The sequence below is a fragment of the Martes martes genome (genome assembly GCF_963455335.1).
Source record: "Martes martes genome assembly, chromosome: 4".
In the NCBI taxonomy this organism is placed as follows: domain Eukaryota; kingdom Metazoa; phylum Chordata; class Mammalia; order Carnivora; family Mustelidae; genus Martes; species Martes martes.
In genome coordinates, this window is record NC_137891.1 from 108,805,751 (window position 1) to 108,949,929 (window position 144,179).

The following is a 144,179-nucleotide window of genomic DNA, read 5'->3' on the forward strand; positions in this document are numbered from 1 at the left end:
CTGGCCTGCAACTCTTCAAAAATTGTTGTACCTAGCACCTATCAGCATTTTGGAGGGTAGTGGAATGATAGATAATAAATTCTAATTTATTCTAAAGAAACTGTCATAATATTCAGAGTTAATTATAAGGAATTTAATGCAATGTTGTTTAGTGTAGCAAAAATAAGGACACAAATTTCAAAAACAGGAGGTGATTACACAAGTATATATTCAATGAAAAATAATACTAATATAACATAATACTAATGTCATGGAAAGATGTTCAAAATACATTGTTAGGTGAAAAAATTATAATACAGACATAAATGTATATATACATCTAGAAAGGTTTATATCAAATATTGAAAATTACTAAGGACAATGAAATTATGAATGATATCCTTCTGTTTATTTAAAAGTACTTTTAGCTATCCAAAATAAAACTTGTTAAGAAAAGATAATTTTTTAAAAGAACTTACAGTTTCCTGAAGGGCTTACATTTGTCAGCGAACACAAATATCAAGGTCTTCATAGTCAAGTATAGTGTTATCTGAATAGTTGTATAGTTATTGCATCACTTTTATTTTGACAGAGATTTTCGGGAAATACAATTGCTTAAAGTGGAGAAATAAATCTCTAACAGAGAGATTTCTGATGCCTTGACCATCACTTAGGGAGAATCTTTGAAAGGAGCTTCCAGAAACTTCTCCAAAGATCTTTCTTATAGCCCAATCTGAGTCACTCATCTTAGCCAATGTTTAAGCTTCATGGAGAAGAAAATGTGAAGCAAAGTTCTGGAAGTGTAATAGGAACATGAGCTGGCCAATGAATGCAGGTGGTAGAGTTGGAGGCCTTTTTCGGATAAGACATATTGCAGATTCAAAATCAGATTTGGTTCTTTTAGCCATAAAAGATCATTCTGCTTTTTAGTAAGCATAGAAATGTAAATTTTTATAACTCTTTTTTATCATTTAATTTACTCACTATGCAAAACTATAGCAGGATAGAGAAAGAAATTATTATTTTATTACTAGTTGGCATTAGCTCTATACTGAGGGAAAGAGTTGCCACAATTAGGAACACTTTGATAAAAGGGTGGAGGAAAACAGTGAAGAAGGAGGAAAAGAGATTTGAGGGAATTGAATATCTCATGTGGCGGGATGGTAACTGAGTTAGGAAGAAATAATTCTATGTACTGCCAGAAATCCTGTATTCAACTCAGTCTGTAGGCATTCTGTGAGGTGTGATATACAAAGATTTATAAGCTACAAGCCTTACCCCCAAATGTGTAGCCAGTCATCACAATCTATATAATTCAATTTGTAAGTTGTTCATCAAATTGCAATAAGTTACTGCAAACACTAAAAACCTAATGATGAATGGTCTTATAGAAAACCAGAAAGCTGTATCATCTGAGAAAGCTTTTTACATTTCTTGCATTTAGTAAAATATGTACCTCCCTCTGTAGTTGCCATTAGGTTGAGGAAGAACAGAGCAAGAAGCCCAGTGACATGGGTATGTTAAATACCAGCACCCTAAAGTGTAGAAAAGCATGGATTTTTCTGTGTAGTATGTACTGTTCCTAATCAAACAGATTCTCTCTGGGTCTCTGTACTTCAGTAGATTTGGGTCATATTACACAATTTTTAGTCTTTTTTTTTTTTTGGTCACAGATTTGTTTAAATCTCTGTGCTAGTTGTACTATAAAAATATTTGTATTTAAATCAATATAAACTGATTTACTTTTAAAAATGTAACTCTATTCTGAGCAGTAAAGATCCATGAAATCATGACTTTGATGTACAAATTGCATTTTTCTAATATAATTAAAATAAACATGAGTATTAAAAGAAAAAATGTTCATCAGCATGTCATGTAAAAAGCTATATCACACCCCATCAGTAGCAAGTAGCAACACAACAGAGACACTAAGACAGAAAACTCCTGAGTCATACTGCCGGTGTCCAGACTCCAGTTCCTCCATGATTCACAGCTTTGCGAATGTGGATAATCTGTCTGTGCCTCAGTGTCCTCAGCTACATTTACTTTTTAGGTTTTTCATGATAAATAAATGATTTAATATATTAAAAGTACTTATGACAAAACAAGTCTATGAATGCTAGCTGGTATCAGCTATTATTATACCACAAGTTGAGAGTGTTCCTGGGACTCAAAACAACCAATACCCTTCCTCAGGGGTGATATCTATTTACAACTGAGAAGGTAATGCCCTGAAAAGACCTGGGATCAGACATCTTTGACATACTCAGTGAATGTGCTGAGAGTCTGTTCTCTGCAAGACCCCATTCCAGAAAAAAATGTATTTTAACACTGCTCCAGGAGGCAAAAGCCTTGATAGTGAGGTCACTGGGAGCACACATACCTTTGTCTGACCATATCTAATGAAATGAGAGATACTTCAAGATGTCCAGGGGTTTGTTTCTTTGCAAGAGGTCACCAAACAGAAGGCTTCCTATTCTCTTACTGACTTAAAGAGGAAAAACACAAAGTTCACAGCTTAACAAAATGACCTATGAGAACTCACTCATAAACTGACTTGTACAAAGAGGAAAACCTAAAATGCCAGTCCTTTTGTTTGTATCACCTTTCTTTGTTTATTTCTCCATTCACAGTTGCAGCTAATGGTGTAAATGCAGCATATTTCCTGCCTAAGGCCAAATTCCCAATGCGTTTGTGTTTGTAAACATCATTGATTCACTGAGTCACTTAGACTCCAAAGTATTATTTTCTGAGTTTGAACATCAGGGGCTGGACACAATAAAATGTAATCTCAAATCTCATTTGTATTTGAAAGTAATTGTATATACTATGCATGTGACTGTACATTCAAGCCTTCTGAAAAAGAGGCCAACTGGTTAGGTGAAGCGTTAGGTGGGAAGTTCTATTTCCAGTTTATTATTACTATTTGTTAACAGTATTCCTGACTTTGGATAATCATAGGGGAAAACACATACACACAAAACCATGAAGCCACAGTTCTCAAGCAAACTTGAGGAAGCGTGGGAGCAGCCGGCCTCTCATTATTCAGCTATTTCCCAATAGACTCTTCAGGCACACAGAGGGTCTTACTGAATTTGCATGCACTATGTACCATGCTTCTTTTTCACTAAATCATTTTGCCTACTCTACTCTATAGTCTCTGGTAACAATCTGCTTTTTAAAACACTACTCCAGGGGCGCCTGGGTGGCTCAGTGGGTTAAAGCCTCTGCCTTCAGCTCAGGTCATGATCTCAGGGTCTTGGAATCAAGCCCCGAATCGGGTTCTCTGCTCAGCAAGGAGCCTGCTTCCTCCTCTCTCTGCCTGCCTCTCTGTCTACTTGTGATCTCTGTCTGTCAAATAAATAAATAAAATCTTAAAAATAAATAAATAAATAAAACACTACTCAAAACAACTGAATTAAGAAGTACCCATCTTGACAATTTGGGGATATAGAAATATTTAGTTTTCCTCCTCTGTGGAAGACTACAATATAGTATAATAATAAAGTACCATTTATACACATATACATATAATTACACTTTACATATGTGTGTGTATGTACATATACATATACTATGAACACCATGCCAGGGTTTAAAAGGCCCTGGAAGATGAGGCATGTTCTGAGTACCCCGTCATCTTGTGCCCCCATCCTCTTTACCCCTTGGCTTCCAATCTTTAGGAATTGCTTCAAAAATCACCAATTCTCTTTCTGGCATTTCAAGGACTTTCATATATGCTGTTCCATCTATCCGGAGGACAGACACCCCTGCCCCATTCTCTACCTGGCTACTTCAACTCATTTTTGTTCAGAACCTAGCTTAAATAGCAGTCCATTCATTCATAAATTCACTCATTTATTTATTCTTTCAACCAATAGGTGTTTACTGAACAGAAGACTAAATCACTTGGCTCTCCAGCCTTTCCAGCCATAGGGAATTATCTCCCCAGAATGATATGTGCTGTTGAATTTTTCAGGCAAAGTTATTTCATACTGACTTAGATTAATGAATTATCTATGTTACAACTGAAGATGAGAGGCTTAACTCATTTGATACTTAATTAAAGGATATGAATTGAGGATAGAAATGTATTCCTTAAAGAGAAGGTAATTTTTTGTTTTTGTTTACATCTTCAGTGAACCGTGCTTTCTTTTAGACCTGAATGGTTTCAGGGAGGAGTTTTTTTCATGGAAGAACATTACCAAGACAACAACAGTAGCTTGAAATTTACTCATGATGTTAAAATTGTGGCGAATGTGGCAGAAATGATTCAATGTGACTGAGACCTGTTTGTTGTGAATTGCTAATTGGTGTAATTATTAACATTCAGAGAATTGCAAAGCAGGAAATTTTCAGCCTTGACTGCTTATCATTCACATGACAGAACTAAGTTAAAATATAATAACAGAGCCACAGAATAAGTAACAAAATGTTCTATAAAATTTCTCAGGAAAAATGTATTAGAGAATAATAGAAATTATTCAGCAATGCAGATTGCCATTTTATTCCATTTCTGTAAAATATTTTTTGATATTTCAGAGATAGTCTTCATAAAAAGGAACATCTACAGAGGCTGTATATTTAATTCCCTCCAGATCACAGTACAAGAACATATCTTCAATATATGGCCTTTCTAACAACCCCCAAATATCCTTTATTCAATATAATGTTGAATCTCCTTCATTGCTCACACAAAAGCTGAGAATTGTATTCCAAAGGAATCAATACATATTCTAAGCAGAAGAAAATTCATGGAAATACCCAGGCATGTTGGAGACTATAGAGAATTTTTACTTATGCCTATTGGAAAAGAAAGAAGAAAGGGAAAAGCACAGTCATACAAAAAAATCCTCACACAAGTACTTTGAAATTGCTTTCTATCTGAGATTCAATTCAAAATTACTAACTAAAATTAATACTTATTCTTGAGCTGGGAGTTGAATCAAACCCAGAACAGAAGTCTGATTTGGAGTAGTTTTAATTTAAATCAAAAAGTAAATTCAAATCAGTATTTTTCTATTTTGTTGAAATTCTTTTTGAACTAAATCCAAGAAAAGAATTACTTAGGTTCAAAAAGCAGCAGTTAATTAGGCTGACACCATGCACATCATATCTGAGTGACTATGAGAATAGATGCGAGATTTTTGAAAATTATAGCCCTCACAGTGTAAGAGATAGTGAGACATATCAAAATGAGCTGCTAGGACTTTCTAAAATGCCTTTGACCCAGCATGTACATATATGGTATGAATTTAAATATCTCAGCATTCATTCAGGACATATTAATAAAAACACAGCTTTTGGAAATACTGGCTAAAGAATCATCTTTTGTATACATAGCTTAAAAAACAGCATGTGTAAGCATATTAATTATACATTTTAAAGTTGATAAGGCACTACTTCATTTATTTACTTGTTTATTCAACATTGACTGAGAAGCTTCTCTATGTGCCACACTGGGCTTAGTACCACAAATTCGAAAAAATGAGCTAGAGCTGATCCCTGCCTTCAAGGAGTTTTGATCTAGAAAACACTCAGCATCCATTTTTATGGTAATCTCAAATGATTTAACATTCTAGTTAACATGGGTCAGACAATAATAAAGTAATTTCATAAACTATCTAAATTTATTTTTTCATTCTTGGGCTTCAAACTACAGACCAGCATAAAGGGCATGGAGACTGTTCAGATGATAATTACAATTCAAAAACAGAACTTCCACACAATCATAAAAGATTGAGAAATATCTAAGTTTGAGTAAATAAATATTATTAAATTATAGTCCCAATATAATGAAACAACCATCATAGGAAAGGTCTTTGAGGGATGCCAAAAGAATTTTGGTACAACCATGAGCAAAGGAGACAAATTTAGTTAGAATCAGAATAAAAAAAAATTCCTAGTGGGGTTACCATTTTTCAATTCAGAAGTTAAAGTTAAAAGCAAATCACTATTTTGAATGTATTATAGATTGTTATATAATAATATGTATAGTTCCCGTAGTATGGCTTCATTCATTCTCAATTAAACATTTCTACTCTCTTTATATAATCCCAAATTTAAGAAACACTTCAGGTGCTCCTGCAAACAAATGTCTAGTTCCCATTTAATCACTGTTTTCAAACTTCCTGTGCCTAGAACAAGCCTTTCTTATTACAGACTGATACTGTAATGGGGGTATTTTTGTATGGGCACAACACATTATTTCTAAATGCTTGTCTTACAACTTCAATATTATCTAGCATCTTAACCAGTTTTGCTCCTGGTTTTCCTTGGAAGACATCTTCTCTGGTCAGTAAACTGCATAACTCACTCATGCATGCACCCCAGACAAAAGAGGCAAGCTGTGAACATTCCCAAGGATGTCAACAATGTTCACAGATATATCAGGTTTTAAATACGTTCTTACTTCAATAGTATTGGTACTCATCTTCAACCTATACTCATTTCACTGGTTTTCACATCCATCTTTGTTGAGTTTAATCTGAGTCTCTTGGTCGTCATCATGCAGAGGCTAATTTGACATTTCCTTTATTGTGAACCCCATACAACATGGAGAGAGCTGTCATCAATTTTTACTCCTCGCAGCTAAGAAATGAGATGCTGCAGGGAAAGACTGAGATCTGTGAGGGTTGGTTCCTCCTGGATGGTTTAATTAATTGAAAAAAATTGGGTATGCACCCTGTGGTGAATTCTTTAATATGTGATTGGTTTTTTACTTATTCCTTTTTATTCTTAGTGTTGTAAAATGTGACTTTTCTGGGGGAAAAACTATCTTTTATACTCTTCACTATTTTCCATCTTTTTTGTCTTTCTAACCAAATTCTTCATAATTTCTTAACTATTGTCCACTTCAGTAATGCTGTATTTGGCTATACTATGCTACTGATGAAACTATCCACTGATTTCTTCATTTTGGTTATTGTCATTTTATTTCCAGAATTTCTGTTTGGTTCTTTTTCAAGTCTGATATTTTAGTCGATAAAGTTTCCATTTCCTGCCAGAATTTTCTTTCTTTTTTTTTTTTTCCTGCCAGAATTTTCAAACATGGATTTGTTTTCACTCTTAATCTGATGCCTTATCATTTCAATCTGGTTTATATTTAATATGTCAACTTTTTTCATATATGTGTGTTTTTGGTTTTTTGTGGGGTTTTGTTTTTGTTTTTGTTTTTTGGTCTATTGAGTCATCTGATTTCCATATATGATATCTTATTCTTTATATGCCTACTCAAATTTGACCAGTGCTAATGCCTGTGATGAATAGAATCCTAGCAGGAAAGACAGCAGATTTCTTATTGGAAACAATGTAAACCAGAAGGCTGTGGATCAACATCTTCTAGATAATGAAATATATAAAGTCTGTCAAATTAGCAAAAATATTCCAAATATTAAAGCAAAATAAAAACACTTTCAGATATACAAAAGCCAAAAATATTAATCACCAGCAAACAGAAAAAATGTTAAAGAAAGTCCTGCAGGCAAAAGAAAAATAATACCAGATAAAAATATGAATCTATAAAGAGAAATGAAGACTACTAGAAATGGAAATAAGTGTATAAATTTTTTAAATCTTAAATTTAAAAATCTCTTTAAAATATAATTGAATATTTAAACAAAATAACAATAAATTATTATAAAGTCCTTATTTGGAATATAATTTTATATGATATTGTGTAAAGGTCAGTTTTGTACTTAAAGGTGTGTACTTAATACCTTTCAAAAAACTAAAAAATATTTCTAGCTAATAAATATAAGAGACCAAGTGGAATCATAAAAACATTTAAAAAAGTACTCAATCCAAAAGAAAGCATACAAGGAGAAAAGAAGAACAGAGGACAAATGTGACAAATAGGAAACATTAGTAAGATGTCAGACTTAAACCCAACCAAATTTATTAAAAATATTAAATGTAAATGGTCAAAACAATACAATTAAAATAAAAATTTGTCAGGTTGGATTAAAAGACTCAGTTTAATGCAGCCTACAGGAATCCCACTTTAAGAGTAAAGAAGCAGATTAAAAGTAAAATAATGGGAAAGATGTATTCTGGCAACCCTAATCCAAGGAAAGATGGAGTGAGTATAGTAATATGAAAAAACAGGTTTCAAAGCAAAATGTATTATTAGGGATAAAAAAATCATTTCATAACCAAAAAGGGATCAATTCTATAAGAGACCATAGCAATTCTAAGAGTTCATATATCTAATAACAAAGCTGCATAACATCTGAAGTAAAAACGGAGGCAATTACCCAAGATGAAGTAGACAAATCCAATGGAAGTCAAATATTTCAATATTCTTCTCTCAATATCTGATAGAAAAAAGGAGATTAAAAAAATCTGTATAGATATATAAGATTTGAAAAAGACTATCAACTCATTTGGCCTAATTGGTGTTTATAGAACCTATTGCTAATAACGGCAGAATACGTATTTTTTTTCAAAAACACATGGAGCTTTTATTAATAAATTATTTGAGAGTTTAGTAAGTTGCTTGGAAAAATGATCAACAGATAAAAACATGTTTGTATATGCACCTGGCATAAATTTTAAAAATATAATTTTTTAAACATAGTATTTACAAATACATAGGAATAAGTGTAAATGAATAACAAAACTTTTATATAAGCTATTTGGGAAAAAAATAGGAAATTTGTGAAAAATCATGACAGAATGCCTAATAAAGAGATACCAGATACATGAATAGGCTAATTCAATATTTTAAAGTGTCAGGTTTTCTCAAATAATATAATTTCATATCAATTTTATTCACAACCCAAATAAAATTTTTCAAGGAACTAGACAAACTGATGCTGAAATTTATGTAGAAGAGAAAGGTAAAAGGTTAATGAGGAGAGTCTTGGTAAATAGGGTAAAGATGACTTTCCTTTTCATTTATTAAAACTTATTATGCAGCCATAATAATTAAAACTGTATAATATTGCTAATGCAGTGATTGAAAATTTCACTACTGCTTGAATTATAGAGTCCTGAAATAGATCCACACAATAAGCAAACTTAATGTATGGGAAAACTGGTATGGGACATTACAGGGAAAATAATAAGCCTGGACAATAGGATAACCATAAGAAAGGGCTGAAAGAGAATTGCTACTTTGCATCATATGTAAAAATCAATTCACAATTGGTTAAAAACTTAAATATGAAAGACAAATATTTTAGCAAGATGCAAAAGCATTAAATGAAGAAAATTAATAAATTTGAGAAATAAAAAATAAATTGATTAGCAAAAGTCTTCATAAACAAAGGATGTGAATAAAGGAAACTTCTTATAGTGAAACTCCAAGTTAATGCAATCACCATAAAACAATTTAGTACTATGTCATGAAGCTCAACATTCACATAACCTGCAATCCAGAAATCCCATTGCTGGGAACTTTTGCACACGTGTGCTTGGATACATGTACAAAAATGTTCATACTTGTGAAACTATAAACAAGTTAATGTTCATCCACAGAAGGCACAGAAAAGCTGTGCTTTATTTCTACCTCAGAATATCATACAATCATGAAAAATCATGAACTACAGCTATATGTAATAACCTGGAGGAATCAGAGAAAATCTCTGATTGACCAAATCTCCCAAGATTACATACAGTATGATAGGATTTCTCAAGCTCAAAAGAAAGCAAACTAAACAATGTACTGTTCTAGGGGCACCTGGCTGGATCCATTGGTTAAACATCAGACTATCGATTTCAGCTCAGGTAATTACTTCAGGGTATGTAAGATGCAGCCCCACCTACGGCTCTGTGCTCAGCAGAGAGTCAGCTTGAGATTTTCTCTTCTTCTGCCCTTCTCCCCACTCGCACTCTCTCTCTCTATAAAAAATTAATTAATTTTTAAAAAGGTACCATTCTAATGTTTAAGTAGTGTTCACATATTTTCATGTTAATATCTGCATCAAAACCTTCATCTGTTTTTAATGCATTATTTTGTATATTTCAAATATTAAAAAATAAAACTTGTTAAAATCTACTGTCCTCATTTTAAAATGATGCTTAGCTTCAAAAGAGCTGATTAAGTTTTCCCCCAGCATCATTTTCTGCAATCAAAATGGATCAATTTCATCAACCTTCCGTAACCCTTCCAGTTTTTCTGTTCTTCACTGAACCAACCTCATGCTATTATCATTCCGAATCTTTATGGTATAGGCCATAAAAAATAGAAGTTGCATTTAAGTAGGTTTTGCACATTTGGGGAGGATTACTTTCTAAATGTTTCTTGTTATTTCACTGTTAATATATCCCCAAACCAAGTGAGTAGTTTGGATAGGAGTACTCTTGCTGACTCGTTTTAAGCATATAGTCAAAGCAATAATGTCTAGTAATTTATTTCCCATATGTATAACTTACTTTTATCACATTATTTAGTACAGAGTATTTATTCTATCTTTTGGGGATCAGAGAGCTAATTTGGAAAATCACCCTGAATCACATGTCTATTTCCAAAGTGACTACGAACTTTATTCAAATTTGAGTAGGTCTACCTGAACCAAACTATCTGACCAATATATAGCAAAGAAAGCATCTGGAATTGTAGGTTCTAGTCTTAATTCTGCCACTAAGAGCAACAAATTCTTATTCAAATTAATCTCATACTCCAAATCTCAGTGTTGTCATGTGTCAGTAGAAATGTTGGTATACTTCTCCCTTAGGTAAACTACTTAATTCTACTTCTAAAACAACAAAGTGCTTCATGAGTTTTTTGTAAAAATGAAAAGAAATCATCTTTACAAGATACAAAGAATTAGTGTTTGATACTTAGAAATTATTAGCAGGATTGATGCTAAATATTGGGATAGTCTCCTTCCAAATGCATTCCCTGCACTGTCATGTATCCATTACTATTATCCTCTTAATTTTGAATTCTAAAAATCACACACACATATTCATTAAAATAAGAATACATGATAATGAAAAAATTTCTTTTCTTTTTTTAAAATTCTGATCAAAACTAACTTTAATTTTTTATCTTCACACTTAAAAAGTTATCTGATGGCCACCAGTTTCCCAATCCTAGCATTGGTTACTAGCTTACAAATCTTAAGATAAATTCTTCTCATTTACCTAATGTTCAATTTCTACCAGTTTTAATATAGACCAGCATAAATACCATTATTGACTGCTTTGTATGAAATCCATTATTCAACAGATCCCATGTAGTTGTGGGATAGAACCAGAAGCCTCCACCTTTTATATGAACTTCAGTGGTACTGTGAAGACCAAGGTACTTTTGCGTTGCTTAAGCAGGATTTCTTTTCCTTTGTAAGAGAACCCTCTTGCAACAGGTTGAATCAATTCCCCTAAAAATGTTGGCATTCTTTCAAACTATTCTTCCAGAAGCAGCAGTTATATAAATAGAATATTGGATTCAACCTAAAAATGTGGGCCCTAGTTAACATTATTCTGCATATGAACATGATAAAAGATTAAGATATTCTTCACATTTCCAAACAAAATCCAATTTAAAAAGCTTGTTCTTACCAAACTTCTAAAAACAGCCATTTGAGAGTAAACCAGTAGAGCATTATATTTCCCCAATGAAGCTGTAGGTTTCATTACATGCACCAACAAATCTACATGGCTAACTTCTGCATTCCACTTTTGTACAATTTATGTTGTACCTATTATACCAAACAGCATTTTAAACACTGACACATAAACTCCCTAATAAGAGAAAGCAAAGACAAAAGCATTTATCTTATTAGAAACAAGATACACCATCACTTACAGTCTTCAAACATGATTACAGTTTAACTTTCATAATTTGACAATGCATTCATGGAACAATCTGCAGACAACTCATTTTAAGACAAAATTAAAGAACATTTTTAAGCAGACATGACTGTCCTAAATTATTTATTAGGTAAGGATTTTACAAACATTACTTATACCAGCAGAAATGTTAGAGTTAGGAGGTATTGTGTCTTCTCCATGCTGCATAGTGAGAACCACCGATAGTGTGGTGAACTTGTGACCCCAACACCACAGCACCCACAGCCTGCAGATGTCAGCCCTCACATCTCCCTGTGCTTGTGGACCGGTCTGGTGTCCACTGGTGTCAGGATTTCTTCTGAAAGTTTTATGGAATGCATCAGGGAGGATAACCTCAAAGGATTTGTACATGGAACCTTCACCAACCCAGTAAGAATTCAAGACTCTCAGAGCCCCACAGTGACATCTAGCAACTGCAACAGACCCAAAGGCTTTGGGCAAGCTTTAGCTGGTTAATACCATGATGGACAGGCACCCATAGGTAGCACCCTTAGAGCTGGGCATTTGCGGCTACAACATTGCACACGAATCCAATATATGACGTAACCTTGACTGGTCTAGCACCCCAGTCTGTAGGCTTTATTGGGCTAGGATGGGCCAGGGGTTCTGTGAAGCACAGAGAGCTGGTGGTACTGCCAACAACACATCCATTGAGCTAATGGCACCTATGAGACAGAAAGGAAAGGGCTAAAAGCTAGTTTTCTTTTCAAAAGAAAGCACATAATCAACAGGATGTGTGGGAGAATGAGAGAACTGATAGAGAACAGTTATATGAAACACAGGAGATGTCCTTTGAGGATCTCAAACTCTGGCCTTATTATTCTTGATGAAGATGAGGTAGAGAGAGGGAAGTAGGAATCTCAGTTTAGTCTTGTGATCCAGAGCAGAAAAAAAAATGTGCTTTTCTTCCTATGGAATAGCCAGAGAAATGTAGCAATGATTATAGTAAAGCCTCCCCTTTCATGTGATGCTAGCAAAGCTGAATAAGAGGTATTGGTTAATGGGTCTGAGCCTCACTCCAGTCTCTTTCACGAAAAATGGTAAATAGGGAAATATAATAATGCTAAGGGGGGACTGGCAGGCATACAAAGGCCTAGGCAGGGAGAAGGAGTCAGAGTAGTTGTATCTGACAGTTCAAGGCCATGGGAGGACTATGAACAATAGCACATGCCAGTGTAAGATGGTAAGGGCCAACTGAAGGATAGTATACCATAATCAATTATAGAAAACACCAGAGGGTGGCAGTGAGCCAGACATACCTTCCTTCATTGTGCCATGTACATATACACAGATATCATTCTGGGAGATGTGAGGTATAAAGAATTTGATTTCATTGAATCATCATTTCCTCAAAAAGGATAAGTTTTCAACTAACAGGCTGGGTTACATTTATCATTAAGACTAAGACTTCCTGTATAAAGAAGAAACAGGAAGAGACTTGCTAAGTAAATTTCTACTTATCAATGGAGAATAAAGCATTTTTAAAAGATATGTTTACAGGAATTATTATTATTGTTATTATTATTATTATTACTTTTGCCATCAGATCCCCTTTAATTCTCATGTGCCTTGAACAGTTTCAACTAAAAACTCAGCTATTTAAATCATACAGCATTTACTTCTATTTAGGATATGGAAATCTGTAAACAATATTATTCTCACATCAACAACAATAAAACATCCAGAAAGCTACAATATCACAATTGTTTTTGAGTCCATCAGAGAGTTGAGGTTTTATAATGAATGCATTAACTTAAAATCCCACTGTAAGAAGTCGCATTTATCCACATATAGGAAACCTGAATTCCAAAGAGAGACCAGACTCCTCAAAGGCAGACAAGGCAAGAGAACTGCCTTACCCATGGCTGAGAATAGGAGGAGGTAACCACCATACAAATGAATACAGATAAATCACCTAAACTTCAACAAATTGTGAAAAGCCAAGTTTGGGGTAACATCTCATTCTGGAACAATCAGAGCCAGAATAAAAATGCTCTCGGTCTGGAGTAAATAAAAAAAAAAAAAAAAAATCTTGGTCCTAAGCTTCTATAATGACACAAGCAAAAGTCTTCTAATTCTAAGGGAGAGCATGAAACTTCTGCCCAAGAGCAATCACAGACACAAGGCTGGGCTTGGCTACTAAGGAGTGAGTTAAGGATCAGGAATGCAAAGAGAATGTCACTCATAATGTTCAAGTATAAAGTGCCTATCTAAGCCTGGAGGGTGGATGAGAGCACTTACTAACAAGCAACAGCAATCTACTGGTAGAGGAAAAGCAAGAGTATATATATTTATAACTGATAAATATCTGAAAGTTGCAGGTAGAGCACAAATACTGAGAAGTACCACCACCATTATGGTACTCTATGTACAAGGCAGGAAGTAGTAGCCTGCTGCTGAACAATTTGGAGACTATCATGAACTGAACGTAATGAGCACAAACAACTCAAACCCAGTTCTGATTCAAGCCCTCCACCTCCCAAAATAAAGACCTGACAAAAAAGGTGTACATATTGCTATTGCCTAGGGTAAATACTATTTCCCTCTGCATCTTCTGTTATACACATGATGTCTGGAATTCAATAAAAATTGTGAGGCACGGAAAAGGAAAATCATTGTCAAGAGATAAAGCAGTCAAAAGAACCAGACTCAGATGTCAAAAATTTTGAAAGAGAGACTTTAAGATAACAATGATTATAAATTGAAGGATATAATGAAAAGGATACCACAAATGACTAGTGGAAGAATTCCAGCATAGAAATGGAAAATATGTGAAAAGTCAAATGAAAATCCTATAAATAAAGAATATAATATGAGAGATGAAGTATTCCTTTGATGGGCTCATCAGCAGATATGACAAAGATGAGGAATCAATCTGTAAACTTAAGGATAGGTCAATAAAAATTATCAAAATTTAAGGATAAGAAAAGGTGGAGAGAAATAGAGAGATGCAGAGAATTAGGAGAGGGAAGATAATGAGAGCATATATATATGTATATGTATATATACATATATATGTGTGTGTATATATATATAGTAGCATCAAAAATATTAAATACCTAGGGATTTAATGAGATAATCTAAGGATAAATCTGATAAATGCGGCATAAGTTGTATATACTAAAAACTACAAAATGTTGATGAAGAAAATCAAGGACTTAAATAAATAGAGAGATATACTGTTTTCTTGACCAGAAAACTCAGAGAGAAAAGAAAAAAAAAAAAGTTTGGGTCTAGATAAAGGGCAGAATTCAAGAACTGTGGGGAAATACCAAATATTCTAATATAAGTGAAATTGGAGTCCTAGAGGAAAAGAATTATCGCTATATATTTCTCCAAAAATGTTTAAAGACATCCACCCATACATGCAAGATCCCAGAAAAACACAGGGAGGATCTATATCTCTACTATTCTAGTTAGAGGTAACTGGAGTGACATCTTTAAAGAACTGAAAGAAAAAAATGTCAACTCATACTTCTGCAACCAGGAAAAATATTTTACAAAAATTAAAGGAAAATGGACACTTTTTTCCAGTCAAATAAAACTGGAGAAAATTCATTTCCAGTATAACTGCACTGCAAGAAATGTTAAAGGGAAGTCTTTAGGCAGAATAAGTATTATATGACATTGGAAATGGATCCACACAAAGAAAGGAAGATACTTCTAATTATACAAATAAAGATAAATGTAAAATATATTTTTCTTATTTTTAATTGCTTTAAAAGATATTTGACTGTTTAAAGCAAAAATTTTAAAAATGTACTAAAGGGTTTAAAGTACACATAATATTAACATATGTGACAACAATATTACAAAAGATGGAAAAAACACTGGAGGTATACTGTTGTACAGATCTGAAGCCATTTATGAAATAATATATTATTACTTGAAAGCAATCTCTGCTAAGCCCTTGGGACAAACACTAAAAAAGAAAAAAAAAACAGTATAACTTATTAGCTATTAGTAGTGATAAATGAAATTTTTTAAAAAGATATTTAATTTAAAAGAAGATGGGAAACAGAAAACAACTAGCAAGACAGTAAGTTTAATCAATGGTATAAATAATTATGCAAAATGTAAACTGATTAGACAAGCAATTGTTGAACTGTCTAACTAAAAGGCAGAGATTTTTAAAGTTGGGTAGTAAAGAAAAACCTAATAGGTATTGTGTTTAAGAAACTCACTTTAAGTATAAAGACCAAGATAAGTCAAAAGTAAAAGGATTAAAAAATACAGCAAACTCTAATTTTAAAAAAAAGGTAGGCTGGCTATATTCATATCAGATAAAATAAACTTCAGAACAGGTTCTGAATTACTAGAGATAAAGAGGGATATGGCAGAATGATAAATGGGTAAATTCATAAAGAAGATAAACCATTCCTAAACATCACTAGATAATAGTCACTATATAAGAGAAATTTAAAAACATATATAATGTATATTATTATAATATTTACATAGCTCATAGTATGTAATAAATGTTATATATTTTTAATGTATTACATAAAACATTATATTTTATGTACATTTGTATATAAATTAATACCTAAACATAATAGCATCAAAATATTAAATACCTAGGTACTTAATGGGATAATCTGAGGATAAATCTAACAGAAGAGATATAAGATTTATATACTTAAACTACAAAATATTGACTAGAGAAATCAAAGGCCTAAATAAATGAAGTATACCACATTCATGGATCTGAAAACTCAGTATTCTTAAGATTTCACTGTCCCATGATTTTGCCTGTAGATTCAAAGCAATTACAATCAAAGCCCCAAATACGCTTTCTTGGGGGGTTGGAAGGGTAGAAATCAACAAGCTGATTCTAAAACAGATGGAAAAATGGAAGACCTAGAATAAGAGAAGCAATCTGATAAAGAAAAAAAATAGATGAATTTCTATATGCTGGATTTCTAGATTTATTCTAAAACTGTAAAGTATTAGTATACAGAAAAATGGAACAGAATAGAAAGTACATAGATAAAACCATGCATATATGTCACTGATTTTTGAACAAAGTTGGCAAGGTAATTCAAAGGAGAAAGAATAGTCTTTTCAAAGATGGTGCTGAAACACCTGAACATACATTTAAAAAATAAAAGAACCTAGCTCTTCATAAGTTCTTTTAAGTTCATTTAAGTTTTATATAAATATTATAAATTTACAAATTAACTTAAAAAGGATCACAGACCTTGATGTAAAACCCCCAAACTTTTCAAAGGAGACACAGGAGAATATCTTTGTGATTTTGGATTAGGCAAAGATATTTTATCTTATTTTTATTTTATTTTTAAAAAATATTTTAATTATTTATTTGACACAGAGACAGAGCAAGAGAGGGAACACAAGCAGAAGTGGGAGAGAGAGAAGCAGGCTTCCCGCTGAGCAGGGTGTTCGATGTAGGACTCGATCCCCGGACCCTGGGATCATGACCTGAGCTGAAGGCAGACGTTTAATAACTGAGCCACCCAGGTGCCCTAGACAAATATATTTTAGATAAGAGAGAAAAATCACAATCCATAAAAAAATTGATAAATTGGACATCCTTAAAATTAAAATTTCTGCCCTTCAAAAGACACTATTAAAAGAATAAAAAGAGAAACCAGACTGAAAGGAAATATTAGCAAAACATACATTTAAAGAATAACTTGCTTGTATCCACAATACACGAAGAACTCATCTACCTAATAATAAGAAAAAACCTTATTTTTAAAAAATTGTTAAAAGATTAGGACAGTTAATTAAAGGAATTCTGATGGTGTATAATGACATGAAAGATGTTCAACATCATTAGTCACATGGAAATGAAAATTAAATCCATAGTGAGGTATCAGAAAGTATTTATTAACTAAAATAAAAAGTTGATAACCCCAAGTGCTGCCATGGATGCAGAACTGGAACTCTCATACATTGCTCATGGGAATGACAATTAATATGGCTATTTTGGAAAAACAGTTTGGTGGTTTCTTATAAATTTAAACACACACTGACGAATGACTCAGTAATTCTACTTCAAAATACTTATCCAAAAGAAAAGACAACTTATAAACATACAAAAACCTGTATGGACATATTTATAGAAGCATAAAGTCATAAACTCTACATAGCAGAAACAATCAGAAATAAACCCAGCTTAATCAATGTCTTGTAAGTTCTATTTTTCTAGCTCAAAACAAAAATAACTAAGAATACTGAGTCTGAGATTATTTCTTACAGAAAAAGACTGATTCTCTAATACAACAACTGCATCAGTTTTCATAATTTTTTTCATAAAACTTTTAGTAGGATGAAGTCTTTCATAATTCATATATATTACACCTGCTACAATCCATTAATAAATAAAAAACTTAAAGAACTTGCTATTTTTAAGAAGCTATAGATGGTATCAGCATTAGGAAAAAGCTGATCAAGAAAGAAACAGGGCCAAGAAGGGAAACGAAAATCTGATTTAAATCATTAGAAAGTAGAAGATACTCATAAATGATTAAAAAAAACACTTCTTGAAAGTGATAATCACAACCAATTTAATGTCTACTATATAACAATTTTCAATAAATACTCATGAATGAATACAATCTAGAAAAATAGCATAGTGGGCAAATTTTTTTCAAATATATTGAAATATAAGTAGGTACATGAAAAACACCATGATAAACCCCTGAGTTGAATATATTTTAAAATACTACATGAGGAGAGAACTCCCAAGTCTCTGATGTTCATTTGCCATGTTCCAGTTTCTGATGGGTTTGACACAAAGAAGTTGCACTTAATTACACTGTGGACAAGGTGTTTGCTTTTACTTCATTTGGTGACCATACAAGAAGAAATCTAAAGAACTCTTTACCTAGCTGCCCTTATTTTAAGATCTAAATTAGAGCTATCCCTGAATATCAAGTTCTTGCTTCTTCCTCTTTGGTTTTCGTTGTAGCTGCCTTACAGCTCTAGAAATACACTGTCCAATATGGTAGCCAATAACCATATGTGGCTATTTAAATTTAAATTAATTAAAGTTAAGTAAAATGAAAATTTTACTTTTTCAGTTGCACTAGCCTGTATTAGTGCTCGAAAGCCACAAGTAAAGTGCCTACTCTATTGGACAGTGTATATTGTAGACTGTTTCCATCATCACAGACAGTTCTATTGGTCACCACTGACCTAGAATCAATAACTTCCCATCGAAAAGTATCTACTTAAGGGGCGCCTGGGTGGTTCAGTTGGTTAAGCCCCCAACTCTTGATCTCAGCTCAAGTCCTGCTCAAGCCTCAAGTACCTACTTAAAATAATGATACTCTTCCTCAGCTGTTACCCATCTTCCTATTCCTACCTCTACAATGTCTTTATTTTCACATGAAATTGTTCATCGTGATATTTGGCCTGAGGAAGTCAAGTGTCTGTGTAAGATGTTTCTACTCCTTCAAGGTTTCTCCATAATAGATTTAGTTAACACTGAAACATAATAGCCTTTCTAAAATGGATCATTTCCCTCTCCTACTGCACTGCTACTTTCCAGAACCCTACTCTGAAAAAAAAAATGTATTAAATGTAATGGGACCTTAAGACATCATGAAATGCAAATAACAAAATTAATTTCAGTTTTTCTACCTAAAAGTATCATCAAATGGATTGAATGCTGGATAAAAGTCTGTGAGTAGAGAAACAGTAAATAATTGTTTTCAGCTCAGGTTTGGTGTTTCATAGGCTGCCAAAAAGTTCTTTTTTCAGCTTGGTTTTACTTAACAACTTTATTAATGATTTGAAAAGAGGATTAAACAAGTTCCTAATGAATCTCATTGATTAGGCTGACTGCAAAGTGTTACAAATGCAACTGATGACAAATAAATTACCTAATGGAATGCAGGAGGTAGTGAACTATTGACAAATGCACCCAAAATGATACCCCCAAAATTACTGCTCAGTACTAAGGATGCTTAATTCAAAATAAGAGTGCCCAATGCAGACCTAAAGAAAATAGTTTTGGGCCTTTGCAATATTAAATTCTGCAATATACTTAACAAATGAACAGTGGGTTCCATTCTCTTTGATTGAAGCACTATTATCTGATATAGACAAAAATAATTATTTTTAGCCATGGTACTATCATCTTAGGTATGCTTGGTTAATCAATAAATAGTAAGTTACAATAAATTTGACTTTCTTTTACTGAATTGATCTTCTTTTTATGTCTGGTATAATTCTTTTGACATAATGTCTTTAAGGTTCATCCATGCTGTAGCATGTCAGAATTTTCTTCCTATTTGAAAGCTGAATAATATTCCATTGTACACACACACCATATTTGTTTATCCATTCATCCATTAACAAATGCTTTCTTTCCATCTTTTGACTTTTGTGAATTATTCTGCTATGAACATTTGTTTGAATCCCTACTTTCACTTTTTTAAGGTATATACATAATAGTGGAATTGCTGAATCAAACATTACTTGTTTTTGCTTTTGTTTTTGAGATATAAGTGACATACACTATATTACTTCAGCTGAACAACATATTGATTTGATATTTGTATTGTGAAATGATAACCACGATAAGTCCAGTTAACATCCATCACCATACATAGTTAGATATTTTTTTCTTGTGATAAGAACTTTTCAGATTTACTCTTAGCAACTTCCAAATATGTAATACGGTATGTTAACTATAGTGACCATGCTGTACACTACTTCCCCATAACTTATTTATAACAGGAAGTTTGTACTTTCTGACTTCCTTTATCCATTTCACTAACCCTAACTCCCACCTTTGGCAACCACTAATCATATTCTGAATCTATGAGCTTATTGTTGTTGTTGTTTTGTTTTGTTTTTAAGATTCCACATATAACTGAGATTATACAGTATTTATTTTTGTCAGACATATTTCACTTAATACCCAAAATACCCATCCATGTTGCTGCAAATGACAATATTTCATTTTTAATAGCTGAGTAATAATATTCTGTGTTATAAATACATATATGTAATAACACAAGAAATGTGTTCTCCTCTAGATTCTTTAGAAAGGAACACAGCCCTATCTGCACCTTGATTTTAGCCCAGTAAGACAGATTTCAGACTTCTGACCTCCAAAACTATAAGATAATATATAGTTATTGTCTGAAGCTGATCTGTGGTTAATTTGTTACAGAAACAATAGTAAACTAATTTATGTAAGTTTATAATTTTCCTCAAATTTAGAAAACTTGGGGACATTACTTTTTCACCCCCTTTTTTTTTTGTCTCCCACTCTTTCCTCTCCTCTTGGGACTCTAGATCACTTGATACTATTCTAGTGGTCACTGATGCTCTGTTCATCTCTTCTTTCATTCTTTATTCTCTCTGTACTTCATCTTAGTTTCAATTAGTATGCTTTCACATTTGCTGACCTTTTTTTCTACTTATACACTTTGTTCTATCCAGTGAATTTTTATTTAGATGTTTAATTTGTGTCTTTTTAAAATTTTCTAATTCTGATGACACCATGCTTATGTTTTCTTCTGTCTACTGAACAATGAAGAATATTTATAATCTGTATTAATTTCTTCTTCTAGTAGTTCCATTGTCTCTGCAATCTCTAAATTTGTTCTTATTGGTTGTTTCTTCTCTTGATTATGCATCTTATTTTCTGGCTTCTTTCCATTCCTGGTCATTTTTTTATTGGGTCACAAATACTGTCAATTTTACCTTTTTAGTTTCTGGATTTTGTTGTATTTCTTTAAATGATATCATATTTCTTCCTGGTATCCAGTTAGTTATTTAGAGTCAGTTGGATTATATCAAGATCTGAGAAATGAGTTATTTAGGATTACTTTAGCCCCATTATTAAGGCAGTATCTTTCACCATTTAACCAAATCTCTATGTAGTTGTGGGTTTTTTTTAAAGATTTTGTTTATTTATTTAACAGACAGAGATCACAAGTAGGCAGAGAGGCAGGTGGAGAGAGACAGAGAAAGGGGGAAGCAGGCTCCCTGCTGAGCCGAGAACCCGATGCAGGACTCCATCCCAGGACCCTGAGATCATGACCTGAGCTGAAGGCAGAGGATTTAACCCACTGAGCCACCCAGGCGCCCCTATGTAGTTGCGTTTATGAGTTTTTCCACATTCGTCAGTGAGAACTAAAACCATTCTCAATCTAAAATGAGCTCAAGAGGGGCACCTGGGTGGCTCAGTGGGTTAAGCCTCTGCCTTCTGCTCAGGTCATGATCCCAGGGTCCTGGGATTGAGCCCTGCATTGGGCTCTCTGCTCAGCAGGGAACCTGCTTCCCCCTCTCTCTGCCTGACTCTCTGCCTACTTGTGATCTCTGTCTGTCAAATAAATAAATAAAATCTTAAAAAAATAAATAAATAAATTGAGCTCAAGAAATTATTCTCCTCTTTCCTCTGACAGATATTCCCCAGTCTCAGATAGTTTTCTCGCATTCATGTGCCAATCAGTACTTAGGCAAAGACTTGAGAGAACCCATATGGAACTCTCTTCGTATCACAATCTCCGCAGATTTCTACTCACTATACTCAGTCTCATAAATTTTAGTTTCTTTGACCTCCCTAATTCAATATCTGCCACCTCAATTCATTGACAACTTTGAACTCCCTCCCTTTGCACTGCAACCTGCTTATAAGAAGTAATCTGTTTCTAGTATAGGGATCGGTTTATATGTTTCTTTTCTCTCAGGTATCATGATCTCCACATTATTTTCCAGTACCTGCAAACTGTTGTTTGATAGATTTTTTTCTGGTTTCTAGTTATTTAAGGTGAGAAGACAAATTCTGGCCTTTTAAGCAGAAGCAGATGTCTGTCCACTTTATTTAATATTTCATATTTAAGGTTATAAAATCTTTTATAAACCCTGTAATCTTTTTATTGTCTGTGTGATATGTTTGTCATTCCTGATATTAACTTTTGTGCCCTCAATTTTTTCTTCATTATTCTTGAGGGATATTAATTTAGCTTATCTGTTTAAAAAAACTATCTTTTGAGTTTATTGACACTCTACTATAAATTTTCTATTTTTATAATATCTGTTCTTTTGTTTTTTTCTTCAAATCCTTTATGTTAAATTTGCTCTTCAATTTCCAACCTCTTGAACTTCATGCTCATATCTTATTTTACTCTTTCTTCTTTTCTATCTTATAAATTTAAGGCTGTACATATTGATTTAACCATGATTTCAAGTAGATTGCCTAAAATTTTATATTCAGCATATTCATTATCATTCAATTCAACCTATTTTATTGTTTCATTTTCTTTTTCTCTTGAAGGAGATTTTTCTAATAATTTCCTATTAGTTATTTCTAGTTTAATTTCATTATACTAATATTATATACTCTGTATATGATTTCAATTTTTGAAACTACAATTATGGCCCAGTTATGTTGTTAGGTTTTATAAATATTCCACATATACTTACAAAGATTTTATCTTGCAGCTATTGAGTACAATTATATACATATATAATTTATATAAAATTTAAACATATATAAAACTTAGTTATTTTATTTTTTCTTATGTTTTTTATGATATGTATATAGAAAGTGTCCATTTTTAATCATGTTTTTGAAATCATATTCTACATATCACTAAAAAAATCTTTTAAAACCAACAATTGGTTTTTTTTTGTCTGCCTTTTCTTTTTATTACTGAAAGAGGTATAAATTTTTTTTTACTATGACTGTGGACTAATCTATTTTCCTTATAATTATTTTATTTTAATTTTTCCTTGATATATTTTGAGGCAATATATGTTCAGAATTACTCTAATTCCCTGCGGTTGAAATTTTTATTACTTTTAAATATCCATCCTTACATATGTTCTCAATATGAAGGTTGATCCAAATCACATACGCTGTCATTGCATGTACAGAAACACTGAAATGTTAATGGACATCCATAGATCAAAAATACTTGAGGAAAGGTTCTTGCATGAGATTTAGAGGTAAAAATAACCAAAAGTGAGGAAGGGGACATAAGAAAACAGACAATTCTTTAATTAAATCTCTATAATCTATTTCTCTGTGACATAAAGAGAGAAGGAGATATTATGTGCAAATAGCAAAATACATAAATCAAAGAAAATAGAAGAAAAGAAAAAGATCCTTGAAATCAAGAACATGATGATCAAATTAATACAAGAATGGAAATGGATAAATCAGAACTCTCACAGAAAGAACAAAAAATAAAAAATATAGGAGTGGTTCAAGATAATAGCATAGGATGTTCCTGATCCCATTTTCTCCCATGAACATACCAACTCTCCATCTACATACAGATCAATTCCCCCTGAAAAAGACTTAGAAATTGGCTGAAGAGCTCCTCCACAACAAAAAATAAAAGGACCTCATCCCGATACATAGGAGAGGTTAAAAAGGGTCTTGCCAAAACAAAACAAAACAAAAAAAACCCACACACACTCTCAGCATGGTGAACCGCAACTGAGAGGGATCTCACAAATACAGTTTTTCCCTGAGAAGTAAAGGATTCGTACCCCCATCAGGTACCGCAAACCCTAGGGATCTACACTGAAAAGACGAGTCTCCAAAATGTCTTGCTCTGAAAACCAACAGAGCTTACATCCAGGAGATCCAAAAGACTGTAGGGAATGAAAAGTCTGCTCTTAAAGGTCTCACATACAATTTCATTCACCCCAGGACACAGCACAAATTACTATGAAAAGCACCTTGACCATATGTGAAAGAGATCCATTAGCTTATCTTCCATCATCTGCCAGAGATGCAGGTGTGTATTGGGATTTCCTCTAGGGAAGGAGATGCTGGCAGGCACCATTTTGCATTCCTTTTACCTTGCTAGCATTGCCAGGCTTGCCCTACTCACTCATTCTTCCTCAATTTGTACCAACCCTGCACTCTCCATGGTCCTACTTAAGCCCCAAGGTTTGTCCTGTTCTTGTGTGCCCATGCTGAACCCAGCAGGCCTACCCTGGCCATGAACTCCTAGGTGGCCCTTGCAACCAGAAGGCCTGCCCCAACTCTAGGCTCTCCCAAAGCACTGCTGAAGCCAGTAGGTGCTCACAGTAGGGGAAGCCTTTGGAATGCCTGGCTCAGGTGTCCAGGAGGGCCTGAAAGAGTTGGAGATATAATTCTTGGAAGGTTACCAACCCCATGGCACAGTACAGACAGCAGACAAAACAAACTCCCAGTCTTCCTATGAAAACAGTCTATTTACTCAAATTGGAGCTTCAGCTTGAGAGGCATACTTCAGGATTACTAGAGGCTATGGAAGAGCACTCAGAGAATGCAGACCAGGAAACACCAGTTTTGTGCTCTCTCTTGGTCTCAAGAGACATTTCCTGTTCCTTCCCTGAAAAAAGCTTATACTCTCATCTGGAGGTCCTATTTTTGCAATTGCTGCAAGGGGACATTTCCAAATCACCAGGTCTGGGGGCCAGCAGATCCCAGTACTGGAGTTCCACAGGACTGTGTGGATCTGCATACTTTGAAAGCTGCTGCCTGATAGTCTGGCTTCAAGTCAGCCTGAAACTATATGCTGACTAAGATTCCTCCATTTCAACACTGATAGAATTTGGCACCAATTCAACAACTGGAACCTATTAAGAATAAATGAGACTGCTTAGACAATCATAACAATTTAAAAGAGAACCAAAAAGAAGGGCAAGGATGAATAATAAGGTTCATTGCCTATACAAGGCCACTCCTTCAAAGCTGGGAGAGGTGATTGGTTCATCTAACACTTAGAAACAAACTGAGAGAAAAGCAAAATAAGGAAACAGAGGAACAGATTCCAGGTGAAAGAACAGGATAAAACCCCAGAAGAAAAAAAAACAGCATTGATGATGACAACAACAACAATTAACAAACAAAATCTTAATAAAGTGGGAGTTAAGTAATTTACCTGTTAAGGAGTTCAAAATAATGGTCAAAGATGCTCGCCAAGCTCAGGAGAAGAATGGATGAACAAGAAAGAAATTCAATAAAAATACATAAAATTTAAGAACACCAAACAAAAGTCACAGAAATTAAGAATATCATAACTGAACTGAAAAATAACTAGAGTAGTTCAATAGCACACTAGATGAAGTAGAAGAATTGATCACCAGTCAAGAAGAAAGGGCATGAGAACTCAAACAGACCAGGAAAACAAAAACAAAAACAACAACAACAAAAAGGATTTTAAAAAGCAAAGAAATCTTAAGGGACCTATTGGACAACAGAAGGAAAAGAAAGAGGCAAAAAATTGATTTGAGGAATTCATAGCTGAAAACCTCCCTAACCTGAGGATTAAAAACAGACATCCAGGTCCAGAAGCCCAGAGAGTTCTAAACAAGTTGAGCCCAAAGAGAACCACACCAAGACACATCATAACTAAAATGTCAAAAATTAAAGAATCTTAAAGGCAGAAAAAAAACTTGTTATATACAAAGGAATCTCCATAACACTACAGGCTGATTTCTCAGCAGAGACTTTGCAGGATAGAAGAGGGTGGTGTGATATACTCAATGCACTAGAAAGAAAGAAAAATCCAAACAGGAATACCCTACTTGACAAAACTATCATTCAGAATTGAAGAAGAAATAAAGAGTTCCCCCCAAAAGCAAAAGCCAAAGGAGTTCATCTCACAACTAAAGCAGCCTTACAAGAAATATTAAAGGGACTTCAAGCTGAAATAAAAATACATTAGTAACAGGGAACATGAAATTAAAAATATCACTGGAAAAGGTGAAGGTAAAGGTAGTGGGTTAGCCACTTATAAAGCTACTATGAAGGTGAAAATACAAAAGTAGTAAAATTAACTATTACTGCAATAAAGGATAATTATACAAAACTTTAAAAATGTAAAAAAAATATGTAAAAAAGTCATTAAAAACATAAAAAATAGGGAGAAAGTGAACATGTAGTTTTTAGAATGTGTTCAAACTTAAATTAGTATTAACCTAAAATAGACTACTATACATATAAGCTGTTATATGTAAGGCTCATGGTAGCTTCAAAGCAAACCCTATAGAAAATACACAAAAGATAATGAGAAAGGAATTTAAATATGATATTAAAGAAAGTTAACAAACCACGACAGAAGAGATCAAGAAAAGAAGAAAGTAACAGAGAGGAACTACAAAAACCAGAAAAAAATTAACAAAATGGAAGTAAATACATACCTATAAATATAATCAATAATTATTTAAATTCAAATGGACTAATTCTTCAATCAAAAGATATAGAGTGGATGAAGTGATAAAAGAAAACAAACAAACAAACAAACAAAAAAAAGACCAGTCTGTATGTTGATTACAAATGACTCACTTCAGATCTGAGGATACACAAAGACTGAAAGTGAAAAGATGGGAAAAAAAATAATCGAAGCAAATGGAAAGGAAAGAAAAGCTGGTAGAGCTATACTTAGACAAAATAGATTTAAGACAAAGACTTTAATAAAATACAAAGATGGGCCATAATGATAAAGGGATCAATCCAAGAAAAGGATATAGCATTTGTAAATACTTGTCCACCTAACATAGGAGTACCTAACTGTATAAAGCAAATATTCACAGACCTAAAGAGAGAAATCAACATCAATGCAATAATAATAGAGACCCAAATATCCCACTTACACCAATGGATAAATCATCTAGGCAGAAATTGATAAGGAAACATCGGCCTTAAATGACACCTTAAACTAGATGGACATACTAGGTACAGAACATTGAATTCAAAAGCAATAGAATACACATTATTCTCGATTCCACATAGAACACTCTCCAAGATAGACACATGTTAGGCCATGTATAAGTCTCAATAAGTTTGAAGAGACTAAAATTATGCCAAGGATATTTTCTGACCACAATGGTGTATGAGTCAATAATAAGAAAAAAAAACTGGAAAAATAACAAATAGGTGGAATTAAACAGCACGCTACTGAAAAAACAAATGGCCCAACTGAGAAATCAAAGAGAAAATCAAAAAATACTTTGAAACAAAAGAAATGGATGGGTGCCTTGATGGCTCAGTTGTTAAGCGTCTGCCTTTGGCTTAGGTCATGATCCCGCAGTCCTGGGATGAAGCCTCACATCGGGCAACCTGCTCAGTGGAGAGCCTGTTTCTCCCTCTGCCTGCTGTCCCCCCTACTTGTGTTTTCTCTCTCTCACTGTCAAATAAATAAATAAAAATCTTTAAAAAACAAAAAAGAAATGGAAATACAATATTATAATACCTATGGGAAGCAACAAAAGCAGTTCTAAGAGTGCAGTACATAGAGATACATGTCTACTACAAGGAACAAGAAAAATTTCAAATAAACAAACTAACTTTAAACCTAAAGAAGCTAAACACAGAAAAAATGAAGCCCAAAATTAGTAGAAGGCAGAAAATAATAAAGATCAGAAGAGAAATAAATGACAGTGACAAAAAATAAATAAAAAATACCTTTAAAAAGACAAACAAAATTGGGGCACCTGGGTGGCTCAGTGGGTTAAAGCCTCTGCCTTCAGCTCAGGTCATGATCCCAGGGTCCCGGGATCGAGCCCCACATCGGGCTCTCTGCTTGGCACGGAGCCTGCTTTCCCTTCTCTCTGCCTGCCTCTCTGCCTACTTGTGATCTCTGTCTGTCAAATGAATAAATAAAATCTTTTAAAAAAAAAAGATAAACAAAATTTACAAACTTCAAGCTAGACTCACAAATTAAAGACAGAGAGAGAGAGAATTCAAATAAATAAAATTGGAAATAAAATAAAAGTTATAACTGATACCAGAGAAATACAAAGGATCATCAGAGACTACTGTAAACAATTATACACCAACAAATTGGACAACCTAAAAGAAAAGAATAAAATTCTAGAAACAGTCTCCTAATACAATCAATAGGAAAAAGAAAATCTGAACAGACCAGTCTTACTCTTACCCATAAGGAGATAGAGTGGGCAATCAAAAACCTCCCAATGGGGGTGCCTGGGTAGCTCAGTCAGTGAAGTCTCCAACTCTTGCTTCTGGCTCAAGTCAGATCTCAGGGTCATGAGATTGAGCCCCACATCCAGGTCTGCACTCAGTGGGGGTCTACTTGAGATTCTCTTTCTCCCTCTCCCTCTGCCTCTCCTCCACATCGTGCACCCACAGGTATAAATAATATGTCTGGAAAAGATTTTAAAGTAATGTCCTGTAAAAAATACACACCAGGCTGCAGAGAAGAGTGGAAGAACTCAGTAAAAACTTCAATAAAGAGAGAAAATATTAAAAAGAACCAACCAGAGTTGAAGAATACAATAACTGAAATGAAAAACACACTAAAGGGAATGAACAGTAGATTAGCAGATGCAGAAGAACATATTGGTGACCTGGAAGACAGGGTAATGGAAAACACCCAAACTAAACAGCAAAAAGAGGAAGAATAAAAATAAATGTAAAAAATGAGACTGTTTAAGGGATCTCCTGGATAACATCAACATAACAAACATTTGCATTATAGGGTTCCCAGAAGAAGAGAGAAGGTGAAGAAAACATATCTGAAGCAATAATCGCTCAAACTTCCCTGACCTAGGGAAGGAAATAGACATCCAGGCCCAAGAAACGGAGTTCCAAACAAGATGAACCCAAGGAAGTCCACATCATGACACATAATTAAAATGTCAAATGTTATGGATAAAGAAAGAATTTTAAAAGCATCAGCAAGAAAACAAAAAGTTACCTACAAGGAAAAACCTGTAAGACTGTAAGCTAATTGTGAGCAGAAATTTTACAGGCCAGAAGAGAGTGGCATGATATATTCAAAGGACTGACAGAAAAATAAATAAGTAACTACAGCAAGAATACCTGGGAATGTTCAAATTCAGATTTAGAGGAAAGATAAGAGTTTCCCAGACAAAAGATAAAGGAGTTTATCATCACTAAACCAACCTTACAAGGAATGTTGCTTGGACTTCTTTAAGTGGGAAAGAAATGGCCATAAGTAAGCCTAAGAAAATTACGAATAAAAAGATGTAAAATATGTCAGCATATACATAAAATGTGGAGGGGGGAGAAAAAGGAAAAAAAAAAAGAGAAAGTGAAAAAGAAAATTCTTTTTTCTTTTCCTATCTTTTTTGGGAATGTGTTTGAACTTATATGACTAATAGATTAATATAAACTCCTATTTATTTAGGATTATATATATAGACCTCATGGTAACTACAAACCCAAAATCCTACTAGGTACATACAAAAAAATAAAGAATGCCAGACATAACACTATAGAAACACATCAGTCACAGAAAAAGAGAGCAAGAAGTAAAAAAAAAAAAAAAGAGAGAGAGAGAGAGTAGACAAGAACTAAACACCACCAACAACAACCAGAAAGCAAATAACAAAACAGCAATAAGTACATACCTATCAATAATTACTTTAAATGCAAATGGCCTAAATGCTCCAATCAAAAGACCTAGGGTGGTGGAATGGATAAAAAAACAATACCCATCTATATGCTGGCTACAACAGACCTACATCAGACCTAAAGACACATATAAACTGATGGGGCACCTGGCTGGCTCTGTAGGTAGAAAGGTAGAACATGCAACTCTTGATCTTGGGGTCATGAGTTTGAGCCACATGTTGGGTATGGAGATTACTTAATTGAAAAAAAAAAAAAAAAGAAAGAAAGAAAAGAAAAGACATACAGAATGAAAATGAAGGGATGGGGCACCTGCGTGGCTCAGTGGGTTAAGCCTCTGCCCTCGGCTTAGGTCATGATCTCAGGGTCCTGGGATCGAGCCCTGCATCAGGCTTTCTGCTCAGCAGGGAGCCTGCTTCCCTCTCTCTGCCTGCCTCTCTGGCTACTTGTGATATCTCTCTCTGTCAAATAAATAAAATCTTAAAAAAAAAGGAAAAGAAAGTGAAGGGATAAAAAAGCATTTACTATATAAATGGAAGAAAATAAAAAGCAAGGAAAGCACTATTTATATAAGACAAGACAGGCTTTAAAACAAACACTGTAACAAGACAAAGAAGGGCATTACATAATGTTAAAGGGATTAATTTAACAAGGGGATATAAATATCTATGCATCCAACTCTGGATCACATAAATATATAAAGCAAATATTAACAGATGTAAGAGAAATTGATGGTAATACAATAATAGTACAAGACCTTAACACTCCACTTACATGAATGGATAGAACATCCAGGCAGAAAATCAACATGGAAATAGTATCTGTGAATGACACATTAGACCAGATGGACTTTTTAGAGATATATACAGAAGATTCCATCCACAAACAACAGAATACACATTCTTCTCGTGCATAAAGAACATTCTCCAGGATAGGTCACATGTTAGGCCCCCAAATATGCCTCAATGAATTTAATAATATTCAAGTGATAGCATGCATCTTTTCTGATCACAACAATATGGCACTAGAAATAAATTACAAGGAAAAAAAAACTGGAAGAAACACCAACAGGTGGAGGCTAAAGAATATGATACTAAACAACCAATGGGTCAACAAAGCAATCAAAGAAGAAATAAAAAAAAATACATGGAAACAAATGAAAATGAAACATAATGGCCCAAAATGTTTGGGACACAGTGAAAGTAGTTCTAAGAGTTAAATATATAGTGCTACAGGCCTATCTCAAGAAACAAGAAAAAGCTCAAATAAAAATCAAATCTTATATATAAAGGAACTAAAAAAGAAAAAAATGAAGCCCAAGTGAGTATAAGGAAGGTAATAACAAAAATTAGAGAAGAAATAAATGACATGGAGGCTTAAAAAGCAGTAGAAAAAAAAAAAAAACCCAATGAAATCAAGAGCTAGTTTTTGAAAAGATAAAAGTAATTCCTTGGCCAAACTCATCAAGAAAAAAAGACAAAGGATCCAATTAAATAAAATTTAAGTAGTAATTAAATTAATTAATTAAATTAAGTTTAGAAGTAACAAGTGATACCACAAAAATATAAAGGATTATAAGAGAATACAACAAAAAATTATATGCCAACAAATTGGACAACCTAGAAGAAATGGGTAAATTTCTAGAAACATACAATTTTCTGAAACTGAATCAGGGGGAAAAAAGGAAATCTGAACACACCAATTACTGGTAACAACATCAAGTCAATAATCACTAATCAGAAAACTAAAAAAAATAAAAAAATAAAAAACTAGGGTCAGATGGATTCATAGGTGAATTCTACCAAACTTTTAAAGAGAGTTAGGGGCGCCTGGGTGGCTCAGTGGGTTAAAGCCTCTACCTTAGGCTCAGGTCATGATCTCAGGGTCCTGGGATTGAGCCCCGCATCGGGCTCTCTGCTCAGCAGGGAGCCTGCTTCCCTTCTCCTCTCTCTGCCTGCCTCTCTGCCTACTTAGTGATCTCTGTCAAATAAATTAATAAAATCTTAAAAAAAAAAAAAAGACAGTCAGTACCTATTCTTCTCAAACTACTTCAAAAAATAGAAGAGGAAGAAAAGCTTCCAAACACATTCTATGAGGTTAGCATTATCCTGATACCAAAATCAAACATATCACAAAAATAGAAAACTACAAGCCAATGTCCCTGATAAACACAGATGCAAATCAAAACTGTTAGCAAACCACATACAACAATACATTAAAATGATCATTCACCATGATCAAGTGGGATTTACTCCAGGGATGCAAGGATATTGACAAATCAATCTACCTGATATACCACATCAACAAAACAAAGCATAAAAAATCATACAATAATCTCAAAAGATGCAAAAAAAGCATTTGACAAAATTCAACATCCATTTATGAAGAAACTCTTGAAAAAGTGGATTTAGAGAGAACATATCGCAAACATAACAAAGGCCATATATGAAAAACTGACAGCTAACATTATACTCAATGGTGGAAAACTTTTCCTCTAAGATCAGGAACAAGACAAAAATGTTCATTCTCACCGATTTTATTCAACATCGTAATGGAAGCCCTAACCACAGCAATCAGACAAGAAAAAGAAGTAAGAGGCATCCATTTTGTTAAAGTAGAGGTTAAACTGCCAAAATGCGCAAAAGACATGATACAATATATAGAAAATCCTAAAGACTCCACCAAATAACTACTAGAAGTAATAAATAAATTCAGTAAAGTTGCAGGATACAAAATTAACACCCAGAAATACACAGTGTTTCTATACCCTAATAATGAAGTAACAGAAAGAGAAATTAAGAAAACAATACCACTTACATGCACCAAAAAAAATAAAATACCTAGGAATACTAAAGCGGTGAAAACTGTAAAACACTGATGAAAGAAACTGAAGATATCACAATGAAATTCCATGCTCATGGACTGAGAGAATTAATATTGTTAAAATATCCATATTACCCAAAGCAGTCTACAGATTCAATGCAATCCCTACCAAGATACCAACAGCATTTTTCACTAAACTAGAATGAATAATACTAAAATTTGTATGGAACCACAAAAGACCCCAAATAGTCAAAGGAATCTTGAGAAGAAGAAAAAAACAAAAAAACAAACTGGAGGTATTACGATTCCATATTTCAAGATATATCACAAAGTTACAAAGCTGTAGTAATCAAAACAGTGTGGTGCTGGCACAAAAACAGATACATAGATCAATAGAACAGAATAGAGAGTGCAGGAAAAAAACACAATTATATGGTTAATTAAACTATGACAAATGTGGCAAGAATATACAATGGACAAAAGGTAGTCCCTTCAATAAATGGTATTGAGAAAACTGGACAATTTAATGCAAATGAAGAAAACTGGACCACATATTAATGCTGTACACGAGAATAAATTCAAAATGGATTAAAGACCTGAATGTGAGACCTGAAACCATTAAAAACCCAAAAGAGAGTACAGAGAGTAACCCTGATATCAGCAATAGATATATCTCCTATGGTAAGGGCAAGAAAAGCAAAAACAAATTATTGAGAGTACATCAAATAAAAAGTTTTTATGTAGCAAAGGAAAACATAAAAAACCAAAAAGGACACCAACGGAATGGGAGAAAATACTTGCAAATAATATATCTGATAAGAGGTTAATATCCAAAATATATAAAGAACTTACATAATCAACACACACACACACACACACACACACCCCAATCTGATTTTTAAAATGGACAGAGGACCTAAATAGACATTTCTCCAAAGAAGACATACAGATGGCTAACAGATACGTGAAAAGTTGTTCAGCATCACTTATAACCAGGCAAATGTAAATCAAAACCACAATAAGATACCACCTTATAACTGTCAGAATGGCTAAAATTGAAAGTACACAATATAACAATTGTCGGTGATGACGTTGAGAAAAACCAACGCTCATAGACTGTTGGTGGGAATGTAAACTGGTGCAGCCACTGTGAAAAAGAGTATGCAGTTTTCTCAAAAAATTTTAAACAGAACTACCATATGATACAATAACTCCACACACACAGCCATAAAAAGATGAGATCATGCCATTTGAGGCAACATGGGTGAACCTAGAGGGTACTATGGTAAGTGAAATAAGGCGGATTGAGAAAGACAAATGCCATACAATTTCTCTTATATGTGGAATCTAAACAAACAAACAAACAAAAAACCAAAACTGAAACCAACGAATGAACAAACAAAAAGCAAAACCAGACCTTTAAATATATAGAACAAACTGATGGTGCCTGAGGAGAGGAGTGGGAGAATGGACAAAAAGGGTGAAGAGGAATGGGATATATAGGCTTCCAGTTACGGAAGGAAAGGCACAGCATAAAGAATAGAGTCAATGGTGTAATAACATCATATGGTGACAGAGGGTAGCTACACTTGTACTGAGTAGTTCATAATATGTCAAATATTGTCAAATCACTATGTTGTACACCTGAAACTAATGTAACATTGCATGTCAACTATACTCGATAATGATAATAATAATAATAGTAAGTAAAAATGTAAATGTGGAAATTGTGGGAAATAAAATGAGAAGTATAAAATGTTCACAAATATAACAGGAAATTAATACCTGAAATTGATATATCAATTTATATTGATTTGTGTATTATTGATTATATTGATTTGTATATTATTTAGAATTCTAGCAGTAAATTTAAATAAATATATAAAAAGAGTTGTGGGCATCTAGAGCTCATAGAGCTCTATCTCCAATCTCACTTTTCTTGATCTCTACCACTGCCTATTTCCCTCTTAATCTACTCACCAAACGTCAGTTCTGGTGAGTTTTCAAAATGTGCATCTTGCCATTTTCACCCAACTCCTAAGACACACACAGAGCTCTCCAAGGGCTCCCATTACCTTACACTCAAATCTTTCACAGGGTGTTGAAAGGCCATGCATAGTCAAGTCCTTGCCTCTCATCACTTACAACTCCACCCATTCCCTTGCATCTGTGCTTCAGCTGCACTGACCATATATTAATCTGAAAAATACTAAACTTACTGCTACACTGAGGCTTTGATATTTGCTGCCCCTATTGTTTCAAAATATTACCCCACCCCAGTTATCACATCCCTTTGACACACGTATCTTCTGTCTCATGAAAGTATCTCCTTCTTCTTAAAACCCCAGCCGCAGGACTTACCTCGGGGGTAGATATTGCTGACCGTCGGTACATGGAGATCCTCTGCCCTGAACCCTCCCTTAGAGCACTTACTCAGTTTCCCACGCTTAAATTGACTGTCTGCCCCTGTGTGCCCTCCTTCCCTGCCATTAGACTGTAAGCTTTAAGAAATGACAGATAGTGTTTCCCTTTACTTGTTATTGTATGCCAGTATGTAGTACAATACTTGGAACATAACAGGTGTTTCATAAATATTTTATGAATGAGTAAACAAATTAAAAATAGTCTGAACATACATCTAGTTAAGTCTTACCTAGCTCTGCCACTTACTAACTGCATTACCTTGAGCAAATCATTTAACCACTCTGACTACCCTATCTGCAAGTCATAATAATACACAGCTCAGAAGCCTATTATAAAGATTATATAGAGGATAAGACATATAGAGGCAAGTTTTGCTGTGTGTATGCTATAAAATTGTAAGCTTTCTTTTCTTTTCTTTCTTTAAATCATTAATGATAACCTTGGCATATACCTGATCACACCATGTATTCTTTAAACTTAAAAGGAAAAAGAAAAAGAGATAGCACCCATCAAGAGCAGTGTGCTTCAAGGGGCAGTAGAATATCTCTGTTCCCAGGGTAAAAAAGACAAGACTTCCCTGAGCTTTAAAGTTTTCAACCCAGGTCCTCCTATTCGCATACTATCACCAAAACAAGTTTAACTGCAGCACAGTTCATAAGGACGAAATATTTCTTTTGTGGCTAGAATAAATGAGACACATAATGTCATCAAATGTATATTCAGTAGGAATTTCACTCTGCCATCTGTGGGTTTCACATACTTCAGTGTTAACTCTGAATTTCTAACAGAAAATCCAGCTCTCAAGGACATTATATGAATTTGTGACATGACAGGAGGACACTTGCTGGGAAGGTAAAATAATGAACAAGTGAGATTTTTTTCATCTATCTAGGAGACTCATCTGTGACAGATGTAATAGTGATAATAATTTAATCATAATTATGCTATTATGCCATATTATTATGACAGTTAAGGTTATAATTTAATGTTACACCCTTTTAATTCAATAAAAGTTATTAATACTTTAGAAATCTTTTACTAGTAAAGGTTTACATCTAGCCAAGATTTGCTTTCTCTTGATGATATGAAAATTATATGCTCAGAAAAAAATAACCCCATGGCTTGAGTGACAAACTAGGTATTAAATTTAGATTCCAAACATATTAATTCTGAGAGGTCTTAAGTAACTCCTTCAAAATTTTCACCCTTGCATTTTCCTTCTCTCTTCCTCTCTCAAATACTTGTTTACTGCTTCACCAAGGGTGCTTATTTTAAAAATTTTCCCTCACCAGTTATTTATCTTTCCTCATGTACTCTTTTGACATTATCCAACTGTGTTTTCTTCATGCCCAAACTGGAGCTGAAGTGAAAACATATATGGACATAAGACACAGGTCTGGAGAGAAAACGAAAAAGAAGCTAGTGTGATAATGCTGGCAGCTTGCCAAGTCTCTACTATTTTGATATGATTTCCCCTGAGTCAGGCTAGAAAGATTGCTGGTGGCTTAGCCATTGCAAATCCCATGGTAACCCCTCCTGAGCAATCTCCCTCTTCATTAGAATCCTGAACCCAGGTTTACAGACAGCACTGCAGGTCAATGCAAGCTCTCCAAAGTGAGTGAAAATATCAACTCAGTTTCTATTCGGTCAAATCAGTGACTAGACCTGTGCTGCTGAAAATTTAATGTGATGAATCACCTGAGGATCTGGTTAGAATGCAGATTCTCATTGGGTGACCCTGGGGTGGGGATGGGATTCTGCATTTCTAAGCTAAAAGTCCTGGACCACACTTTGAGAAACAAGGACCAAGAGTATCCTCTATACTCATAAAAATGTAATTACACTTATGCTACTAACTGACCTCCTTCTCCACTTTCTATTTTCCACATCTCTTAGATTCCCACATTTTTACTATTCTGCTTACATTAAAAATTAAAAAAAAAAACAACAAAACACCCAATGCAACCAGGGATGAATCACACTTACATACAATACCTTAAGGAGTATTCTTTGATTCTATATTTTTTCTACTGTAAGAAAGAATGGCAGGACACCTGGGTGGCTCAGTGGTTTAAGCCTCTGCCTTCAGCTCAGGTCATGATCCCAGAGTCCTGGAATCGAGTCCATCATCGGGCTTTCTGCTTGGCAGGGAGCCTGCTTCCTCCTCTCTCTGCCTGCCTCTCTGCCTACTTGTGATCTCTGTCTGTCAAATAAATAAATAAAATCTTTAAAAAAAAAAAAAAAAGAATGGCATGGTTGAACATCACTGGCTGCATAATTATACAGAACTGGGTGTGAATTCCAATTATAGTTTTCAATAGCTAGGCAGATGTTAGGACAAGTTATTCAATGTCACATCAGTCTTCTCATCCATAGAATGGAGATAACAGCAACCTACTTCATAGGATTTTTGTGAAACCTGAATAAAATAACATAAAATAGTCCCTGAGTTACTATAAATTCTTGATAAATGTTGAGAAATAATGAATAGATACATTCAGCTCAATGGAATTACTCAGTATTATATAAAATTATTTTCAAGTTGGAATTTAGTGTGCTAAGTGTGTCAAAGTTTAAGTAAATGCTTTTTTAAAAAAGAAAAAAAAATCAAGGCATTATTAACTGTTCTATGCTTGGCAAAGAGTCTATTTTTAAATTTTGAATTTCATTTGAGATAAATTATTTTGTATTATAAAGTGGCTGTGTGGCAGGTTTTTTAATCAGCTTTCACCGCCTTTGAAATACATTTGTTAATTGGAAACAAAATAAGTGGCTTAAAATTTCTGTGGATGCAGCAACTCTAGTTAATATTTTCTAAATGATGCTTGAAAATAAATATGTATGTATCAAAAAGTACTTGATAAGCAGCTAAATATGAAGAAAAACCACCACCCTGCCCAAATCACTAGTGCATCAAGATATATTGATGCATTGATAGAATGGTCCCTAGTAATTTGCTGCTAATCAGTTTTAAGAAATGGATGACAGCAAGGTATTTTTAAAGAGTTCTTTAGCAGCTGACAAGAATTTGGATTACGTGAACTGACTCACCATTTAAATTCAAATATATAGAATGGTGGCTATTGATTCAGACAGTCCTTGACCTCAGGGGTAACACTTGCCTTAGCTGAGGAAGCCAACTTTTAGTTGTGTTGTCTTTCGGTGTCTCTGGCTTTTGACAACAATAAAACAGAAAGATTAGGAGAGCATACAATGAGTTAATGCAAGAAAAGGTACCCAGCTTTACCTAAACTGCTCATGCTGGGGAAGAATGACAATCATCCACCCTAAAGAAAATCAAGCCAGGCTTGGGGAATATTTTTAACCACCACCTCCCTGCAGTTTGATTCACATTTTGAGGTAAGCAGCTCTGGTTTCTTTTCAATGTCACTATTGTCTTTAGAATGAAAATACATTCTGAATTTCCTACAATGTCTAGATTTGGGGTATGAAGTATGCTGCTGGCATGTGATTCATGCTGTGTAAGGATGTACCTGATTCAGAATTGGAAAACTGTTAAAATAAGTTTGGAGAACATCTTTCTTAGTGGTGCCTTCTCTTTTCACTCTCACAAATGGGAAAATAGAACACTGTGACTAAGAGAGCATGTTTTCTTAAAAGGGTCTTCTCGGGTTGGAGAAATGCCAAATCTCATGGTTGAGAGCAGAACTTTTCAGCCTAATATTTATTATTTCCTCCAGGCTGCAACAGTTTCTTGCTCTCCTCTGTCCCTTCTATTAACTGTTTGTTTGTTTTTTTTTCCCTTCCATCTCTAGATAGATGATAGATACATACAAACTACATTCTCATCCTCTCTCTTTCACTCTCTTGTTCTCATCCCCTCTTCCCACCTCCCCAAACTTGTGTATGGGTGAAAATAAAGAAGTACATTATATATCCATCAGAGTTCATCTAGTAGGTCTTCTAACTCTGAAAGGGACCATTAAGCAGGGCGCCTGGGTGGCTCAGTGGGTTAAAGCCTCTGCCTTCAGCTCAGGTCATGTTCCTAGGATCCTGGGATCAAGCCCCGCATTGGGCTCTCTGCTCAGCGGGAAGCCTGCTTCCCCCCCCCCCACCTCTCTGCCTACTTGTGATCTCTGTCTGTCAAATAAATAAATAAAATCTTAAAAAAAATAATAATAAAGGGACCATTAAGCTTGATGGTTTCATTTTTAATGGTATCGTCTTTTAGTTTATACCTTAAGATAGAAAATGGCATTTTCAGAAAAGTTTCCATAATCTGCAATAACACACACACACACATACACACGAATCTGTTTTAAAATGTATTCAACTCTTGGGGTGCCTTGGTGGCTCAGTCAGTTGAGTGTCTGACTCTTGATTTTGGCTCACATCATGGTCTCAGGGTTGTCAGATTCTGCCCCACGTTGGGCTCTGTGCTAAGTGGGGAGCCTGCCTGAGATGATCTCTCCCCTCTTCCTGTGCCCCTCGCCCCTTCCTCTCTCTAAAAAAAAGAAATAAGTCTTAAAAAAATAACATGTGGCCTACTCTCGATTATTTTGCAAATGGGAAATCATGGAATATACACATTATATATTTCAATACATTCATTAAAATCCATAAATAATTTTTAAAAGTCTTATCAAGTCAGTTAAGCATCTGCTTTTAGCTCAGCTCATTATCCCAGGATCCTGGGATCAAGCCCCATGTCAGGCTCCCTGCTCAGTGGGAAGTCTGCTTCTCCCTCTCCCTTTGCCCCTTCCCTGGCTTGTACATGGGTTCTGTCTCTATCTCGCTCTCCAATAAATAAATAAAATCTTAAAAATAAATAAAGTCTTTCTTAGTCAATCACTAACTTTCCTCTCAAATTTTCATTAAATTGCTCAAAATAGCAAGTGAATTCATTTGAAGTCCAAAAGCTTTGATCATTTTCTGACTCTTTTTGCAAATGCTGAAGTGCCCCTCCCCCAAAATAATCAGTAAAGGATTAGGGGGAAATGCTAAATTTAGACCCAGATAATACAGATAGAACATATTTTGAACCCCAAATTAAAAACAAGATGTGCTTTTTAAACTAAGACCCAGCAGAATGGTGCCTACAAAGAAGGGTGGTGAGAAGAAGAATCGTTCTGCCATCAACGAGCTAGTGACCAGAGAATATACCATCGACATTTGCAAGCTCATCCATGGAGTGGGTTTCAAGAAGTGTGCCCCTTGGGCACTCGGAGAAATCCAGAAATTTGCCATGAAGGAGATGGGAACTCTGGCTGTGCACATTGCCACCAAGCTCAACAAAGCTGTCTCCACCAAAGGAATAAGGAATGTTCCATACCATATCCATGTATGGTTGTCCAGAAAACTTAACAAGCATGAAGCTCTACATGGCGGTTACCTATATACCTGTCACCACTTTAAAAAAACCTACAATTAACGTAATTAAGAACTAACTGCGGATTACCAAATAAAAGAATAAAACTGCCAAAAAAGTACTTTTTATGGCTATGCATCAAATTATAACATGGCTACATGATTATATACATACATACACAAATACACATCATTTACACGATTGTGACAGAATTTTTATTATGTATCAACTCATTTCTCTGTCAATAATCACATTCGATACACAATTTACCTAGAAAACCTTATACTTACATTGAGACAGTTCAAATGACATAGGTGTCTTTTGCAAAGTCTCTCAAGACTTCAGGATGGAGCACTTAAAAAAAAAAAAAAAGTTCATCTTGGAATTATAACCTACCTGTACACTTATTTCTGTGCCCCTTCACAATGTCAGGTTTTTGAAGGTAGGACCACACATGCACAGGGTATATATTCCCAAATTTTAAAAAATGTCTTCTCATTCTAAGAACTTTATGTGCCAAACCAACAGGCAAACTGTTAAAAATAATCAAACAAATTCCTAATGTTTTATAAGTTCACAAATCCTATCATCTCCAATGATTAGAACCTAAAGCAAACAATGCCACTATTTACATGTGTGTGTGCATTTTGCATGGCAAAAGTACCCCACTCAGGTACTTATAGAAGTACTCAACATCTGCCAAAGCAAATTAGGGCAAAATTTATGCTTAAAGTGTCATTTAAAAAGTGAGTGAGCCTTGCTAAACCACACCATACATATGGGAAAAAGAAAACATAAATGGTGTGAAAGCATAATGCAATCCATACTTATTTTATTACACAAGGACCTAACTGTTATTTACCTAAGATTAGTGATATGCCATGATTACTCTCTGCCTAAGAAATCACTACGAAACAGTTCAATATCACAACAGGGACATTGCTGCTTTTGATGGGCATAATTTTAGGTAAGGTAATTGCTTCCAGTGACCTTCCTACTTTTTTGAGTGTTTCCTAGTGTATTTTCAACATATCATTGTCTACAGCTGAAGTTCTCTTCAATATTTCTACTTATAAATAAGAATTTTCCCTGTTATGTGTGCCAGCCATTTGAATTCTAAAAATTCAAAACAGTAAGTCATTTTACGTTCCTAAACACAAAACAAAAATAACTGCTTATTATTTTATTTATTTGTGATTCTACATATTTTTTCTACTGCTGGGTGTGAAGAGAAATCATAATACAATGCTCCAGGTTTAATTTTAAGAAATGCAGGGAGCAATTTTGGGTAGTTAGTCTTTCTTACAAGCTAGTGTCTTTTGATATATTGAAAAGACTACAGAAGCTGTTACAATGATAATGGAAGAACCTTATACATTTTCATTGACATCAAGTTGCCATTGACATCACAGAATTGACAAGGTAATGGTTTTCACACATACTTACATTGACACCATAACATCAGAAGTGTCAGACACAATGGAAGTGTCTCCTACAAGATCTATTGGTATTAAAAAAAAGAAGGAGAAAAATAAATGCAGAAGGTTATGATAATATAATATTACGTCTCTTAACATTTCTAATTGTCCATAAATGCATCTGATTTATACTGAACTCCTATTGCAGACATCACCTTTTTCATACATACAAATTTGGGGAAAGGGAAAGGTGAGAAAATTGGAGGTGATGAGTGTTAAGGCTATTGTGATAGATGTAAAAATAAACTTTATCTGGAGCTAACATTTATAAAGTACAATGTACAATTGTTCAAAACTAGGAACAGACTGTGGTAATGAGAAAATAGTCAAGGAACTCACACCAATTTGGTATTTTAGGTTAATTGCTTTATTATTAATACAGAGAGGTTGCACATTAGTTCTGTATAATTAGACAGAAATTATGCAGTGTTTGGTAATTGTAGCAGAATTCTGTAGTTTGCTATAACTTCATGCTGAACCAATATCAAAAATAAAGTATTACAATCTTTAAAAAGAGACACATAGTTGGCATCAGAGTATAACTTGAAGCAGAAGCTGATATATGACAGATTTTCATTATTTCTGTGAGGTAAGTTAACTTGATCATATCTGCATGACAGGGTATTAATAAGATACTAGGTGTTATTTTTAGTGTAACTAGAAGTCCCATCAGCAGCCAGAGCTTTAACTTGTTTTCTTCCCATTTATAGGTACATTATTTCTGTATTACCTGATTCAATTTATATATTTTTTAAAATTTTATTTTATTTTATTATTTTTTCAGTATTCCAAAATTCATTGTTTATGCACCACACCCAGCACTCCATGCAATACGTGCCCTCCATAATACCCACCACCAGGCTCACCCAATGCCCCATGACCCTCCCCTCCAAAACCCTCAGTTTGTTTCTCAGAATTAAGACTCTTTAGAAAAGCAGCTGGGACTGGATCTTTCCTATGATCTTAGTTAAAATTATGCTTATCTGAACAATAATTTTCTGCCTCTCTTAAGTTTCGTACGTTCTATGTTTCAAAGACTAGCCAAGCATCAGAGACAGGGAGATGACCAAGAAAGACATGGCCCTTGTCCTACAGACCTTACATACTTCCATGGGGATGACAAAGCTGAATTTCCTAGTGGTTATTTAATTACAGGATAGTTGAAAGGTATCCTGGAGAAAATATCGTGCTAAGAGAGCATGCAAAAAGGCAGATCTGAACTAGTCTTGAAGACAAGCAAGGCTTTTCAGAGGAAATGGCATTTGTCCTGAAACTGAGGAAGCTAGCTGACAAAAGGAGAGGGGATAAGAAAAACATTCAGAGGACAAGGAACAATTCTCCTTGAAAGCTTTGAGGCACCAAGTATTAATATGGAAGAAGATCAGCCTGGCACTTTGTGTTACTTTAAAAATGTGTTTATTTTCAGTCTACATATTTGAGGAAAATACACCAGAGTGAAGGAAGCTATGAAGAAAGAACATGGTCCACTTTCTTATAAACTGACCACTGTTGCCAGCTCAGTGAATCTGATCTGGAGAGACTCCATCATGCTGCCATGTTGCCAGTTTTGACATGGTGGACCCTAACCCCTCCACAATATATCTCAGAATATTTCTGCTTAGAAGGGCAAGATGGGGTTAATTTTTTTAAGTGAATTTAAGTCTAGCTAACTACCTCATTTACACCTTGAACTTATTTGTCCCTGAAATTCCTACTGGAAGGGTGGCAAATTATTTTTTTTTAAGCGTGCCAGGCTGAAACTACACTGGTGAATACAATACATATAGTCCTGCCCTTATAAAACTTATCATCCAATAGGAAGTCAAATAAAGCACAGCAAACACCAATACATAAAACTGTGAAATTATAACATATTTCTAAAATATAAATTAGCATCTTGGAGAATGCAAGGATAAGAGAATTAATTAATTCTGCAAATCTACTCTCTGCCAGACGTTATACTAAGACTTACAACTATATATAATATATAGGCTGTGGATCTCACAATTTCAAAACTAGATTTACTGCAATTCAGCTAATGTTTATTGAGCACCTGCTATATAAAGCACTGTAGTTCTATTTTTCTTCTCACCCAACTTCCCCACTCCAGCCTCCTTGCTGTTGCTTGAACATGCCAGGCACACTTCCATCTCAAAGGTTTGCACTGTTTCCTCTCTGGGAATGTTATTCTAATCCCAAATGACCTCTAGGATCACTTCCTCACTTCCCTTACCTCCTTCTCCAATGTCAACCTCACAGTGAGACATTCTTGACCACCTTGTCTAAAATTGCACCTATGGGGCGCCTGGGTGGCTCAGTGGGTTAAAGCCTCTGCCTTCGGCTCAGGTCATGATCCCAGGGTCCTGGGATCGAGCCCCGCATCGGGCTCTCTGCTCTGCGGGGAGCCTGCTTCCTCCTCTCTCTCTGCCTGCCTCTCTGCTTACTTGTGATCTCGGTCTGTCAAATAAATAAATAAAATATTTAAAAAATTAAAAAAATAAAATTTCACCCATATTCCCCTTCTCTATTTCACACTCCATTTTCATATTCGTACTACTCTGTAACCTATTCAGTCAACGTTCTACATGCATAGGATGTTCAGGCTTCTTTCTCCTGGGTAGGCTCTGACCTGCTTCACACAGGCACAACTGACATGCCTTGCGATGTTCACAGATGAACCCACTCAGTGCCTACCCTCACTAATGAGTAACCAGAAAGTATGGGAATGTGAACTCCCTATAGGGGATAAGTGACTGACTGATGCCAGTAGATAGATTCTTCCCCCTTCTTATTCTTAACTCCCATCTTAGAGTCCAGATACATACTATATATGGCTTCTTGAGAAGGGCTCAGTCTCTTTGGTCTCATCATTGGTTTCACTTAGCAGTGAGCTTATCACTAATGACTTCTCCAACTGCCGACTCTCTCTTCTTCCCTGCCTCACTCTCCCTGTTCATCACTTCTGCTTCCTGGGATGACACTCCCTAGCAAAATAACAGCACATAAATCATATGCTGTTGGATCTGCTTCCAGGGAACCCAACTTAACACACCTCATTTTCCCCCTCAAAATATATGTTAAACACGCTTTTCTATCACTGTCAATCCTTCTATGTATAATGGAAATTCAGTAAGATCACAACCCTATTTATCTTCTTTATTGCTTTTTACTCACTATCTAGAGTTATGTCTGACATACAGTAGGTGCTATTTTTACTGAATATAACAGTTTATCATTGCTGTAAAGTATGAGTTTACCTTACTTAAATCTTTGTTAGATTACATATACTTCAATACGTTGGTTTTTTGTTTTTTAAAAACCCATGACCCTGAGTTCAAGACCCTGAGCTGAGATCAAGAGTCGGATGCTTGAGCCACCCAGGCACCCCCATATACCTCAGTATGTTTATTCAGACCATAACTAGACAGTCAAGTTTTTTACCTAATTTTACCTATTTTAATCTGCTATAGTTATATGGCAAAATGTTGGCTCACACATGATTATTTTTCCATTCTTAACTTCTCTGGGTCAAAGAAATGTGTTATACACACACACACACACACATATATGTTTTATATGCATTTATATGCATTTACATATATTTATATGTTTTATATGCATTTGTTATTCAATTTGACTAAAAATTATGACATCATATTCATTTTAATTTGTTGGCAATTCTAGCACACCAGGATATTTTTATAATATTGATAGAGGAAAAAGGCATAACTGGGTTCACTTGTTCCATCAATTTAAAAACCATATACTTTTTTTTTTTTTTTAAAGATTTTATTTATTTATTTGAGAGAGAGACAGTGAGAGAGAGCATGAGAGGCGAGAAGGTCAGAGGGAGAAGCAGACTCCCCATGGAGCTGGGAGCCTGATGCGGGACTCGATCCCGGGACTCCGGGACTGTGACCTGAGCCGAAGGCAGTTGCTTAACCAACTGAGCCACCCAGGCGCCCAAAACCATATACTTTTATGGGATGGCAATGAGGCTGACCGGTATATTCAAGCCAGGAAATTTAAAAATAAAAATTTGAACCTTAAAAACCCTTGCTACTAAAAACAAAACAAAAACAAAAATAAAAACAAAACAAAAACCTTTTTTTTTTAATTTATTTTTTTAATAATTGGATCTCCCCTGCCATATCCCTCCCAACAGTAATTTACTTTTTGTGTCACAGAACTCGGCACCAAACAAATGACATACCTTATCCACGGTTGTAAGCTCAAAATGCTCAGACTCGTGTTTTTCAGTATAAACCATGGGCAAAGTCATTCAAGGGTGTTTTTTCTGATAGTAAAAGAAATCCTGGAAACTCTTTACAATTATTCCTGCATGGATCAACGTGGCATAGAGCAATAGTCCAGAGATCAGTGTGAGACATATTTGAACCCGAATCCATGCTGACAGAGAAATACTTTCTATTTGTCGAATACTTGAAGTACCTCATTTCCTATGAACTGGATTATCTCTTCATAAATTGTGGGCAACAACTAAGATGAGTTTAGCTCCTACTTTTGTTGCCGAATATAGCCAGCTGATCCATGAGTAATGGAGACAACAGAGTAATCAGTTTCAAAAACCCCCCAAAATGTTTATTGTTTGGGAAAATAAAGAGTCCATTCTCTGCATGAAAGGAGAAGCCACACTCAGAAACCTATTTGCTGCAACGAGTTTGATTGAACGCCCCCATTCCAGGCTTGGTGTTACAACTTGATGGTGGAATCTGGAGGCTTGCTCTTGCTCAGTATCAAGTTAATTATTCCACATATAAATTCAAATTGATAGATCCCATCTAGTCAGCTAACATCCTTTATCACACTATTCTATATCAATCAAAACAATGCCATCGGGCATCACTATAAACAATGAAAAAAAAAAGGCTTTTTGCTTTCATTTGAAACCCTTTTTTGACTACCTCAAAAGTTCTGTGTGATATGTGATAAACATATTTAAACATATGTTTTCACAGCCTCTTCAAGTATTTGAATTACACATCTATCTTTCATTGGGGGCAATAGAGCCGTAACGCTGATGAAAAATAAAATTACCAGGCATCCAGCAGGAGGCTTAGTGGCCATAAATCAGGCTTCATGGGATAGATGTAAACCACAGTTCTGTCCATTGCAGAACTTGAGGGATTGAAGTAAAATAAATGCATATCATCAATTCATTTATGCTTTAACATTGTTCAAATTTCTACTGGCATTTAAAAAAGTACATACTGAAAAGGAGAATATACACCAAAGCACACTAAGGACGAATCCTGCGCCCTCTCACGTATAAATGTGTTTAATTTGGTATTTTTAGTTCTGTGTCTATGGAGAGAAAGAGATTTGTGCTCAACCCCAGTCTACAATTGACATAATATGTAGATGTCCTTGGCCAGATAAAAAGACAAAAAGAAAACTGCCTGCCTGCCTGCACAAGCCAGGAAGCACGGCAAACCCTCTCCAAGACCTCTCTCTAATCAAAACAATTCTCCAAGGCTGAACGATGGTCTGAAAAAAAGCTAAGATAAAATAACAAAGAGAAAAAAAAAAAAACAAACCCTAAACGTACACGTTTTTGACCTGCATCCGTTGAAATATAATGTCTTAAAAATAAACAAAAAATACGAAATTCTGATAAAATGTTTTCAGTGATGTTTACTTAAAAAAAAAAAAAAGAAAGAAAGAAAAGAAAGACATTTGGGATTATGGGATATTATGGGAAAAACATTTCCAGAGGAACAAAAGCTACAGCATTCATGATAAACTGCTCCTTATTTCATTTTAAAACATTGATACAGTCTTATCTTTATATATTAAACTGTGACAGATTCTATTCTTTTTACAGCAATTCTGCATTTTCTTGCATCTGTACACACCCGGAGTCCAGGAAGTAAGTGCTCAGCTGATGGATTTCAAGCATATTTAGAAGCAAAGAGGATCTCCAAGTACTCTACAAAGTTCTTCATCTCATTTCTAAGGTTAACTACCTGTACTAATTTTAACTTTAATTTTTTAAATATGAAGGAAATTTGATATGAAACTTGACTTGATTTCTTTAGTGACCGAGTCCTATTAGGCTAACTCTCTAAAAGGGATACTGCCTTAAAGATTATTCTTCTCGGGGCGCCTGGGTGGCTCAGTGGGTTAAAGCCTCTGCCTTCAGCTTGGGTGATGATCCCAGGGTCCTGGGATTGAGCCCCGCATGGGGCTCTCTGCTTGGCCAGGAGCCTGCTTCCCTTCCCCTCTCTCCACCTGTCTTTCTGCCTACTTGTGATCTCTGTCTGTCAAATAAATAAATAAATTCTTAAAAAAAAAAAAAAGATTATCCTTCTCTTTGAAAAATGGAGTCCATCCATATAGAGTTTTGGCAACATAATTGATCATTGTCATATTCCCAAAAGCTACCCTGCTTCCAGAATCCTAAATGATCTTCATCTCTCAAATCAATATCTTCCTTTTTTTTTAATTAAAGATTTTATTTATTTATTTGAGAGAAACAGAGCATGAGAGTGGAGGTCAGAGGGAGAAGCAGACTCCCCATGAAGCTGGGTGCCTGATGCGGGACTCAATCCCGGGACTCTGGGAGCATGACCTGAGCCCAAGGCAGTGGCTTAACCAACTGAGCCACCCAAGCGCCCCAATGCTTTTCTTCTGTACATTTCCTTGAAAAGGTCAATTCTGTGTATTTAGATTTAACAAATATTTTATTCTAGCTTTTTTCCTTTCTTTTGACTACTGGAGATTATTCTGACATCACGGGGAGATGTGTAAAGACAAACAGTACATGCCACACTTTACTAGTCACGTTAGTACCACCGCCGAATGAGCTTTTCAATGCTAGGCCACATGACAACTCTGCAGTTTCTGCCAGGCATAAAGTGGACTTGTATTCAGTTGGCATTTCAGCACTTATGTGGAACACAGCCACTTTTTAGAATTACAAGGTTACTTAATTGAAAGTAGATTTTAAAATTATAGTAGTTGTTAAATACTAGGAGCTAAATTTTCACTTGTGTACTTAAAGCTGTTATTTGGAGCTGAATCGGGCAGGCAGTTTAACAAGCAACAGGAAATGTTTAAAATCACCATGATCATTATCCAGTGAAATTAAAATCCCAAACCAGAGGGCTCAGCATTACATGGGAATTTGCAAGTGAAACCAGCATCATCATCAGGAACACATCTGGATAGGTAAGACTATTAGATAACACTTCATTTACGGAGGAGAAGAGAGGCCACGATGTTCCCGGCCTGAGGGGAAGTCGTGTTTTCTGGGGCTGTAGACATGGACCCATGGACACAGTATAAGAGAACAGTCAGTACGGGTGAAAGGGGCTGTGTTAGGGATTCTGCAGTGTGTGCTCATATGCACGTATGTATGTAGATCCTTTTCCCCAGGCCTTTTTCCTAGCCTATAGATAGGGTAGAAACAGGTGCAGAGTATTAGATCAATCATCCTGAATGGACACCAGCAAGCAAGCAGCATGCTACAAAGTAGTGGGAAGCAGAATAATGGCAACCTAAAAATGTCCATATCCTAACCCCTAAAACCTGTGAATATGTTTCCTTAAATGGTAGAAAAGGACTTTGCAAATATAATTAAGATGGAGAGACTATCCCGGATTTTCTGCGTAGGCCCAATCAATAGTTCCCTAAAAGGAGGTACAAGGGTCAGGTCAGAGAAGGAGATGTGACCATGGAAAGAGATTGCAGAGAAGACACTATATTGCTAACTTCAAAAATGGAAGAAGGAATCACAAGCCAAGGAATGTATGTTGCCTCTAGAATCTGGAAAAGGCAAAGAAATGATTATCTACGAGAGCTTTCAGAAAGATTCAGCGCTGCTAACATCTCACCAGTGAGTTACCTGATCTTCAGAACTGTAAGATAAATTTGTACAGATATTTCATAGCAATTTAAAAAGAAGCATCTTACATTCTGTCAAGAAACCCTTACCCAGTGCCCACTTTCTATACATAGTGGGGACCAAAATGGCTTTAATGTTCCATTCAGCTGCTTTAGACAGGTTTCTTCCTGACGACCCAGTTTTTAAAAGCATTTACTTTACAGAATTTGCCACCGTAAACACTTTCTCTGCCTCTTGGACAAGTAAATCTTCTCCCAGCCTCCTATCAGTTTTCTAACACAAAGATGTCTTTCTCAAAGACCTGGGTCCTACCCTTTTGAAATGTAATCACCAAAGGAAATAGTGCCTTATCTCCCAGTCTCTATGCAAGGGTAGGAACCTAACTTCCATAAACACCAATTAGCAAACACAGATGCCCTAATCACATTGACAAACCTCCTCCTCAGTGTCCTCCCAATACTTTTCTGCTGGTTTCCACAGAATCCTTTTTTTGTTTATTTGTTTTCAATTACCTGTCTCCTTGGGTGTCAGTTATTCCAAGTTTTATTATTATCCTCTCCTTCCTATTATTGGTTTTATTCCATACTGAGAATGCTTGGTTATTAGCTGATGATTGTAGATTATGTAGCTGCTAATCCTATTTTATTTTTTTTTATTTTCTTTCTTTTATTCAGTTTTCCTTCTGTAGTTGTTTCAGGTCTTTTATCCCAACAAGATTCTTTCTTAAATGAAAAGGCAGATGGAAAGCTATGTAGGCTTTCAGGTATGTGAGTACAAAGTTGATAGGAAGGCTCGAGGTTCTCTGGCAGTGGAGAATTTTAATATATTCCAGTGCTAGGGAGAACTGCCCTTCCTTCGTAATTCACTCAGCATTTACTTAGGGATATAGCATTACTTCCATCTTGATTTGACTTCTTCCTTTCCTACACTACACAGAATACTCTCCACCTGGTGAAACTTTCTGCAGGAAAAAATTATCATGATTGTCAATGTCCAGGATGATGATGGTGTCACCTGGGCCCAACCCTTTCTGATTGCTACCCACCCCTGCCTACTCAGGCTCTTTCTGATTTGACTCCAGGATTCTCTGGGGGTCCTGCTCATGTGACTGATCTTATTCTGCTGTTCTGGGCCAGTGGATCACTCTTCTCACTTTTCTTCATCACTCTCAGTCTTCAAAGATCTCCTTGAAATCCTCAAGTACTGCTAGTTTTCTCTTTTTCCAGCAGTATTATGGTATCAATCACATGTATATGGATATTTTCTTTCATTCTATCAAAACTTGAGGGAGAAGGAGTAGTAGATCCGCATGTTCAAGTTGTCATTTCAGAGCCAGTCTTCTGTTCTTAAAATGTTCTGTTAGAGATTTCTACCAGATTGGGCCTCAGCCTCCCCCACCTAGACATTTACCTAGCTTCTTTTTCTCTTCACTGATTATCACCAAAAGAGAGAGAGAGAGAAGAAGAAGAAGAAGAAGAGGAGGAGGAGGAGGAGGAGGAGGAGGAGGAGGAGGAGGAGGGGAGGGGTGGGAGGAGGGGGAGGGGTAGTAGGAGGAGAACAAGGGGGAAAACGAGAAAAGGAAAAAGAAAAGAAAAAAGAAGGAAGGGAGGGAGAGGGAGAGAGGGAAAGGGAGAAAGGGAAAAAGGGAGAAAGGAAAGGGAAAGAAAAGAAATAAGAAAGGAAGCCTCTTTCTTTTCTGTGCCAAGAAGTTCTGCTTTCTTTAGTCCCTCCCCTGAGCCCTGGGGCTTCCTCACATTTCTAAAGACCAAATTCTCTGGTAAACTTTAATGAGTCTTGCAGTAAGGATCTCACACCACTTACTTCCTTCACCAGTTTCTGCTGAGGAGAGAGACCATTCTATCTCCCTGCTGGTACAAGTTACACCATATCTGTTAGAAGGTAGACATAGATAGAGGGGGTTCGAGTTTTAAAGATCACTTTTCCTTCCTCTTACATTTTATCTTCAAATAGACAGAAAAATCTTATAGACAACCTTATTATACATGATGTGGGAAGAAGTTTGTCAAAACATATTAGAAGAAAAATGTCATTTTATCCTTCCTTCATCTTTTCCCAACACATGGACTTGGCTCTTTTGTTCATAACAATATCCAAGTTCTATTTTGACTAAAGAGCCCCAAAAGGCCAAGGTGAGAGAATGATTACTATGTATTAGTATCTCTTTCCTCTAATAATTGTTCACTGGACTTGTTTCCAGCTAAGAATACATTTTTTCCTATGTCTTTCCTATGTTCCTCCATATTTCCTACTTTCTCAATGTGTAGAAAACAGTAGGAGTGAAAAAAATCATTTTGTCAACAGCATCCAAGATTATGCAAAAGGAGGGTGGGATTGAGGAAAACAATGGTTTGGAGACCTATATCTTAATTATCCACCAAGGTAATAAAGTATTTTCTTCTTCTGATTTAGAAAGAAACATTGTCTGGGGTTTTCTAGGAGAGAGAGAAGAAAAATCTATTAACAAAGCTTACTGACTTGACCTGCCCATCCCAAATCCTTTCCTTTGCTCCTTCCCTCTTTCCTTCCTTCCTCCTTCTTTTCTTCCTTCCTTCCAGCTACCTATTTATTGAGTACCCTAATATGCACCAGGAATTTTCCTGGGGATTGTAAAACTGAAGATGAGTAAGAAAGTACACCCGGCTTTTCAGCTCTCTTAGTCCAGCAAAGCAAACAGTTCTAACCATGGACAGTGATGATGCAGCTTCAGAAGTCTAACAACTGCTACAATTGAGGTGTGAAGAAAACACACTGTGGGATCTCCACACTGTTTTCCAAAGTTGCTGCACCAACTTGCATTCCCACCAACAGTGTAAGAGGGTTCCCCTTTCTCCACATCCTCTCCAACACATGTCCTTAAGAAATTAAAAAGAGAGATTCCCTATGACCCTGCAATTGCACTACTGGGTATTTACCCCAAAGATACTGATGTAGTGAAAAGAAGGGCCATCTGTACCCCAATGTTCATAGCAGCAAGGGCTACAGTCACCTTCAGCAGACGAATGGATAAAGAAGATATGGTCCATATATACAATGGAGTATTATGCCTCCATCAGAAAGGATGAATGCCCAACTTTTGTATCAACATGGACGGGACTGGAGGAGATTATTGCTGAGTGAAGTAAGTCAAGCAGAGAAAGTCAATTATCATATGGTTTCGCTTACTTCTGGAGCATATGGAATAACAAGGAGGACACTGGGAGTTGGAGAGGAGAAGTGAGTTAGGGGAAACAGGAGGGGGAGACAAACCTATGAAAGACTGTGGACTCTGAGAAACAAACTGAGGGTTTTGGAGGGGAGGGGAGTGGGGATTGGGTGAGCCTGGTGGTGGGTATTATGGAGGGCACGTATTGCATGGAGCACTGGGTGTGGTGCATAAACAGTGAATTCTCGAACACTGAAAAGAAAAGAAATAAAATTTAAAAAAAAAGAAAACTCTGTGGGAACACAATGACCATATATGTCATTAAGATGATGAAATCTGATCTGTAAAGAGTTTTGTTTAGCTAAGACATGGGGTAAGGCAAGCTATCAGTATAGTCCATGCTACTTTGAGTAGTAACAGAACAAGTGTTATCTGAGGAGTGGTAAAATGTTCAACATGAATGGAGCATTGAGCAAATAGACACAAAGGCACTGTTGATACCCATAAAGTACAATGAGATTGAATTGTTATGAGCTTTGTACTCAGTGTCTAGCCATATGAACCATACCCTAACCAAAGAAAGGTTTATAATCAAGTAAGGAACATAATAAAATGTATTTTTTAGTAAAGTAACTCTTAGTCCGCTCAGCCTGCCAAAACAAAATGCCATCCACTGGGTAGCTTAAACAACAGAAATTTATTTCCTCCCAGGTCTGGAGTCTAGAAGTCCCAGATCATGGTGCCAGTTTGGTTGGGTCTGATGATAGTTCTCTTCCTGGTTTGCAAAGGGTCACCTTCTTGCTGTGTCCCCTCAACAAAGAAAGAGAGAGAGAGAGATGTGGTCTCTGATGTCTCTAAAAGTGATAATCCTGTCATAAAAAGCCCTACCCTCATGACTTATCTAAATCTAAATTTAATCACCTTCCAAAGGCCCCATCTCCAAATATATCTCATGGGGAGTCAGGGCTTCTACAGATGAATTGGGTAGGTAGGGGGAAACAACAGAATAAAGTCCATAACAGGAACTCCAGTAGGGATGTGCAGCATAGACTTAAATGAAGTTATGAGAGCTAGTAAAGTCAGTTTGAATGAGTATTTGTTAAGTGAACAATTAAAGTAAGCCAAGTCAGCACGGATGAAAAAGAGACTTTATAGTTATTTCTGAGATTAAAGTAACAGGTTTTGTTATTCATCTCATATAAAGAATGAGAAAGAGCGATAATTTAAATATAAGAGGATTTAACTGACAGGACAGATGGATAGTGAAAACAGGCAATCGTGTAGCTTGTCCTTGAACTTTGGCTTCTCACCTCTTGGTGGAATCTCTAAGGTAGCTTCACAAGAGCATTTCATTCTCCACATCTTAACAATAACCATTTAGATTCAATCACCAATTCTGTGGCTTTTGATTAGCCTTCTTGCTTTCAAGTTTAAACAAATGCAGCAGTGTTTTCTAAGTTGAAGAAATAAGTCCTCAGTGCAGAATTCCCAACAGAATTGATTTGCCTTTGCGTTGGTTTGGAAATCGATGCCTGTGCCAAGTCCCGTAGATCATGAGCAGGGCCCTAGCACTCTGGGGAAGTCAGGCTAGGTTAGCCCGGAAGACAGATTGGGAATCTTGGCTTGTTGACTCTTGGCTGGATTTTATGTGCCTCTTTATAGGTTGAGAAAAAGCAACTGGGCTTTCAGGGGCCAAAAAGACTAAGGAACAGCATGAAATCTCAACAGTTTAGTGAGGTCATCGGGGTGTTCCTAGAAAGAGAAATGAGAAAATTTGCAGAAGATGAAGTCTCTCCAGAAGAGGGAGAAAAAAGTGAAAGCAGAGCGAGTCTGAAGAGGTGACAGGATCAGTGAAATAGGATGAACAGGCTTTGGTGAGCAGTGGGTTTATTTTAAGGAAACAAGGGTATTACAAAGCACCTCCTGATCCCTCCAGTTATGTGCTAGTAATGCAAGAAAATACAAAAGTAGTTCAAGCTTTGAGCCCTCCCACTAAGGACACTGACATTTTATTCTCCTCTTTTCAGCATTTCCAGCCCCACTCATCTTCTCCCTTCTCTACAAATCTGTTCAAAGTGGAATCAAAACACAGAATACCAAGGAAACCCTTTCAAATGTTCTGTACTTCTCCTCCCCCATATTCTGTATCCTATCATTTAGACCTCTCATTAATACATGTATGGGTATGTATGCTCCTTACAAGGCATTTACCTTAACTGGAAGCTTCGTAAGAGCAGAGATTAAATAAAAACAAGTACCTCCTTCTAAATGCCTAGCACAGTGCCATATGCGCGATGAGATCTTAATATTAATTGATGTTCAGTTCTGGCTGGGATGAGTGCTAAATAACAGTTTCATGAGTGAACAACGAAGGCATGCTTTATACATCGCTGTTTGGATCTTTAAAGCAGTAATATAACTCAATTACTTCTTTTAGTACTGAGCTTTGTCATTTAACATACAAAAAACAGAAAACGAACCTGACCCAGAGTTTTGTTTTGTTTTATTTTGTTTTTTAATACTTAGTTGACCCTGTATTCCTGGTTCCACTATACTTTCTTGGACGCTTCTATCTCATTAAATTTATGCCTTTGGGAGATCACAGAAATACATTAATTTACAAAGCATTGTTTTTTTTTTTAAGTAACCATGTATTTTTAAACATTATTTTTATTACTATCTTCAACTGAATTAAATAGATATGTGTTTTAGAACCTACTACGTGTCATTATTTTGTCACTATGATGGAGAAACAGAAAACATGCCAGGATTTGGTTTTTTAAAATTTCAGTGAGGAGAAAACAAGACCTGTAAAAACTCAAAGTAAAGTTAAAAGATCATTATCAAGTGCTATGCAAACAATTTTAAAAAGCACCAGAATGACTCTTCAACCAGGATTATATTAGTAAAATAAAAAACAACCAGGGACCAGACCTGAAAATTCCCCAAGAGCACAAAACCACACCATGTTTTTAGCGCTCCTGGTTTGCAAACTGTCTTTTGGCACGTGCACAAGAAGCTTGTACTAATTACTACTTCCATGATTAATTGGTTTTACTTCTGCTATTTCTGAACTTTTAACGGTTCATGGCATCAGACATGGAGCCAAAGAAGATCCCCGCGTGCTGATACCCACAGCACCTACTGAGCTCACTGCTTCCTCATTGAACCTGGAGTATGAGGGTAAGCCTCTCTTGGACCCCAGCTCTGCTCTTTACTTCTTGAATTCTCTGACTTTATTGTGCATACTTGTATTTGTCTGCTAAAGCTTCCTGGTAAGTCACTCTTCTGTGCAAAAGAGCACAAGGAAACATGTAATTCCCTGTGTTGCGGAATACCTGCTGAAAAACAGGGCCCCTTATACTTAAGACATCTTAGGGGATCTCAAGGCAAGGATGGACTGCACCTGGTCTAAACCTCTCTCCACTCCTCTTAAAAACTCTGGCTTCCTACACATCTACCACTATTGACTAGGATCCTGTGCCTTTTGAGAAAATGGATGAACTTTTAGAAGTGTAGTAGTCACTCTGGAGAAGTTTTAACTTAAATAAATCCACCTTAAAGGGCATCCTTTAAAAAAAGGATTCCAAACCTCTCAGAGACAATGGAATGCACTCTTCGATTGTTAAGCAGAAGCTTCAAAAGGACAAAATGACTCCAAAAATAGTTCTAAAAGGATCTTTATGGCAGACAGGAAAAAAAAAAAAAAAGTCTTTAGTAAAACTCTTTGGCCATCTGAGCAGGTAATCTTAACTTATTATGTCTGCCAGAAACACAATTTAGATGCAGCTCTTCTTTTCAGTTTTACACCTGAGACATGGCTAAAATTTTTTAAACAATTGTCATCAGATCTCTGTGTCTGTCTGTATGTTTAGGTCTGTATATTATGATATGTTACATTTTTCTACCTCCTGATGGTACTGCCAAAATTAATTTATAAAGAGCTGTATTTAATTGGTTTAAAGAAAACCAAGCAATTATATAAATCAGTTTAGTCTCAGAAATATATACACTAACTGAAATGTTTTTCAAATTCACATAATCTGGGATAATCTTTGATAAATAAAAGCTAGTTCAAGTTTGTTGTTTTAATAAAAGCAGGGATATCTTTAAAATTTGTCAACAAGAAAAATAATTTAGGATAATAAATGGCTGTTTGATGTCTAATCCAAGCAAAATCAAGTAATTTAAATATATATAAATAAAAGTTTATATTAAGTTAAACTATATAATGGATATTCGCTGACTAAATCATAAATGTCCTAAAGTAAAATGACTATTCCAAAATAAGGGGGAAAAAAAAGAAAAAGAACATAAGCTGAATGGACACATAAAGTTGTAGAAGGTTTGTGGAAAAGAAATCTTGAGAAAGGAATTTTATGACTGCCAAGTTAAGAATGGAATGAATTTATTTAACTTAAAAAAAGAGAATTTTAATATCAAAAGTTAACTAGTGCAGAATTAGAATTTGGTTTTCTCTACATTAAATGGACAGATTTCTTAGATTATTGGTCTGCTCTTAACGGGACATTGTAAATGAAGGTTTTTCTTTAATGTAATCTGTCTAGATAACAAAGAGTCTATGTTTTGTCTTTGTCAGGTTTTGATTACTTAAGAAAATTGAGTCTTCCCTATTTTAGAACTAAAAATCTTACAACTATGTAACTTTTTGTATATGTTAAATTTCATGGACAGCATTATCAAATAAGAAATGATGCTAAGTTTTCCATAGAGTTTATTTGTACAAAATTCCTAAAACTCAGGATACAGGATGTCCTGGCATAATGGTATCAGTCATAATTTTAAATTGTATACCACAAAAATAACTAAATTTCCATGTCAACTGCATTATAATGAACTCTTATCATATCTTTAGTCATGACCATTTTTAAATCTTTTGTCCTTTGCAGTTATTGTTTTATTTCTGATGCTTTTACAAAAGTGTTCCTGCAAAGTTTTATCTTCAAACACATTCATGAAAAAGACCTGTACACGCACCTAAAATGAAGGTTTCTGATAACTTTAAGATCATAACACTGAATCAGGTAAGAATTAATAAAACTCTTATTAGACTAATGATTACTATATGTTGGCTAACTGAACATAATAAAAAAAAGAATTACAGTAAAAAAAAAAAACCTCTAGCAGAAAACTGATCGAGTCATAAAGCTGCTAACTTAAGATTCAGTTAAACAAGAATTAATTACATAACACTGGGTGAACTAATGGACATGATTATAATTTTAATACTTCGTTTAAAACATTGCTGGTTTTTTAATGTTTTGTTTTTCGGATTTAAAGGGCCCTTTTCCCTCCTCTCTTTATCTTATTTTTTATTTTTTATTTTTTTAAAATATTTTATTTATTTGACAGACAGAGATCACAAGTAGGTAGAGAGGCAGGCAGAGAGAGAGGGGGAAGCAGGCTCCCTGCTGAGCAGAGCCAGATGTGGGCTCCATCCCAGGACCCTGGGATCATGACCTGAGCTGAAGGCAGAGGCTTTAACCCACTGGGACACCCAGGTGCCCCCCTCCTCTCTTTAAAGCTATCTATAACTTACAGCAATTTGGTAAAAGGTGTCTTTACAACAAAGGTTGCAACACACATCTCTTTCTCCCTACTTGATCCCTCCAGAATTTAGAAACTCTTACTAATCTTATTTTTCATGACAATATATGTATTTGCATAATAACTTCATAAAAATCCATTATTGTAACAAGACACAACTGAACAAGTCCTTGGGTTGGCTTCTTAGCCTTGAAGAGACTTTTGAAAGTCCAATCTGAGATTCCTTAAGAGAAGTTTCAGCAAAGCAGATTTAAAAGAGCCTGAATCATCAATGGCTATTCTTGCTATAATTATGAAAATAATCAGGTCAAATTTATTGGAACTAGACTTAACTTGCAAACAAATTAGTCTTTTTGGTTATCTTTGACAGAAATGGGGACAACAGAGAGAAAAATTATGTTTCAGGATATACTTTTTTGGACATCAGAATCTAGTGCTATTAATTGTCTTTTAGGATCTCTTTTCTACCTGTAAACTGGACTGGATCCTGAATTCTTTTCGTTTCCTCCTACATTTGGCTAGAACGCTCTCCAAACTAACATTTCGAGTTTTGTCTCACTAATCTGATTGGAGTCACTATATAACTAAAAGTGCCCTTTTCCCCGAGCCATGAAAGGTAAAGCTGGACGACTTAATACAAACTTTTGAGAAATCAAGACAGCTCACGTGTGGCCATCTGCATGCCTGTTGCTATGTGACCACTCAGAAAAACCACCAGAGACATTCACACTGCAAACCAGGAACATCTGTCCAATTTCCACTGCCTGCCCTCACTCTGTCTGAAGATGCTTAGAACCTGACACCTAGAAATTCTCTCTGGCTGCTCTCCAAACTCAGAAATTGAATTTAAAATTTGCTGGAACTATTAACCTTTTTCTTTCATTTCTACAGAAATGCCCCTCAGTAAGTTACCTGACTACTCACATTATATATAGAAGCCTAATGTGGGTGGAGGCTTACCGGCAACACTGCCTTCTGAAATAAAACATCCTCATATTCATCCTGTCCAAGTAATCATAAGGATTGTGTTTGCTAATACACTACATTTTGCCTATGTAAATAAGTCAGAAAAAATCAAAACCCAGTTATACATTATCAAAAAAAATTGTAGACTCCATTTTGAGAAAAGCACCATTTTCCTCTCTAAATCAAATGGCTAATGATCTCACAGACTGATCCTTGGACTAGGCCAAAGGAGGCAATTATTTCATAAGCCATTGGTTTTAAAATCAACAGGCTAACTGGAATCCAGACCACAAGACGGTAATTGGACCTTATGAAGACAGAAGTTAAGTAATGCGTGCCAGGAATAATGTCCTTTGTTAGCATCGATAGAATAGTTGATCAACCTGTAACCTGCTAGTACCAATCTACAATTTGTTTTCCTCTTTTATCCAAGTCCTGTAATTGTTCCTCTTCTTTTGCATAAAAACCCCTTGCTTTCACCTGACAAGCAGGACACTTTTCTGGTTGCTGCCAGAATCTGTCCTCCCTGAATTGCAATTTTGGAACCCCAAATAAAGGTCTTTATTCTTTCAGTTCTGCCTTCTTTTCTTGGTTGACAAAAGGTAAAGGCTGAATCTGATTATAATGCAGTGGAGTTATTTAAGGGGTTAAACCTTGGGCTCCAGAGAATCTTCTCTGCAGAGTTTTTCAGTCCTTGGCTATTTTTCTCCTTGTAGTCCTCATGTTCAACTCTCTACTGCAATATATACTCTTGAGGGTCTGCTTTATTTATTTATTTATTTATTTATCTTCAAGTTTTTATTTAAAATCCAGTTAGTTAACATACAGTGTAATATTAGTTTTAGGTGTAGAATTTAAAGATTCACCACTTATATATAATACCAAGTGCTCATCACAAGTGCCCTCCTTAATACTCATCACCACTTTACCCATCCCTCTGCCCACCTTCCAACAACCCTCACTTTGTTCTCTATAATTAAGAGTCTGTTGTATGGTTTGCCTCTCTTCTCCCCCCCCCCATGTTCATCTGTTTCATTTCTTAAATTCCACATATGAGTGCAATCATATAGTATTTGTCTTTTTCTGACTAACTTATTTCACTCAGCATAATACACTCCAGTTCCATCCACATCGTTCCAAGTGGCAAGATTTCATTCTTCTTAATGGCTGAGTAATATTATATTGTATATACATATACCACATCTTCTTTATCCATTCATCAGTCAATGGACACTTAGGCTGTTTCCATAATTAGACAATTATTCACAATGCTGCTATAAATATTGGGGTGTATGTATCCCTTCAAATCAGTAGTTTTGTATCCTTTGTGTAAATACCTAGTAGTGCAATTACTGAGTCATAGGGTAGTTCTATTTTTAACTTTTTGAGGAACCTCCATACTGTTTTCCATAATGCCTGTACCAGTCTGAATTCCCACCAACAAATGTTGAGGTATGTTCTCCTATCCCTACTTTGTTGACATAAGTTTTTATCACAACCGGGTATTGTACTTTTCCAAATCCTGCTTCTGCATCTATTGAGAGGATCAGATGGCTCTTATCCTGTCTTTTATTAATGTGGTGTATCACTTTGATTTATTTGCAAATATTGTACCACCCTTGCAACCCAGAAATAAATCTCACTTGATCGTGATGAATGATTCTTTTAATGTACCATTGAATTTGATTTGCTAGTTATTTTGTTGAGAATTTTTGCATCCATGTTCATCAGGAATATTGGCCTGTAGTTCTCTTTTTTAGTGGAGTTTTGTCTGGTTTCAGAATCAGGGGTAATGCTGTCCTCAAAGAATGAGTTTGAAAGTTTTCCTTCCATTTCTATTTTTTGGAATAGTTTGAGAAGAACTTTGAGAAAAACTCTTCTTTAAGTGTTTGGTAGAATTCCTTTCTGAAGAAGGCTGGCCCTGGACTTTTGTTTGTTGGGAGATTTTTTATTACTACTTCAATTTCTTTGCAGGTTATTGGTCTATTCAAGGTTTCTGTTTCTTCCTGTTTCAGTTTGGGTAGTTTATATGTTTCTAGGAATTTACTCATTTCTTCCAGCTTGTCCAATTTGTTGGCATGCCGTTTTCATAATATTCTCTTATAATTGCTTGTGTTATGTGGTGTTGGTGTTATCTCTCTTCTCTTATGAATTTATTTATTTGGGTCCTTTTTCTTTTCTTTTTGATAAGTCTGGCTAGGGGTTTATCAATTTTATTTGTTCAAAGAACCAACTCCTATTTCATTGATCGGTCCTACTGGCTTTTTAGTTTCTGTAACATATTTTTGTCTGTTCTAATCTTCATTATTCCCCTTTTTCTGCTGGCTTTAGGCTTCATTTGTTGTTCTTTTTCTAGCTCCTTTAGATGTAAGGGCAGGTTGTTTATTTCTAATATTTTTTGTAGGGCTGGTTTAGTGGTCACAAACTCCTTTAGATTTTGTTCGGGAAACTCTTTATCTCCCCTTCTATTCTTGTTGGATAGAGCACTCTTGGCTGCAGATTTTTCCCCTTCAGCACACTGAATATCTCATGCCACTCTTTTCTGGCTTGCCAAGTTTCACCTGAGAGATCTGAAACTAGTCTTATGGATCTCCCCTTGTAAGTTAGGGATTTCTTTTGTCTTGCTACTTTTAGGATTTTTTCTTTATCCCTATAATTTGCAAATTTAACTATAATATGTCTTTGTATTGGGCTGCTTTTGTTGATTTTGTTGGGAATTCTCTGTGTCTCCTGAATTTGGATGTCTGTTTTCTTCCCCAGATTAGCGAAGTTTTCAGCTATAATTTCGTCAAATAAACCTTCTGCCTACTTTTCCCTCTCTTCTTCTTCTGTGACTCCTATGATAGGGATGTTATTATGTCTGATGGAGTCAGTGAGTTCCATAAGTCTATTCTCATGATCCCTAATTCTTTCTGCCTTTTGTTCAGCTTCAATATTTTCTATTATTCTATCTTCTGTATCACTCATTCCTTTCTCTACTTCTTCCAACTCTGTGGTCATTACATCCAATCTGTTTTGAATTTCAATTATGGCATTTTCATTTCTGCCTGATTTTTTTTAAACTCTTTTATCTCTGGAGGAAGGGCCTCCCTGATGTCTTCCGTGCTTTTCTCAAGCCCAGTAAGTAACCTTATGATTGTTGCTTTAAATTCTGAATACCTCTTTTGATTAAATCTTTGGCCATAACCTTTTCTTGTCCTTTTTTTGGGGATGAATTCCTCCATCTTGGCATTTTTGTCTAGGTCTCTATCTTCTTTTACTCCTAAGAGTAAGGACTTTATGAAGAAGAGATCATTATAGTATCCAGGGCCTAACACTTCAGGGAATGTCTCTGGTGTGTGCTGTGTGTATTCTGTTGTGGTATTTTGGCTGCTCTATGCCTCAAGTCAGTTATCTGCAGAACTTCTCCTTTTCTGCAGTGGGCAGTGTTTGGATCTTGGTCAGAGTGTGGCAAGTTTTAGCTAGGTGTTCTCTGGTCTGCTTATTAAATGGGACCTGAAGCTATTCCAATAGAAATGAAGCCTTGCAGAACTCTCTTGTCAGGAGACGTGGTGTGGGCAGGGGTTTCTTCTAGTCTTCTGGGGAAGGGACCTGCTGCACTGGTCGTTAGGCACACCTGTCTGAGAAAAGCAGAACCAGCAGAGCACAGATAAGTGCAACTTGGTATAAGCAGGGTAGGCAGCTAGTGTTGGCACTGTGCTGTTTATTGAAGTTGAATTATGCTGCAGGGTGAGGGAGGGAAATGGCACCAGCCAGGTCCACTGTGCCCAGAGAGGGGTCTCTGTGCTTGTTGCTTTCAGGGAAGCACCCCTGAAGAATGATAATTCCCCTCATGCATTCTAGGCATTTTTCAGATCACAGTCTGTCTCCAGGTTGCTTGCCTGCCTGGAGTAACACAGTACCCTTTGGTTCCTGTCTCTAAAAGTCAGCCCAGCCAAGCCAGCTGACTTTTAAAACTCTACATTTTAGAGATATGCTGTGACAGGGGTGTATGCACTGGTCTTCTTGGGGAGGGTCTTGCCACTCTGGGACAATTACGTGTTTGACCTAGAAAGGCGGTTGTGCTGGAGTGCAGGGACATTGGATTTGGAGCAAGCAGACTAAAGTGTCAGTGTCCAGGTTAACTGACTTCAACAGGTGTCTTGGCACCTGTGTTGGGTGGGGGAGGAAAATGGCACCCGCTTGCTCCTTTGTCCCTGGAAAGGTGTCTCTGTAAACATCACCTATCATAGATGCTCGTAGAGTGAACAGTCTCTCCCTGTGCACCTTAGGCAATCCTCAGACCATGCCATCTGCCCTGGGGTTGTTTGCCCACATTCTCTCTAGGAGTAGGGCAGCACCCTCAGGTTTCTTTCCCAGCCAAGCCCATCAAACCTCTAAAACTCTAGTCTTTGAGCTCCTATGATTGTAAAAACTTGGGAAAATCATCCCCTCTCATTTTCCCAGCCAATGGCTCTGGGGAAGTGTTCTTGTGTGTACCCCCTGTGCTCTACTCTCTCTCTTTTCTCCATGACCAGGACTCTTTCCCCTCCGCAGCTCCCATGATCCATTTTTTCCCAAACCATGTCCCCACACCTCCTACCTTCCTCAATGTGTCTTCTTCTCTCCCTCTAGTTGTGCAGTTTGTTCTGTCAGTCCTCAGGTTGATGTCTCGGGTATTCGGAATGATTTGATAGTTATCTAGCTGTGTTCCAGAGACAAGGCAAACCTAGGGTCCTCCTACTATGCTGATATTTTAGCTCTCCCATCCCTACTCTCAAGGTTTTTAAATCCCTTGGCAGCTACTCTCATACCAAATGGCACCCATCAGAATCGGACTACCGGGTGAAATCAACAATAACCACAGAAATAGTGAAGACAGTTGAGTCTGACAACTCCACTTGTGGAAACAATGAATATGTGATTCTTTAGCCTGACCAAATCAACAATGGTAACCGAGAATAACATTATACTCGTTGGTCATACTCTCAGTCTGCTGAGAGAATGGCCAAAAGGGGGGAAATTGTTACAACCAAAACCAAACAGAGACCAGCCCTGAATATTCCCTGTGTAGACAAAACCAATTTGGTCATACAAACAAAGCTTAATTAAGCTTATTTTCCAAGGCTAACTTGATCTGGGTCATTTCTTGCTCATGCCTCTGAAAACCATAAGCAAAACAAACTATTGTCCAAGGTTGATATGAGGTAACCACTAACCAGTTCCCTATCATTTAAGCAAATTTTAATGTTCTAACGAATCACTATGAAGAACAGTCACTGCTTTCTCACTCTGTAAGCTGCTGTTTAACAATATAACCCTGAGCCTCATTCAGTGTTTCCGTTTCAGTGCTCCAACTGGCAAACTGTCTTTGGTGTGTATACAATAAACTCTTACTAATTACTACTTCAGTGATTCATTGGTTTTACTTCTGTTATTTCTGAACTTTTATCAGTATAGAATGTAGATTTCATTGTGAGCCAGTCAATGAAAGCAAGAATTCATGAACATGGTGATATCTGAGCAGATCAAGCACTGAATAAGTGTTAAAGAAGGTTAGAGGATTCTGAGAGTTTGGAGGGGGTCAGAAATGTGTGGAGAAGTAAAAGCAAAGTAAGAAAAAATACATACAACCTGCTCAGAAGGTCACGAGTTCCTATTCAGCTTGGGGAATCTGGGAGGTCTGATGGGAACAACAGCAGATAGGTTGATCTCGGAGACCAGAATATAAAGGATGTCTAATATTGATTTATTTTAAATGTTATTCAATAAACCAAATAATCCCAACCTCCTAGCATAAATATTCCATCCTTCCACCATCAGACTATCATTGGAGGTAACTCTTATAAATGCTTCAGAGTACAATAGAGCAATCACTCTGCTAGGGTTTGGAGTCAGGCAGACTTTGCTCTATTTTTTACTACTTTACAACTTATGCGATATTAGGCAAATTACTTAAACTTGCTGAATCTCATTTTATCTATAAAATGGGGACTGTATTACCTAGTTCAAAGGGTGTTATAAACATCAAATTATATGATGAGATGATACTGTGACTTACAACAAAAAATACATGTTTGGTCTATTTCAAGCAAAGACCTCCTAAAATCATTGGAATTGCCTAAAAGACACCTAATAAAGGTGTATTTTGTTATCTTAATTAGGTGGCTTTTGGAATGCCCCCGGTTAGGGTTGCCTAGGAACCAATCTTAAATAGAGGTTTGGGACGTTCAGCCCCACTCTCTGATTTCTGGGAAGGGGAGAGGAGCTGGAAATGGAATCAATCACCAATGGTCAATAATTTAATCAACCATGCTTATATAATGAGGGCTCCATAAACACCCCAAAAGGAGGGGGTTTGGAGAGCTTCCAAACTGGTGAACATGTGGAGATTTGGGGAGAGTTTGTGCTCAACTAGAGCATGAAAGTTTAGTGTCCTTTCCCTATACCTTGCCCTATGAAGCTCTTCCATCTGGTTATTCCTGAGGTATAGCCTTTTGTACCAAACCAGTGATCTAGTAAGTAAAATATTTGTTCAAGTTCTATGAGCTGTTCTAACAAATTAATCAAACCCAAGGAGGGTTTTGGAACCTTGGATCCATAGCTAATTTGTTCAGAAGCACAGGTGATAACCTGAGCATTCCACTGTTATCTGAAATGAGAGATAAGGACAGTCTTACAGGACTAAACCCTTAACTGATATGATCTGACATTATCTCCACATAGATAGTGTCAGAATTGAGTTGAATTTCTGGACACCCAGCTGGTGTCTAAGAACTGCCTGGATACATGTGGAAACCACCCCCTGCACGCATGTGCATGCGCGCACATACACACATACACTTGCACAGGTGCACACATTGGAATTGGTTACCAGAATTTTTGACACATATAAAGTTTACAGCCCAATACCTAATACATGTTCAAAAACTGCTGGCTACAATTATTGTTATGGCTGTTACTCTCTTTTGATGAACTAGAGAAGCTACTTAACTTCCTAGAAGCTTCACACACCCATTTCTTAGGACTATTATCAAAATTGAGTGAGATAACCTTAAGCATCACTAGGTGCTCAGCAAATTATGGTTGTTTCCATTATATTATTATAATTTCTTTACTATCTTTGTGTCTCTACTATCTCATTTGATGTATATGACATAACATGCCATAATTATGACTTAATATGTCATAATAACTGACATAATACACATGGCATAACATAATTGTTGAATAATAATTTCATATTATTGAGTGACATCTGTGTAAAAGCTATGGTACAACTTTATTAGAACATAGTCACACCTACTCTTTATGTACTGTCTATAGTTGCTGAGTCATTATGACAGACTATATGGCCTATAACCTAAAGCATTTATTATATAGCCCTTTACAGAAAATGTTTGGCAACCTCTAAGTTACAGTATTCTTATCTTAGAGCAGTTTATGATCTGGCACACTGTATTAAATGTACATAAATATTTAAGTCAGAATACATATTTCACTAGAATAGTATATACAGGTTTCATAGAAGGAGGTAGCTAATCCAGTAGAATTGATCATTAAAAAAATTATTACAGCAGTAGCATTTAGAACTGTCTTTTATTAAAGCTAAGATTTATTAATTTCATTTGGTTATTTGTTCATTCAATAAATATCCATTAATAGCCTCCCATATACCAGGCACTATTTGAGGTGCCTTGAATTTGGCAATAAAAAGAATGGACTAAGCCTTTATTTTCATGTGGCTTATATAATAACGCAGTGGGCAGTATGCAAACAAACAACTACACAGTATAACATCAGTTTCATTAAGGAAAAAGATGTAAGGTAAAGGATAGAGAACAGTAGAGATGTTGAGTACTCTTAGGATGGTTAGGGAAGACTTTTTTGAAGAAGTGATGTTATGTAGGAGTTTAAGGGAATAAGTCAGGCATATGTCTAGGAGAAGAGCATTCCAGGCAGAGGGACAGCAGGTGAAGAAGGCCTGAAACAGAACTCTGCCTGATGTGTTAGAGAAAACGTACCAGTATTTACTATGTTGTACTACTGCTTAATAGGTTTAAACACTAAGAATATATTATTCCATGTAATTCTCCCAGTAACAATATGATGTATAAATGCTTTCATTCCCACTTTACAAATGTAGAGCTTAGGTCAAGAGATGTTAAGCACCTAACCCAAAATCATAGAGCCTTTAAATGGTAGCACTAGAACCCAAGACTCTCTGACTCCAAAGTCCACGCTCTAACTTGCTGCATTACATTGCCTTGAAGAACATCTAGAAATATAATAGAACAGGCATGATATCTAGATGTAGGAAGAGGAATTACAAAAGAATACATTCCTAGTTCCAGGTATTTTTTGGAGAGAGCAAATATCCTAATTTGAGCTTTGCATGAAACATTAAATAGGATAAAAGCTTAAAAAAAAAAAAAAAGTAGGTTAGGGACACACTGCAGAGGACCAGAAATCTTAGGTAGAAGAGTATGTCCTTACTTCAATAGTAAAGGGATTTGGAATAGGGTACTAAGTAGAGCAGTGCTTTGGGAAGGTCAGTCTGGCAACAGTGAGTGTGATGGATTTGTGCCAGGAAGTCTGGAGATAGTAGAACTGGCTCAGTGTTTACTGCACTCACTCAAACAAGATAAATTGAGGAAATGAACCAGGGCAGCGGTGCTGTAAATGGAAAGAAGGGGAGGCAGAGTCTAATGATGTGACAAGTGATTGGCATCAGGAAGATGAAGGACTCAGAAATAACCATCATGTTTTATGTCTGGAGAAAAGATGATATGACCATGAATAGAAACAGGGAAAGAGGAACTACGCAAGAGGAGAAAGTTGGGTTAGAGTATGTGGCAACAACTTCCTGGGAGAAGAGGTCAATCAATGATCTGAGAGATGAGACTAAAGGTGCAGAGGCGAGACTCATCTGTGAAGTGATAGGTGGCACTAATACGGGAGGACAGGCTCACTAGGGCAGGAGTGTGAAATAAATTAATAAAGGGCCTGAGATCAAAAACCTTATGGAAAGCCTATGCTAGGACAAAGAAGGAAGGAGCTACAAGATAATGATGCTTAACACTTCTCAAGCCTGTAATATATTCTAGGCATGAGTCTATCTCTTTTACATGTATCAACATATGGATAATGGATTGGTTTGGAAAGCATGGGAAACAGAGTATCAAGAAGTGAGAACTCTCTCTGACTCTTCTTAGAAATATCTCCTGGTTTGGCAGCCATTGGGATGGGGGGCAGAGGGGACAAGGAGGGTATGGCTATGCATTCAGAGCTCTGAGACCTGAACATATTCCAACTCTACCCTATGTCTGAACTAGAACACTTTTCCTTTTGTGTTCCATGTAAGATTTCATCAGGTAAAAACCCATGGGGCTATGTTGCCAAAAACCTCTCCAAAGAACAATAGCTTGGTGTCTGAGGTAGGAATGAATTCATGGGCAAATTTTCCTCATAATGAGGAAGGAGGAGTGCCAAAGTTGTAGGAACATTCACAGAGCAGCAGGAGGAGAAACTGTTAGATCCTTAAGGAGTTAGGAAAGGGTATAAATGGCTCCAGTGAGACTAGAGGAATAAATTCTTAGGATTGTCTTCTTGAGGTTAGTGGTCATGAATGTGAAGTGAGAATAGACGACATGTTATTTCTTGAGAGCTACTCTGATATCCTGGGATAGGAAACATGAAAAAGTTTCTGCTCTTAAGGTAGGGAAGAGACTTAGATCTTTATACCCATTACCTCATTTAATCTTCATTACAATTAGAATTATATAATATGTATTACTATTATTGTAAATAATTATATAATTATTATATAAAATCATTAGACATTATATATAAATACATGTACTGTATATATAATATATATCATTATTACATATTATAATTAAATATATAAATTACAATTATGAAGTAGGAACTATCACCATATATATGTAGAGTGGTTTGGTGATAATCAGAGAGATGATAATATAGAATACGGTAGTCTCTTTCCTGTTTCATTGCCTGGCTTACTCTAGTATTAAGAATTGCAGACCCCTTTGGCTCCAGCCCAGGGGGGGAAAGGATTATACAGTCTTACTTGATGTAGGGGTGTTAGGGCTCTCTGGATGCAACTCTTTCTTTCCCTAAGCAGGTTCTTGTATGTTCTTTCTGAGAATCTCCTCCTGGAAACCTCTGTCCAGACCTCCGGCAAACTATAGGTAATGCCATTCCTTTCACTACACACTAACCATTCTGCCACCCACTCCTGCCATTAGGAGTTGCCACATCCTCCAATTTACCTGTAGCTTTCTGTTTATTTGTTTTTTCTCTTCAGGTTATCTTGCTCTAGGCTGGAAGACTTCAGGGGTCCCTTTCATTTTTTTATTTTTATTTTTTTAAAGATTTCACTCATTTATTTGACAAACAGAGATCACAAGTTTGCAGAGAGAGAGAGGGGAAGCAGGCTTCCCTCTGAACAAAGAGCCCAATGCTGGGTGTGATCCCAGGACCCTGAGATCACGACTGGAGGTGAAGGCAGAGACTTAACCCACTGAACCACCCAGGCGCCCCCAGGGGTCCCTTTTAAAATTACACTGGGTCAACCTTCTCCCAAGGATCACTCAACCTATGGGAAGTTAATGCACTCTTGTGCTGCTGGGATGGAAGTGTAGTTTGCTCCCAGAGCAGTCTTCTTTTTCTGTGCCCTTCTATCTCGGGCCAAAACTCTGCGGAACACATTTCAACCCCCTGAGGAGGGCCCCTTGAAGCTTATTTCACCTGAGGGAGGAAGTGAAACTCTATGGCACTATAAAAAGTTTGTACAACATTCCCATTCCTCTCCAACCTCTTCTATTTATTTTTTAAATTTTAGATTATTTATTTATTTGACAGAGAGAGAGATCACAAGTAGACAGAGAGGCAGGCAGAGAAAGAAAGGGAGAAGCAGGCTCCCTTCTGAGCAGAGAGCCCGACACAGGGCTTGATCCCAGGACCCTGAGACCAGAACCTGAGCCAAAGGCAGAGACTTAACCCACTGAGTCACCCAGGCGCCCCTCCAACCTCTACTATTATAGAGACTAGAGGTGGGAGATTAAGGTTGTCTAAACTAGCCTCACAACCTTTTATCATATCTTAATTCGGTGGACTAGCTCTTTTGATTAGGACAGAGGGTAACCTGGTACCTTTCGTACCTTTCTCAGTCTTTAGGACCTCCTAAAATAGAGAGAGAAAGAGTCCAATTTTACCATTTTGTTTGATATAAAAACATTATATACACTGATAACCATTTGGTAGCACATTTTGGAAGGTTTCTCCATGGCATCCTGGTTAAAAAAGTACTCTTCTGCTTACTACGGGAAGTCTCTGTAAAAACACGAGTTTCTATTTTTACATCTTTTGCAACACCTTTGCCTCATACTTATCTTACCTCCTTGTTCTCAAAGACTTCTGTTTTCACATCACCTCCATCTTTCTTGGATCTTGGCATCACCAATAGTTCCCAACCTACAGATAACACATTTTCTTTATAACCTCAAACCCATTCCACTATTTCAGCACTCACTTCCTTTGTGCACTAAGAAAAATTAAAGCAATTGGAAAAGCCTTTCAATAAGCTCCCACTACTACATCTACCTATTTACCTACTTCTGTACCCAGATGCTCTGCCTTTCCTTCTGTTTACTATAAATGAATTGTTAATGTTCTTATTAAGGCCAATTCCCCCCCTTCCCAACTCACACACACATACACACACACACACAGAGGATCCTATCCTTCACCCACTCAAGGATATCACCAATATTTTCTCACATCAACCATTTTTCTATTTCTTCTAGCACTGCAGACATGATACTGAATCTACCATGTTATAAAACAAAAACCCTTTTTGCCCCCTTACGACTTTTTAGCTACAATTTAATTTCTTTGTTCCTCTTTTTAGTGAAACTCTTCAAGAGTTGTCTATACTCATTGTTGCTGATTCTTCTCCTCACATTCTGCCTTGGCTCCAGCTTTTTGTCCCCTTCAATCTTCTGAAATAGGGGAGCCTGGGTGGCTCAGTGAGTTAAACCCTCTGCCTTTGGCTCGGGTCATGATTCCAGGGTCCTGGGATGGAGCCCCGCATCCCTCATCGGGCTCTCTGCTCAGCAGGGAGCCTGCTTCCTCCTCTTCCTCTCTCTGCCTTCCTCTCTGCCTACTTGTGACCTGTATTTGTCAAATAAATAAATAAAATCTTTTTAAAAAATCTTCTGAAATAGCCCTTACCAAATCACCTGTGACCTCCAGGTTGCTGAATTCAATCAATGATCAATTCTTGGCCCTCATCAATGGGCAGCATTTGATAAAGTTAATTACCTTCTCTTTCTAGAAGGAAAGAAAGGGGAGGGAACTGTGTATGCACAGCTTTTCAAACCCCTTTACTTTGGATCTCCTCTTACTCACTGGCTACTAGTATTCACCTCTTTCTCTGGCTTTCTTTCTTTTTTTTTTTTTTTTTAAATCTTTCTGGTCTAAATGATTAAAGTTCCCAGGGCTCTTTTTTTGTCTTTCTTTCTTTCTTTCTTTCTTTTAAAAACCTATTCTCTATCTACACTCACTTCTTACATGATCAGTCCCAGTCTCAGGACTGTAAAACTTCATACTGGTAACTCGCAACATAATACCTCTAGCCTGGCTCTCTCTCCTGAACAAGAGATACATATATTCAATTACCTACTTCACATTTCAACTAAGATATTTAACAGGCATCTCAAACTCAAAATGTCCAGAACAGAATATCTGATTTTCCTCCATGACCCAATCCTCCTGCAATGATACATACTATAATAACTATAAATCTGCTTCTGTTAGCTCAGGCTAAAAACCTTGTAATCATCCTTGACCTATCCCTTCCTATAGACCCTACCTTCAAAAGACAGGTATTTTCCACTTAACATCAGTGTTTCTAAGCATCAGGTGTTCTGCACTGAAACAAACAAACAAACACACAAACAAAAAACCTAACCAGGAGTCTATTTCATATTTTTTCAGTGGGAAAAAAAGCTATAATGAATTATGTAAAACCCAAAGACCCCAACTAAATTTCTAAAATGTATCTATATCACAGTAAAAGTTATTGGGTTGTAAAATGCTTTAGAATATTTCACAGTAAATAACATTGGTCAAAAAAATGCAGGCAAAAATTCATAATAAAAATCAGGCAATTCCCTATAATACCTTTATTTACCAAGTAAAGTAGACACTTGAAACTTGATAAAGGTTGAGAAGGAGGAAGGGAAAGAGGTTAAAGCTATCTTTGCTATCTTTATCACTTGGTGTGTAAAGTGATGGTATTAACACTTTGGGTGATGAATGGGCAATTTTAAGCAAGTTATGAAACTAAGAGTGATGGATACAGATTCTCCATCATTAGGGTATTTGCAGAGACTTTTCAAGAGTTAAGACTTTAAAATTTTTTTGATGTGTTTGGATAAAAAATGTAAGATGGGAGTATTACTTACATTTACAATGTTTTTTGAACAAAGCTATAAAGGATGGACCACTTCAAAGAAGTAAAGCTTCTCATCCTATTATCCTCATGGTTAAGGATAATGTTTATCATTCCTTCTAAATATGATTCTATAATGCCCCTTAGTATCAGCAACATCAGAGATGAACATCCTCTTTTTGATATTTGGTTGTTATTCTAATACCTACACATGATTTCAATGCTCTAGCAACTGTTTTTGAGTTTCAAGTTGAGATTTCTAATGCATATTATGTTTCTAAGAAAAATGTTTTATTGAGTTTGGTGGACATAAATATTAATTTTTCCTATGTTAGCAGAGTCTTAGAAATGTATTAGGAGATATGTGTAGAGTATGAAATGTGGGTATTAAAAATCAGAAGATGTTCTAGTGGGAAAATATTTATTAGAGAGATTTTGTATAGGAAGTGCCTGTATGTTCAAAATTGAACCACTTCTTTCCACATAATACCACTACGAACCTCTTCTTAGCACCCTCTCCTCTCTGCTTAGATTAACCAAGTAGCCCTCTAGCTGTTCTCCTTACTTACATCCCTGTCCTCCTTCAGCTTATTACATAAGTAATCCATTGACAACATAAGTCAAATAGTATTAATTCTCTTTTCGACTTTCTGTAGTGAATTCTATTTTCAAAGTAATAGCCCAAGTCTTTGAAAGTTCCATCTATCTTCTACCCCTCTAGCCCCCACCTCTCTACTTAACCCACAATGGCCTCATTGCTAGTCTTTGAATGGTCCAAACGTACTTCTGCCTGAAAACCTTTGGACTTCCTATTGCATTTGCCTGGGTCACTCTTCCGTGGGGTACCTACAGTCCTCGCTACCCCCATTTCTCATTAAAGATCTTTCCCTCAGGCACCTGGGTGGCACAGTCAGTTGAGTGTCTGACTCTTGGTGTCGGCTCGAGTAGTGATCTCAGCACCATGTGTGGGATCAAGCCCCTCACTGGGCTCCACACTCAGCATGGGACTTGGCTTGAGACTCTCTCCCTCTGCACTCCCCCCACCACACACACTCTCACTCTCTCTAAATAAATAAATCTTTAAAAATAAATGAAGAGATAAATAAATAACAGCCCTTCCCTGACATTCTGTATTAAAAGTAACAGTCTTCCTTCCACCACACTCTCTTTTTCTTTAACCTGTTCATTATTTTCTTTTTTTTTTTTAAAGATTTTATTTATTTATTTGACAAAGAGAGATCACAAGTAGGCAGAGAGGCAGGCAGAGAGACATGGGGGGGGGGGCAGGGAAGCAGGCTCCCTGCTGAACAGAGAGCCCAATGTGGGACTCGATCCCAGGACCCTGAGATCATGACCTGAGCAGAAGGCAGAGGCTTCAACCCACTGAGCCACCCAGGTGCCCCCTGTTCATTATTTTCAACAGTACTTATCATCACCTGATGTTTACAAAGGAGGACCCTATAAGTTACCACCTCCACTGGGACACTGAGACTGAAAGGGGCTCTATTCATAACTATGCCAAGATTACAAATTCAGTCTCTACTTATTTCTATGAGAATATAAGTTCCAGGAGGGCAAGCACTTGATCTATTTTACTCACAACTGTACGACAAGATTCTTGAAGTGTCTGACACATAGGAGATGTTTAGCCAATAAATATTTATTAAGTGAATAAATCAATGAATACATGTACTGGTTTGATGTCTACTCTATTTAAAATAGAATCATGAAGAATGATCTGTGAATTTTTTCCCCAGGGAGCATCCTTTCCTCTCCAGATGTCCATGCTTTCTATGGAGAAAATTCAATATGGGAGATTTTTCCTAGGAAACTCAAAACTGGCAGTTTTTACACAAAATAAGGCTGTCAATCTTATTCTAATCTAGAGGAATTTAACTGAGACATCTTAATTTAGAATCTCATTTAAAATGCTAACCCAATATATGCCCATCTTTTAAGTAGGTAAATTGTTATGGTTTTATATAAAGAATTTCTTACAAACTGAGTTTTGTGTTGCATGATTTAGTAAAGGAAAGTGTAATTTTCATGAGACAGTGTTATTTTTCAAACTCTTAGTCTTGTGGCTTAAAATCTAGTATACTATATACTACAGAAGTCAAATCCTTTACTCTACATTTCAGTTTCATAACTGAAAATCATTTTATTTTTAGTGATCCTATAGTCTCCATCAAACAGCTAAACATCAAAAAGCTATTTGCTCTTCTTTATGGTGCACAAAATCCTAACCTGTTCACTCTCTGAAAGTGATGATGGATGAAATTTACTGGATGAATACTAAATGCCTATAGTTCAAACAAGACCATCTTGTTTGTCTGGCATATTCGATTTGGGCAGGAACAAAAAAAAAAAAAGAAAGAAGGAAGGAAAGAAAGAAAGAAAAAAGAGAAGACTGAAGTTGAGATGCCTAGATACAATTATAGCAGATTTTAAAAGAATCACTATATTCTTCACCTGGCCTGTGTTTAAATTGAATATTTAATTCCTTTAGTAGCAGAAGTTCATTAACCTTTACTGGACTTTGTGCAGTAATAAGCACAAATCATTGCCATTTCCCCCTCTGATGGTCTGCAATATTTAAAACATAATAGGGCATTTTTATAACCAAAGACATTGAGAAAGACAGAACAACACATGTATACAAGAAATATGATCCTAAATACATTATAGTGTTATTCTATAAAATGTTTTAATCTTAATAAAAGAAACATTTTAAGCTGTACTGACTGAGCAACTATGCTTTTATTTCAGTGTGAAACAAGGCTGAAGTATTACTGTGTATGTGTGCATGCTAGGCTCCTTGAGTTTTTGGGATGTCATTTCTAGAAAGAGTTTAAAGTACTAAACAGATGGAGTACAACAAGGTACATTCATTTAAAAGTGCACACAAATATATGAGAGCATCTGCCCAATTTTGTGGAAATCTTCCTGAAGCCCTATAAATCTCCTCTCTTTGTATTTGAGTAGAATACATGTGAATTTTGAAAATTCCACTTAGCACAAAATAACTTCTTAAAAATGGTTATGGAATTTTATGGGTCTCCTGATATCATCTAAAAAATAATGGAAACAATCATTAATTTTGAGGAAAAGATTTGGAGATATCTAATTTCAACACAAAGTGACAATAAATATGTTACCACAATATATAATTCTAATTCATATAAACACAAACCATGACAGCTTGTCTTCTGTGGTTTTCCCACTCCTCAATAACACAGCTGCTCCTTTATTAATCCCTAGTCTTATTTGTTTTTATTAATACTTTTTCCTTTCTAACATCCAATCCACAGTAAATAGTCTAACCTGGAAATATTAGGAATATTAGGAATATTCAAGGAATAGAGAACATAAAAGTTAACTTGGGAAGATCAGTAAAAAGGTTTGTCATAGTGAAAAAATCCCTAATATTTAATATTTGTTCCTTCCCAACTTTAACTTGCACGTGATTTTATATACCTGTGATACTGACACTGGTCCTAATGTTCTATCACCCTTCAGCTAAGGATATAACCTATGACCGACAAAAGTGTCTACCTCTGAGTTCTCCATCCCATGAAAGAGAAGAATCTGACTTCTTGCTGGTCAAGTGGTTAACCCTTTTATTATCCAGTAGAGGTAACTGACAGCAATCACACGGTACATCAGGGTTTCCCCTTGGAGAGACTCTGTGAAGTTCAGATTCTCCAGAACACACTCTTAAAAATGGACAAGACACACTAATACCTCCAGAATACTAATCATGTTGAAAGAACAGTGATGTCCTTCTATACATAATTTATTCCTGTACAATATCTGTTTCAGTTTTACAGAGAGAGTCTTAATCTGGAACAACAGTTGTCAAACTGTTGTGATCCAGCACAAAAATTAATTGCACAGCCCCCCTGTAAAATTTATACATTACATACACAGATTAGTTGTCATCTTAAAAAGCACATTTAAATACAAAATAGGGAGTTTAAAAAGGATGAAATAAAATTTTGTATAAATTAAAATTTATTATTTTCTCTACATATTCATGAACAGAGACTACTTTTACTTAATTTTAGGTGTTATTTGGTTAAGAAACCCAAATATCATACTATGTGTTGAGTACCATTCTAAAGCTTTCAAATATTAATTCATGTAATTCTCATAACTACCCTGGGAGAAAGGTACCATTACTCCCATTTCACATATATGGAAATAGATATATAGAAGGTTAGATGGTGTGCTCAGCATCACAGAGCTAGTAACTAGTACCACCAAAACTTTAATTCAAGCACAATCATAACTACTACTCTATTCTTAAGAATCATCTACCTCAAAACAACAACAACAAAAAAAGCATCATCTACCTCAGGATGCCTGGGTAGCTCAGTCGATTAAGCGGCTGCCTTCAGCTCAGGTCATGATCCCAGGATCCTGGGATCTGGCGCCGCATTGGGCTCCTTGCTCAGCGGGGAGCCTGCTTCTCTCTCTGCCTCTGCCTGCCACTCTGCCTACTTGTGATCTCTCTCTCTCTGACAAAAAAATAAATAAAATCTTAAAAAAAAAAAAAAGAGTCATCTATCTCAAAAGTCATTTATCATTAAACCAATCCAAAATTCCCAGGTGCCCTGGAGTGAGTGGGTGGCTCAGTCAGTTGATCACTCAAACCTTGATTCAGCTCAGATCATAATCTCACGGTCATGTCCCTGCCATGCTCTGTGCTCAGTGCAGAGTCTGCCTCAGATTCTCTCTCCCTGTCTCTCTCTCTCTCTCTCAAATAAATAAAATCTTTAAAAAAAAAAAAAATTCCCAGGTGCCTTTATGGCCTTTGCCAAAAATCTTTCCATAATTTACATTTCCTTTTTTTAGAATATATTTTATTTTTACACTCCTTCCTACTCGCTATTGCTTACAAGAACTTTAAATTCTCCGTGTCTCACTAGAAGTAAGGATCTCCCACAGCACTGACAAAGTGATTAGTGAGATCTCTAATAGTCAGATTACTACGGGAAAAGGTAGTTGAAGAAAACTCTCCAGTATATCACTGTAAGTATAACCATGGAGACATTCCTTGGTGGGCTGTTCTTAGCATGTGTATTAAGAAGAAACCCAGTGGGCAACATCCTGGGCAGCATCTTTTCACCTTTACTGACTGCTGTTTCTGGAGCAACTTGAGATATTTCTTCTTTCTCTCCAGGATGAACTTGATATTTTACATACAATGGGAAGTCAGACTACTTAGAATTTTACTCTTCTACTCCACTTTTCAAGTAGAAAATATGGCTGTGTGGTTCAAAAGTGGTTAGATGATGCAAAACAAAACAAAACAAAACAAACAAACAAAACCCTGTTAATCACCATGGGGTGCTGGGAGTGTGTCCTTCATGTTTGTTCTTTCCTTTGCCTTCATGCTGTGACCGTCGCTTTTTGTTTCTGAGATTATTTCTTTGTTCTTGTGAATTATAAGACTAAGGTGCTTTCAGAAAATAATTCTTCTATTGTTCGAAATGTTTCCATGGTCATCTGCAGGGATCCAGGTTTTAGTTTGAAAGGGTGCTGGCAACACTTCCAAAAGCCACGTAACAAGTGCTTAACCTACTGGGCTCACTTCCCAGTATTTGTACTGGGGACAAATTGGTGAAGCTATGTTGGCCTCCCTAACATAGAGGACACTGGACACAATCCTTTCTCCCATCTCACAACCTCTACTTACTCTCATGCTGTTTGGAGCCCGTTTTAATTTATTACACCTTCTCATCATTTCTACCTCATCCTGAAGACATTCCTCTTAGTTTCTAATTGAATATAATCCTAAATTGTTTTGTAAGAAGAATGAGAATGGGATTGAATTGATCGTGAGGCATAAACCACTGCTTGGTGGCTCCTTAAATAATTTCTATGGCTTTTCAGTCAAATCCTCTGCCTCTGAATCCTCCCCTGTATAACCTTTATGCTGCTCTTCTTGACCTATAAAGGGAAAAGAACAGCTCAAAATCATAGAATTATCTGACTCTCATTTTCAGTAAGGAACTATTCTCAGACTTCTCAAAGTTTGTGGATTTTATGAGTTTTAAGTTAACCCATGTGAATGAATTGAGTTTCTCAGGTAAGCAGAGGACATCTGTTAATCTAAAGGGAGAAAAAAAGTCGCAAAAGTTTATGCTCCTCCCCAAAGGGAGATTGAGCCTCCTGCTTGCATTTCGAAAAGATATATAGCACATTTTGGGTAAACAGAAACAAGCCAAGAGGGTTGGGAAACTGACAGCCTTAAGAAATTGCCAATAGGTTTCAATATCTCTACTGTTTTCCCTATAGGAATTCAGCAGCAATGGAATAGTCTGAATAGGCAGTGGGCTCAGATCTCTGACTCTGCAAAGAAAGATTCTACAAAGCATGGTCCCCAGATGCCAGACACAGCTTCAGGGAAAGTTGCCTTTGATATGTGCATAACATGGCATGGTGAGAGAAATAATATGAAGTCCACCTTCCATTCCAGACTAACATAATGCAACAATAAACAATAAACAGAAATGAGTTTTGGAAAGTCCACAGGGAAGGAAGGTTGTCAGGAAGTGATGCTCTGGTTGGCCGTGAAAACTAGAAGGAAAAGAAGGTGACTGCAATGAAATGGAAACAATGGGAATATGTCTCCCTTCCTAAGTCAAAGTTGTCAGGTTTTAAAAGAAGAAGAGCCACAATTTTAAAAGCATCCCAAGCCAGTCCCCAGACATCTGAGCTGGCCAAGTTCTAGTGTATTTTGCCCAAGATGCCACAGGTATAGAGCCTGGGGACTGCAAGAAAAGAAACTGAAAAACATTTCTCACAATAAGGACATCTTAATGGTATGACTTCCCACATATGAAGCTGGTTTACATGAACAAACTGTCCTTTAACTTATTCATTCAACAAACACGGACCATTTCTAATACATGTGAATCCCTGTGCTGGGTGAAGACATGAAGATAAAAAGATAGGGAATCTGCTCTGTCTTCAAGGATCTTATCCTTCAACAGGGAAATTGTTACACAAAAAAAGTAAGAAAAGGCAACGTGGCAAGGAACACGGAAGACTGAGGAAATTGAAGGAGTTAAGTGGACATTCATAGATGATACAGTACCTGTACAGAGGCTTTTAAGTATTAGCAGAAATCTGCTTAGTCGCTGAGAAGTGAGACTGCATCTTAGCCAAAGGGACTAACATGTACCAAAGTACAGAAGGAAGAGGCTGCCTGGCCAGTCCCAGAACAGGTAAGGAAGACTGGAATTCAGAACGATGGGAAAACAGGCAGAGGACCAAACCTTTGATGGTGTGAAGAAAAGGAACACTTATCATTTTAGTCCAACTACTGAGTGCTTCCTGCTTTATAATTATTAAAAGTTTTAATGTGACTTTGCAGTAAAAATCAATATAAAACTAAAATTAAGATAGATAGATAGAACCCTATTCTGTGGCTTTGATGGTCCCAAGGGGGTAAAAAAGATTATCCCAATCACTCAGCTTTTCCTGAAACCAATTAGCAATGACAATGCATAAGAATTCAATGACGTTGAAGGAAAGGAAACAATAGGAAAAATAATTTCTCAAACACATGACTTTTATTCATCTAGAAATTATTTTACCCTGAAACTTTTCAAACATATACAAAAGAAGAAAGTATAATCATTCTCCATTTGTAAGCCTCAAAATTTTGCTCCATTGGATGCAGCTGTTTTTTTTTTTTAATTTTTGCTGAGTATTCTAAATTCTAGACCTCCTTTCATTTCACCTATGTAGTTCAGTGTAAAACTCTTTAAAAATATGACATTTCCTTAACAATTATGATGCCATTATCACACCTGAAAAATTCATCAGTTCATCACTGATGAAAATGTCATCATTTAATGTACACTTCATAATTAAATTTCCCTGAGTGTTTCAAAAAATTGTCCTAGCCATTGGTTAACTGAATCAAGATTCAAACAAGAGGTACCGGTTACCTTTCTTTGCTTTAAAATAAAGCAGTCCCTGGTCTCTCATAATTATCTAACCCCCTTATTGCTTTATTACAAAAACTTGGTTATTTACCCTGTAGAATGGCTCACATTTTGGATTTATCTATACATTTTTGTCATGTTATTTATGTTTTTATTTTTATTTTCTATTTTTCTTGTAAATGGAAGTTAGTTCTGGAAGTTTGATTAAATGCAGAGTGAACTTATTCTGTGGTAAGAACAGTCCCTCAGTGGTGCTATTCCTCAGTAGATACACACTGACTGGTCCTTCCATACAGGTGACATTCAGGTGTCATTCAGTCATTCAGGTGTTAACAGCTGAACTCTCACTGTCAAGCTCCCCAGCAACATTTCATTTAATTGTCTATTCCACTGGAGACTACTGTCCCAAAGAATTATTTCATTGGAGGTTCCAAGTTTTATGATTTCTAATTCTTCTCACATTTGTTCACTGGCATTCTTCTGGAGTAAGAAAAAAATAATTATCATCAGCTGGAGCTATTTGCTTACCCAAAAATATAGTTAGTAGGGTAAAAGTAGAGTAGTGCTTAATTATCAACCACGAATTATCAGAATAAGAACTTAGTACTACTTACTTTTTAAAAAGAGAATCACTTAAAAAAAAAGAGAATCACTTGACATTGTTCATTCAGGAAAAAAATATATATGTGTGTGTGTATATGTATGTATATATATATGCATATATATGTGTGTGTGTGTATATATGTATATATGTATATACACACACATATATATGCATATATATATAAATATATGTGTGTGTATAAAAATATATACATATACATATATATACATACATATATATGTGTGTATATGTATATATTTTTATACACACACATATATATTTATATATATATGCATATATATGTGTGTATATATATACATGTGTATATATATACATGTGTATATATATACACATATATATACACACACATATATATATGCATATATATACACATACATATACACACACACATATATATTTTTTTCCCTCAGAATACTATGTGAACAGGAAACTTGAGGTTGACTGTTTTCCCTTTCTGTATTTAACACCCCTAAAGGTAAAATTTATGTCTGTTAAACTTGCTCCGAACCAGATTTAGTGGAATTACATGTGGAAATAAACTCTGAATAAAATTTTAAGGCATCTCATAGATATGATTTTGTCACTAACCAGCAATACATTCCTAATCACCAGCTTTATCATTCTCTCCCACTCTAGAACTTTAACAATGATATGATCCATTGAAGAAATCAGCCTCTGGTCCCACCTCCTGTTCACATGAGCTTAGAGGATATGAAAACCAGAAAATATGCTGGCCTTTTCTTTTCTTCCATTGTAAGAATTGTGAGAAAATGTAAATTTTATAATATATGTATAGGAATTCATAGCATGCGCTCCATACTCAAAGAATTGGCATTGTTAATTTGTGACTCTAATCTAGAAAGCATAAAGATTGCCATAGTACAGAAAGAAAGCATTTGAGAGGTTTCAGAGAATAATTTGGGGACCATGCCTCAATTATATTTCTTCCAAATGGTGTCATTAATAATTGGCATTGCTGAGCTCCATTTCTACTTCCCCACAAAAAAAAAAATCCAATTTGAAAAGCAAGATCATAAATTTCACTTCCAAAAGATAAGCCATTTTCATCTAGGTACAAAATAGCTACAACTATTTTTTTAATCCTGAATATTAATGTGTTGTGAAAAAAGCATGAACTCCACAAGCAGATGGATCATCAACAAGGGGATTAAACAGCCCTCAAAAGGCTCTCCAAAGAGCCATTAAAAATTGTCAAGGAATCAGAAAATTCCATAGTAAATGACCCAAATGACTTTGAGAGATGAAAAATAAGGAAGCTGAAATAGCAAAATAATAATAGTACTTGCTACTTACATAATAGCTTTCTTGAGAGAATTCTGAAACACTTTGCAAACATTAATCCAATAATTTTTGTCATTAGTCTACACAGTACTAAGGGGGCCTTTTATGTTATTTCTCACTGAGCACTTGGGGAAACTAAGGTTTAGAAAGACAAAGATAGTGTGACTTAAATAGATTTGCCCATCATGCAGCAAAATGTCAATGCCAGAGATAAAGTGCTATCTCAATTTCCATTATAATATTACTAGATGGTATTGAACAAAATTAATTTATGTTAGTAAAGAGAGCAGATATAAAAATATTACCAATAGTTATCTAAAACCTGGGGAATTCATTAATTCAGAAACAAGCATACCGAAGATGCAGATCTGGAGAAAATATGTATTCTTCATTTGGAAAACAGTTTTTGAAATAGAATGATAAAGAATTACAACCGCACATGTATTTTTGGTTAAAAAATTATACTACGTTCTGTTCTAAAATGATACTTAAGATAACAGCTCAATAAAACAGTTAATATAATAAAATTCCAAATGAAAAGTAGCTGACTAATAATGGAGGACAAACTAGATAACTAAGACAAAATTTCAGGACAGAATCATAGCCTTCTGGTAGTGAATTCACAGCTTCTTTGACACAAACTCAGTTTAATATAAACAGCAAAGCATCTGAGACTCACAAACTGCTGTTGGATGGAAGTAAACCAGGTAAGGAACTCTGCAGGGGAGAACAATATAAACCAGCAGTAACAGGGGGAAAATTCCGTTTGTAGTAGGGATTGTAGCAATACCAAAGAGCATCATACACAGAAAGAACAAGTGCACAGTAAGGGGAAAGAGGGCATGCTTCCTACCGTTTGTAAAGAATGACAGCTGGGTGAGAGAAAAATCTATGTGCTTTAAATCCTATTCCTAAGAGCTAAGTTCTGTTCTTTCTAAGAGGAAATATTATTTCTTACAATGTGCAATTAGTGAATACCATGAACCACATTCTGAAAAAGTTGACTAACTTTGGTGTGAAGTTGGTGTGCCTGGCGGGTGGGTATGAAGTTGGTTGGGTGTGTGTGCGTCTGTGTGCGTGTGCACATACTAAAGTGTGGGGTGGGGAGGAGAGAAGAAAGACAGAGTTGATTATTCAACAGAAATACCGAGAAAGCTGGGGCACTCCACCACCACCACCAAATAAAGGGAAGAGAAAATAAACTTCTGAATGAATTGGATATATTTCAAATAAGGAAAGAAGTAATCATGATGGCAAAATGCCAGGAACTGTTGGGCTTTATTATATTTATTTATAGCTTGGTATTGTTTTTATTGTAAATTCCACACTGAATATATGTCATAGCTTTATTAAGCCTCGAGACCTTCATCGGTCTATACCTTGGCTCTGAAGCCCCATGGAATATAAGATTTTTCCTTAGGGTACAAAAGCATCCCAGCATAATGGGGATCATTCTCTGACTTTGACAACCCCAGTGCAATACTGTGTGCATTGTCATGGATTATACACATTTGGAAGAATCTAGCTTAATGAGGTCAGTCTTAGGGCTCTCTCATTATATTAACCTGCAATTCTTTTCTTCCCCCTTCTTCTAATTTAGGGGGTGGGGGTGGAGGAGAGGTGTTATTTGCAGAAATTGGGCTTAGGAATCATGAGTTTCTTCTTTCTAATTTTGCAGAACCCACATTAGCTTATTTTTGAAGGGAAACACATGCCCCAGTGTCAGATTGTCTGGCTCAACCACATACTAATATGTATTGTATTGGGTTGGTGAGACAATTAAATGCATTAAAAATAAGTAATATATATTCCAGACTCAAAATGGTGCATAGGCCAGAATAAGCACCCAGGGGTATTAAAAAATTTACTACACACTCATGGTGCCTTGCCCAGCTGCCCTAGGATCCCTTTTACAAGTTCCCTCAGCCCCTCGCCCAACACCACCTTTACTTCAGAGGACTGCCCGGGCACAGAAGAGGAGCGTGATGCCTAGAGGTTAGTACTCCCTGCTTCCAGGCTCTTCCCTGCACCATGAACTTCCCAACAGACCAACTGATGTGAAAGTACAAAAGTCTTGCGCCTTTGCCTTGTAGGGGACATACTCTCAAACTCTGAGGCATACTTTATACTCCAGGACTGGGCGGGGGGGGGGGGGGGAAACTGCACCTGGTTTGGCTTCTTTCCTTTTCTATCCTGCTGCCCCTATTTCCTTAATGGTTTCTCTAGAGAAATAAAATGACTTGCACCTCAAGCTCTGGCTCAGGATCACCTGCTAGAAGAACGTGATCTCAGACAGGCTTAATTAGAAATTATCTTGAGAGAAAAATGACAAGAAGGAGAGAAGATAATATATATTCCAACTTGGGAAAAGCAAAGACTACAGAGTCATCAGTCCATTAATTCTGTCTTTTATTCCTATTTTGTATAGTTGATTTCTTTTTCCTTGCAAAACTTTCACCAGTGCACAGGTAGTAAGAGGCAGAGGGTAAGAGAGTTAGGATATGCGGTGGTAATTTAGTGGCAGAAAAGTTATTCTAATTCCCTTTCCCCTTCCAGAACAGCTGTGGTGGGTAATCTAACTGACCTAGGTGATGCAGTGTGAAGGAAGAAAGCACAGGGAGACAGGCATTAAATACAAAGTTCTGTCCTAAAGGGAGGACTAAGGGTCAGGTCAGAGAAACATGTCCAAATAAGATGCTTAATGATAGGATCTGACATAAGAACTAGCAGCCAAAGAGCAGCGCTAAGGTCAGTCACACAGCCTGAGACTACAGAAAGGAGTAATAATAATTCAGTAAAGGTGAACTAAAGATGATCTGAAAAAAACTGAGTCAGGGGAGATAATGGGTTTTTATATATCCCTCATCCTCTGTGGTATGGATACATGAGATGGATTTGTAGAAAGCCCCTTCTCCAGAGTGACACAGAGCCAGGTTTTTTTCATGGTCACTTAGCCAAACACTGTAGCATATTCTATTGTTCCTGATTTAGAATATATGTGGTTGTGCCCAAACTTTTATCCTCAATTGCACGTGAAAGGGGTGAGAGTAGATTTATGCAGAGACAGGATTTATTATAAGTTACCTTCAACAGGTGGTTCTGGGTAGGAGGTTCTGGTAGGAGGCACGCTCTTGTTTCCCCTAACGTGAGGGCTATGCACAGACTGAGAAGAAAGCATGCTGTCATCATTCCTCATCCTCTCAGACATCCTGAGGTAGGAACATCTGGAACATTTTTTTTTTTTAATCACCCCCTGGTACAATGGAGGTGATGTCAAAAGACTCCACTTAAATAGTCATTGATCTTGCACCCTTGCTCAGGGTGCTTCTACTACTGGGAAGTCCGGGAAGGAGCAAGGTTCTGGATGGGAGATTAGGTTGGTTGTTATTTGCCATTGCCCAAGTAGCTTGATGGGAGGACTAGCCACATCAACCTTATGAATAAAAGAGGCCATTACAGTGTCTTTCAAACATGTTTGACAATTACCCATAGTAGTAACTATATTTGAATCATGACCCAGTAAACAACAAACACACCCCAAAACACACACGCATGTATGCACACATGTACTAAAGCCAAATGTTTCACAAAATTGATACTCTTCCTTATTTTGTATATACAAGCTGATGTTTTCTATTTTATTCTATTTTATTAAAAAATACTGGTCAAGATTCATTAATTTGATATTATGAGCCTCTCATAATTTGGAAAATATTGCTTTACAACCCAGATGACAAATTCCATCTGGGCATCATTGGTTTTAGGGAAGGACTGGTGGTTGACAGATGGATGCTGAAGTCAAGGTTATTGGATGGTATCTTCCTAAACTGAGGTATAAACTGTAAATCAAAGTCTGAGACAAGAGAGTGTATCTGAGATTAAGGATAACACAACAGGTGCTGGGCCCCTCCAGGATGTATCTTTTGTGAAATAGAAAGGGAACAGAAAGAGTTTGAAGACCCTCCTCTATCATGTTTGCCTCTCTCTTGCCTTTCTTAAGTCTCTTATTCCCAAAATATGTTTCTGTTTCATTGTATCACTCACTAGTTCTGAAATACCTTGGGTCCTCTTTAATGTAGCCCAGGTATTAGAGGACAGTAGGGAGTGTAAAATATGAAGGGTGGGTACTGTTTGAATGGATAAGAATGGGATAAAGATGAAAGGTCAAAGTGTCAACTCAGATATGGGAAGGGAAAATTTTTTAAAAAATGGAACATTTTTTGAATAACAATCTTTTTTCCACTAAAAATTCTTGTTAGGCATTTTAGTGTGTTTTGAAAGTTATCTCACGATTTTAAAAAAGCTAATTTATAATAAGGAATTACGATAATCACTGGCCAAAATAAAAATCAAATATCACTTTCCCACCTCCTAGGAATCAGTTTGAAAATCTCATATCTAACTTATCTCTAGTCCTGATGATAGCCAAATCAATTAATGCCCTTTTATCATTAACGACAGGACACAACATGTTTTTGAAATTATCTTTGGGGTCTTTATTGTCCATACAATGACATATTATAGCAAGCCGCCCTTACGGCCTTTTCATCAATTATTTAAAATAAAAAAGCCATTAATTCATATATCTGTGCATCTGTAATAGTACTATTTTAAAAGGTGGAGAGTGAGAGAAAATCTGTCAATAAAATCATTGAACCTTTCCAGACTGATATGATTTATATGGAATCATTGCAATTCTATTTAGAGTGCTATGATCTCAGTGGCTGGGTATGAGAGGGTTGAATTATTCATGCTTTCCTGGTCAATACACACACACACACACACACACACACACACACACACATAGGCACACACGCATTAGGAAGTTCTTCATTTTAAGGTTGCTTGCATGGATTTCTGAGTCTGGTTCCCTTTGGAGTGATTCAGAGTCCGTCAGTAACAAGCCACATTCTCTGCACATGGATACCAACAGAGGCTTAAAAATAGGAGCCATGTGCACAGAGCTTCTTGTGCCAACCAACAGATTCTATCTGCATCTGCTACATATGGATTGACAGGAGAGGGGCCAAGTATACGTTGGTGTGAAGCAGCTTGCTGCTTCTGTTTTGAGAAAAGCTCATCATTGTACAAGTCCTGAACAAATTAGCCTTCCAATCACAATGCAAGGATATTGAAATAGGGTGAAAAACCTAGATGTATCAGGCACTTCTTGCCAAATTAGTAGAAGATTAAAGAGGAAAAGAAAATCATTTGAAGACTGATAATTAGTAAGACAGAAAGATGTGAGAGTATGTTCAGATATGTGACTGGACCTTGAATTTTAAAAACAAAACAAAACAAAACAAAACAAAACTTGTTGCCACTGTTGGAAAGTAGGTGGGGTCAAATGTGTAGAAAATATCAAAATAGCTTTGATTTGCTCTTTGGTTAGAAACAAAAGAATTTTGGTTATGTCCTTAGAGTCAAGGTCATAAGGGCAGGTTACATAGAGCTCTGAATCTTGAAGTCATTCATCAGAATTCATTGGGCTAAGGAACTGATAAACCAAGGGAAAATTAATAACAAATAAATATTAAGACTTCAGTTATTGTAAAAACAATTGATATGAAACTACTCTGTAAAATATAAAACCATGCACAGATTTTACTTCCAGTTACTTTACTATATGAACAATAAACATTACAATCTTTTTATTACCATACTACGTTATGTTAAAGGATAACTTAATCATTTCCAAGTGTACAACAATTAAGCAAATTTTAAGTTAAAGAGGGTGTGTGGACAAGACTCTTATATTCATATCTTCTTGTGTTTCCTGAACAAATGGAAATACTTTTTGTCTTTGTGCAAATGAAAGAGGGTAAGCAGTGGATAAGGTCTGTACCCCATCCATTTTATTTACTTTACTCTCATTACCATATGTGTAATCTTTCACTTCATAGTCCTTAAGCCTATATTTCTACCAGAGGAGAACATATGTTCTTCAAAACACAAGCACTGAAATATAGCTACTTGCACAACTAGCCTGCTCCCTCGACCATTAACAACATTCACATGAAATTATTCAGTGGTCATTCTGTACCAAGCATTGCGCTAGGCACTGGGCAAACCATGTTGCCTATCTTTTCAGACTTACAGATTAGCAGGGGAAGCAAGACAAGAAAACAGAGCAATTGCCATAGGGTGTGGTACCAGGACAGAAGTAAGTATAAGGTGCTCCAGGAGCACATGACGGACACCATGCCTGGACTTTGGTGGTCAGAAAAGCTTTCTTGAGGAGAGTGACTGGATTTAAAAGTCCACACTAGGGACACCTGGCTGGGTCAGTCAATAAGCATATGACTTGATCTTGGGGTCACGAGTCCAAGCCCCATGTTGGGTGTAGAACCCACTTAAAAAAAAAAAAAAAAAAAAAGGTCCGCACTAACCCATCCTGGAAAGAATAGGTGAACAGGTGAAAAGAAATCACTATCTAAAGGAACAAGAAAGATGGCCCCTAGTGTGGAATTCATGGGCACATAGGCATGTTTAACGTATAAGCAAGACTTAAGAACATTTGGTTTCCTACTTTGTGGTGGGATTTGCAAAGTGTCTGTCTCCCTCTCCTCTCCTTCTCCCTCTCTCTAACTCTTAACAATCCCAAAGGGATTAGTGAGGAAACTATGAAGAGATATGAGCACCATGAATTTCCTTTAAGTTCTTCTATGGACACCAGATCTACAGAGTTCTCTATTTTTTTCTGCCCCAGAGAGATCTAACAGCTCAGAACCTGAAACATTCCTTGCACTAGCGCACAGCACACACTGCCACTCTTTCAGAATTACGTAGAACAACAATACTCACAATTAATAGGATACGCTGAGTGTTTAATATATGCCAGGCACTAAGTACTTTATATATCTTATCCATTTTAGCCCTAATAACACTGTACATAGATCCTATTACCATCTTTGTTTTATGAGAAACATGGAAGGGTTATAGAACCTTTTCAGGGTCAATCATTGGCAAAGTTATATTTGGCCCCAGATCTATATGACTTAGGAGTCTGAGCTTTGAAATACTCTTTAGTCTCTAAAGCAGTAGTATCATATTCTAATTTTTATCATCGTTATTAGGTGAGTCGTCACTTTATCTCACTACAATTCACTTTGGAAAGTTTATGAAACATTTCTCTTCAGAAATACAAATGAAGACGACACTGGCATTTCCCAACATCTTGTGTATATTACCTCTTGGGAAAGTTGCTAATATTGCAGAGTAAAACAACAACAACAACACACTCTCGTGTCTGAGCTAGACGGGATACACACTGTGGCCTTAGTTATTAATGAAATGTTTTAAAACATTATTCATCCGTGTGCTTTTTCGCTGTCAGAATGCCTTCGGGCTCCGCACAGCAGGTCCTCCACAGCTTCCAGGGAAGCGCTGCCAAGAGTCTTTGCCCAGCGTTCATGGCTACGTTTGTTCCTTCTATTACAATATATACTGTGCTGCTTCTAGTGATTTCACTTTAATCTATGTAGCAAATCGTGCAGAAATATGGATATTTTAGTGTGTAGATGACAGAGGAATTGAGATTACGTGAATTGGAAATTTTCTGTCATTCCCCAAGAAAACAAAATATTTGCATACCTGTTCACTAAAAAGTGTCCAAAGGAAAGTTGAATGGATGCCATTTCCCAACCTCTGCACTTTCTTCATGATTCCAGGTGCAATTACACATACTCAGTTAAAATATGATGGCGTGAGTTAATATTAGCAGGTGGGCACAATCTCTCATTTCTTCCAGAGTCTGTATACATTCCAATAAATATTTTTGAGATATTGTTCGCTTCTAAAAGTGCCAATACTTTTATTCAATTTACTCCTTTGTGTTGTTAGTGCACTAGTAAGCAAAAGAAATATTGAGCTGGTCAGCCTGCAAAATTTTTAAACTAATGAATGATTACTGGAATTTAAGGAATGGAGTGTATATTAACCCCTATCATCTATGAGACCATGTCAGCAAAAAGAAGAGAATCCAGGTCCCGCTCTTCTGTCAATCCAACTAACAAGAAAATGAAGAATCTGAATTAAACAATTTGCAACCTGTCAAAAATTAGCAAGATCAAGCATTTAGACCAAACTGAAAGTTTTTTTGGGGGGGAGGGATTTACTATTATAACATTTTATAACTGAAAGTTGGTTGGGGGAATATAGAAAACGAAGCTTCTATCTTAGTAGGGGATTCTGGATCGGCAGCAGTCCATTAATAAAAAGTTCCAATTAGGGGCGCCTGGGTGGCTCAGTGGGTTAAAGCCTCTGCCTTCGGCTCAGGTCATGATCCCAGGGTCCTGGGATCGAGCCCCGCATCAGGCTCTCTGCTCAGCAGGGAGCCTGCTTCCTCCTCTCTCTCTGCCTGCCTCTCCGCCTACTTGTGATCTCTCTCTCTCTCTGTCAAATAAATAAATAAAATCTTTTTAAAAAAAAAAAAAAGTTCCAATTAAGGTATGCCATAGAAGGATAAGATTCCTGTGAACATATAACTTATGGACACATTCTTATTTCCTTATAGAAACATGGTTAAACAACCAAACAAAAAAGAAATAAACAAACACACAAACAACTATAGCTCTATGCAAGCATTAGCTAATATAAACTAAGGAATGGTTAGCCAAACAAAAGCCCCACATGAATGATGAAGTGATTAAACACTAAGAAACTTGACTGAAAATTTGAAGATATTACAGTTGAGGGAAGTCAAGACTGTTGGCCTTTCCATTTAAAATTGCTTCATATGTGAGGTTTAACCTAAGTTACTGAAGCTGGGCTTCAGGGAAATGTTAGAGAAACTAAGAAGACTCAGTAGAAAGAGAAATCAACTGAGTCTCTTCTTTTGAATAGTGTGACTGGTGCCTCCATTAGCTTCACACCCTCTCTGCCTCCTTCCTAAAGCTCAAATACACAAAGTGGGAATAGGATTAATAGGACTGTTGAGCTGTAAAATATGAAGGTGTGATGAAGTATGCAGGAGATGCCAATAGCCCCACCAATGACAAGACTGAAATGTCCCTCTACATAAGTAATAAACATCATGGTTAAACACTTTTCAGGTTGCTTTCACATATTTTATGTAATTTTGCATTTCCAACATAGCTAGAGTGGATATCATTTCGTACTTACCATGTGACCAATAAGACTGACAACTGTAACTTTGCAAAAGGATTCTTATATACTTAAAAGAATGCCTACTTTTTTTCCACTGTGCCTAGCCAATCTAAATTTAACTTTGCTTCTTTCCTCACTAACAATATTTTCTTATTAAAAGAAAATCCTATTCCCAATAGGCCTCCCCAGTGGAAAATATGGGTTCATAATGTGAAAGACCACACTTAACATATATAGTAAGTGTACTATTCTTAAAGGAAGTTTCCCACACAACTTGGTCTCTGTCAACAGGCCACAGAAAACAACATAGTGTTAATTAAGTTTAAAAATTCTCCTTCCATTTTAAGACTAATTAGCATATAGCACTTTCATCAGGTTTATTGAAAATGTATACTAGAAAATGTTTCAACGAACACTGTTTCATGGCAAAGAGAACTCCTCCCCCCATAGCAATACATGGATTTAATTAGCTGTTACAGAAGGAACTTAGGATGCTTTAATTCCTATCATTTCTCTTCTATATCATGTTATTGATGTCTAGTATTTCAGTTCTATTTTGTTTTTAAATTCCTCCTGAGTTAGTCATCATGGCATAGAGTTTATTGGGATTTGCTCCCACTACTGCATTGAGAACTGACTATAGGACATCTGGGGAGAAGGAGTCAGGATTGAAATAAGAAGTTACTGCAAAATGCTGGATCAGAGATGATAGTGACATGGACCAGGATGAAAGCAACGGAGGTGGTCAGATGAACCTGAATTTGAGATACATTTAAACGATAGAGCTGATAGGTTTCACTAACTGGACAGGCAGTATTTTAGAAATAAAGAAGCCATTCTTGACCCTGGATAGACAGTATGTTAGAAAGAAAAAAGTCAGTCATGATCCAAGGTTATTTGTCTCAGTATGTGGAAGGATGATATTAGTCAACTGGGAAAGACTGAAGATAATAGCAGTGAGGAATTGGGTGATGGGGTGTAGAAGCTGGGAAAAGGCTAATTTTATGATCTGGTCAATATCTAAAAGGACACATTGGAAATTGAACTTGGGAGTTGCTAATATATAGATAGAATTTAAAGTCGTAAGTCCAAATGATATTAAGAGGCACTAGCTAGTTGTTGTGGAGAAGAATAATTGGAGACAGCAATTATAAAAATCTGTCAAGGAGTTCTGCTACAAAGGGAGCATTAGATGGAGGTAAATTTAGAGTCAAGGATTTTTTTTTTCAATTAATTGGGAGGTAGGGCATATTTTATACTAATGAACATAATTCAATAGTTGAGGAAACCAGATATAAGAATGAGAAAGAATTGAGTCACTGAAAGAAAATGGGATAATGCACATGGGGGCTTAGTCCCGCATAATCACAGAGGAAAGAAAAAGTATATATATACTCTAGTAGGCAGGTAAATGTAGTCAAGAGAGCTTACACCCAATCCTTCTCATTGCTTCCATTTTCTTGCTGAAAATCATCAGCTGAGATATAGGCAAAGGAAGAAGTTTGAGAACAGTTGTGAAGGTACAAAACTGTCCTCCAGAGAATGGGAGAGCAAGTGACAGAATTTGATGGACACCATTTAGGGCCCATTTGAAGTCAGTGGTCATGAATTTGATGTGAGAATAGTCAGCAATGATAGGATTTTGTCTAGCTACAATCAGCTAGATATGCAGAAGCTGAGTAGTGAAAAAGATGAATTTAACCATAACTGTGTATTGTCAAGAGTATACAATAAAGCAGGAGGATCATGAAAGATAAAGATTATGGACAAAAGATTGAGTCTAACCATCCATTTTGAAAATCAGAATATGTAAGAAAAATATTAGGTCTGCAATACATAAGATGAGGGTTGAAAGACAATGCAAATATGGTAAGAGCAATGGATTATGGGTTCTGGATGGGGTTGAAGGATTAATGCAGCTGAGATACCAGAGGGAACATAGAAGGTTGTAATCAGAGAGTGAGATAACTAAAATTAAGATTATGAGAAGATTACACCTATTTTAATCAAAAGTCTGGGATACAGGAAGAAAATTCCTGAGGTAAGGCAGAAGACAACTGCACTGGAGAAGACACAATTTAGGAAGAGAGAAGCCAAGGCATAAGAATAATATACTCAAGTAATATATTTAAATTCTCTTAGATCAAGAATTAAAAGCTCAGCAGTGTTGTAGAGAGAGAGGTAGAAAGAGTGATCTAGGAACTGAAATCTTCAGAGAGTAACAGGAAACAGTTATTGAGTGCTTACATCTATAAAAATACTGACTCTTTTGGGGGAAATCGAAGGGGGAGAGAAACCATGAAAGACTGTGGACTCTGAGAAACAAACTGAGGGTTTTGGAGGGGATGAAGGTAGAGGGTTGGGTGAGCCTGATGGTGGGTATTAAGCAGGTCACATATTGCATGGAACACTGGGTGTGGTGCATAAACAATGAATTTTGGAACATACACAAAAAATTAAATTAAATTAAAAATAAAAATAAAATTAAAACAGTGACTCTTTTAGCCTTACATAACTCTGTGAGCTACTACTATTATTATTATTTTTCAAACTAAGAAATTCGAGTGCAAACAACTTAAGCAATTCACTGAAAGTCACACAGCTAATAAGTTGAACTCATATTTGATCCCAAGCTGTCTAGATCCCTAATTATATTCTTAACCACTCTGCTCTAGCTTCACAGAACAAGTGAGGAATGACTCATGTGTTGTGTTAGACTGTAAAAGGGTGGTAGCAGGTGGAATATTTGATGATATGAGATATAAAACTGGGTATATTTAGCATGATGGGAAGAAGACTGGTTTGTGTCAGTGAGGAGCAAACAATCAACTGGTGTTTGATTCCTGCCTGAAAAATTCAAAAGAGAAGAGAAGGGAGTAAAGGAATGAAGGAGAGGTGGCTAAATTGGTCAGAATATTCTCTTGGAGCTTTTCAGGGACATTATGCCTAAATGTTTCTCGTATTATCAAATGATGTCCACATGATCCAAGAGAGCTGAGGTCAGGCTGACCTACATCAAACCCCACAGGATCACCCAAAGGGACTCCAAAAGTAGTTGAAAGAAGAGGCAGAGAACATCATTCATCAATGAGATTACAAGTGAGTGGTTCACAGAACTGGGGGTGGAGGTGAGCGCTCTGATTAATCCACAAAAGTACTCAGGAGAGCAAGCATAAGCTCTAAACATTAGACAGACACAGAGAGAACGAAAGTGCCAGGCAAGTCAGAACGTTCCTGCCTTAGATCCTCTTATCTTCTTCCCCCCAACTTGCTTTCCAGGACACAAAAACCACAGAATGGGAGGTGAGAAGGAAGCGAATCACAACCCTGCCCAGAACGCAGGCTTCCCATGTGCAGTGGGCTTGAGCTTTGAATGAAAACTGAAGTCTTCATTATTCCATGGAAATGAACACTCTAATTTACGAACTAAAGTGACTCTAAAACATGTTATCTACTAGTACTTTAAAAAGACAATAAAAGGGGGTGCCTGGGTGGCTCAGTTGGTTAAGTCTCTGACTTTGTCTAAGTTCATAATCCTGGGGTCCTGGGATCAAGCCCCTCCGAAGGCTCCCTGCTCAGTGGGGAGCCTGCTTCTCCCTCTCCTTCTGTCCCTCCCCCCTGCTGTGTATTCTCTCTCTCCCTCTCTCTCTGTCAAATAAATAAATTAAAAAAAAAAAGACACTAAAGACTCAAATTCTTTTGGAATTTTCCTTACTGAAATAAATAATAAAGAGACGAGGAAAGAAAATAAGAAAGGTGCTATGTGATTGCACACCTTGAGTCCTGTTTCTCCCAAATACGAGGTACAGTAGTCTCTGCTTCCAGTCCTGCCCTGCTACCACCCATCCTCCACCCAGTTATAAGAGTGAGATTTAGAACTGAAAACACACCACAAGAAACTTAATTCTGGCGTTGGCATTTCATTGCACTTAGAATAAAGTTCAAACTCTTCTGTGGCCTGTACGGTCCCACATTATTTCACCCCTACATAACTTTCCCCTCTCCTCCTTTCTTAGAATTAGCTACACTCTTTTTCCAGTTAGGCCTTGGCCTATGGTGTCTCCATCTGCCTGGAATACTCCTAAAATCTCCATATAGTTAGTCTTCCATGTCATTTGGTCTCTGAAAGACTTCTCAGAGTGGCTTCCTTTGACCTCTCAGTCTTAAAAAAAAAAAACTGCTACAACCAGTTATTCAATCTCAGATCTTCCTTCACAGTATAACAACTATTTGAGAAATCTTACTCATTTATTTGTCTTTTGTTATCTCTTCACCTCTGACGAGAATGCAAAAACATATAAAATCAGGGATATTTTCATCTTTTGGAGGCGTGGGGGCAGAGGGAAAGGGAGAGAGAGAGAATATTAAGCCCACTCCACACCCAGCCTGGAGCCTGAGGCAGGGGTCGATCTCAGGGCTCTGAGATCATGACCTGAGCCAAGATCAAGAGTCATACACTTAACCGACTAGGCAACCTAGTTGCTCCATGGCTATTTTTATCTTGATTAATATTGCATCCCCAGTACTTGAGCTTTGCCTAGCACATAGTAAGTGTTCAACAGATACTATATAAAATATGTTTTTTGATTTTAAATATGTTACACTGTATTTAATAATATTTATAATGAAAATTTCTTTATTAGTGCAGAAAACTACCTAAAGGAGCATTACAGAAGGCATGGGAAATAGTCCTTTAGTGAGCAATAGTGTTGAGCAAAATTGGCTAGAAATCACACTTCTGAGGCAATATTTTGACATAATTTGTATCAGTTTATCAGTCAGAGTTCAATCAGAGAAACAAAATGACTATGAACTATGGGACAAGAGATTTATTATAGAAATTATACCTCCCATAATTGTGGAAGGAGTAGGAAAATTAATGCCTAAAAGGGAGAAATAAGCAATCAAACAAGCTGCAAACCAGTTAGTCTGAGAAACCCAAGCATGTCCAGAAATGTAAGTGGAACTCAATAGGGGAAACTGATAGAGAAGTTTCTAACAAATATTTGGGTATGAGCCTGAGGTCCCTACTGGTCAGTAAAGCCAGCAGTTGGCAAGAGAGCTGGATCTGGAACTTACCACCTGTCCTCACTTAGTCTGTCACCACAACTAACCATTACAACCTTCAGACAGCACTGGACACTGTTATCTTTCTACCACGAAATCTCAATGCAAGTACCATTTTTAGCCAGCTCTAACCCACAACCGTAAATGAAGGAGATTCTGGGAAGCATAGGACCAATTTAGCTAAGTGGACAATAGAATTTTATCTCACACTTAGTTAGAACTTATTTTACTTGTACATAACAGAAAACAAAGTATCCCCAAACAAACACATTTATTGTAAAGGGTATGTTGGTAGGTCGTAAAAGTGAAATGTAGAAAGGCTGGAAATCAGGAACTAGGAAGCCCTCTGACCTTCTCTAATCTGTTTTTCTCCGTGTATCTTCAGTCTTTTTGCAAAAGAAGCACTTTTTCCTTTATGTGGTGGCAAGCTTGGCCTAAATTTGCCTCATATCGGTAAGCCACATAGAAACCAACAAATCTTTCTTTCTCTGTCATCCAACCTCCCTCTCAATTTCAAATTCTCAGGGAAGCATCTTATTTACCTAGGTTACCTATATACCAGCCACCAATCCAAGCAACTCTGGCCATCGAGGATTCATTGTATAGAACAGATGCTGGGGGCCGGGAGGTCAGGGGGGGATGTGTGTGTGTCTGTGTCAGTTAAGTGTTTGGTTGTTAGTTTTGGCTCAGATCATGTTGTCAGGGTCCTGGGATAGAGCCGCATGTCAGGCTCTGGCTCAGGAGAGATTCTGTTTGAGGATTCTCTCCATCTTCCTCTGTCCCTCTTCCTGTTCTCTTTTTCTCTCAAAATCAATTAATCAATGAATCTTAAAAAAGAAAAAAAAAAGTGCCAGGGACCCATGACTATTTTCATGTAGAAGGAAGAGATAGTACCCAGAAAATGACAAACCAAAAAAATGGGATAAGTATCTTAAAAAGGTGTGTGAGCCAAAACAAACTGAGGGTTGCTGGGGGAGGGGGGTCAGGAGAGGGTGGTAGGGTTATGGACATTGGGGAGTGTGTGTGCTATGGTGAGTGCTGTGAAGTGTGTAAACCTGGCGATTCACAGACCTGTACCCCTGGGGCTAATAATACATTATATGCTTATAAAAAATTTCTAAAAAGGTGTGTGAGTAGATATTAATATGTAAATGTTGGTGTGAATATTGTATCCCTGGAACAGAAGGGATATATCTGATAAACTACTATGGTTATAAGCCTTTCTGTAATTTTTAATTATAAGTTTGCACTTTATGGCTCCTTCCCCCATAAATAAATGGCAATAATAAATAATTATAGTTAAAGAGAAAAAGCTGAGCTCCAAAAAAAAGTAAATACACCTGGATTCTAAAATGGGATAGAGGGATGAGCAGAGCTGAAGCTATAGGCCAGATCAATTTCTGATTCAGAAATAGACCTGAGACTAGAAGTTTCTGAAGGGCAATGAGTACCAAAAGTGCCTGACATTAAGAGAATGACCAGGCTAACTGCCTAAAACCAGTCACTGGGATAGAGCTCTCCTATTCTAGAAAGAAATCTAAAAAAAAAAAAAAAAAAAAAAAAAATTGCTTCCTGGGTTAGATATCCCATGAATATGCGGCATAGAGAAGTTGGAGGGCAACCAGAAATATCTCCATGACAGAATCTAAAAAAAAAATATGCCTGTGAGCTTATGAATTAATGATACAAGATCTCCTTCTTAACCAGTGGCCCTCAGGAGGCAGGTCAAAGGAATGGGTACCGGAAAGAGATACAGAGAGGGTAGTGAGGAGTAAAGAAAAAGAAAAAGAATTGCCTATTTAAATAAGCCTAGTGCCTGGGTGGCTCAGGCCTTAAGCTTCTGCTTTCAGCTCTGGTCATGATCCCTGGGTCCTGGGATGGAGCCCTGCATCGGGCTCCCTGCTCAGGGGGAAGCCTGCTTCTCCCTCTCCCACTCCCCCTGCTTGTGTTTCCTCTCCCACTTTATCTCTCTCTGTCAAATAAATAAAATCTTTAAAAAATAAAAATAAAAAAATAAATAAGCCTAAAACGCTACATTATATAATCAAAAATGTAATTCTTAGACAGTCAACAAAAGTAATGCAGATAAGAGGAAATAAAAATAATATAACAGATTTATAGTTCTTAAAATAAATAAATAAATAAATAAATAAATGTAGGAGTACATCTGAAAAAGAAACAAGGAATTCTGAAATTAGTAAAAGAAAATGATGACCTAAAAATTGATAAATATATGTATTAGCTTTCTATTTCTGAAAAACAGGTTACCACAACTTTATGGCTAATGACAATACAGATTTATTTTCTCATAGTTCTTGGTGGTCAGAAGGCCACGCACAGTTTATCTCGGTCCTCTGCTGAGGGTCTCCCAGGTTGTAATCAAAGTGTCATCTAGGCTATGATCTCATCTGAGGTTTTGGGGCCTCTTCAAAGTTCATGAAGTTGTTAAAATTCCTTTCCATGTGGTTGTAGCTTCTTCAAGGCCATGTGAAGGAGCATTTCTGCTGTTCCCATCTCTGACCTCTAAATTCTCTTTAAAGTGCCTCGACTGTTTAGGACAGGCCCACCTATTATAAATTCCTTTTTGATTACCCTACTGTCAATGGACTTCAGACTTTGACTACATCTGCAGAATCTCTTCAACTTTGCCATGCAAGTAAACATAATAATGGGAATAATATTCCATCACCTTTGCCATATTTCATTGGTTAGATCCCACCTATACTCAAGGGAAGGAGCTTAGAAAAGGACATAGTGGGGCTCCTGGGTGGTTCAGTGGGTTAAGCCTCTGCCTTCAGCTCAGGTCACAATCTCAAGGTCCTAGGATCAAGCTTGGGATCAGACTCACTGCTCAGCAGGGAGCCTGCTTCCCCCTCTCTCTCTGCCTGCTTCTCTGCCTATAGGTGATTTCTCTATCAATAAATAAAATCTTAAAAAAAAAAAAAAGAAAGAAAAGGACTTAGTCATTGAGGGATATCTTAGAATTCTATCACAATATAAAAATAGATAATTAGAAATTTTGAATATAAAAATATAGCAATGGTGAGGAGATAAAAAAAAATTTTTAAAAAGATGGTCTAATACTTGGCCTAGACACAGGGGTAGACAGATGAGGAGAAAACAGGTGAAGTGGATGACAGTGCTGAAGTTTTCATCCAGAATGCAGCACAGATTCAGAAAGTGATTAAAATAACAGCACATGAAAGAGTGGTTCGGAGACATAGAAAATAGAAGAATTCCAACATGAGAGTTCTGTGTTTTTTAAAAAGTGATGGAGATACAAAATGTGAAGATTTAAAATAGATGGGCATCTTTCCAAATGGAAAACAGAAACGAAACATTAGTCCTCAAATTTAAAGTGTTCTTCACAAGATAAATGAAAATAAACCCATACCTAAATGCATCAGTGTGAAATGTAGAAACCTCAAGGATAAAGAAATAATCTCAATAGCTATCCAAGGGTAAAGATGGATTATGAACAAAAGAATGAAGATTAATCTGACATAACATGTCTCATCAGCAGTAATATATAATAAAGTAATATTGTTAAAGTGAAAAAGAAAAATAACTGTCTACTTCACATTTTGAAGCTAGGTTATGAAAAACTTCTCAGACATTCAAAGACAACAAGAGTTTAAACTATAGATGCACAGTAAAAAGCTGTTGAAGTGGCAGTTCCCAAACTTTTTTACATAATGGCCCATTTAAAACATCTTAATAAGTATATGCCATATGGGGGTAAAAAAACAAAACAAAACAAACAAACAAACAAACAAAAAAACCCGAGGCTATATTCAGCTGGGAACACGTGGTCCTCAGATCTACTAGGCTTGAAGACTGAGGAGATCCATACCACCCAGTGTATTGAGGAACACCAATTTGGAACTCTTATATTTACACATAGTCAAAATAAACTGTGCCCTGAAAAAAGGAGAAGATATTATAAATGAAAGTGAATGGATAAATTCACACAGAAGAAATAAGCCTATAGCTTAAAAACTCAACAATAAGAAAACAAACACCTCCCCACCCTGCCACCAAATAGGCAAATAGTTGAATATACATTTTCCCAAAGAAGATATATGGATGATAAACAAGCCCATTTTAAAAAAGTTCAAAATTATTAACCATTGAGAAAATACAAATTAAACCAGAATGAGATACTACTACAGTCCAATTGGAATGGCTAAAATTAGAAATAAAGAAAAAAAGGAAGGAAGTGAGGGAGGGAGGGAGCAAGGAAGAAAGACCCAGTGCTGACAAGGATGCAGAATGACTGGAATTTTCACATTTTGCAGAATGAAAACAGCCACTCTGGAAACACTCTGGCAAATTCTTATAAAGTAAAACAAATACTTATCGTTGGTATTTTCCTAGAGAAATGAAAACATATGTTTCACACAAAAACCTGTTTAAGAATGTTTATAGCAGCATATTTGTAATCACCTCAAACTGGAAACAACCTAAATGTCTTTCACTGGTTTAATGGATAAATTGTGGTACATCCATACAAGGGACTATTATGTGGTGATAAAAAGGACAAATTATTGACACATGCAACCACATGGCTGAATCTCAAATACATTATGCCAAGTGAAAGAAATCAGACTCAAAGGTAACATATTGAATGTTTCCATTTCTATGACTTTCCAGAAAAGGAAAAACTGTAGGAATAAAGAACACATCAGTGGTTGCCAGGAATAGATGGAGAATGACTACACAGGGGTAACATGAGGAGATTCTTGAGGTTATGGAACAGTTCTGTAGTCTAATTGGGGTGGTGGTTACACAAGTGTATGTCTAACATACTGTGAGATACTATATCTCACATACTGAGATAATGAGCAACGTAACATACTGTAACATACATTTTTGTGAGCTGTCAAAGCTCACAAAAACTGTTCAGAAATAATTTTACTTCATTAAAAATTAAAAAATTTAAAATTTAAAAAATTTAAAATCTAAAAAAAATTTAAAAATACATTTAACAAAAACTGTAGATGAAACAAAGACCTAGATAGTAAAATTGATGCTAAACTTCCAGAAGAAAAAGAAACAGGAGAATATCTTTATGACATTATGATTCTGATGATTCAATGATTCTAACCCTAAAATTTAATTACATAAAAATTTAGAACTTTCTGCACAAAAGAAAAAATTAAAAGGCAAGTGACTCACTGAAGAAAGACATTTGCAGTATCTATAAAAAAAAAGATTAAAATACAAAATATTATAAAAAATACCTGCAAATCAATAAAGAACAGCCAACAGGGGAAAAAATGAACAAAAGAAATGAGTAGGCAATTCAATGAAAATGAAAACAAAGGTCATAAACATAAAACTACAGCTATCCCTCTAATTATGAGTTAAATACAATTTAAAGCAAGACACCTTTTTTTAAAAGATTTTATTAATTTCTTTGAGAGAGGGAGAGAGAGAGCAAGAGCAGGGGGAGGGGCAGAGCAGAGGAGAGGGAGAAGCAGATTCCCCTCTGAACAGGGAGCATGATGTGGGGCTCAATCCCAGGACCCTGAGACCATAACCTGAGCTGAGGGCAAATGCTCAACCAACTGAGCCACCCAGGTGCCCCCCAAAACACATTTTTTATATCTTAATAATTGACCATACTTAAGATATCTGAAAATATGAAATTGTTGATCAAATAAATGTACAAGCTAGAAATTCCAGTTTTGTGTTTAAGAAAAACCTTCTCTCATATGTACGATGATACAGGTATTCATCTAATGAAATATTACAGTAGTTAAACTAGTGTTAAATGTATCAATATGTATAAATCTTAAGACCACAATACTGAGCTAAGTAAGCAAAAACCTAAGGATGAAATCGCATATGACAATTCTCTTGGAAAGAGGGAGGGAGGGAAAAAGAGAATTATTTGTAGTAAATATCTATGCAGATACAGTGTGAGATCATAAATGAGAGTCACTGGCCTACATTTCAGAATAACAGCTACTCTGCAGTTAAAAGGAAGGGACAAAGAACAAGGATTTTAAATTCCTCTGTAGTTTTTTCATTATTTAAAAAATTCTGAAGTAAATTTGGCAAAATGCTAAGATTCATTAAAGTTAGACGAGAGATAGGGTTATAATATGTTTTATGATAGATATTTCTTAAAGAAAGAAATAACTCTCAGAGCTGGATTTGTGTGTCCTATCTCCAGTGCTTATTATCGTCCACATATCAAGTCAATCTAAACTTTCTGTCAGAGGTACAAAATATATTCTTGCATCCCAGAGAGCTTATAAGGCCAGTATAAAAAAGAAAGAAAATATTTAACTTCTAATTATATTTATATTTTTAACCTTAGTATATTTTTCAAATTTTGAGTATGTTTGACAATGTCCATCATCGATAGTGAAGAGAACACATACAACATGTGTGGGAGGATGTAACAAGTTTACCAAGTGGATGGCTGGTCAAATATTTGGAAACTGCTGCTCCAGGTGGTAATTCTTCAGCTCCAGGGTACAAATGTACCACTTGATGGGCAGGCTTGTTAAACATTCAGTCTCTTTCGGGCGCTCCCCACTGAAACACCCTGTGTTTCCATTCAGTCAATTTGGAGTTAGATCCTGAATCTACATTTTCAACAAGCACCCCAGATAACTGTGAGGCAGGTTTCAAAGAACCATAGTTGGAAAGCAACTGCTCTAGAACAATACTCTCATAAACAAGTATCACAAGTAAGAAATGTGGCAACTTAATTTCCTTAGATTTCTGCAGTAGAGCAAGCTGTATATGTTCTATATTATTTCAATGACAGAATGTCACATTAGGCCACCTATTTTCCACTTCCACTGACAGCAAGAGAAAATGATACAGCTTTTAAGATAATTTCCAGACAAAGGCATAGGTTTTCTTTTCTTTTTTTCCCCCATTATGGGGGAAAAAAATAAGTGGGACTTCCTCCTCTGTGCATGTTCTTTTCAAATATACCCCATGGTCAGAAGTTATAATTGCATTATCCTTATTCCCTCTTAAACTATAGCCCATTGTGAACTTGTTGGGTAGAAGCTAGACAGAGCAGTGGAAGGAATGCCCCAAGGCAGAGTCCCAAGCCCCTAAAGGGGAATAATATAGATATGAACTAGAGGCAAGGAAGATGATAAATAAGCTACACATTAAAAGCTCAGGGATACATCCTGACCTATGGCTTCCAAGACCTTGGGGCTGACAAATCAAGAGCCACTAGTACTCTCTTCTACCTCTGCCCCAGGGTAACCCCTAGCCTCATTATAAAGCATTTGCATTGCAGGTACCACCCACCCCCCTCACCCCACAAAGGAGAAAGGCTCCCATGATGGTTCTAGTATAAACCTTATAGGATCAAACCCCCCCTCCTCCCAACCTGTGGGAGGAGTTTCCCCAAAGGATTAGAAACAGCCTCCATTAGAGACAACCCCACAGTACCTCCCAGCTCCTCCCAGCCCAGAGAGGTGCAATAAATATCCAATCCCTAAACAATTTAGGGCTGGTACCACCAAACAGAACCTGCCTGCTCTCCCACCTTGAGCGTGTACTTTCTCTTTAATAAACTGCTTTATGCTTGCCACTTTTCTTCTAGTTGTCTTTATTCAATGTGAATCCTCATGTAAATCTTCTCATGGGGAATCCAAGGACCAAGATTCACACAACACACACTCTCATTGGTAACAATGACCTTCACAACAATTTTTTGAGACACATATCCTCATCCCACTTTACAGGTAGGGATACAAAGTACCAAGTAACTAGAGACAGAGCAAGAAAGAACACAAACCTCAGCTGACCAGATCTTAAAGGCCTTACACTGCTCTATGCTCCCCCAGCACTTTCAACAGGTGTGAAAAAGTATGAGCAGTCTCACCTCCCCAAGGATAGTCCATATCCCTAAGGATGTTCACACAGTGTGACAATTCTCCAGAAATCTAAAATTCCTGCAGAAAGGGGTTCAAAATGCCAGGTTGCATTTTACAGCTTATTACTTCTAGAACTCTTGGGCATGCCTGGGAAAAACACCTTTTAGATCCCAAATCACAATTATGTTTATTGGGAATTAAGAATGAAGATTTGGGGACAAAAATCTTTCTTTGCATCCTCAAATCAGCCTGCCTCAAATCATATGGTTCATGACCTTGATATTCTTAGGGTTCAGCATGCTCTGTGGGGTAACCCACTGCTACACTTTAGAGTTTTCACCATAGAACCTCTGAAGAGGATCAGATCTATGCTTATGGTCCTCTAATTATCACCACATGGGAATTCAGAGAACTAGAGATGTGTTTATTATACCAAGCATTATGAAGCTCTTAATCAGATGAGGTTTTAAAGCATTTATAAATGCATGACTAGACAGACTACTTTGCTAAATGCTGAAGAGATCATGGTAAACAACACATGATTTTAAAGACTTTCTTTCAGACTGTTGGTCATGATGAGTTAAAAAGATACTCAACCAACATCCAGAATCCCTAAATTTTTGACCTATAACTACCTATGGCTGCTTCTACCTAAAGCAGCAATTTGGAAGGGAAATGTTGAATAAATGCAGCCCAGATTATTATTACAAATCATATTATTATTTTTAAAAATATAATACTGGTAAAGTTCATTGCCTCGTATCCGGTATCTGATTCAAAGTCTGAAAATAGTCATATGTTAAAATTGATCCTGAGAGGGATACCTGGGTGGCTCAGTTTGTTATGCATCTGACTCTTGGTTTCAGCTCAGGTTATGGTATCAGTGTTGTGGGGTCAAGCCCCTGTCTGACTGTTAGCACAGAGTCTGCTTGACATTCTCTTCCCCTCCCTTTCTCATTGCCCCTCCCCTATGCATGCATGTCTCTCAATAAATAAGTAAAATCTTCAAAAAAAAATTATCCTGAGAGGTAGAAAATACATATATGTATATAAATACATTTCTATTAAAATTTGTATTTATATATATATTACATTATATATATGTATATGTATATATACGGTACATTATATATATATAAAGTAAAGTCCTCTCTAGTAAGTGCTTTGCCCTATGACTTAAGAAGATCTGGACTAAAAGCAGTTATTCTTGAATGCTTCTTCCTATTCTGACATGTACAAAATGGATCATTTTAGCATCCATGTTAAAAATGAATATTTTCTTGTCTTGAATAAGACATAAGTTAAGGAGTTTTGCTGTAATTATACATTTAAAAAATATATATTTTTTTTATGTACAAAAGAAGTTGAAGACTCCTATCTAATAAAGAAAGCCCTAAGTCTTCCAGCTAAATTAAAGCACTTTTGGGGAGAAATATGGAAGGCTCAATTTAAATTTATCAGCATATGTTCTTAAAGCTGTGGAATAAAGCTATAGAATTTATGGGTAACAATGCCCTTAATCAAACAAGTAAAGAGCTATCTGCACAGAGACAGAATGTGACTACATAACTTCATGGTCTTTGAGGGGAAAGAATCTTGCCTTCACCATCAAGCATACATACATACATATATGTATACATTTTTTTTTTTTTTTTGGTAAAGACTTTATTTTTAAGTAATCTCTATACTCAACGTGGGGCTCAAACTTAAAACTCAAAATCAAAAGTTGTGTGCTACAGATCCAGCCAGGCACCCCAAGCATACATGTATTTTTTCTCAAATGTCATATACATAATAAGACAAACAATATTCTTTTTTTAAAACTTGAGTTCCTCTGGGTCTCTTTTGCTGAATTTCATGGTATTATCACATGCTGTTTTGGATTTGATCACTGGAAGAGAAATTTCTACTGGCAGAGAAACATAAAGTTTTAGAGTTAGGTCATTATGCTTTGTTTAAGCTTATTTTTAAATATGAGCTCTTTCTGGAGGAAAAAAATGAATTTATTTTATCTAAAATATGCATTTTAAGTGCCAGAAAAGAAAGCAAAGGCAGCAAAAAAGTCAAAATGTATTGTACCTGAGAGAAATTACATCCATGCACTCAGTATAGTTAAGTATATAGATTCCACTACTCATGTTTTCAACAGATTAGTTATTTTGAAATAACAGTGTTCATTAAAACTGGGGCAGGAGAAAAAACAAAGACCAAAGCAGCAAAATGCTTTATAGTTTACAAAGAGTATCTCCGTAATCCAGGGAGTTATCTATTTGGTACAGTGTAGGAGACAGAAGTCCACTTGCTTCCTTGTCTCATTTTTTATTTCTATGCATTGTTGTGTACATCTATCTTCCCTACTGATTTTCATGCTTCTTTGGTGTTGGGACCACATCATACTCATCTGTATACCTGCAATAACACTTAGAAGAGTGATTTGTTGAAAAGCTTATGTATAGTACCACTAAGTTAAAAAAATTAAATGTATTAAATAGAAAACAAAATAGAAGGAAATTTGCTGTGATATTTAAAGTGGAATAGTATAAATGAAACGAGCAGATCTATTATTGGCATTATCTATATTTATGATATAAAAAATGAAATTCAAGTATACCATACAGCTAAAAATTATTCCTGAAGATATTTGCAGATGAAGGGGAGCAACTTTTACCACCCCAAATTATGCCTTTTTGGCATACTGATTATTTTAAACTGGTTACATTTAGGAAACTGAATACAAAGTAAAGCTCTGAAAACTTACTAGGAATTACCCTTTTGTAACAGATTTACATTTCTAAGGGGAATAACCATTTGTAAGGGTGTCTCCTCAGCCATACCAGGAAGAGCTGGACAACCCAGTCTCTAGAAACTCTTATCAATGAAGAAGGCAAGGACTTAAATCTGCATGGTTGACAGCCCTGTCCTTGTTAACTGTTCTCTTCTTGGTAACTGCTCATAACTAATTCTACACCCCCAACATCTTTTGTCTTCAGCTGAAGGTGGTATTTATGATGCAGGCTTTGACTACTACTCTGGAGAGTTACTCAGTTTTCCTTGATGGTTCTCCCCTGTGTATACAGGAGGTATACATGTGCTATATGCAGAGCAGTGAGCATTACAGACGGACGCCACAGTCAGGGGGCCAGATTAAAGGAGTCTTTATTAAAAAGCCAGCGGATGCGAGGGGGCTAGCACTCTCCTAACTTGCACGCAGCCCCAAATGAGCTCAGGGGTAGGCTTATAAAGGCATAAACCACATCCTGTTGACAGTTTCTAAGAGTTTTGTCAAGTGCAGTACAGAAGCCAAAAAGAAAAGAAAAGAAAAAAAGCTGGGTCAAGCAGATACCTAGGGTAGGGTACTTTTCCTGAAATCGGTCCGGGTGGAGTATTTTGCAGTTTTTCTGTTAAGGTTAGGACAACATGGGTGCAATAACATGGCTGTATTACCAAAATGACCGCTTTTCACAAAATGGCGTGACCAATGCCAAGTCCATCTTCTAGGTGTCTCACATGTTATTAAACTTTTGTTTCTTCCTGTTCATCTCTCTTATATCAATTTAATTATTAGACCATCCAAAGAACCTAGAAGAAAAGAAGGGAAAACTTTTCTACCACTACACAGTCATAATTTTGGTAGTTTTTTCTTGCTGGCTTTATAACCATATAAATCAATGACAGTAAAAAATTCTATTTGGTAGTTAAAGTTTGGCCTTTTGGGCTTATAAAGATCTAAATATCCTGGATGTCTTATTCAAAATAGTGTTATTAAATGTTATGCAGTAAATAGCGATTTTGCTATGTAAATGGACATCTTAAAATATTAAATTATTAAATCATAAGTTGGAAATTTAAATCCCACTTCTTTCACAAACTTGAAAAGATGCCTTCCTCTGTGCTGATGACCACATAAGTTCATATTATATGAGAAGTACAGTGGGGGAATTTCATGTAAGCAATATTTCATGTAAGCACCCTATTTCTCAATATTATTATGGATGTAGAACATGTGGAATGGTGAAGAGGTTCGACAACCTGTTAGATGTTTATGAGAAAGAGAGTAGCTGCCATTTCTTATGATCTCACTATATGCTACATTGAATGTTTTATGTAAGAATCCATTATCACTTGCATCCTTACATGATCCCTGGAGATAATAATTATCATTCACCATTTTATAGATATGAAAACTGAGATTCAAAGATGTAACATGAATAAACTAAAGGCACACAGTAAATCAGGGATTTGACTTCAAGAGTTGTGCACTTAACCTTCCCAGGCAAAGGCCAAGTTGATGTTTGTTTTTTCTGAAATAACTAGAAAATGCAACAGAATATGAGAAATGGAACAGGCAGAAAACTGAGCACTTTAGATGATATGGGTGGAAATACTAGCAAGGGCTTCAGTTACGAATACAGAAACCATAACAAATATAATAAAAAGCACAGCATACTTCTGAAACCTTAAAATTGCTTGCATTGTTCCTGTTTTAACATGGAGTACTAAGTACCAGAAAGCATCAAGTGAAAGATGTACTTTTTAATGTGAAGTTAAAATCAAAGTAAACCTGTTATTACTGATCATACCCATCAGTCAGATTGTGTTTTTTTTTTCTTTAATTTTTGGTTTGAGGCTGATATATGAAGATAAATAACATTTAAAATTTGCTCAGTAGTGTGGGTTCCTTACAGTGAAATAAAGAAAGCAACAGTAACACTTTCTAATTTGCATTCACTGAAAACTTATTTCATTGTATTTACTCCTCCAGATATCTAATGAATACCTATATGTTCCTACTAAGTTTTTGTTTTTTTTTTTACTTTGCACAAACTAACAACTGAAAAGAATATCGAGAAGGAAGAAGAAAAAAAATGAGGCACTAATGTATACAGGTTCCTCTATTTTTCAACCCTAATGAATGTTCACCCCGTAGATGTAATGTGTTCCATTATTTAAAAGAAAAAGACAATAAAAGGATTTTTCTGTGCTTTTAACCATTCATGACATTATAGCTTACTTGAGATTTCTTGATTATTTACCTCAATTGACATTTCAATATAACATGAAAATTATATGTATAGTTTCCTCATAATGTCTTTGGCCCTATTTTCCTGATGAAAAAATATAAAAGTTGGCAGACCTTGGTTCTACTGAATAGAAGTTCCCCAATCCGTGAATTTGCAATTATGTTAAAGCAAAAGACTTTGAAAGTATATGTTTTCTTGTTTGTTGGCAAACTGGTTAATTAACACATGAACTACAATGATCATTTGGCATTCACACAGAAAAGGGTTCCATGTTGAGCATTAACACTTATCAGTTATGAATGGCCACTGGTTTCCATTAGAAAAAGTATTGCAGGGGTGCCTGGGTGGCTCAGTAGGTTAAGCCACTCTCTTCGGCTCAGGTCAAGATCTCAGGGTCCTGGGATCAAGCCCCGCATCGGGCTCTCTGCTCAGCAGGGAGCCTGCCTGCCCTTCTCTCTCTGCCTGCCTCTCTGCCTACTTGTGATCTCTCTCTCTGTCAAATAAATAAATAAAATCTTTAAAAAAAAAAAAAAGAAAAAAAAAAGAAAAAGTATTGCAGTCAATAACAGATTTCATAATGGGCTTGAGAGGGAGAAATCTCAGGAGAAACTACATATGTATGTAAACTACATTTACATACAATTGTTAAAGGATGCATGAATTGTTAAAGGTGGGGGACTTAGAAAATGTAAGCAAACACAGTCACCCCAAAAAGATGAAACTGAATAGTCCATTCTATGTCCGCTTCAAACCATATCAAAGGGAAGCAAGGGGGAAATCTGTAATATGTTATAAAACATAAAAATTGGTGAAGACACCATTGAGGTATTATGAAAAAGAAACTAAAAGAAACTAAAAAAAAATCATTTTACTTGAAAAACATCGATTTTATTGTTTTTAGAATCTAAAGTTCATCCTTTAATCTCTTCTTTAAAAATATCAACTCTTCCTTAAAAATATCAACTAAGGCTCATGAAATACTATTACTATTACTACTATTACTATTACTGCTACTACTATTACTACCGTTACTAGTACCAACACCACTACTACTAGCTCTAATAGAATTACATTATAGCAATCATCTGTTGATTTCTGATATAACATTTATATTGAGAAAGCAGTAATCTTGGGGTACAGTTACAAATAAAATTTTTGTCTCCCAATATTTCCATTTCACCCTCATTCTTTGGAACTAGTCCTTTTCCTACCTCTGTTAAACCCACAGAAATCCCCCTGGCTTTCTGATCACTGTAAGATAATAAAAGGACTTTTAAAAATTAAATATTAGTATGTTTTAGTTTTCAATTAACTTTCACTTAGGTAAGAGGAAGGTCTCAGATCATCAGGAGCTGAGTTGAACAGTTAGATAGTGTAGAGGCCAAGGGCAGGCCACCCCAATTAGGACCACTTTGACATGAACTTTATTTTGAGTTAAACACAACCCAAACCCAGTAGATTCAGAAAAAGATCTTTACCTTCCCCTCAATCGCCTGCTTTACCAGGAAGAGCGCTATTACCAGAGATTCTTCTTTACCAAGAAAAGTTACCTGAAGAGGGCACCTTTGTTTTCCAAACATCTCCTTTTATCTTCCAGCTAATGGTCTTTATCTCCTTTGTATCCTCAGATCCCTACTCCTCTCTTTAGCTCCTAATAAACATCATGTTGCTTGACTGTCTTTTGAATTTCCATGTGTGTGTGTAGATTCCTATACATACACTATTAAATTTGATTTTCTCCTGTTAATCTGTCTAATGTCAATTTGATTCTAAATCCAGCTAGAAGGATGCTGAGGGGCTGAGGAAGTGTTCTTCCACAACAGTAGGGAATTAAATGCAAGGATTATTTTCTCTTCTATCTCTAACTGTTTTACAGTTTCTTGGGTCTCTATTTTCTGGCATCAATTTAACTTTTTAAAAATTTCTCTATCAAGTTTAACTTACCAAACACAAAGGACTTAATCACCTGTGTTGAATTTTATCTAGCTGTAATTTATAATCCCATGCCAACTCCAAGAGAACAAAAGTAATGTATCAAACATAAAACTTAGCCCATTTCACAATGGAGAGATCATCAAACATGACTGATGGTCGCATTTTTATCAAAGGTTTGTATATCATTGGACTTTCACCATTAAGGTATAGTCTTATTTATTTATTTACTTACGTATTTTAGGTATAGTCTCATTTAAAATGCAACTTTAACATTTGCACACCCATGTGAGTGGTCAGACCTTCTACCTTCTACTTTTTAATCCATAGTGCAATAAGATGATGCCCATGCAAGAGAGTAGTCTTGTTGAGCAGGCAGAACTTCAGGGCTGCTGAAATGACTGAAACTTGCAGGGCAGGGCATCAGAGTCAGCCACTGTGTAAAGGAGAACCTCAGAAGTTTCACTGGGGGTTTTTCATGTCATTGGCTGAGGACTGGGTGTGTTCTTAGCTGAGACCTAAAACAAGGCTACACAAAGTTTAAGAGTGGATGCTCTGACACTAAGAACTAAATGGAGATATGGGAATTAGGAAGGGATGGAAAAAATGTACAGTTTAGTACCATCCAGGCAGTGATTAAGTCTCACTGGACACTTAGGGCATTCAGCTGAGACATCAAAAAACTATGCCTTAGGATCAAAAGCTGCACCCTGGAGGGAGGGCCATGCCCTAGGATTAAGAAAAAAAAGAGACTGAACCTAACACAGTATAAAACTAAGCCTGACAAGATCAGGAGTACACTAATGATAGTGTAACTGGCTGTGCCAGGACAAAATTTAACAGCATTTAAAGGAAAATAGCACAATTCAGTCTTTCTCCAATATATCATTAATAATGACCAACATACATTTAAAACTTGCTGGATGTGTGAAAGAGAAGGAAAATGGCCCTAAATTAAGGGGAAAAGTACAGTCAACAAAACAAACCCAGAAGATGACCCAAATGTTAAAATTCACCCAAGACTTTAAAACTACTTTTATGGGGGCACCTGGGTGGCTCAGTGGGTTAAGCCTCTGCCTTCAGCTCAGGTCATGATCTCAGCATCCCGGGATCGAGCCCCATATCGGGATCTCTGCTCAGAAGACAGCCTGCTTCCCCCTCTCTCTCTGCCTGCCTCTCTGCCTACTTGTGAGCTCTCTCTGTCAAATAAATAAATAAATTCTTTTAAAAAACCCTACTTTTATGAATATGAACAAGGTCTTAAAAGAAAAGACAGCTATATGAGTAAACAGGTCAGTAATGTAAGCAAAGAAATTTTAGAATTGAAAGTATCATATCTGAAATGAAAAACAAAATCACTGGACAAGCTTAAGAGCCTATAAATTATTACTGACTTTTAAGCAGATTGAAAGAAATGATCTATTCTGAATATCATGTTGGAAAAAGATGATAAACAAAATAAACAGTTTCAGTAACCTGTGAAATAATACTAATCAATGAACCCAAAGCATATAAGTTCAAAGAAAACCACAGCTAGGTGCATCATTGTCAAATGATAAAAAACAGAGATGAAGAACAACCATAAAAGTAGCTAGAGAAGAAAGACATACTATGTACAAGAATAATTATAAATCTAATAGGTAACTTTTTATCAAAAACAATGAAGCCTAAAAGATAATAAAGTGTTACCTTTAAGTTACTGCAAGCAAACCAGATTTCTATATCCAGTGAAAATATTCTTCAAGTATGCAGGAGAAATAAAGATATTTTTGGATAAACAAAAGCTTATAGTATTAGTATCTAGGAAAGCTATGCTACAAGAAACACTGGAGAAAGGAAAAAAATGATATGATATGGAAATCTATACTTATGAAAAGAACGAATAACACATGAAATGATAAATATGTAGGTAAATATTTTTAAAACTTTTTATTTCTTTTTTTTAAAGAATAAGTTACTATTTAAACAAAACAACATTATAGTGTGTGGCTTAGAATATATGCAGAAATAAAATAGATGACTACCGTAATATAATGGATTGAGAGTATACAGAATATATTTTTGTTAGGTATTTATGTTTTTAATAACTAGTATAATATTTATTCTAAATACACTGGAGCAAGTTAAGAATATATATTGTAATGCTTAGAGCAGCCACTGGCTAAAAAGTTTTAAAAAAGGAAACAGACTACAAAAAAAAAAAAAAAATCAATTTACACAAAGAGCAGGGAAAGATAAAATAGAGGGCACAGCCAGCAAAGACTGACTTAAACCCATAATTATTACTAATTACATTAAATGTAAATGAACTAAACGATTCAATTAAAGTCAGAGATTCTCAGGATAAATTAAAAGTTACTATATGCTTTTTACAAGAGATATACTTTAAACCAACATTTATCACACACCTATGATGTGTGGAGTACTCTGTAAATGCATTTATATCTCCAAAAAAAAGATGTAATAATCTTATCACTAGAGGAATATAAAATGTAGAGGAGGTGGGTAAGGGAAGATATCATCTAGAAACACATGAAGCAACTAAACCAATCAGATCTTTCTTGAATGCAAGACACTGCATAGTTTTTTAAATTCCTTACTGAGAAATTATATTGAGCATATTTTCATGTGAATTTTTTGTCATCTCTGTGTCTTCTCTGGTAATGTTTCTATTTAGATATTTGCCCATTTTTTTAGTTGGGCTGCTTTTTTGTTTTGTTTTGCTTTGCTTTTTACTGTCTAATTTTAAGAATTCTTTGTAATAATTGCTATTTTAATTTTAATAATATTTTGGTTATTACTGGAGAAACTCACATTAATCATAGCCATCCATTCTTTAATTATATGTTGTTTTTTTGCAGTATTAACTGCTTAATATGATGCACCTACCACCAAGAACCTTTTAGTAGTACTTTCATACATACTAATAATAATTTCATTGCTAATCACCTAATCATGAAGCACCAAACTCCCTGGCCTCTTTAAATAATTTATCACTTCTCCACTGAGGAAATACTGCTTAGCCTATATAATTTTGGCTGAACTGGTACTTGGATACTGCATATGTCCAGCCAAACTGCCCCAAAAGAAAAGCAGAGAGAATTATGGGTTGTGTCTGGCAGGAGAAATCACAGGAGATTTTTTTTTTTTTCTTATAAAAAAAAATCAAGAAAGAAAAAGGTTCACAAATGGAGTAGAAGGTTATTCACCAAGTAGCTCTTCAGGCACATATAATCCATATTTTGATGATTTCATATTTTACAATCCCCCCAAAAATGCTTTAAAGTGCTTCACTTTTTATCCACATCCTCATAAATCACTCTTGCTTCAAACTGATATAAGTGAAGGGGAAAAACACAGCAGTCGTTTTTCTGAAACTTTGCTTCTTTTTTCTAGTCTGTGGGAACTTTTCTAGTCCTCTTTTACAAGGTGTAAGAGGCAGTGTAGCAAAGTTGTTAGGAGTCTAGGCTTTGAGGCAGATTGCTTGGACTCTTCCCAGCTATATGACACTTGAGTATTATAGCCTTCAGAAAATTCCTTAACTTCCTGTATCTCAGTTCCCTGCTCTCTAAGAGATGGAGATAATGGTATCTACTTCACAGAGCTAATACGAAAAGAAAATTAGTAAACACTTTGTCCTAGGGAGAGAACACCATTCAATAACAGAAATGGAAATGATTAGTAATGTATTTTATCCTGAAGTGAGGAAGGTCTATGTTGGTCAGGAGTAGACTCACTGAATAAAGCAAACTGCCTAACTATTTAAGGATAGTAGAAAAGTGCTTGATTTGAGGACGTCTTAGTTAAACAGGCAAGAGTTACTAACATCAGCCTTGGAAATGTGGTTTGTGTTGTAAAAGTGAAATTAATGTCCATGTTGGCTTTTATTCACTGGAATAAGCCCCCCACTGACTAACTTTGAAGGAATGAAGGTAGTTTATTGGCTTTCAGAAGCATGTTAAATTAAACAAATGATCATTTATTGTTTAAATAAGTTTAAAACCAGTTATGGTACACTTGTTACCCAGGTTAAACTGTCATTTTTTTTTTTTCTCTGTAAGCTTGAGGAATTATTTGTTTTTAACTTAGATGCCATACACATAGTAAGCACTCAATAAACCTGAGTTTCCATTATGTGGGGGATTCTAACATAATTTGGTTAATAATCAACAGATGTGGATAATGCATCTTTAGCACATTTTCCCTTCCAGGTCATGAATTTGTAATTGCATAGGTAGTGTGAAGAGTTTAGAAGCATGACTTATAGCCTCTTCTGTCTTCTAGAAAGTACAGGAGTCCTATACATTGATACAGCCACTGTTTGCATGTAGAAGCACATGGCAATACAAATACAAAGAGATGAAACACTGGCCTGGCTAAAAATGATTATGGATTAAAACATGTCCTATCACACATTTATGTGATATCCTTTGTATTAACTATAAGAAGAACAAAGAGGTGACTTCCTTTGGATAGTCTCCATATAGAATGTAGTCACTATAGACTTACCCAAAGGAAAGGATTCTGTAAGGTCTGAAACCAAGCTAAAGCTACAGAAAATAGTGTGGCAAAGGTATCGGCTGTGTTAATATGTACAAGATATTGTATATCCTGAATAGTTAATTGATTGTTTTATGTATTTAGTATTTAGCATTTACTGTAAACTTCATCCTACAAATCACACACAAATTGAGGCTTGCTTTTTCTTTTTTTGTTACAGTTTTGCAAGAATACTTGGTATAATTCTTTATTGGTTACAAAGGGGAAAAAGAAGCAGAGGGGAGTTTACTAAATCTTTATCATACTCTAAACTCCTCATAGCCCCTTGTACAATCCAAGCACTATTTTTTCCTGTTGCTATTCGTTGCACTCAAATATTTAAAGGTATTTTATGCATCTCTTTCAAAAATTTTCATTAATCATCATATAACTAATAAAATGTCCATTGAGATTTAAATTTCTCAAATAGTAAGAAAGCTAAAGTCATGTAGATAGTGATGATCTTCTAATAAATACATAAATCTGAAGAGAGTGCAGAATGTTTTTCTCTCAATGCTGTGAGGAAACCTATGATTTCATTTTTTTTCTTTGGAAGAACAGTCTCGGAAGAATTTCTTTAAAAATTGGGGGCTTCTATATTGCTCTGCACAATAAGATATGTATAAAATTACAATTCAATATCACAAGTTGTTAGTCACCCAAAAATAATTTAACAAGATTAAAAAAGAAAGAGATATCTTGACTCTGCAATACAGGCAATTCTAAATAATTTTTCCCATTAACATATGTGTATGTGGTGAGTGATAATGAATGTCTAAGGTGATGAAACATAACTATGATGTAGTGAGGTGTTGTCAAGATTTTTTTTTTAATTTCCAATTAGTGTTTGGAGAGCTTTCACTACAATGTCATCAGCTACAGGCCCGCGTGAAGGCATTTTCACTACTGACGAAACCAGGAAAATATCATGTCTTTCCAAGACTTACAGAAAGTGAGAAATGTAATGTTGCATGTAGACTTTCTCAGGATGGTAAATGACATTTTAAAAAATTAACTTTTGTTCCATTGACTTTATACTAACTCTTATAGATCATCACTGTTGCTTATCAGCAAGGTGGGAACTGATGAGAGAAAATATATTTTTTTGTCCCAAATTTAAACTGTTTACTGTGTTATTATATTCAGATTTTGCTAGTGTTACAGATAATTTTTAGCTTGCCCCTAATGAGGAGACAATATGAGGAGTTAGTATCTCATAGGTCATGAACAATTTCTTTCATTTCAGGAGAAGCTAGATTTCCTGTATGTCTCTCTATAGTTCAAAAGCTTGCCTTGTTAATTAAATATTGGTGAGTCCCCAAGTTACAGACCATGAACAAGACTTATAGAAAGAAAAAAAAAATCTTGTATTTACCAAAGGAATAATGACATAACTATTCATATTCTAGTATTTCCCCTTAACACAATAATATTAATCAAATATATAAAAATGATTTCGAGGAATATCCAATAATTTGGCAAAACACGTCATCTTAATTTTATTTCAGGAAATATCTTTTAATAAGCAAACTGCGCTAAGGTATTTGGATTTATTTCTTAACCTGAATATCTGAATTCTACCTTCTAATACTATTCAATCTCCATTCTCTTTGCTTCGTAACTTTGCTAAATGTTGAATATCTAAACAGTTTGTTATTCTTTAAGAATAAAATATGATTTAATGTTCAACTGGAAAACATTAGCAAAAAAACAGGGACCTCATTAGAATTTTAGATCTAATTTTAAAGGGTACATTCAAGCCTTTCAAGCACTAAGTATTTACAATTGCTTGAATATGCTTAGCACTGAATGGCATGTGATACGCAATCCCTTATTTCTCAGAGCTTACAGAGTAGAGAGCAAAAACAAACACAAACAGATAAAATAGTTCAACAATAATACAAGGCAATATATCCATAATCACCAGACAGAGAGTATATAAATTTTAAATACCATCACTTCTTCAAGCAGAGTAGAAACGCAATAAGATAGAACAGGAAGGAAAGTGAAAGGGCTCAAATCACAGGTTTGCTTCTAAGCAGGACTGCCTCTAACTGGGACTAACAATTTTTTCTTGTGTACAATACAAGGGTGCATTTACATAGTTTCTGAGATTCATTTTAGCTTGAGAAATTGACCAACTGGTGCTGGGAGACTTGGAGAAGCTATGTAAAGAATTTAGGATTTCAGCTGAGTCATGAAAGTTGAGAAAAATCTGTTGAGGGACAAGGACTAACTGGAAATGGGAACATGGAACAAAAATGCAACTAAAGCTGAAAATGCCATGGTCCAGATATGGTGACTAGATGGGTTAGAATGAAAATCCATGTAGATTGATAGACAAAAGTTGTATTATGGAAGATATTAGAGGCCATGAGAAGGGTTTGAACTTTTTCCCAGGCTATACAGAAACATTTAGCAGGGCAGTGATAATATTTCTATCTTAGTAATATTAATCCTACATATTTGGTTGGTTAAAGAGGTGGAAGACCAGGGCATAAATGAGAAGGCAATTGTTCTCTCCGGGACTAGGGTGATAGAAATGAGAATGAATAAGAAACACTGACATCAGAAAATATTGAAGAGAGTGGGAGGTGCTGAATGTGAAGGAAGAGCCAAATATGCCTCCAAGCTTTTGATTTGTTTTGCTTTAAGTGTTCAAAAGAAAGGTAATACAATTGAAGAAATGGGAAAAAGAATTAGCATGGGGAGGCAGGGGTAGGATGGGGTGTTATCAAAAGACCATGAATCTTCATAGAGTTAACAATCTCGGTCCCCATATGATATACCATTCTAAGAAGTGGCTTGTAAAAAGTTGAATGCCATCGTTAGGGAGTAATTACGGAAATTCTGAGGAGTCTTGACAAAGGCAGAAGGCCAAACAAGGAGTTGTAATATCTTTGGTAAATTTCTGCTTACACATTGAAAAGAGGTCCTTATATACTTCCTTGAACTACAAGAAGAGGTATTTTTCTAGTATAAAACTACTTTTGACAACAATTAACACTGGTAAAGTTCATTAATTTATATCATTCTTTCACGAGCATTTTCACTGTAATAAAAAAAGAATATCAAGTTAAAACTTGGCTCATAGCTAACTACTTACTCTATATAGCATATATTTTGTTAAGCTAAAATAAATCTACATAATTAAGTTTACTAGCAACTTGTGCCATTATATTTTGTCAAAACCAAGAGGTGACATGCAATTAAACTTCCTTGGCTTTGTAACTTTTCCTGTTAAAATGGGTCTTTTAAACATGTCACTGGCAACTCTTCTCAGAAAGAGGATTTTGATCTTGTAGTAGCAAATACATACTTGAGAAAATGGTATGTTAGCAGAGAATCTTATTACTTTGTCTTAATGAGACTCACTCCATGTTTACTAGGTAGAATTTATTCACTATATGACCATGAATGCAATTATATTCTCTACTTAGGACACTTAAATAATCCCTTTACCCAAGGAAGCTTCTGACTTAGAGATCTTATCATCATGAATGAACAAAATTTTAACACCTGTAATGAAGCTATTATTCCAAATTTTCACATGGATACCTCAAAGTATAAAAAGTACAGCAAGATTTCAGTAAGGAAGTATCTTATATCAGACCTTCTCAACTAAATAGAATAGGTCTTGAGACCTCCTTTCATGTCTTTTATTTCTACACAACACCTAAGCACAATTCAAAATACGTAGTGGATGCTTAATATTTAATTTGTGAACTGAGAAGTTCTGGAATTTGGTTTTGTTTGTTTTATTTTGTTTTTGTTTTTGACATTGCCCTCTCTCTATATCCAGGGCCAAGTAGTGAGTACACAGTGGGTAAGTAGGTACCAAAGAAATTTATTTTTGCATATATGAATAAATGAATGAATAATGAATGAATGAAACTTTTCTATTAAAAGATTAATCTTTCTATCCTAACTCTGTGTAACGAATATCTTAGCTCAAGAAAATGATTCTAATGGTGGACATTTTAAGTATTTTTTGCCTATTAATAAGACATCTACTAGTTGTTATTCTCATCTCTATATATGGTAATGTCTGAATATAGAATTTAATATCAATCTTGGAATCAAAACACCCCTTCAAAAGTTTGACACCTTGTTTCCCAACCCTTCTCTCATTGCACATATATGACAAATATTCACAAAGTAGCTGAAACTAGAGTTTGGGACAAAACTTACATACATTTCCTCCTTATTCCCTAAATGTTAATTGGTTTCAGCCCTCCAAGGATGAGACTCCAGCAAGATTACTAGTTTATCTGGGGTCCTAAAATGAGCTCCAATCCACAAAACTAGTGAGAATACCAGGAATGCATGAATAGGTTGACAGAGCAGGATTAAATATGTCTAATTGCAGGAGGGTCTGTTACCTCCAAAGAGACATAGAGAATACACCTCCTGAAACTCACACCTAGACCTGCTCATTTATTAAGGAATTACTGCGATTCTCTAGCCTCCCAGGCTATGGTCTCACTCAGGAAGGACATTAGTCTGGAGGGAGGGTCAGAGTATCCAGGATTAGGGCTCGATGATAGAACAGATGGAAAATTTTAAAGGGAGCACACCAAAATTCATTCATTTTTGTCTTCTGGAACAAATCTTTAAGAATTATTACATTGGGAGAAGAAAGAAGGTAACGAACTGAAAAAGGCTCACATCTAGAAGTACAACAAAATAATAATTGCCAAAAATGACCTTCTCTTGCTCAAAGGATGTGCAAGACAACCCACTGGAATGTAAGATAGTATGTTAGAATTTCTATTTATATTTTTTAGATAAAAATAAGAAAAACTATTTTTTAAAGATTTATTTATTTTAGAAAAACAGAGAGAGAAAAAGCATGAGAGGCCAAGGGAGAAGGAGAGAGAATCTCGAGGAGACTCCACACTGAGTGCAGAGCCCAATGTGGGGCTCAATCTCATGACCCTGGTATCAAAACCTGAGCCAAAACCAAGAGCTGGATGCTTAACCAACTGCACCACCCAGGTGCCCCAAGAAAAACTATATTTTTAGGAATTTTTATTGCACATCTAGATACCGATACCTGTACCAGGGTCATATGTCATCAGCATTGTATCACATACAATATGCCAACTAGTCCAACATTTGTTAACTTTCAGCACACTGTGATTCACTACATTTTAAAGTGATTTATAGGTTACACTGTCTTCTATAATGGGATGTTCACAATTACTTGAAATAGGATGGAAACTATACATAAAATTGTTATCTACTATATTTATGTACATTAGATATCTTGAGTCAATGTAAAAGAATTATCAAAATTAAAGGTTATTTATATACTTGTCTGAATTAATTTATTCACATCCATCTATCCTCATTACTCTATTTTCATTAGTCTACCCTATCTATGTATCTATGATGCATCTATCTTCCTATCTATGAAGGAGTATTATACAAAATATATAAATGAGGTACACACCCAAAATGTTTGAAGACCATTGCTATAGAAAACAAACAGCACAAACTTTTTCTGCCTCATGCTGATCTTTCCTTTTTTTAAGATTTCATGTATTTATTTTAGAGAGAATGTGTATGAACAGGGGGAGGGACAGAGAGGAGAGGGAGAAAATCTCCAGCAGACTCCATTCTGAGGACAGAGCCTGACCTGGGGCTTGATCCCCCAACCCTGAGATCATGACCCAAGCTAAAGCCAAGAGTCAGACACTCAACTGACTGAGGCACCCAGGCACCCAGGCACCCCTGATGCTGATCTTTCAAACAAATGAATGGGATCTCTTTTCCTTACTTCAGGAAGATGGCAGCATCCATTGTCAGAGATGTGATTTCAGTACAGAGAAAGCAATACTTACTTCCAGGAAAAGTAAGACCATTCAATGGGCCTACCAACTATGGGTTAAGTGGAGATGGAGAAAGATGACATCTCACAGCTGAGATGGTGAAGATGTTTATACTAGGTGATTATGCCAGTAGCATAGAAAGTTACATATAATTATTTATCCATTGCATAATCAACTCACCCAAAATGTACTCATTTTTCTAATCCTTAAAATGTGAAAATGAAAACGATACATCCTTACCTTTAAAATGTTCATGGTCAATAAAGTTTATTCATCTAAATAAAATCATTTTATAATATACAAATATGTCTATTACCTTAAAACCAAGATAAAAAGTCAAAAAAATAATGATCATTCATTTTGCCTTTTCCTTTGTAAGAAAAATTATACTCATACATACTGTGCTATTTTTGTTAAGGTGCTTGCAGATAGAAGCCCGAGACATTTCTTATTTCATTAGTCAGGAAACAAACATTAAATAACCAAAAAGTACATCATATAATACTTAATAATAGATACTTGAGTTTATATTACAACATTCAAACTTATATAAGATATATAAAATAATGAAATTGTGAAACACATTTTTAAACACAAAGTGTAAGAACATCAAACAGCAGCTCACAAAAGCAATCACTACCTATGTTTAATATTATAAATACAGTTAAGTTCTCATATGCTTTTTAATATACTTTTGATTCTCAACAGATATTTTAAAGTTTATTTGCCCATGAGTCATGCTTTTCCTAACAAAAGTTATCTAAAGTAAATGGAACAACCATGTTTGGCATTTAATTGAAAAAAAAAACCCAAAATGTCTAATGTTTTGACTATTATTAGAGTATATTAAAATGCACTTTATAATGGAATCTCTAAAAGACACTGATCTGACATAAAATACTTTAAAGTCATTTCTTGTTATACACTGAGAAAATTAGGGAATGAGGGAAACTATCATAAGGAATCCTAAAAGTTACTGCAGATGAAAGAAAAAGAAAGAAAGAGAGAGCAAGGAAGGAGCGGGGCAGGGAGGTGAGGAGGCAGGAAGGAAAGGGAGGGAGAAGAAAAAGACTATGAATCACTGCACTGTAACATGTTAGATAAGGGATACTTGAATGTAATATTTATTGAGCACTTGCTAAAAAAAGCCAAACTCTGCAATGTAGACCTTCACCTAAACTGATGGTTCCATCTTTACTCTATGTCAGAAGTAGGTAAACTTTTCCCCTAGAGGACCAGATACTAAATATTTTGGTTTACGGTGGCCTGACTACCCCCATTCTGCCATTAAATTTTTCACAGCACAAAATATTCTCCTTTTGATTTTTTTTTGCCCAACCATTTAATAACATAAAACACAATTAGGTGGCAGGCCATATAAACATAAGCATCAGGACAAATTTGTGTCCCAGACCACAATTATTACCTCTTTTCTATGTTTTATCTACTGTTAGGATTAAGACATTTTTAAATTTCATCTGATGAAATGAAGTTATCCTTCCAGAAGTTTACTTGCATAAGGTATTGTGAAGTCTTATCAGAAGGAATTTCTCCCAAAGGTTTAAAAAAAAAAAAAAAGAGTTGGACAGACAAGCTTAGTCTAAGGGTAGAGGGGAAATGGACTTCAATGTATCTGTTGATATTTGTTCACATAGCTTTGCTTCATAGGTTAACCTCCATGAACTTGGGTCTGAATTCTTAGAAAGAGTTTAAGTTTAGATGTTTAGAGAGCTTTTCCTTGCATTGAGGAACTCTTTTAGACATTAGAGTGGAAGCAGTACTGTTCTGCCCCCTGAGTGGTACAAAAAAGGTAGGGTCAACATTCACCTCTACCTCCACCAAATACCACTATACTTTGGCACTTAAAGGACCCTAGATTGGTTCTGGCATTGTTTTGGCTCAACAAAAACAGCAGCCTACAGTGGGTAGGGTTCAGAACAAAGACGAAGTGGCAGAACAGGAAACAAAGAACAAAAGGGGAAGATCTTGCTTACAGCCATAAATGAAGGAGAGTCATAAATGATGGAAATGACTGTGCTGGCATCGAAAAACATGAGGACTCCCAAAATAGAGTATAAGGTGAGGAAAGGGGGAAGCACTAGGTATTGGCAATTAGGACACTAAAAGAAAAAAAGAAGCAGAAAAAACAATGGCTATCATCAAAATAATCCCATTTTTAACTCAAGGTTGCCTAAGGAAATTTGGGATTTCTCACTTAATTTAATCTTTGTCATACTTAAGGGAGGACTGTGTTCTTATTCCTCTTTTTGGCCCAAATGTAACTCTCATAGAAAGCAGACCTAAAGGAAATGGCAGTAGCCTAAAGGGAACACATCCTGCCCCACATTTTTGGTCCATTTTTGGTCCAGTTTTGTTTTGTTGTGTTTTTTTTTTTTAAGATTTTATTTATTTATTTATTTATTTGACAGAGATCACAAGCAGGCAGAGAGGCAGATGGGGGGGCGGGAAGCAGGCTCCCCATTTAGCAGAGAGCCTGATATGGGGCTCGATCCCAGGACCCTGAGATCATGACCTGAGCAGAAGGCAGAGGCTTAACCTACTGAGCCACCCAAGCGCTCTTTGGTATAGTTTTTGCAGGGATTTTTATATATGGAACTAAGTATATCTGCTCCAAGTATATGCTTGGGTTTTTATCATTTTTTTTAACCTAGTTTAATTGAGGAAGTAACAATCTAATAATCTGAATGAATGTTTGAAGTCCTAATTATTATGGAAAAAACCTACTTTCAAGATTGATCTTGATCTTTGTATAAAAACTTTTATAGTATGGGTTGGTTACAGAGCCCTTACAACTCAGTACTTACCTCATCAATAAAACCATATCTCTAAACACATTAATAATTGCACTTTACAATCCATTTTTGGAACCGATTCCCATTGGATCATCATCTTGCATTACCTAGCAACACAGAATGCAACACTGCCATCTTTGAAGCTGTCACTTGTGGGTGGATTTCATGAACACAGCCAGAAGAAAAGTTTCAGAGAATCATTTTAAAATAATTGAAGTCGTGGAAACAATGCCGAAATGTGTCATTGTTTTCCAATGTTATGAGTAAATATATTGTTTTCAGGTCTGTAAGCAGGTTTTAACAGAACCATAACCACAGAGCTTTCTCCTCATGGTGTGGTGAGGAGCTCCTATGGTGCCCAAATCACTGATCCAAACCCTTACGTACTTTCCCAGTATACATCAATCTCCACTGGTGTAGCAATGACATCTTTGTCCATCCCACTTGATTCTTAGCTCCCTGTATCTGAACTGAAATTTCTAGATCCCAACAATGTAAAACAAAACAAACAAGGACATTCGTGAGTAATAAAATAATGCAGGCTTAGAGTAAGCCTCCTCTTTCTATGATGGAGACCATTCATGTTCATAGATTTTAGTCTGGTGGCTATTAAGATCAATCATTGTTTTCTTTCTACCAAGACCCACTGTGATACTCTCAAAACTCTCTGAATCTGTGGTTAACACATACAATCATGGGATTACAAACCACTTCATCCATAACAAATTTTCAATCAAAAAACACCTAACTTATTAAGTTGCATCTCCAGCTGACTTTGTATTCCATTTTCTTCCTTCATTCAGCTGGAAGCATTCACAAATAGCAAAGTATAATACTTCCCATGTTATGTGTTGCCAGGCAATCAGGGCAGAAATAATTAACACGGAAAGTGGACTGCCAGTATCCTGCTGAATGGCTCTGGAAAGAGTTCAAATATGACAAACATTCTTAGCTGTCCCTTCTGGGACACGTGCTCTGAAATAACAGTTTGAAAGGACAACTGCCAACTCTAGTTTCAAACGGTTTGACAGCACTACAGAATTTCATTCTAAAATCTGACTCAGTTTTTATTTAAAGGAGAATTCATCTATGCACACTATGTCTTTCTGCGCCCATTCCCAAAAGAGTCTTTCCTGATCTCCTGCCGCTCTGTTAAAGTCCGAGTGCCTAATGAAGCTAATTCTGAGCACTAGATCTTTCTATAAATGTAGAATTCACACTGAATTCAAAAGCATACCTGGGTCTGTTAAAGGCCCTGTGTCAGGTAGGCCAAGGGGCTCACAGATTTCTTTTTAATGCCTGATATCACTTTCTACCTACCTCTGTTCAAAGAAAAACCAAGTTGGAAAGCCAATCAATTCAATAAACACCTTCCCACAGAGAAATCTTCAACCAGAAGTACTTAACACACAAAGCAATATGACAGATACCTAAATAATTCTAAGGACCCTAGTTGAATTTATTGCAATTCAGGTCAATGAAGATTTGATGAGTACCCAAGTTAAGTGGTGGAAACTATTGTAAGGACACAGTCAGCCACAACTCACACATAATTTTCATCTAGTAGGAAAGATGGAGATGTAAATGGCTTTTTCAGTGCACTGTGGTAAATGTTAAAATAGAAATCTAGATGGGATGTAGCAGACAGCGAGATCGGGAATTCCTAAGCTGATTTGGTTTTATAGATGCTGGTACTAGAAAGGACTACAGTGACTAACTGGTACAATTCATTCCTAACACAGAACACCACTGGTAAATTGTCACAAACTCTCTGTTTAAATACTTCAGCTGAAAAAAAAACCCCAAAATTCAAGTTCTGGTTCCATTCATTCATTTGCTCATTCTTTCATTCAATGTTTATTAAATCCTATTATGGATGCTAGGCCTGGAATATGAAAAAAAGTAAGACCATGAAGACCCCTAACTTCATGGACAGAATTTATTACTTGGTGTGGAAGACAGATATTTGGTAAACAGAAGTTCTGGAGTTTACACAAAAGAAGGTCAGCTTTATGGTGCCCCATTCTTGCTATGCATTTGGGCATGTCTCCTTACTTCTCTTGGCTTTAGCTCCTCATCCATAGCATGAAAGAGGTAGAGAATTCCATTTCTAAAGATCCCTTCCAACACTAAAGATATTATAATTTCTAGAGGCGAGAGCTAGCTGCTTTGTGAGGAAATCTGATCTATTTTGAAATCACTCATCTCTTCTGACAACTTGCTGGAGTGGCAAGAATATGTACCTTTGGAACCCAAAAGAAATGGTTTAAAATTGAAACACTACTACTTACTAGCAATGTAACCTTGGGTTAATTTGTAATATCCCTGAGCCTTCCTCTGTAAAGTAGGAATAAGAGACTGAGGTTTGCCACGTTGATTTAAAAAAAAGAAAAAGAAAAAAGTATGCGAAACAAGTGGGATAGTGTAGTGGTGGAATATAGGTGCAAAATGATGCTAGTTACACTTCTCTGCATTTCTTTCCATCAGATCAAATTCTCTCTATCTCTGTCTTTCTCTGTCTCTCTCCCTTTCAGTGAAATTTGATATTTATTGAATTTATTAAACACTGGCATTTACTGAATGCCTACTTACTTGCCAGGCATTGTACTAGGTGATGGGAATACACTAGGGAAAAAGATAGTCAATCAACTTCTACTCTCATTAGAAGAAGAAGAAGGAGGAGGAGGAGGAGGAAGGGGGACAGGGAGAAGAAGACAACGCCACCACTGCCTAGTTTCTCTCTAGCTGTATACGTTTTCTAAGCTAAAGCTCTTGTGGCCCTGACCTGCTTCTCTAGGGTGCTTCCAGTCTTTCTTGGACTTGGACCAATATCCCTACTGACTGTTAGCCACTTGCTAAGGCTGTGCTCCTACAGCAGCTCTTCCCTAGAAGGGACAGAAGCCTTAAACCTATTTGGAAAGAGATATCAAGCCAACCCCTGCCTTATGCAATCACAAATAAAACGTGGCTAGTTTTTGTAATCCAGTAACTTAAAATCAACCTGACTGGACAAACTCCCATTATTTGAGTGTATCTCCTTTTGATAACTGATAACTAAAACAGTGTTACCTCCCTGAGAAATTGAAAAGAAGAAAAAAAAATTCTGTCCAAGCACTTAGAATTTTCAAGTCCTTATAGGACTCACATCTGGTCTTTAGTGTCCACCTTGAAGTTTCTTGGTCCAAAGTTCCATTCCTTCACTTACTTCTCAACAGACAAAATTATTAGAGCTACCTTTAACTTTTCCAGATCAGCTATCTTCAGTTAAAACATTTTTAAATTCCTGAAAGATTTCTAGGAAAAGTATTTGTCCTGATGGGTTCCCTCAAGTTATTTTTAATTACTAAATGGATTTTTTTGATCTGAGATTTAGAATTGGATGTCCCTCTTTCTAAAATACCTCAGGTTATGGGTGTCTTTCTCTATTTTAGAATTTCAAAAGTCTAACTGGCTATCTGAAATTGATTCATCATTTCCCTCTAATGACTTATTTTTTTAAATTTTTGTTCTATTGTTTGTTATGTTTTGGGTTTTTTTGTTTGTTTGTTTGTTGTTTTTTGTTTTAAGAATATCTATGTTGAGTATGTTGGCTACCATTTGAGTCCTTTTCTTCAGGCAATACTATTCCCATTGCTTGTGGATTAATACACAGAGTTGCTTCCTCCTGCCCCTGTAAACCAGACAATCAGTGAGCTAAGCTGGTCAATGAGCCCTGATGAAGTGTGAGCAGTAAATTCTCTTATCACCATGGCAACCAGTATACTCCTTAGACAGTGCCCTATTGGTATCTTAGGAAGAGAGCCTGATGACACATCACTAAGATCTCCCTCTACATTAACCTTGTTGTTTGATTCACAGTCTTTGGGGACATTGACCAATTACAAATTCATAAAACTGTACGTATCTATAGTTCTGCATCTTATCTGCAGTGATATCATAAGAAAATTTACCCTATGCTTCACTGAAGTCAATGTAGGTGATATACAAATTTATTATTTTAATAATCCTTTACAAAAAAAAGGAAGTGATTTAGCAGAATTGTTCTTTAAAACCTCAAGCTAGATCTTAGTGTTTTCTTTTCCTAAGGGCTCACAGAACATTGGTTTAATTTATATCAGAGTTTTCAGTTTCTGGTTTAATCTTGACATAAGACAGGCTTTCCTTGATTTGATTTAAAGCTTTTCGTTCTCTATTTTCCCTGAAATAATCAATATAGTTAGCCCATTTTCCAATTTTATGTAGAAGCTAGTTTTCCATGTCAGGTTCCATGTCAGTGGCTATCTTTGTGTGATATGATCCACTTAGAATTCTCCATCCCAAGCTTTTAGAAACACAAAAATTTGCAAAAGAATTTAGTAGTCTAGTTGTAAGGCTATTTGCTGATTTATATGGGGGAGAGCACTAATTGTCTCTTAATTAACCAATACAGTAAGGTTCTATGCCTCCAATCCATTGTTTCTCAAATGATTAGTTGCCTCCCAAAACCGTATCTGTTTCTGAGACAGTGAGTTTATCCAGCCTCTTTCTTAAAGACGTATCTCTACTGGATGCTAAATGCCCCACAGGCCTTGGGAGTTCACATTTTGCATGCACGATAATGTACGAAGTGATATACCTAGCCAAGACTAATGGCTTCTCTACTATAAACCATAGATGGGCACTGGCAGGTTTTCAGCTTTCCACTCAACATTTCTGCAATTTAAGGAAGACTCTCAGCATCACTTGAATGCACTTTTTGCAGTTTACTTTATCATTATGCAATGCCATGTGATTTCATGTCACAGCCAAACAAAGTGAATAATGGAATTTTTTGCATTATTACTGGCCACAAACATAACTCAAAAGTTCTGGAACTTCACCTGCCTATGGTGGGTGCCAAATGGGTTGGCTTACAATCCCAACTTTAGCTACCATAACAGTTATTTCTCTGGGGCTGGGATAGTTCATGAATGCTAATGGCATCAATCCTCTTGATATCCCTTTTTTTAAAAAAGATTTTTATTGATTTATTTATTTAGAGAAAGAGCCAGGAAGGGGAAAGGGAAAGGGGGAGAATCTCGAGCAGACTTCGCACTAAGTGTGGAGACCACTGCGGGGCTCAATCTCACCACCCTGAAATCACAACCTAAACTGAAATCAAGAGTCAGCTGCTAAACTCAGCCACCCAGGCATCCCTTGATGTTCCTTATCCATGGACTCTAGCCCTGTCGTTGATGGAGTCTGGTATTCTCTGTAAGAAATCACTTTTCTGTAATATTTTTACCAAGTGTTTCCCAACACTTTAAAAAAACAAACAAAACAAAACAAAACAAAAAAACCACAATATTCTAATGGTACTAAACAACACTGACTTACTTTCATTCCTCATTCAAGATGCCAACCGATCTCTCACATTTGACTGACAGCCAAAAGCTCTGCTCCACACTCTGGGTCCAGAAAGGGGAGAAAACCGCTCCATCTTGTACATCTCTCCAGACTCTGACCCCACACCCCGCAAAAGCTTCTACACAAAAACAACTTTTTAAACATTTATTGACCCCATGCATATCAATGAATCTAAGTGGGTGACAGCAGCCCAGAGGATCATTTAGACACAATTTCATTTTATGTTTTGTCAGGCAATCCTGCTTAAATGAATGGAGCTGGAGAAGACGGCGAAAGGGACATCAGTCTACCTGTTTTTCCTTCCCAGCCAGGAGGAAGCAGCTTCCTTCCAAAAATAGTTAAGGGACAGAGATGCTTGTGTCTGCTCTGAAGATAAGGGTCACAGCTGGAACCATTACACAGACATCTCCTGCGATTTAATCACTGTTTAGTGCACGTCTGCTTCTTTATTCCTAATGAATCCTAGCTTTAGAATTGCAGAAATTCATCCAACAGAAGAGAGGCCTGCACTCATATGTTATTTGCCCATGAGTGAATCACCTTCGATAGAGTCTAAATTCCATAATTTTGCATGATGGATGCTTGAGTGTTTTGTGAGTGGGCCCTGAAAATCAGGTTCCAATTTGGAAACACTGGTAAGGAACCTACAAATGACTATTATGTTACTAACCACACATTTGTATACTTTAAAGCAATCTCAATTACAAGGGATGGCATATGTAGGATAAAGTGATAACTGGCAAAATGACAAACACAAAGGTTTAAATCACTCAGGATTATATTAGATATCTGAAATAGTAAATTTTCTAGAATAGGGTTGTAGAGATTTCTATGAAATATACCTTAGTAAAGGAGGGTAATTTTCTCACCATCAGAGTATCTGTGGCACTGATGCCCTTGTTTTCAGGACAGAAGATCAACAATCGTACGTCTTAGAATATTATGAAACTAGTTTTCTTCAAGGCAGATTCCTTTGTTTTCTGATCACTATTTAAAATAAAGGATAGCCAGGTCAAATGGCAACCAGACAGGTGCCATAAATGAGTGGAAATAATAAGGAGAGGAAGACACTCTAGTGAACCTGAGATGGAGTCCTGTCCACTCCAGCCCTTTCAGGATACATTAAAAAAGAAAAGCCGGGGGGGCGGGGAAGAAAAAAGAAAAGAATGAAAAGAAATGAAAAGAAAAGAAAGAACTAAAAAGGAAGGAGAAGGAGACAGTAAAAAGACTGTGTGGGCCCAAATAAGCTATATTTGGTGGTTGCATCTTAGGGCTGCTGCTAGCTTCCTGTGTGCTATCCCACATGGCAATCGGTGGTCCTGTGTCAAACCCCACTATACCTGTTTGCAACTTCTAAATTAAATTCATTCATATTTCCTTTTTCTGAGCCAGAGATACTACCTAAAAGACAAATTACATTCATTACATTCATTCATTCATTCATACCTGTGAGCCAAAGTTCCATTACTTTCCATTTCTGTAAGAATGTTTTTAGGAAAAATGGTAAAAATAGTGATCAAATAAAACTATTTATAGTTAATCTATAACTCAGCATCATTTACTCTTTTAATCTCAAAAAATGAACTCCTTCATTATGTGTCTGTGCAAATGTTTAAGCCATTGATAAATTCAGATTTCTAGATTTACCTTGTCCAGAAAATGTGAATAGTACAGATAAAGCAGTTTGCTAGTAAGTATGGGTTACAGCTGCTAAATTGAAACTTCAGCAACCCTTTACAGTAGTAATAGCAAGTCAAACATTTTTTAAAAGCTGAAAAGGGTGAGTACTGTGTTAATGTACTTCCTAATTTGCACATTTCACAGATTTTAACTAGTTATTATAGCTATTGCATGTTTAAATAAATACAGAGAAAGGATGTACTCCAGGAATGGTTATTTGATTTCACAAATAATGTAAGATTCAGATACTGTTTTTCTGTTTCAAAGTTAAGCCTCTTAGAAAATAGTTAAGAATAATGAAATGGTTCAGACGGCAGGATGAATTTTCAAGAAATAAGTGAATCTACCATAAATATTCATAATCATGTTAGGTTCACTTTTTAAACAATTTCCAAGATGTTAGCTTGCTACAGTGTAACTGCTGGTCAAATCAGTGGCATAAAGGTTAGGTTATGTTTCCTTCATTAATGATTTGGCTCAATGCACACAGCAGTATAATGTATTTTATGAGTGAGGGAAATGATATTGGTTTGAGAGGTCTCATGTAACAGTCATATCCTGTCCAAATATAATTTTGAAAACAATCAGAGCCATTATGGCTCATACAGAAAGAAAGATAAAGACAGATAGCTGTATATGGGTTTTTAATAAGTAATTCACCCTGGGTCTTGAAACATCAGATTGCCAAGTAATGTTATTAATGTATAAGCATGTTGGTAAAATCGTGTATTCTTTCCATTGGTTGGCTTTAGATATGTTTCCAATGCAAATATTGTGTAAATGTATTGAATCCAAGTTATGCAAATCAGGAAAGTAATTCATCTTTCAAGAATTTTACTTGATTATTTCACATGCCAAGGAGCATTTTTCTGGCAACAGTCTACTGACTATTTATATCTAACATTTTCCACTGGTGAAATTATACATCTTTTGCTGAATACTGGATATTAATTGTTTAACATATTGATCACCTCTTAGTCTTTGAGGTTAGTGTCTTGTGAAATTTCTTTATTTAAGTCTCCCATAATGAAAATGTGTGGTAAGAGACTATTGATATTGTTGAATTGGTTTTTTGCAGCGAGGAGTATGTATATTCACAGATGAGAACCTAAAGCAAAGACAAAAATAAAATGTCTTATATCCAGAAGGTCTGACCATCAATCATGTTGATGGAGATTTCAGAGACACTCTTTCCATCTGGCTTGCTCTCCTCTCCTCATGCTCCCTAAGACACATGGGGTCATATATATAGCTTTTTCCTCATCTTAACACCAACATTCCAGTTTGGAAACTTAAGATGGACATTCTCACATGTAGCATGTACTCAACATCTACTCTGAGAATCACCTTCAAACACAGAAATGCATAGATTTATGACCTACATTATTTGTACACATGTTTATCATCCTCAAGAAATTGCAAGCATCCTTGAGGACGTTTCTCTGTCATATTCATCTCTGATACTTTGTTTCTACCCTGCCTCAACTTAATATGGTCGTTAGTACATAGCTAGTGATCACAATGCAGTTACGTTTATTGAGCACTTATTGTGTGCCAAATATTGTTCTGAGGGCTTTATGTTCTATTTCATTGAATAATTAAAACCACCTTCTGAGGTAAGCCCTATTATTAACCCCATTCTACAGAGGAAGATACTGAGGCACTGAAGTTATAGTCCCACAGTTAGTAAATACAGAGCCAAGATTTGAAAGCTTGAATCTAGCCCCTTCACTTTAAGTCAATAAACCTGACTATATTCAGTACATTCTAAATATGTTTAAGTATATGATAATAATAATAATAATAATAATAGCTAAATCTTTTAACACTTGGTATGTGCCCGGGACTTTTCTAAGACATCTTTCTAATAATTTATATAGTAGCTAAAAACTGCTCAGGTATGGGATAGCCTTGATTTAAATCCCCACTCCACTTTTCACTAAAACTGTGACTGTGGTTACTGCTAGTACTATCCCATTTTGCTGATGAGATATCAAAAAGTTAAGTAAATCAAAATCAAAGTTTGCATTACTTGACAACATCTCCCAGCCATGATTATTGAACTTAGAGCTGAATCATTCTCCAGAAAAGAGACTCCTAAGTTCTGGAACTATCACATGCCATCTTTGGGAAGCAGGAACTTTTAGAAAGGTTCCTGATTTATTGAGCAGAAAGCTCTTGCTTCTTCCCATTAATTCTAGTTCTAGTCTATTAGGTAATGACCAAGTTTTATGTATTGGAAAAGAAAATCCCAGAACCCACAGCCCAGCTTCCTCACTAAATTCCATACCTTCATTAAAAATATAGCAAAATTGGGGGATGGGGTAACTGGGTGATGAACATAAGAAGGGCATTTGCAGTGATGAGCACTGGGTGTTGTACGCAACTGATGAATCACTGAATTCTATCTCTGAAACTAATAATACAGTATATGTTAATTAAATTGAATTTAAATTAAAAAATATATAGCAAAATTAAAAGAATTTATTTTCCACTTCATGATTCTTTAGGTATGTAATGATGGCCCCAATAGATGTTTATCTTTACCAAGATAAACATCCTTCTTTCTTCAACCACACTTAATTGGGAGTCTGACTCCCCCAATGTGTCCTATATTCTATAATTATTTTCTGTTTACTAATCCTCAGATGACTTACTGTGTTTTTCTTGTGCTAAAGCTCTCCAACTTGAATACTCCCTAACTGTGGCTACTGGCCACTATGCCACTATGGTTAGCAACATGTATTAACTGATTCTCTCATGTGTTCTGTTCCTGATTAGGGTCTAAACCAAAAAATGATTTTTACATGGGAGAAAAGTAGGGACTCTCTGACATTGTTTGTGTAGTTTCATGGCTCATCAACCTTGATGGCAGATAATTAAAAAGTTTCACAGTTTAACCATTTAGTTCATATACATAAATATATATGGTATGCATATGAATATATATATGCACAAAGAAATATAGTTTAAAGATATGACGACAAGATACAAAACTGACCTATTCAACAATATTTTTCATATATACCTGTCAACTTCAAGAATCTTTACTTAGTTGTATTAACCACTGGCCACCTCAGTCAACTGATTTTTTTTTCTGTACTTGGAACTGCCTTTTTTCCTTCTCCTTTTTGGTGGTGTCATCCATTCTGTCTCTTTACCAACAATCATGAAATGAGTTCTACACTATTTTTCAGCCAGTTTCTCTTTAATTAATCTTCAGATTTCATGTTCTATAGTCTCCCCCATGATTAATTTTCAGCTTATTCCACATACTTGCCATGAGTCAGTTGTGCTACCTGAAATTCATCTTTAAAAAATTCATTTTTTTTATTTTGAAGGATTCTCATTTTCAAGAGTACTTTACTAAAATGAAAGTTTTTGAGAAAGAAGAAACTCCTTAAAAATTATACCAGCTGTGAATAAAGTCATAAGATAAGATATGATAACAGCTTACAAGAAGGGAAAAACAAATATGGCCTGATTCACACCTCTACCTATGATTCTATCATCATCACAAAACAAATAAGAAGCAACCAAAAAAAATTTAAATGTTAAAAGAGTCCACCTGCATATGCAATGAATTCTGCTAAATTTATAACAGAATGGATTTAACAGAAGATCTATATATCTTGACTCCTTACAAAGGAACAAAGTTACTAAAATTCTAGGAGAAGTCCATGGATCATGAGGATGGAAGCAGAATTATGTGTTAGTGTCTTGGAGAAATATGGGATCTACTTGGGACTGAGAAGCATAAGCAGGAGGAGCAACATTTAAAAAAAAAGTCAGTAAAATTTAGTTTTCCATTTAGGAAATGAATGAGCACATAATTTGTATATTTTACATGTGCATATTTAAGACTAGGTTTTAAATTTCCAACCATTCACTGTGCAACAGCGAGACAGAGATTATGACAGACATGCTAAAGTCTAAAGAAACCAAAGCTGAGGCTGTAAATGCATGCATAGCTTTCATGTGCTAGGTGCTGTTGCTTTTTTAGGTTTTGTCTCATTTTGTTTTTTGTTTGTTTTTACAGTACTCTCAATAGTGGATTATATGGTCCAAGAGAGGAGAAAATATCCACCCCAACATGTTATTTGTACTAGTAAAACACTCTCTTGAAATTTCAAATTTGATCACATCACACAAAGAATTCTAGCTTTGAAGGCTTAGTAAGGAGGGATATGGGAAAAAAGAAAAGAAAAGTCATAAAAAAATCTTTAAGTTCAATCATTGAAAATAATTAGTACATGAAATCGACACTCATAAACCTCACTAATGTGTTTGTTTATTCACTCATTCAGTCACCAATGAACTAGTGACTGTCGACCTTGTGCCAAGCACTATTATATACATATCTATATTACAAAAAGCAAACACTACCAAAGTGGTACAATGTTTTTCTTTCTTTAAAGTGTAGTTCCAAGGTTACCTCCCCTGGAAAATGTCACTAACTCTTAAGCACCAACAGTTCAGGTTTCTTGTAATAGCCACGGATCTCTGTCTATATTATTACTACCAAGAGTACTTCCCACCACATGTTGTGATTTATCATAATAACCATATGCACTTAATAGGTCTTTAGCAAATAGTTAATCACTTTATTTTTTAATTTTATTTTTTCAGTGTTCCAAGATTCATTGTTTATGCACCACACCCAGTGCTCCATGCAATATGTGCCCTCCTTAATACCCACCACCAGGCTCATTCAACCCCCCACCCCCTCCCCTCCAAAATCGAGTTTGTTTCTCAGAGTCCACAGTCTCTTACAGTTTGTATCCCCCTCCAATTTCCCCCAACTCACTTCTCTCCATCTCCCAATGTCCTCCATGTTATTTCTTATGCTCCACAAGTAATCACTCTTGAGCTATGTTAGGCCTTCCATCATATCATACATTAGAACAATAACAACAACAAATGATTTTGCCCCATAATTGGAAGTCTGTTGAGAAATTTCAAAGGGAATATTGATACAAAATATCAAAGCAAGGGGTGTCTGTGTGGCACAGTCAGTTAAGTGGCTGACTCTTAGTTTCAGCTCAGGTCATGATCTCGGGGTCATGGGAATTCCCCCCCACCCTCCCCATGGGGTTCCATGCTCAGTGGGGAGCCTACCTCAGGATTCTCTCTCCCTCTGCCTTTCCTCCCCCTCCCGCCCCCTAATTCATGCTCTCTCTCTCTCTCTTTCTCTCTCAAATAAATAAATAAATAAATAAATCTTTAAAAATATATATATATCAAAGCAAGCATTTGTGCTGATTTCTCCCCATGATCAACTTCTTGGGGAAAATCCAATCATTTTTGCTTGTGTGCCCTACAGATGCCCTAACTAGTGTCCTAAATTCTACCTCTTTTTATAGAGACATGTATTCCAAAGGAGATGGGTTCTCACAGGAATGGAGGATGAAGAGACATAAGGAGTTTCAACGGCACTTAGACTCAAATAGATGACAAACAGTGTTGGAAAAAAGAGAAACACAAACACCTAATTTACCTCTCTCCTGGAGGCATTTAACTCATTATGCAAATGTGAATAACAGACATATACGATCTTAAAAGAGGCAGAACTGCAAGGGTGCTCACAGTAATCTCATCCCACTTACATATTCAGGTGCCCATAAAATGCAGAGATCAACTATCTACATATGCCCAGTGTGAAGCTAATCCCATAGAGCCAACTAACCATGGCTGACTTTGCAATCATGATTTTACAAAACTCTTTAGATTTTACTGGCTTAATTTTTTCATGAAATCTAACTTCCCATTGCAGAACATGACAATTTCCCCCATTCTTTAATTTTCTGGATCTGTCCTTGTGTTACAAGTACACTTATATTACCATAACAACGTATTACAAAAGAAAAATTGACTTAGTTTCTTAGCCAACATTATATTCTCTAACAAAAAAAAAAAGTTTCTTTCAAGTTGCATAAGGAATTCTAGAATTTTTAAAAAGGATTACAAATGCCTGCATTACTAATAGCAATGTAACAATTATGTTATAAGCACAAGCATAAAGACAAAAAGTAAAATGAAGATTCTAATACTGTTGCTCCAAAATATCATTGCAAATTACTCATTCTACAGATAAAGCAAAATTCTTATATTCATAATTTTTTAGAGAGAAATTCTAACATAGAATCTATGGACTTAGGAAGGAATGGGCTGGAATTTGGTACATCATGAAACATCAAAAAGACAGTTCCTGAAGGGTATCTGGTGGCTCAGTCGGTTAAGCATATGCCTTAGACTCAGGTCATGATCTCAGGGTCCTGGGATCAGGCCCTGTTTTGTGCTCCCTCCTCAGCAGGGAGTCTGCTTCTCCCTCTCCCTCTGTGCTTCCTTTCATGCTCTCTCCCTCTCTCTCAAATAAATAAACTAAATATTAAAAAAAAAAGTTCCTCATATTCAGCTCATGTTTCCTTCTTACATCATTCCTCTCTTGCTTATTTTCCACTAAACCAATTTTCCCCTAAAACCAGATCAACCATGTCACTAAAAAATTTCTGCTTCTCTTTGTGTTTCCCTCTTTTACATTTATACACTTATTACACATAAACAGAGGTTTATGAGAATTTGACATCTTGCCCTATGAACCAATGAAGTGATGTTTCTTGTATGGTTCATCATATAGAACAAAAGGCAGTTATTGCTTATACCTTTAGATACATAATACTTATGAGAAATCCAGTCTAGTACAAGAGTTGTATCAAAGTTGGAATAGGGAATGGTATTTACAGTAACTCTCCTGCCTAGACAACAAAGTATGGGAACCTGGAATTTGAAAGTACCATTAATATCATCAAACTCAAACTTCTCATTTAAAAATAGTAAAGCTGAAGCCCATAAAGGTTACAGAGTATGACCAAGGTGATGATATTTCATTATATATTGTAGAGATGTGAATTCTGCCAGATTCCTTTAGCATAGATTAATGACAAGCCCCTTGAGTCACCGCTTATGGATGGCTAGTCCAAGAGGTACTACCTTTTTGGATTCCCATATTATTAGAGATATTCTTTAGATTAGGTTAATATATCTTCCAAATTGTGGTTGCTATAAATGTCATCAGGGTCTCAAACTTGGGAGGAAAAAAACAAAAACAAGAAAACATTGCCCTAAGGCAGGCAAATGGTTCAGAACCATGGACAGTCACCAGTTACTGACCCCATCTACCCTGCACAACCCTTGCCCCCGGCCCCCGACACCCTACCCCACCCCTTCCAATGTAGTTCTCCAGGTTGAACAAACACTTAGCAGTTTGCAGTCCATTAGTACTGCTATAGGTGGCAACCCAGCAGTCCCAAGAGAGACAAGACCAACTGTCAGTGCATGTTAACTTTAAAGATATTCTGAAAAGCAAGATTTTTAATCATCTGGACATTTGTATACTATCTTACTTGCATCTCTATAATATTTTACATGATAGGCTAAAAGAAAGACATTGACTGTAGTTCCAGAAGAGTATAAAAGTAGCACCAAAAAATATGTATCTTTAATTGACACTTCTGTTCTTCACAGAGAAATGGAATTTCTAATTGAAATAATTAAATAATTCCTTTACATTCACTTTTTTTAAATTTAATTAATTTATTTTAATAAACATATAGTGTATTTTTATCCCCAGGGGTACAGGTCTGTGAATCGCCAGGCTTACACCTTTCACAGCACTCATCATAGCCCATACCCTCCCCCCTTTACATTCACTTTACAAAGGAGCATTTCATAACAAACAGCATTGAGCACTTAATTACAAAGTAAAAATATTTGAACCAATTTGTTTAAACTACATATTATATAATCAGATTTAGAAAAACCTACCCCATTCTTTCAGGAGCATATGAGAAACTACTTCACCTTGCCCGTTGGTCCTAGTGGTAATGGTGCAGATTATATTCATGACAGAGCCTGAACCTTGCAAGAAATAAGAGATTTCAGGAATCTTATGCAAGGTCCACAAATCTTGTGCAAAATTCAGCAACAAAAGACAGGCTAGGAGCTATGTTTTTTTCTATTTTAGGGACAACACTTTATATATTTAAGTAACAAATACTGGATACAAATGATTCTCTAAAGATATAGCTTCAGGGGCGCCTGGGTGGCTCAGTGGGTTAAAGCCTCTGCCTTCGGCTCAGGTCATGATCCCAGGGTCCTGGAATCAAGCCCTGCATCAGGCTCTCTGCTCAGCAGGGAGCCTGCTTCCTCCTCTCTCTCTGCCTGCCTCTCTGCCTAGTTGTGATCTCTCTCTCTGTCAAATAAATAAGTAAATAAAATATTTAAAGATATAGCTTCAATCATAATGGGATTGTTATTTCAGTCAATATATCCCTTATTGCTATATATTTGGATGTACCAGGAAAAAATAAAGTCACTGGACATAAGCTTTCTAAACAGAAAAAAAAATCTTCCTTAAAATTCTATGCTATATGAATATTGTTACAATAAAAGTTCCTTTTGGTTAACTTAACAAGATATGCTATTTTAGTCTTAACAATAACTAAGTGTGCATTCATTCCTATTTAAAAAAAGTGATTCTCTTCATATTAGAGTAAAAGATCAATACAATTTATTTGCATTTTATTAATTAACTATTTGGACATTTAACAGTCCATTTAATGCAGTAGGAAAAAAAAAAGGGAGTACTGAGGAAGTTGAGGATTTACTGCAGGCTTTGGGATATAGTGTTAAATGAGGGAGACTGTCTTAATTCCTCTGCCTCACTCTGTTTATCCTCTTCAGAGTTACCCAATCTACCCTAAATCAGAACAAGTTGAAACTGCAAAGTATCCTCCAAACTGCCAATGTCTCCAAGAGCACTCCCTAGTTCCACATCAGCTTGAGAATTCCAGGAGACCTGTGAGAGCATGAGTCAGTTTTTAGGACCAGCTTCGGTTATAACGCACTTTGGAATTTGTCTCCTCTGCAGGAAAACCTTGAACTAACGATTGTTCTCTAGCCAAAGGGGAGATTATTTTTAAGAAGCATAGGGATACTGTCTAATATTTTTCGAAGTTTTATCTCCACCTGAAGTCAGGATATAGCTTGATTTAACTAAATGTGGGCCTTTTCATTCAGGCATGCCACATGGCACAGATCAACTGTGGCAACTTCGTATCATCTTTGTGCTTTCATGTTTTTTCATGAGAACTGATGAACTATTTTATAACCTATGAGTTTCCTCACAGGATGAGTGATAGGCTACAGCAGGAGAAAAAGCTCATGTTTCCTAAACAGAATACATCGTCTTCTGTCTTGTCTGCTCAATAGGAATGATAATGATAACTTTTGTCTGATTCTCCTTGTCTTGTATAAATATTCCTTTGTCTTGTATAAATAGTCCTGATTTTTCTACTTGGTGATAATAACCATCCAGTGTGCTAGTGGTACAGTTTCGAAACCATTTTGCTGATGAGAAAACTAAGCACAAGTAAGGCTCAGTGCACAGGCCAAGGTTGATCAACTGGAAAATATCAGAGTCAGAACTTGAGCTCAATGTAAGAGAGATTTGCACTGTGTACATTCACTCACATATTATCTGTTATATATTCTGAAACTCATGGGACTGTGCTCAATGATAGAGTCTCATGACTTTAATTATACAAATATTTTTAAAGGGAGAAATATTGAGCAAATATTCACAGCATGCACTAGTGTAATAATAAAAAATACAATGTAATTTAGTGCTGGGACCTCCCAGGTGTGCTAGCATGTGAATTACATAGCAGTAAACACAAGATTTATTTTGGGATAGCTGGCATATGATGTTAGTGAGAACAAATATGTAGGTTTGATTTCTCACTTGGGCCACTTGATGTAATTCAGGCAAAAGGTGTATTCTACAGCTGCATGACAGTCCCAGTCAGTCAGTTTAAAGATATGTGAACACAAAGGAATTCAAGTGAGAGAATAGTGTTAGCTCCATGGAGAAGAGGACGGAAGTCAGCCATTCTACAGACCAACTTCCAATTGACAATATCTTCTTTTGTTTTCTCTAAAAGTGTATTGATTACTTTAGTCTGCAGATATTGGAATGATATTATCATGTGGATTTAAGTGCTTAAAGATTTTTACTTCTTGAATTCCAAGTCCTGAGACTGATAGTGATACGACCAAATTCACACCAGATCGTTTTCCCAATGAATATCAGAATCCCAAAGATGAAATAAATCCTGGTTTATAGCTTGTCTCCATTATCACCTTTTGCATGTTTCTTGAAGATTCACAGTTAAGTTTGACAAAATTTTAGATAAAAATCTCTCTAGTCATGCAAAATTAATGCTGGGAGGTTTGGAAAGCAGAAACTGTCACTATTTGTTGACCTTATGTTCATCTTAGTTTCTCAGATAAATTGCGATAATTCATTTATTTCTTCACCCCTTCAGTTATCTCATTCATGTTTTTGCTCTGAGCCATGCTTACTCATACAGCTTTCATAAGCTATTCTGTCCCAGGCTTTCAAAGAATACCAGAGGTAGTAGGAAAGACTGAGGCCACATTTTTGCATTCGATGTATCAACCATAAAGGACAGGAGAATACAATACTGGACATTGGGATTACAAGCCTCCTATAAATTTCCACATTTGTGATTTATTTCTGGTCTTTCTTCAAGGAACTTCTTCTTAAATCTAGTAATTCTTATACTGTTACTTATGTAATTCTTCCTGCTGCTGGATATCAAGGAATCTCAAATCTTTTCAACACCTACCTCATATGAATATATAGGCTTCCTGCTATCTAGAATTAGAAACCGATTTCTAAGATTCTGAGCATCTTCTGAATATGTCACTGTGCTTTGTGGAAATCTGTGCTCAGCTAATGTACCTGCAGGAAAATCTCCCTGTGTAACAGATATCCTTGACACCATAATCAAATGTCTAAATCCTTTATGCTTTGTAAATAACTGAGCTATCCAGAGAAAATCCCAGATGCTGTCTTTACAAGAATTAGCCTGGACTAATCAACTAGTAGAATCAAGTAGAACCAAAGAAAAGAGAATCAAAGAGTTGTTTTGCTGTTTGTTTTTTGTTTTTGTTTTTAAATGCCTACTGCATTGTTCTGTATTCTCAGAGAAATCTGTGCAGTCCTTTATTATCTAAACTTGGCTAATACTAATTTATGATTATATAATTTAGCTCTATTTTTGAAATATAGGCTTCATATAAAAATGTTTCCTGAGTAAAGAACATTTGCCTTCCCAAAAGTAAAAAATAGAAATGTTGCTTTTGGCTAGTAAATAAATTTGCTTATTCACGACAGCCACAGCGTCTTTTAAAGCATCACAGTAACATTCCCCAGTTTCTGTTTTAGAATAATGTTTGTTTTTTTCCCCCTTTGACACCTCATACCATGGCTTTATGACACAACAGGGTATGCTTGGTTGGTGTGTTAATATCACAGTTTGAATGCAGTAAGCTATGAATTCAAAAGAGAGAAACTACAAAGGACCAGAAAGTGTACTACTGGTTGAATAAAGCCCATCCTGAAGTGGTAATTCAAGTTTTAGTTTGTCACTTTATTAATGATACTCATTATATTATAGGGTATTATATCACATAAAAGGAATCATATGCCCCCAACTGTATATGGATAATGCTGTAATTCCATCAAGGCATTCAGCAATGCTGTAAACCACCTCAGCAGAGCTTGAATAGCTTGTTTATTAACACCAGAATCCAAAATGGAATAATAGCTCTGACTTTATATACATTGGGGATACATTATACTCCACAAAATGCATTTATATCAGCCAGGTAAACTAAATGAACACAATTAAAGTGAAAATGTGCAGTGAAATAATCAACCATAGCCTTATAAAGAGAATTACCGCGCCTCCCTTTGGAGATCCAAATCCCTTCCCATTTCTGTC